This window comes from Amblyomma mixtum, chromosome 4, assembly GCF_055824585.1.
Source record: "Amblyomma mixtum isolate Tamu chromosome 4, ASM5582458v1, whole genome shotgun sequence".
NCBI classification, from domain to species: domain Eukaryota; kingdom Metazoa; phylum Arthropoda; class Arachnida; order Ixodida; family Ixodidae; genus Amblyomma; species Amblyomma mixtum.
The window spans coordinates 25,613,828-25,758,006 of NC_143015.1; the positions used below are offsets into that span (position 1 = coordinate 25,613,828).

General features: G+C 46.2%; 4 protein-coding genes, 1 non-coding gene and 1 pseudogene across 5 annotated transcripts; 3 read left to right on the forward strand and 3 right to left on the reverse strand.

Moving 5' to 3' along the window:
• Positions 1-12,006: 12,006 nt before the first annotated feature.
• LOC149345929 (U2 spliceosomal RNA) lies at positions 12,007-12,171 on the reverse strand (annotated as a pseudogene).
• A 37-nt stretch (positions 12,172-12,208) lies between these two features.
• LOC149345930 (U2 spliceosomal RNA) lies at positions 12,209-12,398 on the reverse strand. Its single transcript, XR_016282605.1, has one exon. It is a non-coding gene; the product is annotated as a U2 spliceosomal RNA (small nuclear RNA).
• A 4,003-nt stretch (positions 12,399-16,401) lies between these two features.
• On the forward strand, positions 16,402-28,489 carry LOC149345931 (uncharacterized). The gene is made up of 4 exons (XM_089541228.1): positions 16,402-16,597; positions 18,080-18,272; positions 23,576-23,787; positions 27,867-28,489. Exons 1-4 carry the CDS (start codon positions 16,402-16,404, stop codon positions 28,487-28,489), a joined length of 1,224 nt encoding a protein of 407 aa, XP_089397354.1.
• A 19,412-nt stretch (positions 28,490-47,901) lies between these two features.
• Positions 47,902-53,848, forward strand: LOC149345932 (uncharacterized). Its single transcript, XM_089585315.1, has 4 exons — positions 47,902-48,624; positions 50,626-50,815; positions 52,426-52,607; positions 53,414-53,848. Exons 1-4 carry the CDS (start codon positions 48,363-48,365, stop codon positions 53,845-53,847), a joined length of 1,068 nt encoding a protein of 355 aa, XP_089441441.1. The 5' UTR covers positions 47,902-48,362; the 3' UTR covers position 53,848.
• A 9,147-nt stretch (positions 53,849-62,995) lies between these two features.
• Positions 62,996-101,998, reverse strand: B9d1 (B9 domain-containing protein 1). Its single transcript, XM_089585316.1, has 8 exons — positions 101,931-101,998; positions 101,256-101,323; positions 99,214-99,282; positions 97,749-97,860; positions 93,553-93,649; positions 83,996-84,126; positions 69,818-69,947; positions 62,996-63,124 (listed from the first exon to the last, which is right to left on the reverse strand). Coding segments are annotated over exons 2-8 (597 nt in total). The 5' UTR covers positions 101,313-101,323; positions 101,931-101,998; the 3' UTR covers positions 62,996-63,123.
• Positions 101,999-138,632: 36,634 nt separating this feature from the next.
• On the forward strand, positions 138,633-141,036 carry LOC149345934 (uncharacterized). Its single transcript, XM_089586281.1, has 2 exons — positions 138,633-139,953; positions 140,037-141,036. The coding sequence occupies exon 1, from the start codon at positions 138,665-138,667 to the stop codon at positions 139,931-139,933; it is 1,269 nt and encodes a 422-aa protein (XP_089442407.1). The 5' UTR covers positions 138,633-138,664; the 3' UTR covers positions 139,934-139,953; positions 140,037-141,036.
• Positions 141,037-144,179: the final 3,143 nt, after the last annotated feature.

Sequence of the window (144,179 nt, forward strand, 5' to 3'; positions counted from 1 at the left end):
GTGCTGGCGTAGCCGATCGTTGAGACAACAGCCTGTTTGTCCAACATACTTTTTGCCACAAGATAGAAGGATGCAGTAAACAACACAATCAATGCAGCCCACGTACGCAGTTTGGTGTTTGATGCCACATGTTAGTTTGACCGAGGTGTAGGGCTTCGTCAGCTTGCAAAGCTTGTTCAATATTATGGGGGGCCGTAAAGACAGCTCCCACGTCTGCTTCCTGCGCTATCTTTTTCGAGTTGTGGGAGACACTGTGCACGTAAGGGTGCAGAGCAACTTTCTTCTTATCGCTAGACTTCTGTCCGATGTTTTCACGAGCGTTAAGGTTCCTAAGTATGCGTTCTGCTGCCGAGACCGGTAGTGGAACAGGGTAGCCAGCGGCGAATAACCGGTTGACTTTTTTGTGGAAGCTGCGGGACTTGCAGTGGTGGCAATATTTCGTGAAGGCGTTTCTACAGCAAAGCGCGGGCAGAATGTCATCGACAGGCGCGGCTTTGCAGAAGCCACCTGGCCATGCAGCTACACGATCCCGCTGATTCGTCAAAATATGCATGCCTTCTACGGGAACACCAGCTCCTTACCTCTCGAGCCGCGAAAGCCATTTGGAGCAGCAACTGAAGGTTCTACGATCGCAGGTCGCCGCCCGTGGTCAAGCGCACAAGCACAAGCGTCCTCCTAATTAATGTCCGGCGAGACGCTCTTCAACGATCATATGACGGGCCGTACCGCGTCCTCCACAAGACGACCAAGTCCGTGACCATTCTCCTGAACGGTCACGAGGAGATGGTCTCGTTGGACCGTCTGAAAAGTGGTTGGCGTATCCGCACATCTTCCTGTCGCTAATATAGCCCCATCTCTCCCTCGTCAGCGCAACCGTTTCGCCGTTCCGTCTGGGAAGGGGGGGGCTGTCGCCTCCACCGACGCCACAACGCGGTGGCGCTCAGTTCAGGGCTCCCATCTGGTGCCTTTGTCCCAGCTGCGCAATGCGGCAGACGTTTAAAATAAAGCAGAGCGGCGTATGCCAGGGGGCGCATGCAGGGCACGGGCATTCGGTCCTAGAAGCCTGCTATGTTGCACCTCTAGCTTTGGCGCTGCGCAGCAACCCCGCGATTTCCCGACATCCTCATTGATCTACAGGGCCGTGAAGTGAGTCCACCAGCATTACGTAGTGCATGCGAAGAAAGAAAAGCAACTGCGCCGAAGAGAGAAATGGTCGAGGCGGTACTCGAACCGCTGCTTCTTGGCCCGCTGAGGGACGTTCTTACGGCTTTGTTAAAATGATGCCATGTGTCTCTTGTAGTAAAAAAGAAAATCTAGATTGAAATGATTATATAACATAAATGAAATAAAATAAATAACAACGCACGTGCTTGTTTGCGAAGCGATATCCAAAGAATACCCCAGGCTGCGGAAGCGACTCATTAACGCGGTCGCGCCATACCCCTAAGGTGGAGCTTAATTATCCCCCCATTTTTCAGATCTTGCTTTCTGTTTGTCTTTCTTTTACCGCAGCGAGTTTTCGGCCAGCGTCCCTAGAGCGTTGAATCTATATTAGCTAAATACGAAACCTCATCTTCCCGGCATTCCTGCGCCAGTGCATGGTCGATGAACTGCAGCAGCACCTGCGTTCTCTCTTGTGCCACGCACAACCTTCAACAAGCTTTTCCACAGCAGCACAGCTGGAAGCATGCCTCAGTTTGGTTTGGTTTATTGGGGTTTAACGTCCCAAAGCTACTCAGGCTATGAGGGACGCCGTAGTGAAGGGCTCCGGAAATTTCCACCACCTGGGGTTCTTTAACATGCACTGACATCGCACAGTACACGGGCCTCTAGAATTTCATCCGGATAGAAATTCGACCGCCGCGGCCGGGATCGAACCCCCGTCGAAGCAGTATCGAAGCGTGCCTCAGACGGGACCGCATGCCTCCCTCGCGGATACCTCGCCGCGCTTGTAACTGCAATTTGTAGCTGCGCTCATAATCGTCCGACCGATCCTCCCTCACACTAAGCTTGGTTCTTTTGGGCTTGGGCAGGGCACGTAATGCGAAACAAGGGTAACGGACTATATTTCAAGAGAAGGCAAGCGTAGCATTGAAAGGGGTTGGCAGAGAAGAAGGTGGCGGGATATCATTAAGAAGTTCGCGGGAATACGGTGGCCGCATATTGCATTGGGCATGGTTGATTGGAGAGAAATAGGAGAGGCGTGTGTCCTGCAATGTCGTAGTCAGACTGATTATGATGATAGTGATGGAATCAACACTGTTAAACGGGTTCGGCTGGATTGATCTGCTAGGAATATTGGGTTCAAGATGCGCTTCGCATGCAGTCGTGCTTAGCCGAGTGGATGGTGTGCCGAATAACACGAGCCGAGCACGGAACATCAAGCATGAAAGAAAAAAATGATGAGTTGCAAAGTCCTGCTTGCGCGCGCACTCGAAGCGAAAGAGCTGGCTCGACCAAAGGCGCGGGCTACCACCCGAAAAATTCGAGGAGAGTCGGTGCATCGTAAGCCGCGGCCCGGGATGACTGTATCCGTGTTAGGAGCATCTGCTTTGAAACTGGGTGGTGGTCGATGCCACCATGCTCGTCTTTTTTTTCTTTATTCATCTAAGCACTCTTTCCCATACAGGTACTGCCTAGAAACTAGTCATTGTAAAATGCAAAGAATTTCTGTTCAGTGCTGAAGGATCAAACTGTTCCCCGACATCTGAGAGAGATGTCTCTTTGACGGACGTTGGCGGCGTCATCAGCATCGATCGCGGTCCGGCGCCGGACGTCCCAGCAGCGCCAGCCATCGATCGCTTACCGCCTAACGTTGCCCCGCCTCGATATAGAAAAAACGCTGCTCCTCCGAACGTTGACGCTGCGAAAGAGCGCGAGAAAGTGCAGAATGCAAAAGTTATCTTGCTGAGGAACGGTCATGCGGCATTGCTACTCCGCGTGTTTCAATGACGACTCTAGCGTACGGCGATACGACATCGCAGAGTACGGGCCACTACTCGGAGTCGTCTCGGGCCCCTTCGGCGCTCGCAGTCAGCTGCCGAGCCCTTACGAGTTATCATGGGGGAAGCAAATGTCATGACTTGGATTTCTACAGAGGTGAGACATCATACCCAGCCTCATTTTTTCTGCGACGTGCTTAGGGGATTAGCAAACCTTCGTTTAGTACTTCTTTCACCTTTTTTCAGTGCTCCAGCATGGTGAATAGATATGGTACTCTGGCTATAACATAATGATATATGGCCACATTATAAAGGCGTATGAATTGCTGCACTTATACTATTTTGCAGGGCCCTCTTTTAATGCTTTTTCAGCCTTGGTTTGTTGAAACGAGTAGCAAAAATGAACACAAGAACGAGAAAGAACTAGGACTTTCTATATTTTACACACATTTTCTGGCTTCAGCGAATTAATGCCAAATAGCCCAGTTCTGCACAATAGTTCTTTCAGTTAAGCACAGCTATATCTGTATTAACAATTTTATGCAGGGACAAAAGGCATTTTGCATTTATATTCTGTACCTCCTGAGTAGCTCAGGCAATATGAAAAACTAATTTCATTTTTTTTGTTTTATACTACAAGACGTCATATAGAGAGCAAAGCTATCAAAACAATGCAAAACGTGCACAGTTCGCGTGTACTTGCAGAGGCTTGTGAACAGAGCCCATAGGATTTTTTCCTTTATACAGAATGGAAGGTTGAAAATTTTTTTGCATAATTAGATCATGATTGGAGCATGAAGTTACATGTTAGAAGATGAAACCTGCCATATTGTACAGGGTCGTCCACTCTTAGTGCGAACACGCGAGCGCATGGCTGTGCTCTTTGAAAGGCTCATTGGAAGGCCATCGAAACAAAGTGGCAGATGAGGCGAAACACCACATTCAGCTCCTTCTCCAGCGCCACACTGCTGCAATGAGCATCTGTGTCACTTGCAGTGGCTGTCTGAAAAGAGCGGCCATGTGTTCGCAGTAAGAGTGGAGACCCTTTTGTATGCTAGAGTGCCGACTCTTGCATCCATCTAAAAACATTCATGCAGGTTATCTGGTTAGCCTCCTTCCTTGATACCACATTTCTAGAAATGATACTTAACTACGTCAGCTTTATTTTGATCAGAATTTATAAGAATGTATCGCATACACCAAATTTTGTGATCATATATGACAAAATTCAAAATGTGATTCATGATTGGTATTGTTTAGTCTAGGGCACTAAAATGCCATGTACCTAGTGCAAAGTAAAATTAAATATGACCAGTCTAACAAAACAAACTCCTTTTTTGTAGAGGGAAATCTTTAGACAGAAATGCTGGAGTGGCTTGACGTGATGAAGACATTGACAGGAGTGCACTCAAAAGTACCCATATTTGGGATGGCACGAGAACTGGCAGACAGCTCTTCAAGCAATTGGTGAGTACCTTGGTGCTCTGCTTCTGCTTTTTAGTATGTGACCAGCTTTTGTTTTTCACCTAATAAGAGTGCGTATCCTTAAAAATATCAGCACAAATTGAAGAGAATTTCGATATTCTTGCATGAGATGCCACTGTGAGAACTTGGAAATAATGATATCTCGCATGTACACTTCACTGCTGAATACAGTAAGCACTGCTTGATAGCCAAGTGCCTTTGACGTATGATAAAATAGATAGGTTGCTGCACAACATGTGGAACTGCCCTGTCGAGCACTTTGTCTTCAGGAAGTGGAGGATTAAGTAGTAATTTCTTAAAGAATTTCTAGAAAATAGCGCAAACCACACGACCGGGAAGAAATAGCTGATGCAACACACTGACTCGAATGACACCATGTGCATGAAGGACCTTATGGAGTTGCCTGCTATGTTGCACGAGAAGAAGGTCACGCAGGATGGGTGTCAAAGACGAGCTGATTCAGGTGCCTTGTTTCTGTCCCTAGTACTCACTGCAGAACTCAATGAACAAGCAGCAAAGGTTACAGCTGAGCATGGCCAGACTCTTGCGCTTCCCTCCACAAGCAAGCTGGAAGCACAGTCCTTTGATACCTTTAATGCGTTTGCTCACAACATACATTGTTGCAGCACGTGGCGAGGAAAGGTACACATCCTTGATTTTAGTGCTAGTGCACTCACAGGCCCCAGTAACAGATCATTGAGGTATCCTGTCATATCGACAGGCATCTCATGAGGAATGAATTCTCAGGCTTCAGAACTTATAGTGCTCTTTGCAGAAAATGTCCCAAAGTTTGTTGCCACATGGACCTTTTCAAAATAATGGCCCAGAAAGGCGAGCCTTCCTTATGTATTTTGTGAAAAAATGCCTAAGACGTGGGTATTTCTGCTTCTTCATGGGTGCTGAAATGTTTTTGAGGGAGAAGTTTTGCTGATATAGAACGGTTTTCAAAAAGAGACTTTGAGGCTGTGCGAAGCAGCAGGAATAACATTTCACAGCTGATGAAGAAGCAGAAAGACTCACGTTTTAGCCCTTTTTTGCACCAGACACATGAGGACACTTCATCTTTTGGGTCATTTCGATAAGGTCCACATGGCAACAGCATTTGGTTAGATTCCTGCAAAGAGCCCATTCTGAAAGCATGAGGATACGCTCCTTGTAAGGCGTACTGCAGACTTATTGGAATACCTCAATGGGCAGCGACCGGTATCTATGACTGCATTTTCATTCGAAATCGGAGATCTGTACATTTTCTTGCCCGTGCTGAGATAATAGAAGCTGTAAGCGAGCATAAGACTTGGGGAAGTGCACTTGCACATTGCTTGTGGGCAAGTTTTCAGCCATACTAAGATGTTGCCATTGTTCCTTGCTCACTAAGATTTGCAGTGAGTACTATGGACAGCAAGAAGGTATCTGCGTTGAATTGTTTTTGGCACCCATCCTGAGCTACCTTCTTTTCGGCAGCTCAGGGCATTCATGCACACAGTGTTGTCCAGGTAAGCACATTGAGTGTTTTTTCCTGGTCCTGTGGATTTTACTTTCTTTCCTATAAAGAAAAAGTGTATTTGGTCAATGAAACATAATGGTTTGGTTCTCATTAAATATTTTTGCAAGACCCTACAAAAGCCAGTTGGTCAATAGTGAATAGTTTGATTGTGTTTGCTAAGTGAGGTCTTTCTTATCCTTTCAGATGAATCTGACAGCAATATGCAGACGTACAATGTATGCAATTTGTTCTGAAAATAAAACGTATGTGCCTTTACTCACCCAAACACTCTTCTTTCATTCTAAGCCACGTGCTTTGTATGTACGCAATGCACAACATGCATAAAGGAAGAGCTTGTGTGCAATAGTACTTCATTTCTTCTCCACCTGGACTGCTATTGTACATGATTGAACGTGAGTCAAGGCACGTTGATCAGTTACACAAATTAAGAATCTGGATGGGGTTGACAGCTTATATTCAACTTAACACTCCACGCCATCATTCTGGCCGCACCATGCATCAGCAGTGTCAGTATGACTTCAGAGGGCTTGTCAGTATGGTAGTCTGGCTTTAAAGTTTTGTTCAAGCCATTGGCGACAAGCCGCATCACTTGAGTACACAGAAAAGGGTCCAAGAGAGGTTAAACGTAAGAATACATAAACAAAATTTTTTACGCTTGGCTTACGTATGAGTATAAAGAGAAGGGTCCGAAAGAGTTAAACGTAGGAATACGTAAACTAATTTCTTTTTACGGTTGATGTACGTACTGAGTCCTTCTTAAGGACTTGCCGTGTTTCTCAAAGTGTCCGTTTATGAATTGCGGAAAGTGCTCGGCAACGCATTGCCTTCAGGTTTCTACGTAAACTTGAGCAAATTTTTTTACAGTGCAGCCACGAAGCGATCCTAACGGGCCTAGAGAAGCTGGATTGCGGACGCAGAATCCACGGCTTCGTCAAAGCCTTCGTGTCCGACAGAACTGCCACCGTCGGCATAGGAGACCTTCGATCGGACAAAATTCGCACTCCAAACAAGGGAACACCCCAAGGGTCAGTTATCTCCCCCCTACTCTTCAACATAGCTATGATAGGCCTAGCTCGAAAACTAGAGAACATCGAAGGCATCAGGCATGCAATGTATGCTGACGATATAACAGTCTGGAGAAACACGGGCTGTCTCGGAGAGAAGGAAGAAAGGCTACAGCAAGCGGCCTCTTGTGTAGAGCACTCGCATGCTCGACCGAGAAATAGGAGCTGCTGAGAGTCTGGAGAGGCAAGCAAAACCAGACCGTCCCAACCAACGAGGACCTAAAACTCAACGTCTGCCTAGGCCGGACACCCATACCCGAAAAGACAACAATAAGAATTTTAGGCATGTGGGTTCAATCCAACCAGCGCAGTACTCACACTTTTACCCTGCTCAAAGCAACAACACTACAAGTCGCACGCATGATCACCCGCATCACCAACAGGCGACATGGCATGCGTGAAGTGGACACACTCAAACTTGTCAGAAGCCTTGTAGTTAGTCGAATCACGTACAGCCTACCCTACCAGTGCCTCAACAAAAACGAAATACAACAAGCGGTTGCCCTGCTACGCAAAGCGTATAAGACAGCGCTCCGACTTCCGCGCAACACGTCAACAGAAAAACTCATGGCCCTGGGATTACATAACAGCTTTGAGGAGCTACGAGAGGCGCAGCTTGAGTAGCAAAAACTCAGGCTTTTGCAGACAACGACTGGAAGAGCGCTCCTGCAGAGGCTCGAATACCGCGAGTAGATGCGAGAAATGACGAGGACGGCAACGATCCCCGACGAGCTTCGCAAGACCCTCAAGGTAGCGCCAATACCAAAAAACATGGATCCCAACCTCCATCGAGGCAGAAGAAAAGCGAGGGCCGACTTCGTCGAAAAAACATACGCTCCTCAAGCCATGACCGTGTATGCAGACGCGTCTTGGCGAGGAGGAGACACCAAAATCGCTGTGGCGGCGGTGGTCGATTCGACTTTACGCGAAATGACCAGCGCGTCTCTCTGAGGCTGCACAGCTGCAGAGTCCGAGGAAGTAGCCGCCCCTCAAGCGGTGGCGGAGGGCTATAGAACCGGGCGGTCGCTAACAATACTCACGGACTCTCAAACAGCCTGTCGAAATGACATGAATGGCAGGATAGGTCGTCACGCGCTCCGTATACTCCTCGCAGCGAGCGACAGAATTAAAAACCAGGAAGAACAAAGCGACAAGATCCCACACAAAATTGTGTGGGTACCGGGGCAAACGGGGGTGGCAGGGAACCAAGAGGCCGACAGGATAGCTCGAGGATACATTACTTTCCGAGCATCGGACGAGCCCGCGGAACTCGCGCCAGCACCCAGGGATCAAATCAAATCAAATCAATTTATTCAAACATCCTGAGATGCTTAGGGTCACGGACAAAAAGCCAAAGGTGGCTTGACGAGGTCCGTGCCCCTTAGAAGGCATACAGTGGAATACGCGGAATGTTTAAAATACAGGCAGTGAATTTGCAGAAAACGCAGAAAACGCAGCTGCCCACTAGGCAGAAAGGCGCACAAAATAAAAAAAGAAAAAAAATCGAAAACTGCAGATAACGAAAGGCAAACAAAACTTTAGGTGTCCGGATCATGAAAAAATGTAGTGCACAAAGCTGCCTAAGTATAAAAAATGCACGACACGAAAGTGAAGGGAAGAAAAAACGAGAACAAAATAACACACATCTCTGTAACAGTACTTATTTCACAAACAAAAACAAAGAAATTCACTTTATCGCCACGTACAATTCTTTTGTTACAGAAACATGCTGCATAGATCCCTGAACGATTTGTTGAGGACGTCTCGGTTATCATCACCGGAGAGTTCGTTCAGGATAGCTGGCAGACGATATTTCAACATTTGTTTCCCGTAATTTGTGCGGCATACATCAACTTTCCATTTTTCCGGATTTCTTGTACAATACACAGGATAGTTCGCAGCAACTGCGGCTAGCACTGCTAAAGAATTGTCGTGTTTAATTATTTCTGATTTGTAGTGACGGATTAGTCTATAGGAATATAAAGACTCTATACTGATTATGTTAAATTCCTTAAACAATTCGGCTGTGTGTGAATAACGAGGGACTTTTGCAATAATGCGGATAGCATGTTTCTGTAAACGCAAAAGTTTATTAATATTATCAAGCGTTGTGGTTCCCCAGACAAGCGCGCCATAAATCATAACCGAGGAAAAAAGAGAATTGTATAACAATACGTTAACTGATGTAGGAAAAGATGAACAGTAGCGACGCAAATAGTCAGTCGTACGCGAGAGCTTCCCGGAGAGGTAGGTAATGTGGTCGTCCCATGACATATTTTCTGAAAAATGACCCTAGTGTTTTAAAATGGGGAACCACTTTAATTGTAGTGTTGTTTATTGCAAGGGATGGAATATAAATACCTTTTTGACGTGGATGAAAGATCATTGCTTTTGTCTTTGAAACGTTGATCTTTAAATCATTCTCCGTCGCCCAGGTATTTATATGTCCCAGTGTCCTGTTTGCACGATCAATATTAACAATTTCATTGACATAAATTACTCGGCCATACTACAAAACTACAGAGGCAGAAAAATGCGATATCCCCCACCGCACAAATCTCTCAGCAGAGAGGAAGCTGTCACTTGGAGACAATTACAAACAGGCTCTTTCCCAAACCTACATATACTAAACAAAATGCACCCTACGATATACACGAACAAATGTCCCTGGTGCGACGAAAAACCTACACTATACCACATCACATGGGCCTGCCAAAACATAGACGTGGTCCCCAAATTACAAAACCCGAGTGCGGAGCAGTGGGAAACTCTGCTGTCCAGCGACCGCTGTGAAGACCAACGAGGTCTGGTACAGCGAGCTCAACGGGCCGCAGTGGCCAGCGGAGCCCTGGACTGGGGGCAACCGACCACTGATTAGAGGCGGACGACTTTGACAGAGAAGACTCTGGGGATAGAATCAAGGAGAAAACGTCTCTGAAGATGCCCCCAAACCGCAGGAAAAAGGACTAGAGTAAAATAAAGTTTTTCCTTCCTTCCTTCCTTCCTACCAGTGGGCAGTGGGTTGACCACATGGATTTCGCCAAGCAAAGCTTAGAATTTACACAGTGTCTTTGGTATTTTTTTGAGGAAAGGGAATGCGCAATATCTGTCTCCGGCAGATGCGAAACGAATAGAGCGGGGGCTTGGAAAGCAGAGCGTAAAATTTGTAAATTGGGTTTTGAGGAAAGGAAATGCGCAGTATTTGTCTCACACATCTCGGTAGACACCTGAACCAGAGGGAAGGCGCATAACTGCCCTCTTAGATCAGTGGACACCTGAATCATGCTTTAAGCTACGTGGCGGTAATGAAATATGTGCGCTGCAAGCTATAGCATTGACAATGTTGCGCCAGAAACGCTGCCATCTGCCACGGTAGCAGGGTGGGTGGGGACTTTAATGTAGAGATAAAGACAAGCGGGAATTTCATACCACTTATGCGGGAGAACATCCCGTTCCTCTCGCTCGTAACGGCTCCCACATCTGTGAGAGAGAGAGAGAGAGAGAAAACTTTATTTACAGAGGAATTCGGGGCACGCCCCAGGGTCCCCGCACGACCCCACTGCACTCAAGTGTTTATGTTCCGAAGGTCCATAACACTGGCAGCACGGCCGGTGGCGATGGTCTGCACGGCCGGGTCCTCCGAGCGCAGCAGGGTCTCCCAGTCCTCCCAGGTCTTGAGGTTCTCTAGGTCCCGCGGGGGAGGGTCCGCCGGGCAGAGGGAAATGATGTGGAGGGAAGAGGCGAAGGGTTCTGGGCATAGAGTGCATGCCGGAGTGGGGAAGGAGGGATGATAATGGGCTAGGGTAAGGGGTGAAGGGAGTGTGTGTGTGTCTGTAGTCTGCGCCAGAGTGTTGCGTGTTTGTTATCTAGGGAGGGGTGGGGCGGGGGGTAGAGCTGGCGTAAGGCTCTGTGCGCCTGGGTCAGCTCACTGAATGAGTGCATGCGCTCCTTCGTGAATCCCCGATCAGAGGCCACCTGAGCCCGGTTTAAAGAACCTCGGGCTATAAGGTTGGCGGCCTCGTTTCCGGGATTCCCGGAGTGCGTGGGCACCCATATCAGCTCCACTTGGCGGGGCGGGGGGGCATCGGGCGAGTTCAGTATGCCAAAAGCAGGTACTCGGCCTCGAGCAAAATTTAGAATCGCAGTTTTAGAATCGCTTAAAATGTACCGGGCTTCCGTGCGGGTTATAGCAAGGGCGATGGCGGCTTCCTCTGCAGCCTCTGGGGACGTGTCTGGAGGGAGAGGTAGTGTTAGGAGGGCGGATAAAGAGGAGTCCACCACAGCTGCTGTCGCTTCATCACCCGTGCTGGCAGCGTCCACCCACACGGCATCCGGCTGGGGGCCGTACGCTCGATGGAGTGCCTTCGCACGGGCTCTGCGGCGCTGCTCATTGTGGGACGGGTGCATAATCCTCGGGAGCGGCCTGATGAGGAGGTCTCGGTGAAGGGATCGTGGGATGGCGAGGAGGGTTGGGTCGTTGCCCGGTATTTTGATTCCGAGGGTGTCCGAGGTTTGTGTGAGCCTGATGTATTGGGCCTGTCGGTGGGCCTCCACCAGCGCGAATTTCATACCACTTATGCGGGAGAACATCCCGTTCCTCTCGCTCGTAACGGCTCCCACATCTGTGACAGCCTCGCGAAATACTTGCGCAGACCTCGTCTTTGAGAACCAGGCATTGGTGCAGCAAGTCGAGCACATATCCATCTATTCCTCCGTCCACGGAGCTTCCTTCATGACAGTCAAGAACTGCTAGAGGAGTGCGTCTTGAGAAGGGATATGTGTGAAAAATAACAAGTTTTCTGTAATTGTAGATACATGTCTTGCTCGAATTTTTTGCATCATTGTATCGACAAGCTGGAACAGCCGATGAGCATTAGGCAGTTTTGTTACCCTAGTGTGCTAGTACCTTTAGGGATAGTGAAAGCGAAATCCACAGGCTTTGCACTGAGTGTGTTCAACTAATTATGAAGCAGCATGTAGGTCTTTCTTTCGATTTAATATAATCCCCCATCAGGGGTGGGCCATTCCTGGCGATAGTGCAATGCCAGGGCTCCACAACAGCGTGCCCAATCACAAAAATAAGTTCAATATCAAAGACCCCGTAAGGGCTATATCATATAGTAAGCTGATAAGAACAGAAACTACACTAAATGTGTTCAACTAATTATGAAGCAACATGTAGGTCTTTCTTTCGATTTAATATAATCCCCCATCAGGGGTGGGCCATTCCTGGCGATAGTGCAATGCCAGGACGACCCGTGGCGCCGTGGAAGCAAGCTTCACAACAGCGCCCACTCACAAAAATAAGTTGAATATCTTAGACCCGGTACAGGCCATATCAGATATTAAGCTGATAAGAACAGAAACTACGCAACGATCATAGCCATGAGGCCGAGAAGCGATGGCGACCTTCGGTCGCGACATCGGACCCCATCCAGAGCGTACTGACAACAAGTGCAAGTGAGAGCTGGCGAAAAGTTAATATTTACGAAAGCATCGACTTGTGAACTCGCAATCTGAAACGGCTCAGAAACACTACTCGTATGTGTGCAGCAACGTTTTATTTGAAAGTTGCATTATTTTCAGCTCTCATCCACGTAGTACGATATATGTGCGTGTTTCTGCAAATATAACCGCTATGCAAAAGTGGTGCCCTCTGTTGGCGCAGAGGCGCAACCTGCTTCTTGTGCAAACCTGAGCGCTTGTGCAAATGCGCCGAACCCGAAATGAAGGAGTGCACTTGAATCTGCTTCCGCAGTATCTAGGACAAAAGTATCCAGGACGCGGAAAGGAGATTTGAGTCCATAGGTGCCACGCATGCCTACGAATATCTGTTTTCACTGCGGCATATTGGAGCACATGAATCCTACTGTCAATTCCGCAAGTTTGACTTTAATCAAATGCCTAATAACGGAGCTCTCGGCTTTTGTTCCCAGGTATGCTTCCTGGCGAGTTTTGTGCCCAAAAATGCATTAAAGGCGAAAGCATGAATGAGTTATTGATATTTTTTGTTTGTTTTTTCAAACTTGCGCCGAGTTGTGGGACAACAAGCCTAAAGTCAAGAAACTGCAGGCTATTGTTGTGGGGAATTTCATGCGTGAAAAGAAGCCCTTTAGATTCACTGATGAAAATGGTGACAATGTCTTCAAGGATGACGCTTGGTTTGGAACTTACGTCATCAGTAAGCACAGTTAGGTAGTCATCCACATATCTCAATGCCCTAAAAACGTTAGAGGCCAATAAAAGCCCGTCGCTAACACGCTTGTCAACACACGATAAATAAATGTCACTCAATATAGGTGCAAGGAACGACCCAGTACAAACGCCATCGCGCTGAATATAAAACTGATGGTTGAAGTGTAAGAAAGCTTTTGCGGCCTATTGAATCTACATCCGCTGAACTCGCTTTCTTCTTTGTACAAGAGTTAGCGCAAAACACAAGACACTCACAAGAAGGGTGGAGTCTCTAGATAGGGAGTCTCTAAAACACTTAGGGATCTCGTCCACGAACTTGTTCCAAGTAGGTAGTGCGTCCTCGTGGCTCTAAAACCACTGCAGCACTGCACCGGAAAAACAGAAGACCACGTTGGCTAGGTGCATGGCTGAGTCCCAGCGATTATACTTGTTGACACGTTGGTAGTTTGTCAGCCAAAATTCGGCATCTTCATCGATTAGGCCTGAAAAAGTTTTGGCCACAGGCTGGTGCGGTCAGGAGCTGACCGGTGCCTGCTGTTCGCAGCCTGGGCTGGGAGCGTTCCAGTCCTGTGCGAAGAGTGTCGATATCCGTCGTGGATGGTCATGGCTGTTCGGTCAGGCGTCTGCTCCGTAGATATTCTGCGAGGTTCACTACTATCGCAGCTTCACCAAGTGTTTGCGGGCATGCGTTTATTTACAACATGAGAGGGAAAGCTGGTGAAAACAGGGAACGGTCATGCTAACCACCGCCAGTGTTCTCGCGCTTCAACCTCGTTCTACTCTACCCTGAAAACAGCGCCGCGCCATGCAGCGTAATCGGCGTAACAGCAAGGATTAACAACTGCGGCCCGCACACTGTCCGGCCACGGCCGGTCTCGACACGCGTGCTTTCTCCTCTAGAGGGCGCGCGCGTCGAGACCGGCCGTGGTCCTGCTGTTACCCTGGCTAAGCGGCACAGGGCTGGAACACAGTGTGCTGTATGGATAACTGGTGTGAAAGCAACAAGGTAAACTGCACTAAGAGATGAGGACAGCACAATTAGAATTGCTGCCTGAAGAAGTGGCGGAGTCGTTGTATGCTGTCGTCCTTGCTCCGTTGCGGTCCTTTATCAGCTCCCGAGGGCTCATTTTTCAATCTGCTGTTTTAAAGCGATGAAGCTAGATAAAGCCGGCCATTATTTTTCAGCCGCGAAACTTTTGTGCCATAGAGCAGATTATTCTAGTCAGTTTTTGCAGTTTGCAAAGAAAAAGTTTACTTCTTATGCCAGGTATATAAGCAACACTGATTTGGTGCTGGCGACAGCGTCAAAACTAAAAAAATTACCGCAAGTTCCCGTAATAGCGATGCGTCGTTAATATCCACCGTGTAATATTGAGTAATCAAATTATGGATAGTTTTTGTGGGAACGAAACTTTTCAATGCATGCGCGCCTTGTTGCTGTTTTGACAACGGACAAGGTGAAAAAGCACAACGCCCATGAGGACCCGAATATTTTTGTCCTGTAATATGGACTGCAATGAGAACAACATCTGAATTGTGGTAACCAGGTATGCAGCGCATGCAAGGAGATTAAGGAAATATGGGAAGCATTCTACATTTATGACAAATATTTTTTTCATAGGCCCACCACTGTTTACACCCAGCAGGCGAATAATGTTCATTGCAGGCAGTCGCAAGTAAATGAACGTAGCAGACGCACGTGCATATGTGCATTGACGACATATGCTTCTAAAAGATTGGAGAATGTATCAAACAAGCTGGTGCGGCTTACCGAGGAAGCGCTTCTTAAGACACCAATAAAGAAGAGTTTTCGAGCAGCTCGCCGACAGTAGTGTGGTGAAAGCCACAAATATGGAATGAGATTTGCCTATTCAACCAGTACAGTTCCTCAGTTAAGCACTAATCAGCGCAAAGCTTCTATCCCTCATGCCGTTGCTCATGGAGCACTGCAAGATTGCTGCATTTTACCAATGGCCTTGGCAACCACAATAAGGAAGTTAGCTCGCTCCCTTATCACAAATTTGCTCTATTTGCGTTTATCGACATGACAAAAAAATGAGGAAAACATTGCCCTATGCTTTCCGTGTGTTCAGCTATCGTTGGAAACCTTCATATTGTCACGTAGTAGTAAGGGCAGTTCGGTGTGCTGGAAGTAAGCAAAAAGGGTTTCCAAACGAAACTCTTTATTCGGCCGATTTGCGCCCCCAAAGAACGGGATGACTCGGTGGCGGCGTAGCTACAAGCGTGCTCGGCGGTCGTCGAACGATATGCGCACCGCTCTCGGCCGTGCTATATTTAAAGCTGATAGCAAACTTTCGAGATAAAGCGTGCAACGTTACCACAACATTCTGCAACATCGTAGAATCGGCTCCGCATGAATGAAATCAATCGAGATAAATCTGGTCACGTCTTTCATCGCAAACCTTTAAAGAAATAAAGCGGCGTGTCGGCAGCTGTGAAGAAATATTGAATGTCGGGTCTCCACAAATATATTTGGCTGGACGCGTTCAGCCAGGCGGGAACGCGACAGCGTTCCTCCGGCATGCAGTTAAGCAGCCACGAAATTCAGTCTGCTCGTGCTTGGCAGGCGCGCTGGGACTCTCGTCGTTTTCTGCGGCCGGACCACGATGGCACGCTGTAAACACTACAAAGATTCGCGGCAATATGCATGCAATAATTAGCCCCTCATTTTTCCTACCATGGCCTGCAGGGTGCTCTTAAAGGCACCAGTTAGTAAATAAAAAAAATCTAACGTTCCGTCTGCTTAAAACCTACCCGTGCAAAGTACACAGATAATAATATCGCCGTCCAGACTAAAGAACGAAAAGCCACAGAAGCGTAAGTCTCCAAAAAGAGCGACTACTCTGGTATGTTCTTGACGTTTTGTGATGTGTGTGGAGGTCGCCAATGTTATCATCATCACCAGTACCACATATCGCCCTCTGTGAGGAGGAAACACTACCTGTCGTCACTCTAGACGAGAAGAAGGGCGTTTGTTTTTCTTTTATCAAAATGTTCTTGTGTAGTTTTTCATCAATACGTTTTTCAAAATTCCCTCTTGGCTCCTATATTGTGTTGTAATCGCTTATGGAAATTTCCTTGTTTATGCCACCACACCTTGCCCTATGCCCCTCATGTGGTTATGTGCCATACTTTAAGAGGATGATGAAGAAGAAGTAATACAGGCCTAGCAGTCTCAGTTCACAGCAGCATGGCTTGGACCCGCATTGCAGTCGCCATATGCCTTCTTTATGCTGGATGGTACGCGGTGGACAAGGCGAGGCCAGGCACGCTGCCCCAAATTCTCTTGTCTTTGGGAGTGCGCAACATTTCAAACACATCAGGCGCCAGCTCATCGATTCAGATGTTCAACGCATCCAGCTCCAATTCTAGTTCAACGGACAAAGGTGCGACATTCTTTGGCCACGGGAGGACTTCTCTAGAGACCTGCACTAAATCCCTGAAGTTGAAAACAAACGCGCATAGTCATGACTCAGCCAATGCAAGCCACGGCAATACACTGGCCGGTAAGTGTGCTCTGTTCTTATTATAGTTCGACGTCTTGTTGATTTCTGTCTGTGGATAGCATTACAGCGTTGCCATCGTGTCCGTAATATGGCTCTTCTTGTGTATTTAGCACAGAAGCTGGTGCCTGCAGCACCTTTAAGATACGCAGGAAGCGGACATGTAGGAAGATTTACTGCATGTTACCTCGCCATTCATTTTATTCTCGTAATCTGCTGCCCGTCTGAAGGAGTAGGAATACCGAGATACACCCACGAGGATGGGGCGCTAATTGTTCGTCGGGGCGCTTTTGTCTGACTTAATTTATGAATGACAACTTCCTAGTCCCTGCTTACATAGGAAGAAAGCCAGCAGTCAGTGAAACCGGTGATAGCATAGGAGAGTGTATCTTTTTAATTTATTTTTATTCGTAGTGTTGACGAAATGAAAATTAGTAATGTAACCATTTTTTACCTCAAAGATAGGTGATTAGAAAGTAGATAGAAAAAACAACCGCATGCCACCTATGGAATCCGAACCCACGACCTCCGCATGTCGCATGAGGGGCTCTATCAAATGTGCTATGACGCCATCTGTCCAATCTATCGCTTAGGCGACTGGTTAGGCCGCTATAAAATCGAGGCTTACATCTAGGAAGCTTAGATCTCGTCCATGAGGCGTAAATTAGATGCTAAGAACAGGCAGGCGCCATATAGAGGGATCTTGATTATGGTTTCTGATAACTTAGTGTACCTGCGAGTCTCAGCGTCTTTCTCGAGTCAGTATTATCTGGCGCTTGCAGATATTTCTTACTCTGCAAGCGCCAGGGATAGCCGGGCACCAGGGATACCAGGGATAGCCGAGCACCCTGGAAAAAACGCGTCCGGGGTATGGAATTATGAAATAATGAAAACTGTGCCTTGATACGTTCCTGAAACAATGCCAAAAGCAATAGTATATCAAAACGACGTGTGGTTACTACGTTACCATACTTGCCCTAATATTTATTTCTGCGACCTTAGAAACCGCATACCTGTGTAGTGTAGCAGGAGTAGTTCTGTCAAAAATTTTCCAGTATGCATTGAACTGGAAGTACTACGTTTTATAAAGAAGTATGTTTAAGTAGAGCGATTATGCAGCTTTTACATGAAGCCTGCATTTCAACTGGTATTTCCAGGTTACACTAAAATTGGGGCAGCTACTACCGAAACATTCGAACCACTAAAGTACCACACGCTCTCCGATGCCCACTAGAGACATTTACTGCGAACAAGAACAGCATACGCATTATTTTATTGGAAAACCTTTGTTAGCGGATTTTGAGATGAGCTGCTCTATAGACTATGACTGTGCACGACTAACAAAAATTCTTCTTTTCTTCTCAGGACGCACATGGTCGCAAGCGAAGAGCCTGTGCGTGTGCGTCTGGGGAGCAGCTGTGGATATTTTAAAGGCCCTCCATTTTCACCAAACCGACCGTACAGCGCTGCAGCAAATCGCTCGCTTCTGGAACCTTGGCTACACTGGGACGTGGCTTGTGCTACTTACGCCGTTCCTGCTGAGCATTGTTTTGGTCAAGTAAGATATCCTCCATCTTTCATGCGTTGGCATAAGAACCCTCCGTAGCGGAAAAGAGTATCGGTGTTGGCGGCGGCGTCTGAAGCCTCAGAGGAGATGAGGCAAATTAGAGCGGCTGAAAGGGCAAGAGGGAAGGAGAAAGATAAGCAGGGAGAAAGAGAGTAGAGATATGGCCAGTCCCTCATAAGAGATGTGGCAAGGTGGAAAGGTGGGAAGGGCGAGAGGGAAGGGGGAAAGATAAGCAGGGAAAAAGTGGAAAGAGGGCGAGGCGCTGGCAGGCGCTGGCAGGCGATGGGGTGGCGAGGCAAACCGCGGCCGCCAATCAGAGTCTAGGGTTAGGAGAATGACGAGGAGGTACGGTGTGGCACATTGTGATTGCTGGGTTGGATCTGGTGAGCGGAGAGGGTTACGCCTTGTGAAACAGTGACTGATGCTTTAGTGTTCCCTCAGACGGTGGCGCAAGGCGTGAGGCAGTGCATCACTCCATGCGCCACTATCAGATGGAACACTAAAGCTAACGCATACTCTGCCGCGTGAATTGCATTGATCTTCCGTGACGTCTTTGTGTAAAATCTGAAGCATTGTTCTAAAACGTATAGGTGACCAGTTTTTGAAAAAAAAAGAGGAGGAGGACAAACTTGATTGAACAAGAAGGAGTTGCTTGAGTTTATGGGTGAGGACCTTATTCCATGGCTCGACTCGCTTGAACTGCCCTGCGGACCTGCTTGATGAGATCCCTTTGGTCGTCCAGGTTATCGCTGGTGAGCATAGTCCCATCGCTCAAAAGGCGTCTTTTGCATCTGTATATTGTTTCGTTTGTCCCCATATCAGCACAAAATGTTGGAGAGCGTAGTGCCAGAATCTGAAGCATTGTTCTAAAAGGTATAGGTGACCAGTTTTTGAAAAAAAAGATGAGGAGGAAAAACTTGATTGAACAAGAAGGTGTTGCTTGAGTTTATGGGTGGGGACCTTATTGCAGCGCTCGTCTCGCTTGAACTGCCCTGCGGACCTGCTTGATGAGATCCCTTTGGTCGTCCAGGTTCTCGCTGGTGAGCAGAGTCCCATCGCTCAAAAGACGTCTTTTGCGTCTGTATATTGTTTCGTTTGGCCCCATATCAGCACAAAATGTTGGAGAGTGTAGTGCCCGGCTGGCACCAAGAACATGTGTCCGCTTTTAATCATGGTAGTGTGAAATGTGGTGCATGGAGGTTTGGAAAGATGTTGGTATGTATCTGCCGCCAAGAGACGGTGCCTGGGGTGTCTAATTCCGTATGAGTTAGGGCAAGTGTCTGCGCTCTAGACGCAGAAACTCGTGACAATCGTTATACATGGAGCGTAGAGGCATTTGGTCTGCAGTTTACCACTGAGGTTACGGTTGATAACTAGCCGCAAATTTAGATTTGTACATGAAATTGGAGGAAGGACATATGTGTTGGAAATTTCTACCAATGGTGGACAATCCGTTGTTGAACTAAAAACCGGACTATTCGAAAGGAGCGAAAACCGAATTTGTTGTTTCATCTCAGCGACTCGGGTACACTCGGTACCCGGATGATGTTCTCATATTGGGTTGCAATAAAACAGTAAAGAAGTTTAAGACCTCGGCTTCGATGCCAAGATAAAGCAAAAAAAAAGGTTACTCTCCTTCCATACATCCACCGCCTATCGTAGGGCCTTAAAATGCCCTCAAGTATGGTGAAGGTGTCATCTTGTGAGCATCAAAGAAACTCCAGAAGATCTGCGCGATTGTACAAAAAAAAAAGCTGAAAAACAAATAGAATGTCACGAAACAAAGTTTGTGCCATGCTCTGAGGGTGTTATAGTGTCGTCAAGGGTTTGAATGAATACCGTCTAGGGAGGAGAGAACATTGCGGAAGTAGTAAACGCACAATCACCAAATTCTCGAAGGAAAAAGGGAACACAACGCTTCGGTTCCCCCACGGGTCCCTTGATCTTGTATATAGAGCGCTGCATGGAACGACGGTGGTTTAAGTAAGTTGAGGGTGCTGTTTACAAATTTCCTCTTCCTTGCTCTCAGGTATACATTGGCCTGAGGGGGCGGTGTATTATAACATATAAGTGGAAGGGCGTAAAATTTCTTTAACTTAACACGGTCCACTAAACTCTCTGACCGTTACCAGGAGTGAAAATATTGCTTTTCGCCGTTTCACCATTCAGATATATTGTAACGTAGTGGCAACGGCACTCAAGGCACCGAGGAAGAGAGCGAAAAGTGCCCCTAAAAGGAAGCTGTTTATTTGTCTTACATGCGCCACAGTTGACTGAATGACTCGGCGGCGGCGAAAGCAACAAGCGTGCTCGGCTATCGTCGAACAGAATGCACGCCGCTCTCGGCCGTGCTTAAATTAAAGCTGATAGCGAACTTTCGAGATAAAGCTTGGAAAGTTACTAGAACAGTCTGGAACAAAGTAGAGTCGGCTCCGCCTGGGTGCGATCGATCGAGATAAATCGAGTTGTGTATATTGACTCCACGCAGCAAGACGTGCGTTTGCTTGCTTGTTTGCCCGCGCTTCCCTTATATTGGTCATGCTTCCGAAGAATGAACTTCAGTTGAGCTACCTCTCATTCAGTGTTTTCTCTCCATTTAGCTCACGTCTTTCGCGCTGTTTCCCCTAAAAGTGCATAACCAACTCGCCTGTAAAGCTAATGTGAAGATTTCTTTCGTGGTTCGAACGAATCAATGCTAAAGGGTCCTACCACGCTAAATATGAACCGTTACTCAGGCAAATGGTCCAATAAATGATAATTGAATAGGAACGTCTCCATGCACTGGGAAATGGCCATATAAGGCGTAGCGTTTCTTCGGTGCGCCCAGTAATTATGAGACGCGAACGATGACTTTGTTGAAATTTGTTCGTTGCAGCCCATACTAAGAACTAGGGCATGTGTGCAAAACAGAATCGTGGGAAGTCTAGAGTTTTCATTTGAAGTCAAAAGCGGCATTCTTGCTTCTGAATATGATGCACAGGTAACTGAATTCGACTTCAAGTATAAATTTTAGCTCCATTTTCTGATTACATTACAGCTTGGACAACACAGAGTGCCTGAAGAGAGTAGGTCCTGCCTTGAAAAACTTCCTTATTGCGGTCTTCCAAATCTGGTCTAAAATGTTTTTCATTCTGCAGTTCTCAAGCGCGGGACAGCAGATGTTTTTATCCTAAAGGTTGTTGGTTTAGTCGGAGTGTGGAGATAGAACTTCATATGCAGCTAGGTTCCCAGAAATCACGCTGCTCGCGTTATCCCACTCTTATCTTCTCGAGGTGAACATCAGACTTACGAATGGAGATAAAGAGCATTGCCATCTCCGCCAGTTACATGCACCAAAATATTTTATCACCTTAGAAAAGTTTAGGGAAGGCCGGTGTGCGACGGTTATCATTCGACTCTATTTGAACTAGCCGATTTTGCCACTTAACATTGTGTACATTTGCTATTAAAACTTTCTTGTTTTCTACCGGGCCTTTTCTAATATAGTTTGCTTATTTATTATACGCTATTTCTTCCATTTCGAATTGCGCAGTTTTTCTGTGTGCGAGAAATTGCCCTCCTAAACTGCCTCTCGTTGAAAAATGCGTTTGTCCCGAATTTATGAGTATGTGTCATTGTCGTCAAAGTGTCTGGTCCCGATAAGCAACTCTGCGGTGTATCCCGCCTCTTTGCTTTCTTCTACCGCAACGCCCTCTCACTCAGATAGCAGTTTCACAGTTGAAAATTATTGTTTTTTTTTTAACAGCGAGGCTATTAAAGGGGCCTCTCGCAACAAACAAAGCTTCAGAAGGAAACCCACTTTCTGGGAACGACTCCCTCTCTTCTTCAGGGGGGAGGGGGGACTAAATAGAACACGGTAGAGAGCTGACCACGCTTCTTCCCCGAGGTCGCGTGACGTAGGAAATTCGCGTAGGCGGATATCTAGGGAGCCTATTCATTTTTACTTTTCAGTCATGGACGGGCCGCGATTTGGGATGCTGTGCTGCACGCCCAGCAAGCTGGCTCGCTCTAAGCCGATTGTGTGGTTTAAACGTAGACAGTGTTGGGCGAAACGGACTTCTGTCAATGGCGTTCACGTTGAAACCTAGCTATCATCTTTGTGTAAATCGATTAACAATAAAAACGTGGTGTGGCACTGGGTACCTTTCGTCGATTTCATTCACTTCACAGCAAATCGAAAAAACTGGGTAAAGGTTTCCGACCTTTTTTCCTTTCGGCAGGAAGGCGATGTCGAGCTTTTAGACTTTTTCAAAAGCTACCGCGCTCAGTAAGCGTGATTCCAACTAGGACACCTCTCCGTCGCTACTACAGCTACAGTTCCTTATTGAATGGCTGTCTCAGTGGTTAAGGCGTTCGTTGTTGTTATTGCGACTGAGAGAAGGATGAAAAAAGATGCCCAGGCTTAGCTTGGTTAAGCCGAGAATGCGTTGCATATTGCGCGGTCTTTTTGCGCGAGGTATTGCTTGGCGGCACTCGATTTTCTCAGCAGCTTTTCCTCCGTGACGTATGGATGGATGGATGGATGGATGGATAGGAGCACCCCCTTTGAAACGGGGCGGTGGCTACCGCCACCATGCTCAGCTGTACGTTTTTTTTCTTGTTTTTTTCCCCCTTTTTCGTTTTCTTTCTTGTTTTTTCTTTTTTTTTCTTTTTTCCCCCCTGTTTACTGTGCTTGCAATTCTCACCAAGAATCGCTATCATCTTTACCTACGGTTTTTCCTCCGGCTGTCGTGACGTCACGTCACGTGGTTTGGTGGCTCCCGGCCGCGCCCAAGGGCTGAACTGAGTGATTGCAATATGCTACGCATAAAAGAAAGTACACCGGCCTGCCGACTGGCTCGAGCCGAGCCACCAGCGCTGCCACGTACAGACAGGAATTAATGAGATCAGAGGAAAGAGTGAAAGAAGAGACGCGCGTCGCAGCAACCGCGTCCGCGCCCAAGCGAAAACGCTGGCTGAAACAACAGATACACCCTAGTTTTCCCCTGCCGTCGTCTACCGAGCCGGAGTACACGGATTCGAACCCGGCTGAGGCGGCCGCGTTTCGATGGAGGCGAAACGCAAAAGGCGCCCGTGAGCTGTGCGATGTCAGTGCCCGTTAAAGATCCTCAGGTGGTCGAAATTATCCCGGAGCCCTCAAATACCGTACGTATTTCTCCTTTTCTTCTTTCACTCCCTCCTTTATTCATTCCCTTACGGCGCGCGGTTAAGGTGTCCACAGAGAGGTGAGACAGATACAACACCATTTCCTTTACTACAAACCAATTTTTTCTCGAATCGCGCTTGTCATTCAGGTGGTACTACGGAGGTGCCAAGCGCAAGAAAGCTGTCAGTATGATTGAAACTCCTCAGAGGAGACGAGCGCCACGAGGTGCAACTCCACGGAGGAGCCGATCACCGCCAGGGAGGACAGTCGAACGGAGGTCGTCCTTGAGCATCTCGAGGCTCGTCCGTGGACGACACCACTCGCCAAGCTGCGATGACGACTGCGGGCTGCGAAAAGAAGGTGACTGTCTGTACGCCTTTTAAATTACAGAGCACATAACTAGACCTACTAAAGCATGGAGATTTAGATTTCGGTGCACTGTAAGCAGTTTATCACGAAGAAGCCGGTATTCGTGTCTACCAATGCTACAAGCAATCGTATGTATATTTTGTGCTAAAGTTACGAGATACGACTTGAAACAAGCAGAATTGCCTGTCACACCTGCAGTTTCAAGTCAACCGACTTCTTTCAGCGAGAGATGTTCTATTTTTTTCAGAAATGAACAAAATGAAATCACGGCTGCAATGAGCACCGCTCATCCTCCGCGCCAGGTTAGCCGCTCGCAATTTTCAGCATTCCATGAAGCCTGTTCATCGTCCCGCTGCGATCGCGCATTCACAGTCGCCGTACCGCCACCCTTGATATCTGCGCCGCAACCGATCGCAATAACTCTGCAGAACTGAGCACAGTAACCATTACTACGGAACTTAGAGACACTCTTTGTTCCATCTGCTAACGTAATTCCCACGTCTATTGTCAGACAGAACTGAAATAAGCAGCATTTGTTGAAGACAGTGTATCGTCCGCCGAGTGCTGTAATACTTCTCTAACCAGCCAGAGGAGTAAAAAATGGACATTTCAGTGTTTACTGCATTGAACAAATATGTATTTGTTGCTTGTGAGCACAAGCACAACTTTTTAGTGTTGCTGAGTCAACGTCACAGGGGTAGAGGCCAGTACTTAGGGTCCACTATTATGTAAGTTCAAGTTCATACTGGATAACCAGCAATCATTCGTTACAAGGTAACACCAGTTTCCCACGAACTAAAATATTCGAACATACACTTTGCATTTTCCTCATTTGTCGAGCTTTAGGAAAATTAACAGGAATAAAGTGGTCTGCGTTGTTTGGAAACCCGAATCTTATCAAATCAATGTCAGGAAAAGTTAGCCGTTGTTGACTCAGCTGATCTCACTGGCACCGATATGCGATGCCAATATGGAACGGCAGCAGAAAATAAGCGTCCGCCAGTGATGTCTTATAGTCTTAGGAAACTGCGAATAAATTCTGCTCAGCGATTGATGATAACTTACCGGTTGGCTTGGATCGTCTGCTTCCAAAGTTGCCAGACACGGTAGAATCTGCTTTGCAGGAATGTAGCTTTTATGTCACGCTCCTTCATAAAAGCTCTGCCGCGCTGCCGGCGCATGACATGGTTTTTTGAGGACACTGTGCTTTGCCTTGCAGTGGCCGTATGTGGGCTGGTGATGATGGCGACGAACCTACGATAAAGGCGGCGTTCAACAGAGCCGCGCATATGACCACATCTAAATGGCATTCGCATTCAGCACCTTCGGGGTTATGTCGGCTCTTGATACAGCAACAGATGGTGGTGGAAATTAGAGTGTAGAGTTCGAGTTTTAGAAGCAGTGCAAAACTGCAAAACAGAGCGGGCCAATTCAGGTGTCGCTCTTTCTCAGAGTACCGTCTATCAAGCCACAGGCCAAAGCGTAGTCTTGCACTACGTCGCCATATTTCTAGCCTTTGTGTTTTCATCAAATTTAATCATCCCAAGCTCACACAGCAAGCATAGGTCTGCGGCCCACCATCAAACACGTTTCTCGGCAACGATAAATTTATGACGTTTCAAGTCAGTGTGCCAGTACTACTATTCTTCTTATTTTCCCTCCAAGCAGCAAGCGACTGGAATGGCCTTTCCGGCGAATTCGCAGCCATCACCTGCCCATGAGCCTCGCTAGACGAAGTCCAGAAGAGGAAGGTTCCGGGCCAGTTGGTAATGCATTTAAAAGGAAGAAACACGGCCGCACGAAGAAACGACACGGAAACGAGCGCTGACTCAACTCAAATTTTATTCCGCTGGAAAGACGCTTAAATAGAGAACATGAGAGAGATATGAAAACATAATTCACTTGTCCCTAGTTGGTACTTCTTTTATCTTGCTTTTAGACTCCCCCTTTTTGGGAACGTTTTTAAAGCTTTTACCTTTTTCACGTTTTTATATCTTTTATGTTTTCACGTGTAGAATCTCATCTGTCTCCTTCATGGTTTTTACGCACATCCCGTCTCTTTGGGTAGTCTTTTATTGTTTTTTTTTATTTTTGTTATCTACCTGCTCACCGTTTCGCGGTCCTTTGCATCATCTTTTTATCGCTTATAACTTTCTTTTGTTCTGCGTTTTGTTATTTTTGTCATCTTGTGACGCGACCACACTGACTGCCGGTTACTACTGCAGCAGCCCGATTACTTACCCTCTCATTTTTTCTGATTAAGCGTCTTTCCACCAGACTGAAATTTCAATTGTGAGTCAGCGCTCGTGTGTGTGTCGTTTGTACGTGTGCCCGTGTTGCTTCGCGCCGTTCCTTTCTTTTAGACGAAGTCACATCACAGCTTTCAGCACGACAAAAATATGCTTAATTTATAACTATAACCACCCCTTACGCAACAGTTCCTTCACTTACCTCATTTCGACTAGGATATGATTAACCCGCGTTTGTTCCTTCACCCACTCAGCCCGCTTCGGATCTCTTAATGTTACACCTATCATATTTTTGTTCCATAGCTAGCTGCGTTGTCGTTAACTTAAGCTGAACCCTTTTTGTTAGCCTCCACGCTTCTGCCCCATAGGTGAGTACCGGTAAGACACAACTGTTGTAGACTTTTCTCTTGATGGATATTGGCAAACTGCCATTCATGACTGAGAGAACCTTCCATATGCGCTTCATCCGATTCATATTGTTGTAGTTATTTCCCTCGCATGATCTGGATCAGCTGTCACTATCTGCCATAAATATACATATTCCCTTTCTACTTCTAGCACCGCGCCACCAATTGCGAACTGCTACTCTCTTGCTAGACTGTTGAATATTACTTTGGTTTTCTGCATGTTAATTTCTAGCCCCACCGTTCTGCTCTGCCTACCTAATTCATTGATCATGCTTTGCAGTTCATGTCCTGAATGACCTAGCAAGGTAATGTCATCAGCGAATCGCAGATCACTTGGGTATTCTTCATTAACTGTTATCCCCAACTGTTCCCATTTCAGGCCCCGGAATACCACCTGTAAACAGGCAGTGAATAGCATAGGCGAGGTCGTGCCTCCCTGCCTGACACTTTTCCTTATTGGAATTTGATTGCTGGCTTTATGGAGAACTATGGTAGCTGTGCAATTGTTATGAACATCTTCCAACATTTTCTCATAAAACCATTCTACACCCTTATTCGGCAATGTCTGCATGACAGCTGAGATTTACACTGAGTCAAATGCTTTCTCGTAATCAATGAAGGCTATGTATAGGGGTTGGTTATATTCTGCGCATTTCTCTATCACCTTATTGATAGCAAAAATAAAGCCAAACAAAACCAGTGGGCCGCCGGCGTTCATTGGGTTCATTGCCGTTGGCGGTAACAACATTATCGAGGCCGTTGATTTCGAAGAAAGGAAAGGTGCGCAATAGGGTCCGTGGGTCAGTGGACACCTAAATCTCGCTTTCTTGTACGTGGCGTTGGTGTTCACCAGAAAAAAATGAAAAGAGATTCTGCTTGCGCTCAATACTTCGTGCTTAGCGATGCTAAACTGACAAATTTTGGACAGAGCCGACAGGTGGTTATACCTCTCTAATCTATGAGGCGTAGCACAGGCACCGGCGAGTTGCGTCGTTTCTTCTTCGCCCAGCAGATGGTTCTGCCAGTCTAAACAGCTGCTCTGTTACCCTCTCTGAAGACGGAAGTATCCGTGAACAGCAGGCTAGCACCGATTCCAGTGCATCCAGGGAATTCGAGCACTTGAACTGCTTTTAGTGAAACCCACAGCATATTATGATACATTTGGCGCAAATGGGCCAGTATCTTAATTAAAGGCAAAGTTTAAAACCCTTATGCTGTCAAATATGGCAGATTCTGTAGCAGACGGGAGAAGAATTTAAAGGCGAGGACATAGACAGCCAACCCTACAGAACACTACCGCAATACCGACTGCGGCAAACATTATATATGAAATGAAGATCATTTATTACCTTCTGAGTAGCTACTCTCCGGAGCGCAGAATTGTTTCCTATTCCTTCTGCCCATAACTCTGCAGATCGACGACGTAGAGAGACAGCGGCGGCCGTGGTGATCCAACGGTGGGTGCAGGGCGAGTTCAAGCGGCGCCGTCTAGATGGCGCCCCCTCGTACAACGTGTCCCCGTCACAGTCAACGTTCGACGCAGTAGACTTCACAGACCGAGACGATGGAGCCTTTGTCACAGCAGTACTTGAAGATGCCAACGTCAGTGCCGACTTCCCTGGGCCTGCTATAGTTCCTGCTTCTGTAAATGGTGCCCTCGCTGCCGGCCGAGTATTAAGCGACCAAGGTTCGGCAGGAGTCACCGAGATGAGGGAGGTTACAAGATGCCCGATAGTTTCTACGGAGGGTGGTGCTGCCGCTGGCAGAGTTTTAAGCGACCAAGGTTCGGGAAGGGCTGACCAGATGCGGAATTTTACAAGATGCCCGGTGGTATCTACGGAGGGTTCTTATGCCGCTGGCCGAGTTTTAAGCGGCCAAAGTTCGGGAGGGGTCACCGACACGCGGGAGGCTCCAAGATTCCCGGTAGCTTCTACCCGGTCCTCGGCAATGCTTTCCGCGTCTCTCCTGCGGTTGTCCGCACAGGGAGGCCGAGCCGTCGAAAGCAACAATTGTCAGCCCCCACGCGCCAATAAGTAATTTGCCAGACTTCGTCGTACGTGTTCTCGTGAATAAATGGCCTGTTGAATCCCACTTTGCCCCAAGCATAAATGCGGGATTGAGATGTAAAAGCTTTTCGACCATAAATAATTTCATTGGGCGAAACCACTAGGCATAAAGTGGGCTGTTTATTTTAAATTTGAGTATGAATTTAGCGCAAGCGACTACTAAATACTTTTCGCATAAACCCAAGCTCGTACAACTACACATTCTGCAGAGGTTTGCTTTTAAAAGGTTTAAACTTTCGTTTGAAAGGCTTGTATTTGAAGACCTGAACACGTAATAAGTATAAGTTACGTATTAACGAAGGAATATAATATCCATATCTCTCACTATTTCATTTTGGCTGCCAGTGGTTTAGAAAAATGTTTTGTTGCCCACAGCGGGCACTTTTTGGTTCTGTACACAATTATATGAGATCATTTCATCCGCTACCAATTGTACACAATGTACGATCAGTCAGGACTCGCATATAACAAGAATCACTAACTAAAACTCTTACAGCTAGATGACCAAGGAAGCTTGCGAAAAGTGCAACCCTTATCGGGCTCAAGCTTAGTAAAGGAGATCTCAGTTTGTGATATCCACCTGCGCTCGAGAGCGATAAGTACTTAGTAGAAAGGACTCTGCGATAATGTACACTAACGAATTGTTTAGCTGGTCGCTTGGGTAAAGCGTAGCTGAGCCCGGCTCCCACTGGCGCCGACTCCAGGCCCGTACTGCTCTCTACCCTATTCTTATTCATGCCCGCTGCCCCCAATCAGTTCCTTTCTTCCTGTAAGCCCTGCGGGAAACCGGGACACTGTATTCACATCCTCCTCACATGCCCTACCTTCACACACTCTCCATCCCCAACCATACTAGGAGACTCTCCCGGCCACCTCCGCTGCTGCTGACCAGCGCCGGATAATTACCGACGCCGTGAAGCGGATAGCCCTCCAAGGGCTGCCCTTTCCCTCTCAGGGTAGCCCCCTAAGGGTTGCCTCGTGCCACGTAAGGCGGGGGGGGGGGGGGCGATGTTTTCTCCCCTCTCCATTGCTTGGCAACAAATGTTTCCACCGCCACTGGGCCTCATATAGATATAATTTTCCTAAAACATTGGAGTCACATGCATAGCAAATATTTGTTCGCTGGTTAGTCTGGCACGAGCGATAAGTGATTAGATAACAAAAGTGCATGAAAGTGTTCTGTGCAAGTGATCATGATCTCCCAGCCTCTCGAACTGCTGGCGGAGTGAAAAGAGAGATTACCGAGCTATAGGCAGTGTGGCACGCGTATAGATGCGGCGCCTCTGCAGTATTCTCTCCACTGCCAAGGAAAGTTGTAGAGCGGAGTATACTGCCCGCCCATCAGACGCGCCGCGAATTCGCTGCGACCTTCGTGTGCCTTCGGCGGAAGTCTATCCACGAATATGTCCTGGTGTAAAACCACGTTAACACACTGCCGACAAGATCTTATGATGGGGTCAAAAAAGCAAGGTATGTTTTTGGGCGAGTTGGTTGGCAGTTATCATTCTTAGAAAGACAGCGCTGGCGGACGAAGGAAAGCACAAGAAGGAGAAAGACAAAAAGGTTTTGCGAAGAATTGAAATTTATGGCGCGAAAAGACAGAGATGCACGCGTCGTTGAGCAGTCGAAGCAACGACGTCGTGCCGTAAGAGAAACTATCTCAGGCTGACAGGCAGCGATAGCCTGTTGCCCTTCTAACCAACAGTGCCCAATCTTCCGGTGGAGGGAAGCCACTTTGCCAACATCTTAGCTGTACTAATTGTGTTTATTTCCTTTATGTTAAAGTAGTGCAGCTCACACTCTAGCTGGCTGCTTTGTAAACAATTTGTGTTCATAACCCGTTCCTGTACATAAAGGCGTGTGATATATAGCATAAGAGAAAAAAAATTGATGTACTAACATCATACTGTTGGGCTTTTAGAACCTCATTATCGAACTTGGAAACGTGTTGATGTCCGTCCATTGTCATCATACGCTTCCTTTTTTTGTACACTAAGATTTAACAGCACGCAAAAGGTATACAGTCCCGGTAGGCTGTAACCCGCAGCATTAATACACCTGAAGTATGCGTCCACAACCTATCATTCAGACAAAGCCAGGTAAACACAGACGCGAAGGGACATTAACTTTCAGCATCACAGAGGCGTGGGGTACCCTGTAGCACAAGTAGCTGCAGTTTCGGTTTCATAGAACTAAAAACAAAAACTAGGGCGATAGTTAACCCATCCTTAATTAAGAGCAAAGTGCGATAGCGTCGTGTTGACCGATCCTGAGTGGTGTAGAGATGGCGCGCCCTGCTCGCGACAGAAATCGCTGGCGTTCGATTCGGCTTGACCACCTTTGTCTAAAAGTAAAACTGCTTTTCTTCTATGCCACCACTCTCTCCGCCAATGCCACGTTTGCGTGGAACGGTCGACAGCAGCCCTTTCGAGAGCGAGACCTGTGACGCTGTCGCATAATCATTTGTAATCCGCTTTGCAGTCAGGGGTTTGAACTTTGCTCCTTTGTAGTCACGTTGCACCGGTGACGTCATCACCTTCTCGTTCAGTCAAGGAATTTCATGACGCTGGTAATCCGCGCGAGGGGGGTTTGGTGCGGCAAGTGTAATGCACTCGCTTGAAACCAAGTAAACAAACAAACAAACAAACCCCGCATGCTAGCGCCGCTACTCATAAGCAGTTCGCCCTCCGTTGTGTCACAAGTTACCGAGTACGCAAGCCCCAGTGACCAGCCTGTGTGTGAAACTAGGAGCTGGTGCGCAAGATTTTTATTTATTTATTTTGCAATGACGAAGATGCGTCGACGCGGTAAACTGTAAAAAAAAATGCTCCTCAGTACAGAGAAACCCGCTGGTAATGCGTTGCCGGAGGGTTTTCCGCAACATGAATACAGCGACTCCGTCCGACGGTTGTCACATTCTTGGTAACGGAAAGTTACGCTATGCTATGAACGAGAATGAAATCGTTTCTTTGCAACAAATGGTACTGTTGTGTTCTTATAAAAGGTCCCGTAATGTGTATGCATACTTCCTCCGTTCACTTGGAAGTCATCTGATCTAGAACGGAAATAATCTGCATTGTAATTATGTACTATCGAGAGCAAAAATAACAGACCCCTGCCAGCGCGTGCCGATCCGCGCCAAACTGCATGCGAGCACCGCCTGACGTAGCGCTCCTAGTGCCGAGACCAGCGCAGTGGCGTGCGCCCATCTCGAAGAGCGCTACGCATTGCGTGCCACTTCGCTTGTCTCAGCATCTGGAGTGCTTCGTCAAGCGGCGCTTGCATGCAGTTTGGCACAGATCGGCACGCGCTGGTAGGGGTCCGTTATTTTTGCTCTCGATAATACTTTCAGTAGTACATGCACATGCATCTGTGTATAGCTTCTGCCCAGAACGTTCATTGCAGATATATCAGTCCAGGGGCCGAGGAAATAAGTATTATGTACAAGACTTTCATGCATTTTATGTATTTCACACGCACAAAGAATGCAACTTAGAATGAAAGAGTGGCAAGTGTTTGGTTGAGTACAAGTACATACGTTTTATTTTCATGACAAATTGCACACAATGTACCTCTAAACATTGCTGTCGGATCCATCTGAAAAGATAAAGAAATCCTCATTTAGTAGCCACACAACACCTATTATAAATTTCACAAATACATTTGAACCATCCGCTATTGAAAAATCGGCTTTCGTAGAAGCTTGTAAAAGCAATTTACTGAGAACCAAACCAACATGATTCATTGCCTAAAATTCATTTCTCATAACAGTAAACAGCAAAAACCACAGGGCCAGGAAGAAGCAGACAAAATGCGCTTAATCGGACACCACTGTGTGCATGAAAGTCTTTACGGTTGTCTACAATTTTGTGCAAATAGAAAGTAGCTAACGATGGGTGCCAAATACAATTCAATGCAGATGCCTTTCATTACATAGTACTCAATGCACAACTTGGTGAGCAAGGAACATTGGTAACATCTGAAAAAGGCCAGACACTTGCCCACAAGCATGATGATGATTGTGATTTTTGATGGCGCGAGGGAATCTGAGGACAAAGAGCACCATAGCACAAGGTATTTTCTTCATCTCAAGGTGGGGCAATGAACCATTTGGCAGGCATTTCACCCTAAAGAAGACGAGCACCAGGTGAGGAGAAAGCTTGTACCCATTGGATTGGTGGTTACCCAGCACTTGCCCACAAGCAATCAGGAAACATACTTTCCCGAAATATTATGCTTTCAGTCATAGTTTCCATTATCTCAGCATCTGCAAGAAAATGTACTAATCTCTGATGCCAGTGAAAATGCAGCCACAGGTGCTGGTTGCAGCTCACTAAGGTATTCAAATATCTCTGCAGTGCGCCTCACGAGGAACAGATGCTTAAGTTTCCACAAAGGGCACCTTGCAGAAATTTAACCGAAGGCCGCTGCCATGTTAACCTTTCCAAAATGATGGCCCAGAAAGACAAAGTGTAGTCATGTGTCTGATGTAGAAAAAGGATGAAGGCATGAATCTTTCAGCTTCTTCAACAGCTGTGATGTGTTTGTAACTGGTATCGCTTGGTTTGGTTATTAGGGTTTAACGTCCCAACGCAACTCAGGCTATGAGGGACGCCGTGTTGAAGGGCTCCGGAAATTTCGACCACCTGGAGTTTTTTAACGTGCACTGACATCGCACAGCACACGGGCCTCTAGAATTTCTGCTCCATCGAAACTTGGCCGCCGCGGCCGGGATCGAATCCGCGTCTCTCGGGTCAGCAACTGAGCGCCGTAACCACTGAGCCACCGCGGCAGGGCTGTTGCTGGTATTGCTTCGCACAGCTTCAGTCTTCTCTTTGACATTTTGTGAAATCATTCCATATCTGTGAAAGATCTCGCTCGCAAACATTTTGGTTCTAATGAAGGAGCAAAAAAGACCCATGTCCTAGGCCTTTTTTTGTGACACTAAAGGAAGGCTCGCTTTTAGGGTCATTATTACGAAGAGGTCCATGTGGCAACAAACTTTGAAACAATTTCTGCAAGGGCTGAGTGTTCTGAAGCCTAAGAATTTCTCATGAGGCGCCCTGTAGATTGAGTGCTCTGAAGCCTAAGAATCTCTCATGAGGTGCCCTGTAGATGCATCAGAACACCTAAGTAAGCTGTTACTGGGTCCCGTAAGTGCTATGTCATCTGACATTAAGGGTATGTACTTTTCCTCGACACATGCAGTGATGATGTATATGTCGAGCGAAAGCATAAAAGACTTCGAAGAGTTGCGCTTCCAAATTGCTTGCGGAGGAAAGCACAAGAGTCTGGCCATGCTCAGCTGTTACCTTTGCTTCTTTTTTGTTCAGTTCTGCAGTGAGTACTACGTAATGACAGAAGGTATCTGCATCGACTCATGTTTAAAATTTGTCTGTGCGACCTCCATCTTGCACAACACGACAGGCAACTCCATAATGCCCTTCATGCACCGAGTGTCAGTGTGTTCTGTCAGCTTCCTGGTCCTGTGTTTTCTGTTCTTAAAGTTATTACTGCCTTCATTCTCCGTTCCATGAAGCCTGAATGTGCTACACTGGGTTGCTCAACGCGTCATGCAGTAACCTGGCCATTTTTTTCATACACCGGAGGCACTCATGTCGCAAGCCATGCGTACGATATTCAGCAGATAAGTGTACATGTGAGACATATCATTTATAACCAATTTTAACAGTGGTATTTCGTGCAAGAATATCTAAATGCTACTCAATTTTTGCTCAAATTTTCAGATACACACTCTTATTCAGAATAAAAACATACCTAATTTGGCTACTGTGCTCTCGTGATGCCACGTCTTGAGTTTGCATCAGTAGCTTAGAATAGTGCCTCTGTTGCCTCTGGCAATGAAATCGAAAATGTTCAGCAGAAGATTGTATGCATCCTTTGTGATAGATATATTGAGCGCTGTCGTTTCTAAGACTACGACTTTCTTCTAGCAGACCTTGGTATGTCTACTCTTTATGACATAGATTTTCTACATAAAGTTGTGCTCGGCTCTATTGACTGTGAGCCGTTATTGATGTCACTGCGATTTCGTGTGCCTCAGGGAAAAACCACCAAATGCTATGATAGATTTTATCCTGACATGCATGCCATTTCACCAATGACTCGTTTGCAAATAACACAATTCAACTTTTTATGACACAGAAATATTTGCCTAATTTGCTGTTTTCATTGTTTATTCATTATGCTTGTTTTTCTTTACTATTATTATCATCGTATCTGTGACCATTCTTCTGTATTATGTCTGTTCACGTCATGGTGTTTGTATTGACTTAGTGTGCACTCGTTTAGGCCAATTGGCTGTTCAGGCACATTTAAAATAAAATATCTACCTATCTATTTAAGCAGAAGCACAGCACCAAGGTACTCACCAACTGTTTGAAGCACTGTGCGCAAGTTCTCGTGCCGACATGAATACAGGTACTGTGGAATGCACACTGTCCAAGTCTTCATCATGCCATGCCGCTCCGACTCTCTGGTAGCAAAATTTTCCACTAAAAAAAAAGAGGAATTTTGTTTATGTTAGACTAGTAATATTAAATTTTACTATATACTAGGTACTTCTCATCATTCTACCCCAGACTAAACCATACACCAGTGATCATCATGTTTTAATTTTGTTGTATATGATCACAAAATGTGGTGTAATTAACATGTTAGAAATTCTGGTCAAAATAAATCTGACAATGTATTGTTTAAAAAAATCTGGGCACAAGAAAGAAGGAAGCTAGCCAGATAGCCTGGACGAATGTTTTCAGTTTCATGCAAGCATCAGTACCCTTGCACACAAAATGTACAATTTAGTGGGTTTACCCTTCCAGAATGGAATTTCATGCTGCAACCATCTAGCAATGCGAAAAAAAATTTTAACTTCCATTCCAGACAAAGGAAAGAAAATTCCTCTGGTTTTTCTTCACAAGCCTCTGCAAGTATACAATTCAGTGAATCTACTCTGCAAGTACGTGAACCTACCAGCACGAGACAATTACAAGAAAGGAGACAAAGCAGGCGCTGACTCGCAACTGAAGTTTATTGAAGTGAACAGGGAGTACATAGAAAAGCAAAACAACACCACAAACCACAGTTACAGATATGCTATACCACAACATGAGTAAAAGATTGCTCTTAACTTTCCTCTTATCTAGATAGTCCAACTCGTTGCATATTAACACGATGGACAGCACACTCACAGAATTGTCACCGAGTCATAAGATGTGTCTAGCCTCGATAATTTTCCGGTTAATCTGCTCCGAATGTATCGCCAAAATGAGTGTTGCCAAAAGGAATGGCTAACAGCCTTCACATTCCTTGCGATGTACAGATAAGTTAGAACCCCTACCAATATCCAAATATCTCTTGTGCTCCTGTAGTCTTACATTCACACACCTTCGAGTTTGACCAGCATAAACCCAACCCCAAGATAACAGTAACCGATACACCACATACATTTTACAAGGCACATATGCTTTTCCCGGACCAAATTAACAAAATTATTCTTAACAATTTTACAGTTTGTAGACAACTTATTAGGGGCCAAGAGCACCATTTCTGCGTCATACCTTCTGACCACATTTTTCAAATTGTGCGACAATCTACGTATGCACAGTAACACAGTCAATCTTTTGGTATCTCGATGGCTGGCCCCGGCCGTATCCTGCCAATCCCTGTGAAGGGGTTTTAGCTTTAACATGCTAAAGGGAAGAATGGCGCAGCATCAAGTAATAAGGACAGCAGGACAACAAGCACACGCACAAGTGCCAACCTTGGAGTGTATACAGAATCCAAGAGCACGTGCTTGACAATCAGCACTGACAGTCAAGGAAATGAGAGAACACTGATTTGAACATTCAAGATTGAATGAGCCCGACCCTTGACTGCCAACGCTGAATGTCAAGCACACGCTCTTGGATTCTGTACCTGCTCCAAGGTTGGCACTAATGCGTGTGTGCTCTCCTGCTGTCCTCGTTATATCATGCTATGCCATTCTTACCTTTAGCATGTCTGACCAACTTGATCAATCTTATACGCTCAGCTTTAACAATTTATCACACACTCCTGCAATAGCATGGTTGGGGAATAATGCTTTCGTAAGCCTTAAAATCTGCTCATGGAGACCACTTGTCATGCCGTGAAAGCAGCACTTCATCAATACCGAGCCTAGCCTAGATGACGCGATGCTATCTTTCACTAGCTTAGAATGGTTCGGCCAATAGTCAAGTAGCTGCCTGACACTCCTGGGTGAATATCGGCAGCATACATGGCGTGTACAGAACATCAAGGTGAAGCCCAGAAACCGCAGCTCTTTTTGATGGGACATTTCCTCTAAGGAAATGCTAAGTTAAAGAAAGGCCTTGCTCCTTAAATAACTTGACAATATGCACAGGTCCCACACTATCGCAACCTTTTGTAAAAGACCAGAAAATTAGACGCAGTGAAAGATTTTCCCCCAGCCCATGCAAGTTCTTGGCAATCACTCCATCCACCCTGCTTAAGAGAATATTACTTAGCACAGAGGCATTCAATCGATACATATACTAGACTTTTGAACATATGCCGCACAGCCATACTCCAGAAACATGCTCTTCAAATAAAAGGAGGTAAGCCCAGAAGAAAGACTATTACGCACCTGTTCCTAAACACAAGCTCATCATTGTGCTCCGATATACACATTCACAAGCTTTTCATAAGGTCCTCATACGGGATGGAATAAAATAGTTCTACATCGACACTAACCACCAGACAATCTGCTGGATTGCCATTCTACAGATACTCAACCACGCTGCAAATTGAGTACAAGAAACCGATCTTCAAGATGCGAAGTAGACAAATGCTTTTGCAAATAACCAGACAAAATTTTGCAAGAACCCGTTTCTGAAATTTATCTGAAGAGCATGCTAGTGAATAGCATTTATCTTAAGAGCATGGCTGTAGAGTACTGCAGTGTGGTATGTGTTCAAAAATCTGGTATATGTAGTGGTTCGAAGATGGGCCTTGTGCTAAGAGATATTTTAAGTAGGGTGTATAGAATGATTGTCAAGGACTTGCATGGACTGGGGGAAAAATCTTTTGCTATGTTGATGATTTTCTGATCTTTTACAATGGTTCTGATAATTTGGGATGTGAACATATTCTCAAGCTGTTTAAGGAGCAAGGCCTTTGTCTTAGGTTTACCTTGGAGCAAATGTCGCCACAAAAAGAGCTGCGGTTTCTGGACCTTACCTTGATAAGTTGATCTGCACACACCATGTGTGCTGGTGATGTTCACCCAGGAGTGTTAAGCTGCTACTTGGACACAGGTTGGCTATTACAAGCTAGTGAAAGATAGCATTGGACTGTCAAGCCTGGGCTCAGAATTGATGAAGTCATGCTTTCTTAGCATGACGACTAGTTTCCAAGAGCACATTTTAGGTTAATGAACGCAGGATTTCCTAACCATGTTATTGCAAGAGCATACAATAAATTGTTAAAGAAGCCGAAAGCTTTTCACGGCAATCGGCGCAATCAGGCCGGGGCCAGCCAGCGAGATGCCAAAGACCAGTTGTGTTACCGTACGTACATAGATTGTCGTACAAATTGAAAAATGCGGCCAGAAGGTATGATGGAAAAGCGATTTTCTTGGCCCCTAATAAGTTGTTTAAAATATGTAAAATTGTTAAGAATAATTCTGTGAATGTGGCTAGAGAAAAGTACACATGTGGAGTGAAATGTATATGTACCTTGTAAAATGAACATGGTATCAGACACTGTATCTTGTGGTCGGGTCTATATAGGTCAAACTGGAAGGTGTATCAATGTAAGATTACAGGAGCACAAGAGGGTAGGGGTTCTAACTTTTGTGTATATTGCAAGGGATTTGAAGGCTGCTACCCCTTCCTTTTGGCATCACACATTTTGGCAGTAAATTCAGAGAATATTAAATGGTAGATTATTGAGACTAGACACACCTTACGACTCGGTGACTAATGTGCAAGTGTGTTGTCTATCGCACTAGCAATGAGTTGGACTATCTCGATCAGGGGAATGTTCAGGGGCATTGACTCATGTTGTCATGTATGCTTATCTGTAATTGTGTGGTTTGTGGTGTTGCTTGGCTTCTTCATGTATTTTCTATTCACTTCAATAAACTATGGCCACGACTCAGCGACTGTCTTGTCTCTTGTCTCATCTTTCGCACTGGTAGATTCACCATGATGTCTCACCTCTGCAGAAATCCAACACGACATTTTCTTCTTCACACTTGAGGTTCAGTGCATAATAAGGCCAACGCCAGTCATCCGCAAGAAAAGTTCATGGCTCCATTAACACCGCCTCCTGCTTACAAGACACAGTGCGGCATTCATTGTAGATTCTACCTGCAACACAGAACGCAAAGTTTTAGTTTGAGTGGACTAAACTAGGAAAGCAGCACAAAATATCTACAGCCAAACGGCTGAGCTGAAAGAAATAGAGGGTAGCGTAATAGTGAATATACTGATATAGTTTTGTGTAACATCTTCTATTCATATAAAATGTACACTTTTTTTTTATGCTGACGCCTGGGTACACTATTTTGTGCACTTATTGCATGGGCCCGAACTAGCAGCTTGCTAAGGGCCCAGATGCTTTTATCACCCTGTTTGTATAACCTTCATCCAAAGCAAATAAACTGATACTGATATTGCATGCAAGATATATGCATGATATATTGTGATATTCAACACTGCTACCATTGGCTTAGCTAACTATTTATGCATAACAAAAAATGCAGTATCACATAAATACTGATACAGTACTATTAGCGTTAATATTAGCAGTGCAGGTTCAATGAAAAAAAAAAGGGGCCTAGTGCTAGCTGCCATTCCCACAGCAGGCTTGTGACCAATCGCCAGTTTAAAGGAAAAAGGAATGACTGAGAAGGGAGAGAGCCAGTAGGAAGGAAGACAGGCATAAAAGGACTTAGGATACAATAGGCAGGGAAAGTTATTTAGACAGCAACCACAAAAGAAACATTAACACCCAAGTAAAGATGTACAAGACCAACCATACCATTGTGCACAGTGGATAATTTGTTAACCTCATTTAGCCCAAAATATATTTTCATATATACTTCTGCTATAAAGTGATTACATTCATTAATAGCATAACTGACCGACTGAAACCAAAACAGGGGTGAAGGGCGGTGAATGAGCCCTAGGCGTGATGCTTTTGCCTTCCTAGTGGGACACAGAAGGATCATTCAGTCGAACATCGGGTCTCTGAGATTAATATGTAGTTTAATATTAGCGGAAAAATTGGAGAAGTAACAACAAAGCAAGCAATGTAGCTGAACATTGTTCTATGCACATGAGAAAAAAAAGCATTATGAATAACCAAGTATGCAATGTTTGTAGCTGCACATTTCTTCACACACGTGTCTAAAACATGCGCATGATTTGCCACAAGATAGTGTCTCGTTTAGATAGGGTACCTGCTATGGCAGTAGTGCACAATCAGGCTGGAATGAAATGCAAACAGCGCCTATGAACAAGACAAAATATTTCACCTGTGTGATTTCAGCTTGAGTATGCAGCTAGCCTGATTCCTGTTTCTGGTTAAGAGATATACCTAATACACATATATGAACCCTTTCTAAATGTATACCTCGCTGCAAAGTAGAAAAGTACTGCACATGTATGTTCGCATTTCGTTCCGGCCTAACTGTAAATGCATAATGTGTGTCTAATGCATATCATTATCAGTCAAGGCTGTCACTTCCAACACCAAGCAGGTATGTGAAACCTGTAAGAACTCCTTCAAGGCAAGAGTCTGGAGACAAGCTTCTAGACCCACTCTGAAGGATGTAGATTTGGTGTTTAGTGTGGCATATATAATTACTTCTGCATTAATAGCGAGCATGTAAGGCCAATACAAGGTGCTTCTGAATTTGGTCGCCTAAAATTTGCTTGGGAGAACGCAAAATAATGCTAAAGAGCAATCTATAGACACAATATTGCATGCTGAATAAACAACAAGAAAAAAAGAAGGCAATGCTCTGGAAGCACCTTCAGTCATTCAAGACAAAAATGATCGTAGTCGCTTTTAGAAAAAAGCGACTACTGCTTACTTACAATAAATGCTTTCTCTGAGCAAGCAATGAAAGAGAGCTGTAACTCATGAAACCTCACGTCATTCTTTTTACAAAAAAAGGAATTTAAAAGGTTGCAATGCAAGAATCCCTGCCATAATAGTATTCTCCTCACACTTGGGTTACACAAGCGAAGGCTTTTAACAGCATGGGTTTTGCATGTGTTCATGCTGAAGCATTACCAGGTTGAAGCGACACAAAATATTTACTTCCCCATGAACCTGTGCATGTAGCATAATCACAGAAAATATTTTTTACAGTGGACAGAAATACAACAGCATAGTGGCGTAACTGACACACAACAGGCTTCGGGGACAGTGCAAGACAATGATCTGAAATCCTACACAACAGACCTGCGACATTACAATGGCTAAATCCTTGATAGTAGTATTTAACAGCCATCTAAATGCTCGTGCGCAACAGGTGGGAGCACTATACTGCGAAACAACAGTAAACCTTTGCCACTAGTCTAAACAAAAGTGCGCCTCATTGCGACTTCCACTAAACTTTTTTGCTCCCAGTGCAACAAAGCAAGTACACAGGGGGCTCGAATGGCAACGATACGATGTGTTAGGCTATCATGTCATCATCTTAACATAAACAATGCATGTGGTCTCTGTTCCGAACTGCCAATCAGCCTCTAGAAGACAAAGATGCTTATAAAGAAAGAACAAAGCAACAAGCTCTCAAACCTCACAGTGAACATAGAAGTAGTAGAACCATGTAACCTAGCCAATAGTTCGAAGCTAAGCAGCAGAAGAAAGTATGTTAAGGCCAGGACTGAGCAAACAGAAAATCATGGAGGAAACCTAAAAGCAGCAATAAGCAATGAGAGTGGAGTTGCCTTGATGTTCATTGTCAATACCTACTGCTCAAAGTAAAGGAAACCAGGGTATAAGAAATACAGCATTTCATATTATGCTTTGAGCAAATGCAGTGAGAATTAAACAGACTAGAGACTTGTCTTAGAACATTTTCACTCTTTACTTTGCACCAGAGGAAAATAAATTTGTGTGCAGTTCACCTACTGCTTGGCACTGTCCTGGAAGGAATGAATCCAGGTCTCGAAAAGTCTACAGAGAGAATACTGATGCTGCATGTGCATTTTTCTCTAGACTCCCTCGTTTATTCCTTCCCTTATGTTCAGGAGTCCACCCAGAGACAGTTACTGCCCCATTTCCTTTCCTCAAAAACCAATTTTAATTTCATTTTTCTCAACTGTCCTGAAATGTGTATAAGTTACCAATTTTTTTAGTGCCTAATTACATACTGTAATTTTTGCAAGGAATATGAGGTTGATGGACAGAAAAAAAAAGTCTGGAATGGTACCTTAGGTAACTTTGCACCTGGACAAACAGCTGACCCACTGGGCGTCCCCAAGGGCTCTGCTGCGAGGCGTCCCTAGCAACAGTAGCCGGTTGTCCAGATCCAAAGGAACCACGCGAATGATTACCGAAAAGTTTAAGGACAGCAGATGCATGAACACAAAACAGCTTTTCAGCACTGTTGCAGTGGGATGAACGGTTCCAAATCTTTAGACTATACCTGGTAATAAATTATCAGAAGACCATCTCGAGCGCAGAATGATCTCAAAGCACATTCGACACGCACTACCAACATGAACAGCCTGTGCTTAATTGAATCCAAAAGTTTACTCTGATCGACCAATGTTACTTCAAATAGAGACAGAAAGCGCATTCACGTTGTGCTGATGTTACCGTGAACATAACATGCGACGAGACACAGGATTACTATAGAAACAAAAAACCGCTTTCAAAATCTGAGAACAAATTGCTCACCTTCTCACAAGTTCACCAAACCGGAGACGATGCCGTGTGTCTGCCGCCAGTCACTCGCGATGCACAGAAACAATAAAAATGCAATGCCGCTGACTTCCCTTGAGCAATTTTGAGTCGATTAAACTTCAAACTGTTCGCACCGACCACCGTTCACCTCACCAAGCATGTGTGCACGGAGGAAGTAAAATTTATGCGGGCAAGTCAGCTGCGCAAAACGCCGAGCACGATGCCATTTGCAGAGCTATGGTGGCTAGCAGAGATGCACGGGAAATTCATAGCGTCATTCGCGTATTCGCGACCATGCTTACATCGCTGACGCCGCAACAGCGCACCACCTTGAAAACATATCAGATGTATTTAATTTTACCGTAGCTTTTTTAGCTGACAACTTGAATGGTTTTACATATTAAAATTTTCTTTTCGTTTCATGAACGTTGTTACCACAAGAGCGCAGTGCATGCAGCTTGGCCGTGACGAGTCGAAGCGGTAGCCAAGCCCGCAGTCGGAACCATGCGCGGAGTGTGTGTGGTGTTGAGTGAACAGGTGCTCTAGAACGGTTTTTGTTCTTCCGTGTTCGCTGCGGGCGTCCTGCGCGCTGCATTGTCGTTACGGTGTGTGTATGTGTGCGGCCCGTACGCCGCATTGGAGTGTACAACCGCTTGCTGTCCCATGCGGCATCGATGCATAGTAAAATGACCGTGCAGAATGTGCGTTACAATGCCAGTGGCCCTGCACGAAAGAGGAGACTTGAAGCCGGCGGAAAAGCTGCTTACCCTCGTGGGACTGCAAGAATCTGGCGAGGAACGGTGGACACGCGTTTCGGTGGATGATTTCGTTTATCAAGCTAAAAAATTCAGCACTGGCCAATAGCACTGATGAGCTGCTGCTGCGTCATGATAAACACCTGTCTAAAGTTTATTTCAAGCTTGTTGGATGTGAACGTGGCCTTGAGTGGTATTCGTCGAGCAGCGGCCCTCAGGAGGTGGAACCAGTCGATACCTGAAGACGATTACTGTTTGCCCGCGCCCTGGCGCCTCGCTGCCAACCGCATGCGTTGGCGTTATTTATGTCTGAATTTTACACGTAGTTGAACTTTCGTAAATATTACAGCCGCATCTTTCAAACGTGCCGTGTGAAGAGGACCCTTTTTCATATTTTTTTGTGGGAGGGGGGGGGGAATGAGCGGCTGCTCAAATGTCTTTCATTATTATTTTGAGCTTATTTTCCATATATGTGCCAGGTTGGCCCATTCTTGCCTCTTGGTTACATGTAAGCAATGCATTTATTGGGCATAAATTTCTTTGCTGTTGTATTGGCACAGGGTTAATGATTCTCATTGTATTGTGGTGACACATCATTGTATCCTTGCAGAATGTCTAATGGGGTAATAAATTACTGAGCAGAGAGTATACCTTGTGATAAATGCGAGGAACATTACTGATTTACTTCATACTTGGCATGTTCCGTTGTCGCTAGTGGTTACGTATGCCTTGCCTGCTGCTTTCCAGTGTAGGGGCAAGAGGCATGTCAAGCTCCACTTTGCAGCTTTTTTCTGTCCACTATTTACTGGTCAACATGGTAAAATAAACTGAACGTAATGCATGCTTGCTAAGACTTAGCTTAGACTACAATTCATTTATTTACTCTCAGGGCCTATCAGCGCCAGATAGAGGAGTGGGTGGCTAACAAAAATACATGTATAATAGGCAGATTAGTTAAGGTGATTATACACAGCATACTTGAAGGCATCGGATGCAGAGATGGACATGACGAAAGCAGAGAAGATGTGGCAGCTGGAAACGTAGAAAAGTAGAGATCTGCGTGAGCTTACACATGACTTAAGGTGAACACTAGCAAAAAATTAAGAAGGTGCAGAAGACTGAGGCCAGAGTTAAAGCTAGTTTAACAAAGAAAAGAACCTCTCAGCAAGCCAAAATGAGCACATGCAAGCAGTTACGTAAACATGGAACATAAAACTTTTTGGATGGAAGAAAAGCCAAGGCACATTGCTCATTGTGACGTTCCTTAAAAAGTGGGTGTCTAGTTGTTCACCTTCATATCCGGTCCTTCCACACCTAGCAACTGAAATGCCATCAATGAGGAGCATCTCCAATCACTCTAATTGCATGGGAGGTACACATCTCCAGATGTCAGAGGCTTGGTGTCTCATTTTAGTCTAGATAGTTTGGTAGATATAAACATTACCACATCTAAGAGGCATGTGGTAGCCTTGCAGGGGGTGTATTTTGTAAGTCTTACAGCATGTTGTGCAATGCTGGCATGTTTCATTATTTACATTGCAGTAATATGTTAGCACAGGGGAGAAAGTTTGTAACTGAGCAGAAAAAAACAATATTCATGCCATGTCTTAGCCGCATTCTTAGTACCATATAACACATAGTGCGTATAAGGAACTCCTCATTTTTTTATAATTTCTCTTTCTGAGCACTGGTTTTTTGCAAGTTAGCAGGGTTCTACAGTCTTCAGTGGCTGTCCACTGGCCCGCATATTTGTCAAAGCTGCAGAGTTCATGATGGTCGTGTCAGTGCAAGCTAAATAAAGGTGGATAGGAAATTCATGCTTCCAGAGTACATTCCAGAAAAAACAGCTATTTTTTCCTAGTCAGGATGAGGGAGCAGCACCGACGGTGCACATCCTCCTTGTCACTACAGCAATTATGGCTGCTCACTGCTTTTTTGCAGCGTTTCATTTATCCGCAGGAAGACCAGGCATGAATGGCCGGCTATAGGTACCTAATAAATTGAACATTGCAATTAGCAATATTTTGTTGTGCCTGTGCTTTTGTTATCCGTGAAGGAGTTAGCGTTTTTGATTGATGCTTGTGTAGCAAAGATGTGACTGCTACATTGCACTGCATTCCCAAATTTGTTTGCCCATGCTTTTGGCTTTCTCAGTGGTTCGTTTCCTTATCAAACAGCAGACGGAAATTCGGCTTTCACCTTGTGCACTTTCATCATGTTTGTAATGCATTTTCAGCTGGTGTTCAGTTTCAATTTAGAGAAGTTGTCTAACCATTGTCTGTGTCTAAATTTTTTTTTATCTCTTGACCTCATTAAGCTGCATTTCTAAATGATTTATTAAATGCATTTATTAATTGTTACCCTGTCATGCGGTTAGCAACATGGTGAAAATATTTTTTTATGAAGTCAACGTTCTTCTTTTAAAGTTATAGCAAAGTAAGTCCTTTGTTATTTAATGTTGCTCACAATTTGTAGCAATCCCTCAACGTTGGAGCAACATTATGCGTCACTTGGGTCTAATTTGATTATCACCCCCCCCCCCCTCGGATCTTCACCTTTGCACATGGGGTTAATCTCATTTTCGCCATGCTAGTTTGTGGACATTGTTGAACAAGAGTAAACCACACAGATCGGAAATGGGACGTCATGTGGTGCCTAGTTCGGGGCCAACAGTTACGGCGAGTAATACGTTTCAGAAAATGCATAATACGGCCAGCCACCTTCACGAATGTGTTACGGATGGACCCTCCATTTCAGATGCAACAGAGCAAGCGTTTGTTCTGTTATGGAGAGTTTGTACGTAACATTCACGGAATTTTTTTGCAGTGTAGCGGCAGCGCTGTCACTGAGCGCGCGCTGCTGGCTGGCTCTAGAACGAGCGGCGACGGGCAGAGAAACGGCGTTCAGTGCCTGATTCTTTTAGGCCATTAAACCGCTTTGAAATTCGTTTACACATACTGCTGTCTGTGGTGAGAGAAATTGCAGGAGTGGTTACAAATGGGAATACAAAGAACAAGAGGGTATTAGGTCGTAATATGAAAAGGCAATGTACTAGCAAGCTCTCCAGGAGGCAAAATACGCAAGGAACCGTCAAGGTTGTTCCAGATTTAAGTTGATATGGCAAAAAAAACTTAAAACAGCCTAAAAAAAACACGAAAAGGCACAATGTTCAGGGGGTCAGTGCGTCGTGTTCTACGAGAGGAATGAGCGATGAACAGGACAGGGGCTGCAATGGGGGACACTTGGTGGACGATCCTGTGCAACATGACTATGGGGTCGCACACACGCCTGTACATTAACGGCTACATGTAGCGATAATTCCTTAATTAGGACGTTATAGTACCGTTATAACCGTACAACGGTAATACCGTGTAAGGTATACGTTATAGTACGCCCTTCACTCCAGGGCATACATTTAGAGAGTGTTCATAGCTCGTGCTCTTTTCCCGACTATCAAGCCGCAATAGTTGATTGCAGGATAATGAAATTCGTGTCACGGCAATAATAGTTTGAAGGGAAATATCGCAGCAGTAATCGATTGCACTTCTGTATCTGCTCACTTACTTTTCCAAAGTTGTCACTGATCCCTCTAATCAGTTACGTTTGACATAAAGCAATTGTAATCGGTTGCTTATTTTCTGTAACGTGTACTGACGGCGCCCTAACTGCAGCGGACGTTTCAATGCTATGTCATACATGACGATAACTAACAAAAAGGCTTCCTTCTCATTTCCTTACAATATTTCATCTCACCTTCTGACCGAAGTCAGCGAGTACAAGTATCTAGGAGTTACAATAACGAAAAATCTTAGCTGGAATAAACATGTATCAAACGTATGCTCCTCAGCCTTCCGTAAACTCTGCTTTCTTAGACATAAACTAAAACTTGCCCCACCTGAACTTAAAAAATTATCCTATTTTTCAATAATAAGACCATCACTAGAATATGCGTGCACCGTCTGGGATCCCTACACTAAACGTAACATCGAGGCCCTTGAAATGATTCAACGCAAAGCCGTCCGTTTTATTTTTTCAAAGTATCGTGTAACTGACTCACCAACGACCCTCATGCGAACTCACGGTATTGAAACATTACAGCTGCGCCGGAAAATTCAAAGACTGAAACTACTTTTCTTACTAAAAAACCATAAACTGTCTATGAATGCAGACCCCTTCCTTAAACCTAACACTACGCGCCAAACACGAAATCATCATACACAATCATTAACCCCTTACAGTGCTAGGATTAACGCCTTTAAATACTCATTTTTTCCACGCACCATTGAGGAGTGGAACAGGTGTCCGCCAGATCTCTTAACCAGAGCTAATTCTTTTGACTCAATGTTTTCTTCACAGCATTTAATTTGAGAGCCATTTATTTCTACGTTTACTTTTTGTATTTTGCATCTGACCCTTCTATTTATTGCTGTATTTTCTGTTACAACTTGTATTTAACATTTTTCAATTTTGCTAAACCTCTTCTTTTTTGCATATATTATGTATTCGCACCTCCTGCTTGGGCCTACTGTAGGCCTGCAGTATGTTCTAAATAAATAAAAATAAATGAAATTAGGAGGGCCATGAAGGCGAGAACTTTTCGATGTCGGCGCCGTCTGTGTCAAACTTCCACTGGCCCACCATAGAAAGTGTGTTCACAGGGGGATTTCCCTCCCTCATCTGACACCTGACAGCCCTTTCCACTTGCAGAGGATAAGGTAGAAACCGGACTAAGAATAACTGCGCAAAAATATATCTGACTTACAAGAACTGAGAAAAAATTAATAAAAGATGTAAAATAAGCGAATAGAAATTAGTATATAATCGGAATCAGAATAGAATCAGAATTAAAATGTAATTATAATTGTCATTGAGTGGTAATTGGAAAATATTAGTGAGTGGAGCACAATAGAATAGGGAATGGAATAGACGGGCCCGAGTGAAAGAAAAATGCTATCACATTTACTGCGCATCACTTTGACCGCCCATAATTACTTTTTGACGGCAATAGTGGTCAACATCTTCGTCATCTTCAACGCCACCTAGCGCCGTCTGTAGGCAGGTGGCCCTGCTGATCAGCACGAGAAAAGAGAAAGAAGAAGAAGGACGTTTACCGGAGGGACGACACGGGAAAGGCCGGGCAACAAGCAGTACACAGCAGCGATGGTTTGGATCCGCACCGTCGCCGCCGTTTGTGTTTTCTTCGCAGGATGGTACACGGTGGAGAAGGCGATGCCCGGCACTCTGCCTCGCATTTCTCTCTTCTCACAAGGGCTCAACGTGTCGACCATGTCGAGTGCCAACCGGTCGATTCAGGTGGTGAATGCGTCCTCAGAACACGGCAAAACGGCACATCAGACCAGCGCTCAAGCGCGGGACCTGAAAGGCAACGTCTCAAGAAATGCAAGCCACATCACCCTCGCCCGTAAGCGCGTAGTTTATAGTGATTCTGTTCTACGCGACGCGCGTAGTTCGGAGCTTAATAGTGTCAGAGCGTTGTCAACTCGATGAACACGCTGTTTAGCGGTTTTGAACACGAAATGCCGTGGGCAACGCAGAACAAGCATATATGGTACTATTTAAGGCATCATGTTTCTCATATGTATGTATGTATGTATGTATGTATGTATGTATGTATGTATGTATGTATGTATGTATGTATGTATGTATGTATGTATGTATGTACGTATGTACGTATGTACGTATGTACGTATGTATGTATGTATGTATGTATGTATGTATGTATGTATGTATGTATGTATGTATGTATGTATGTATGTATGTATGTATGTATGTATGTATGTATGTATGTATGTATGTGTGTGTGTGTGTGTGTGTGCGTGTGTTTGTGTGTGTGTGTGTGCTTGTGCGCGCGCGCGTGCGTGCGTGTGTGTGCGTGTGCGTGTGCGTGCGTGCGTGTGTGTGTGTGTGTGTGTGTGTGTGTGTGTGTGTGTGTGTGTGTGTGTGTGTGTATGTGTGTGTGTGTGTGTGTGTGTGTGTCGGTTAATTGAAGAGATATGGGAGAGGCCATTGTCCTCAGAGGGCGTAGTCAGGCTGGTGATGACGAAGTTTCTCTGGGTTCTGCGGCCCAATATCTGATCCAGTGTAATACATTTATTTACCGTCCTAAAGTGCAAGTTGAAATGACGAAATATCTAGGCAACATTCGAATAATAAGAGCGGTTCTGTAAACGAAAACAGTGTATTAAGTAAATTGTCTCTCGGCGCCTAAGTCGAGATAACCTAGAGCATTCCATTCAAGCGTTTGTGGATAATACATTTTCAAAACCGTATCTAGTACGTATATTTTGCCTTTGCTAACAAATCGAATGAAGCAGTGTACATGAAAACTGAATCGATAGTGCTAGAGCCGAATCGGGCATGAATTGGTTTTACCAATATTAGCTACTTCTGCGAACATTCGCACAACGCGAATACTCGACGAAACGGCGAAGTATCAACGGCTGCGCTGCGGAGGGGTGCTACACTTCATTTATTTATAGCTAGAACTGTCAAAAGAGGAAATGCCGGTCTAAACTAGGGGGTACAAAAAGCTGCCTCTATATTTACTTGGCGACCACGCCGTGTTTTATCATTTGATGCTGACAGCAAACACGCTAGCGCCACTTAGCAATAGCTCGGAAGCGCTATAGTCATACGTACAGTATAGTCATACGTCATACGTGGTGCCGTGATAGCTCCAACATTCGGCTTAAGCGAAAAACCTTTGGCCTGAAAACATTTGTAGCGAAAGCTCCACTCTCCAGGCTGCAACTTTCAAGGTCATGGACGTTGACAATTAACTTTGAGTCGCCGAACCTCCGTCGGGTTACCCAGCAACCACGTCACACCATTATTCAGTATAAATACTGTTGGCTTTGCTTTCGCTCGTCTGTTAGGTTCAGCCGAGTCTGAAATCGGCGAATTTTTTGACCGAGACTGAAATTGTGCAGTGCAGCCATCGAGTCTTATTTCAATACTGCCGTCACATCTTTCATGGGTACCAATCTTTGTTCGTTTAAAGCGCTCTTGAGGATGGTCACATATACTCTCGGATGTGTCTGGGCAGAAAGCACGCTCACACGTATCGCTGGCCTGGAGAGTATATTACACTGCCAGTTCTGTTAACATCCGCAGTTGTCAGGAATCAGAAGAGGAAAAAGAAGGAGAAGGTGCTATCGCGTCTACTCCTAAGTAGAAGCTTAAGCGTCCTCCTAATTTTTTCTTACTGAGCTCGCAGCGTCCGAAGCCTCCGAGCACCACCATCTCTCCTCGCTCGTAACTTTTATCGAGAGCGGCGATAAAAGACGGTCTCCTTGCTTTAAAAATTCGCGTTTTCCTGTATGCAGATAACTTTTGTGCTACGTAATGCGCTGGGGGCGCTGTGAAGGGCGCACAATGCGATTTCCGCATGTTATTTTGACAGGACGCCTGTGGTCGCACACAAAGAGCCTGTGCGAGTGCGTCTGCAGAGCTGTGTACTTCCTGACCATTCGCCGCTTGCCCGGAATCAGCTGTACAGCACTGGAGCCGATCGCGCGGTTATGGCAGATGGGCTACGCTGGGGTGGGGCTTGTGGTGCTGGCGCCGGCCGTGTTGACTATTGTTGTAGTCAGGTAAGCCAGCTTCAATTTATATTGTGGAATGGCTCTTATAGAATATCTTCCGTATAATTTGGGCAAGACAAAGGCATCGCACCTGGATTAAACGAACGAATCCGAAGGGCTATTGCCACGCTCATTAAGAGCGCGTTCACTAGCGTATTCGCGACCCTAATGAAATGACCAATTGTGAATTTGATGACAGTGGACTATGATGATGATGATGATGATGATGGACTATGCAGAGCCCTTGGATTGGGAAGCCACTGGGATAGGCGTGACGGTTTTTCATGCACACAGTGTTGTTTAGCGAAGCTACTAGAGTTCGGCTGACTGTGGTCCGTTGTAGGTCCTACGAAGAGTGAGTAGATATATATAGTGAATATTGATTGCATAGAATTTCCAACGTGTTTTAAAGGCTACTAAGAGCACTCTTGTTTTGAAATAGCGTATAATTCAAAGACACTAACGGTAGTATAAAATGAGATTCAAAGTGCCTTTTAGAGGCTTTAACCAAGACCAGAACATGCAAATTAACACCCGTTATTGCCTTCCTATAAACAAGTATCACCCTCGTTACGATACTTCAAATCGATTGAACATATTTTCTTCTGTAGCTCGCACGTCAAGGACAGTAAATGTAATTGTCTAAGGATTTTGCATATCCATCTTAGGGCGGAGAAAAACCTTCCATTGAAGCCAGGTATCCAGCAATAACTATGCTTGTGGTGTTCTTTCTGTTGTATCCACCGACGTTTAGCAACAAAAATTTGTTTAATATATCTTGTGTAAAAAAATAAAACCATAGAAATAAATAATAGTGGAGTGTTTCTCTGGTAATTAACAAAAACTTTTGCCCCATTAGAAAGGAGTACGGGCACGGATGGTTTACGGCATGGTGTGCTTCGACACAACTGGATCTAGCCAATCCTGCGTCATAGCTTCTGGGAATTTTTTTTTTGTTTTCGACAACTCACTTATTTTTGCTGACAGGGATCAGGGAACACTTCCAATTTTATGATAACGTAGTTTTGTTTGTTGACGCGTTGTTGTGAAAGTTACATAAGAGTTAGAAGATGAACGAAGAGTTTGTGTCGTCCCTGTTTTGTCCCGTCTTTTCTAAAGCGCAATTATGTTTGACCATGTTAACTACCAACTAGCCCAATTTGAAACCCTCTTAGTGAAGATGCACTGTTCCGCAGATGTGGTTGGCACTTACGTCACAAATACTAATGCTGCAAGCAACTCGGCGAGGGGTTTGGCCTTTCTACTTTATCCAAACACAACTTTCTCCCCGTTCTAAATTACCGTTAGAATTAAAATCCTTCAGTGTTTCACGAAACAGCGATAACATTGTTTTTACCTAGACATTTACGCAATAAAAAAGGCGGTGTTTTGAAATTCTTAATATTTTTATACTGCTCAGGTTTAGCTTCTCATGTATGTAACTGGGAAAGGTGTTCAAGTTGTTCTTACTTCTCAGTGCTAGAAGGCGAATGCGATTTGTTAAAACTTTTTAACGTGACCACGGAGACTATTTCTACTTAACTACGTCGACCGACCACACGCACATATCTCTTGTTATTAAGGCCACATTTGAGATTAGAGTACCACTTTGCTTTCAGGAGGTGTTGTGGAGGGGCGGGCAATAAGAAGTTCGTGAGCATTATTGAGGCACAACGGAAAAACCGATCCCTGCCAATCAGACCGGTCGACGAGAGCTCCTTGAGCATCACATCCTTGAGCATCTCCGAGCTCTCTTATCCAAAGAACCACCCTCCGCTGGCCAATTACCTCTCAAGCGATGGTAACTATACTTGTGTCTTTGTGTACTGTATAGCTGTATATATTAAAACGGTGCATTTTGCTTCGCGGCACGTAGCCAACGTCATCGAAGCTCCCGGGTATACACGACAGTGTCAAAAAACGTTCTATCCACGCATGTTTCGTTCGTGAAGTGGCGGATATTGCTTCAAAGGATTCGGATATGCTGCCAAAGCATGGGTTCTGAATATGGCCATGTCCTTTCTGAAGAAACCATTTGACGAAACTACAAAGACGTGCTGAGACCTCGTTTTGGGGGTCTGCTGAACTTGCCTGTGTGCCATTTTTTATGAAAACGGTGCTGATATACTGCTTGAGAAGCAAGACTCGCACAATATGTCTATAATCCGCAATAAGTATCCTAAGCTGGTGGGATCCACAGAGAAACCGACGCTCTTAACCCTTCTGTATAAATAAATGGTCCAGTTCATTTATTTTTGCGTGGTGTATAAACGTAGCGTAACTAATAACGTAAAGCAGCGAAAAGAGGTTGGCAAAGAGAACAAAAGTTGTTAAGAATGACGTCCTGTGGGGCCAATTGGTGAGAGAACAAAAGTTAATGACGTCCTGTGGGGCCAATTGGTGCATTACTGAAAATACGGCGGTGCAGCGACGACAACAAAGAAAAAGTGAACACATGTCCATGCGTTGTCTTCTTCTTTCTTGTGCTGTCGTCGCTGCGTCGCACTATTTTCAGCCGAAGAGAACGAAGTCTATTCTAAGATGTGAACAGAGTGACCGGGTCAGGTATTAGTCGAGGCGGAGTAACTTTTGGATTCTTCTGCACAGGAAAATGTGCTGACCCCTGCAGGAGAGAGGCAGATGCAGCCGTGGTGATCCAGCGCTGGGTGCGCGGCGAGTTGAAGCGGCGCCGTCTAGATGGCGCAACCTGCCTCATGGAGCAGCCGTTCGATGCCAAAGAATACACAGACCGGGATGACGGCGCCACCGTGCCGACGGTCCTCGAAGATATAGACCTCAGGGCCGTCGACTCGCGTGTGTCTGCCAACAACGCGTCGTCTTCGGGCGGTGCCGTCGTCCCTCGCCTATTAGTCACCGTCCGAGCTGAGGACGAAGTCGTTGAGACGCGTGAACCGCCGAGATGCCGGATAGCTCCGACGTTGTCCTCGGCGCAGCTTTCCGCGTCTCTCCTTCGGTTTCCCACGCAGGCGGGCAGAGCCGCCAAGCGCGGCAGCTCTCAGCCCCCGCGTTCGAACAAGTAAATTCGCTAGTTCCCGGCTTAGCTTTTCCTGCGAATAAATTGCCTGAAGTATAGCCTTTCTACCATTATTGTGTTGTACTGCGGGAAATTCTTTTGAAAATGAAATCATCGTTACAGCTAAGTGGAAGTTCAATACGATCTGCTAAACATTTTTATGTGACCACAGGAACTGCAGGGCACAATTTACTGGGAGGCAGGGGGGGGGGGGGGGGGGAGGTTGAAAGCTTTACTCTTTCGTTTCGACGATATCTGTGAATTGGACAGTGAGCGTAAGAAGTTGTACAGAATAACCTATTTCGTCCCAAATGCTGCGAAGATGTGGCCAGAAGTTGATAATTTCTCTAATATTTCAGTTTACGTTCGTCATGTTCTTTCCTAGGAAAATACAAAAGTGTGCCTTTTAGGATGATTTTTTTATATAAAAGCAAAGGAGTGGTTGTATTACCGGCTTCTTAATGCTACAGCCTTGAAGCCTCTAAAGGTATCTGTATGAAATTGGTGAACTTCATTCCTGGCTTCTAAAGTGGAATCCTCCGAACTCCTCATGAGAATAAAATACTGTGAAATGAATTGAAGTCTTTATTTAACTCTATCAAAGTTACATAACAAAGGAAATAGGACGCAGGGCAAAAAGCTGCGTTGATGCAGCTTCAAAGCAACCCTGCGTCCTCTGCCGGGGAATATAACCCCAGCAGCTGATCACAAGAGCAGTAGGAGAGCCCACTCACAAAAGAAAAAACACAGCCACAAAATACCTGCACCTAACAGTTCGATGAAATTCCTACTATGTTATCATTGCATAAAATTATGACGAGCACATTTCACAATGTTATATCCAGAAATTCATTTGCAATCAGCACACATACATTGCAAGTAAAAGAAAAGTATGTAGACGGTACATACCTGTTACATCACGGTGCCCTGTCTATCTAGATTGAAACATATGCATAACTGTGATTAATTCTCTCCTTGAAGTCTCTACAAGTGTGATGTCGTTCTTTTGAAGAATACTAAGATAGCGGGCTAAATTAAATGTCAGCGACTGCATAGGATAATCAGTGCGGCAAAAAGGTATGGACCAAATGATTTGCGCCGAATATTGTAGGCTGAAAGAGAACGAGTGAAGTTTAGACCTGATAAAGTAAATTCATTCTTAGGTGAAACAGCCTTTTTAAAGGGAGAAATTAATTTGTATGAAAATAACTGCGCATTTTTCATGATATTGGACCTCATAAAGTAGGGGTTCGTATCTGTACACCATGGTACATTTTCAATTAGTCTTATTGCTCGTTTTTGAGCCAGTAGGATCTTCATTTCATTCTGCTTGGTTGTTGTCCCCGAGACCATGAGGCAATAAGTTATGTATGGCAGTATAAATGCATTGTAAACTAGTATTTTCATTCTTGTAGGGAGTGTGTTACTCTGACATCAGGCGCCATTAATTTTGTTAATTTTTTCGCAGATGTTCTCTATGTATTTCTCAATTGAGCGACTCGTTTAAAACAACGCCGAGACACTCCACATTCGGCACGACCGCGGTTTTCTATCTCAAGCCAGAGGTCGAGATTTGCCCGCACCATTCTCTTTTTACTTCGGAGTAATATTGCTTTCGTCTTGGTTGTGTTTACTCTTAAGTAATTCTTAATGAACCATTGACGCAAGAATTCTAGAAATTGATTGCCATGTTCTAGCAGGTAAGTTTCAGAGTTGCCTGAAACAAACATTGTGAGGTCATCTGCATACGCTATTAAGTATACATGAAGAGGAGCGGAAAATACGAGGTCTGTTAGAAAAGTATCCGACTTTATTTTTTTTTACGAACACCTGATCGAATTGAAACAAGCACGCTTGCACCAGCCTACCTTGAACCTTCGTGCGCATGCACAAATTTTTTCTCGCCTGCCGATAGCGTCAGTCACTGGCACGCAGCGTTTGAGTGAGGCAGTGCGCAGTGCTCTCGTCGGTTTTTTATTGCAAGGAAAATGGCGTAGCGACAGGAGCAGCGCTACTGCATCGAATTTTGCCACAAACTAGGCGACAGCCAAGTGGAAACCATTCGGAATATTCATACGGCTTTCGGTGACAGTGCTATGAGCAGCACACAGATTAAGCAGTGGTACAATTAGACGGCCGCACATCGGTGCAGAGAGAGCCACGCTCCAGTCGGCCATCAACATGCCGAAATGACCAGGTCATTGCCGAAGTGAACGCTGTAGTGACGCGGGACCATCGTGTGAATATCCGAGAAATTGTGGAAGAGGTGGACAGCACCAATTTTTCTGCAGATTCCATTATCACCGAAAATTTGGCCATGGAGAAAGATGTGGCGAAATTCGCGCCGAAGCTGCTCACGGTGGAGCAAAAGCAGCTTCGTGTTGAAGTCTCACAGGATATGCTGGATTCCACAAACAGTGACCCCGACTTCATCAACACCATAATCGCTGGTGACGAGTCTTGGGTGTAGAGGTACGACCCGGAAACCAAATCCCAGTCGTCACAATGGCAGCATACCACGTCACCAAGACCAAAGAAGGCTCGCCAAGTGCGCAGCAATGTCAGAGTGATGCTGACTGTTTTCTTTGACTCCCTCTGTGTGGCACACCACGCGTACGCACCCCACAAAGTAAACATTGACCAAAAGAATAATACAGGGATGTCCTCCGTCGCCTTCGTGGTGCTGTGCGGCGCAAGAGGCCTAAGTTGAGGTCAACAGGAAATTGGCGCATCCATCATGACAATGCTCCTGCACATTCCTCGCACTAAATTCACACTTTTTTCGCGAAAAACCAGACTGCTGTAGTTCAACAAACTCCTTACCCTCCTGATATGGCCTCCTGTGACTTCTGGCTGTTTCCCAAAATCAAGAGGCCATTGAAAGGAGCGCGATTTCAGACAAGAGAGGACATTATGGCTGCAACGACAGCTGAGCTAAACTCCATTCCGAAAGGGGCCTTTTCGGAATACTTCCAACAGTGGCAGCACCACTGGGAGGAGTATGTGGAGTCCCAAGGAGACTACTTTGAAGGTGATTAGGTTTCCAACGCTCCAGTTACGCCAGTTTTTTTTCTTCGGTAAAAGGTCGGATACTTTTCTAACAGACCTCGTACGCCATTAATGTAAAAAATCTCTGCCTCTCCCGTAACCGACAGTAGAGTAAGCATGAAATGTTTACGCGCCTAATGTCATCTCGGTGGACACCCGAACCGCACCGTACAGGAAGGGAGGAACGCCACCACCCGTTCGGCGCGATGCCTTGCCATTTGAACGCAGCGCTTCTCCCCCGGGCCCCTGTGCGCCTGCGCGGCTTTGCTTCGATGCGCGCGAAGCCCCTAAGAGATCACGTATGACAACGAAGTGTATCGTGGCATTTATGTGCTTTTTGCACGCGTTATTAGAAATCGGAAATTATAATTCCGTGCATTATCAAACCCACAGCGACTGATATCTTGATAAACATTGAGAAGGCACTGGCAGCAGTTATTTTTTGTGACTCCTTTGGAGACCAACCGGCGCTTGCATGCCGGTCGCGTAGGAGGGCTTAGAGAGTCTCGTTAAATCTCGTTGTCTCGTACGGTGCCCGGATGTTCTCGTTTCAGAGCCCGGATGAGTGGATTTCAGTGGCCGGATGATGGCTCTCGGCATCGGCGTGACGTCACCACACTGCCGACAACGGGGGCTAAAAGCATTTCATGCTTAATAGCAAATATTAACGGCCCCAGAATTCCACCTCGTGGTACTCCAGAAAGAAGAGGTTATAAGTTTGATATGCTGCGATTAATAAAAACCATTTGTTCTGCGGTGTTTCAAATATGACTGCATTAAAAATAGGTTAGTTGCTCTAATGCCAAAGTAATTGAGTTTACGCAGTAGTAAGTCGTGATTCAACCGGTCGAAGGCCTTTGAAAAATCAATACAATGCTGAGTGCGAGCAGCCTGTCCTCAGTTGCATCCACTGTAAGCACAGTGCGCGACCTTCGTCTTCATCTGTACATACATGTGTTCATCATCACCCGTCTCCATTTTCGGTAGAGTGGCCGCCATTATTGCGAGTGCGAATAAAGCTCGCTTCGTTCGGTCTCACAAGTAGTGGAGGCTGCTCTCGATCCCTGCGTCCTCTCTGCTGCCACAGTGCAGCTACGGTCCGATCGCAACCTGCTCGGACCATCTCCCACGATGGCAACCGTCGATGAACATCCCACTGGCGCCTCCGCTGGCTCTCCTCCTGCCTCCGCAGGTGTGCTTCCTCCCGATTCTAACCACTCAGCCGGCAGCAATGACTCCACCACATCCGCTGCTCCGCAATCCCCTGGATAACCCACGTGGGCCATCACCACCCTTCAGTGAGAGCCTCCGATCTGTGCGGGTATTCGTGGCGACGACGTGGAGGACTGGCTCGACCAGTACAATCGAATGAGTGCATACAATCGTTGGGACTCAGCTATGAAGCTTCTCCACGTGTCCTTCTATCTGAATAACACGGCCAAGACTTGGTTCGTGAACCACAAAGATGCTATCCCGGACTGGAACCACTTCTCCTCCCAGATTCGCCAAATATTTGGAACCATTGAAGCCAGCCCCGACATCTACAAAAAAAAAGTTAGATACACATGTGCAGCTACCCAGTGAATCCTACATGTCCTATACTGGTGATGTACTCGGCCTGTGTCGACATGCCAACAACGCGATGTCCGAGTACGATCGAGTTCGCCATGTTCTTAAAGGACTCGGATCGTTAGCTATCAATACGCTTGCTGCGCAGAATCCTACTACAGTGCATGATCCCAGACTGCAAGGCTACGAAGGTCCCTCAGTGATAGCACACTGTGTGATAAGTGACGTGTGCTGGTGGGAGATTGTTGGGAGCTGTCATGTTATGTCTCAGCCTGCACACGGCACCGGCTACGCGATCATAAGAATGATTTTTTGCTTTCTAAAAACAGGAATTTAGGATAGGCTGTGAAGGCTATAATGCAGATGGGAAATAGCCAGGGAGGATCCAGTACCTTCAGATCTACTAAACAATGCAAGAGACATTGCGCAGAAATACGTAGCCGCTATATATTGCTGTTTTTCTGATGGCATTGCCTTGCTAAGCCACTCAGGACAAGAACTGCAAAGCATGATCAGTCAGTTAGACAGGCAGAGCAGAACGGTGGGGCTAAGAATTAACATGCAGAAAACCAAACTATTGTTCAACAGCCTAGCAAGGGAACAGCAGTTCGCAATTGGTAGCGAGGTGCTGGAAGTAGTAAGAGAATATGTCCACTTAGGGCAGGTAGTGACCGCAGATCCGGATCATGAGAGGGAAAAAATAACTAGAAGAATAAGAATGGGGTGGAGCGCATATGGCAGGTTCTCTCAGATCATGAATGGTAGCTTACCAATATCCCTGAAGAGAAAAGTATAAAAAGCTGTGTCCTACCGGTACTCACCTATGGGGCAGAAACGTGGAGGCTAACGAAGATGGTTCAGCTTAAGTTAAGTACAACGCATCGAGCTATGGAAAGGAAAATGATATGTGTAACGTTAAGAGATCGGAAGAGGGCGGAGTGGGTGAGGGAACAAACGCGGGTTAATGACATCTTAGTTGAAATCAAGAGGAAGAAATGGGCTTGGGCAGAGCATGTGATGCGAAGGCGGGATAACCGCTGTTCCTTAAGGGTAACGGAGTGGATTCCAAGAGAAAGCAAACGTAGCAGGGGACGGCAGAAAGTTAGGTGGGCGCATGAGATTAAGAAGTTTGCGGGGATACAGTGGCGGCCACTGACAAAGGACAAGGTTAATTGGAGAGACATGGGAGAGGCCTTTGCCCTGCAGTGAGTGTAGTCAGGCTGATGATGATGATGATGATGATGATAAATATATTGCCGTAAAACGTTCTTTACATTTTTAATGCGAAAGCATTACTTGGCTATGTTCGCTGTTTCGTGTCCGCAGAAAATAGACTCAAAACATGCCAGCAGCTCTTACGCCGTTCGAGGAAGAGTTGGAGTAAAAAAATTATTTAATGTGGTAGAGGATGACAAAATGTCGATGCCCATCAAATTTTATACATTTGAAGTAATTACTTAATTAGAGGCCAAAAAGTCGATTGGATGTCAAAATAGTCGCGGACGCCAATTTAGTGGGTTTACTTCAAAACAGTCGTGGATGTCAAAATTGTGTGAAAATACGCAACCAAGGCGGATGAAGGTCTGAAATAGATTAAAAAGTTATGAATTAACGTTAATAAATGAAACAGGTTTGGTTGATGTGGAGTTATCAGAGGTGATGAAAACAATGGACATCGATGAAGTGGAAGGACTTCGAAGCAGTCTCGAACGTTGAAAGATTATAAAAAGAGTAAACCAGGTTAAAAAAAAAGTTGATTCATGTAGAAATAAAAAACAAGTGATCAGTAATGAAAAAAAATGCTGAAAAACGGAAACGAACAGTAAAAATACCGTTTTGACGTCATAGTAGGTTTGGACGTCTATATAACGAGAAGAAGGTAAAATATTAGGAGAAAAAAAAACCGGAAAAATGTCAAAAATAAGAGACATTGAAAAAAGTCAATTAACCCAAAAATAATTATACACCGTTAATTAATGAATGCGTCGAAAAAAAGTGATACAATGGCTGTAAATGCGGTGGCGGCGAAACAACGTAGTTGTCATAGTAACTCGTGGCGTCATGTCGTCTCATTGAAATGGGGTCATCATGACGTCAGAGGAGAGGGCGGCGGCAAATAGTACCAAGTGAAGCGAAGAGAGACAGGGAGTCCGAAGTGAAGCAAAGATGGGCAAATTGTTATAAGTGACGCGAAGAGAGGCGACGAGTGTCGAGGAGGCGTCAATGCTTTCGCATTCTCCCAATGCAGGTCGCCGTAGTGATCTCTAACGTTTTGTCCTTTAGTCGTTTTTTTTTTGGTAGGCGCCGCGCAGTCTTCAAGCTGTGTTGGTGAAGCGAAAGGGAACTATACCTCTCTGCAATTAGCAAGCACCTGACGGCGGGAGTTCGGCGCGAGCATTGTGGCAACACGGTCACGCTACCTGTGGTCATCGTTAATGCGGCGGCCGGTCGCAGTCGCCAAGACGCTCCCGTGTAACACCTGGCGGAGTGCAGTCCTTTATGGGCCCTGCAGCGAAGAAACACGGGCAGGCAGGTGGCACTTGGCGTCAGTAGCTGCGACTCTTGCAGCCTCGTCACTGTATCCCATTAACTTTGAGAAGCGCAGCCTTCTTCTGACCATTGCGATCTATTCGTGGTTGGGAAGTTACGTAAGTACATGCATTGTCCTGCTGAGCCCTTTGCTACGATGGCTTTTCGCGCCTTCACTCCGGGTGCAATGAGAGAACTCAGTACCTACTCTGTGACTGCCGTAGGTTTGAGCGTGAGCGTGTCCTCCTGGCTGCAAACTCCGCCGTTTATATCCTGGGCCCCTTACAAAAGCCAAGATTCTGGGTCCTTGGACTAAACCTTCGTCGCAGAGGACAGCTGTGAAAGCGCTTTTAAAATTCTTAAAAGAATCAAGAAAGAGTTCAAAGCTGCAAACTTTCAAACTGTGCCCAGTGTACCCTGTTAGTTACGGACTGCGGACACGTGAAAAAAAGATCTACGTAGGGCAGCATACTGGGCGTTGCCTAGTTAGCCACCCTGCCTTTCTGTTCATCATTCTCTCTTTCTCTTCGCACCTTTCAGCGTTTTTTCAGGCCAAAAATAAACTGGTCGTTTATCTCACGCTTGTGGCGTTTCACTGGTCAGGTGGTACAATGGCTGACAATCCCTTTCAATCGGCGCTTAGAATAGAAGTTGGCTGTACACACAGACTGCGGCAGTCTAACGATAATGACACAACTTGGACCGAAGCCGGAGCTCTTATACATTAGAAAAGGGCGATAAACAAAATACAGATTTCGCCATCACAAAGGCGATTTCACAAAGAAGTTGCTTGCGTAGACAACTATTTCCGGGGGCGGACACCGTTGGCCCAGCCACGCCTTAAATTTACTTCAAAACCGTGGCAACCCGCTCTTCTCAGTGTAGACGTAACGAGTTTGAATCAAGTGGCGAGAATATTTTTCAGTTCAATTTCTTCAGCCATAAATGCGTCTTTTGCTGCCGGACAAGCGTTAAAATTGGAGGTCACACTTGAGCTCCACCTTAAGGGTGTGAGGCGGTATCGTTAATGAGTGAATGTTCATTAGTGCGGAATTAGGCATTCTTTATTTTACATTCATAGATCCCAGGGTCTTCATACCACTCCTGGCGCAGTAGTGATGCAGCGGTTGAGCGATGCGCTACAGCCCTCAATGACAGAAGTTTGGTGGAGCTTGCGAGACCAAGCTTGCTCTTCGCGAGAAAATTTAGCGACGAATAATTAACAGCCACCTGCCACGGTGGGCAGTTTGCTCGCAACACGGTAGGCAGGTTGTGATGACGCCATAAGGTCACGTGACCTAGGTGGCTTACCTAGGTTGCTTCTTCTGGGGATTTTTCGCAGAATTTTCGCGCGCAGTGAAAGACGCTGGCTTCTTTTTGCAGGCCTTAACCCTATCACACTAATACACCCGTAAAGAGCTGTAGATCGGCCTTTTGCTGAGAATAATAGCTCGATGGAGCTGTCCTCAGTGTACCTTTAACTACAGCACATAGCCTTCAAGGTGTAGAGCTTGCAACTTTGGCATGACTAGTTTTACGAAATAGCCAACAATCAATAGGCCTTCTACCAAAAATCAAATTTCGTTGCCGTCGTTTTCTGGGTTTCGTCTTGAGGAACGGCGACTTTTAAGAGTGGTCTCTCAACCTCTAACCTCTATCATAGCCGCCATCTCTTCTTTTTAGGGACTCTCTCTTTAGAGATCCTATTAGGAAAACTGATTTTAACCGGCAATAAAACTTCGCTGCTTTTAGCGCTTGACTTTTGCGATAAGTAGTCGCGCTTCAACGCTGTCTTCAACCGCCAGTATAGCCATTCTGTCAGTCACCACAAACTATTCCTCGCAGTCATTTGCCATGCCGTCAGTATATCTTTTTTCCACACCTTTGAGCCACTGTGAATGATAAGACGGCTCCTAAATTTTATTCTCTGAGTCAGAGTTGTGGGAGAGGAGCATGGGTTTGAAGGGGACGATAGGAAAAGCTCACGCAAAATACAAGAAACAAGGAGATTTATTTCTTTTTAACACATTCGGAAGGCAAAACGTTTACTTAAGACAACTGTATTTTTCTTCTGTCTTGAAGCGTGAAGTACAAGTTGGTACCTTTAAATTCTCTACGTCCCCAGTAGAATATGTTATCTGCAAGAGAGCGAACAATTATTTCAGTAAACGTGCAACATTGATGACCTTCTGAGCGGGCTACAGAAGTATATTTGTGATTTGGAACAGCCGTCAGGGACGTCACGGTCCTTGCCTCGTCAAGGACTGTGGCTGAGGTTGCCTGACCCGTGTATCAAGCCATTAGCCCGGGAACTTTACGCTTAGTGTCTTTTAATCGCCTCTTCGCACCTGTTTCCCTCACAATGCACCAGAAATGATGCACATAACCGCAACGACTATGTCTTCTTTCGTTGTTCTTATTGCACGTTTAGAAAACACTAATAAAACCATATGCTATTGACTTGAACCGACTATGGTGTGTTTCGAGCTGTTCGGCCGAAGTTGCCTTAGCGCCAAAACAATTCCTTCTCACAGTGATCACTCAAGGTTGAGGGGTGGCGGAGACCACAGGGAAAAACCGGTTTCAGCTCATTTGTGCCGTGCAAGTCGATTCTGTAGAGCCGTTAGTCCGGTGATTCAGAATTCCTAAGTGCTGGGCTCTTCAAAAATCGCCCCACGCTTCTGAAAATCAGGGAGTGCTAGTTTCTTTTCCTCCGAAAAGGAACCTGACCACCTCTTTATATAGCAAGATGTCTATGCAGTCCGATCAAAATCTTTGCTTCCATCAAACACGACCGCTCGTGGCTGACCCGCGCGAAGTAACATGTCTGCTCTACTAAAGCCATAGAGTTTCTTACTATTACCTAGAGGGAAAGCTGGCGGCGCTGCACTTCAGCCACCATGGACGCCCAAAGCATCATGGGGCGGTGAGCTACTTGTTGCGGCACAGTCGTAATTTTTTGGGAACATGGAGTGGCACTACTAAGACGTTCCATTCCGAAAACGCTGTTCGTGTGTGCGCAGACGACTTTCGCGCGAACGCAGTGGGCAAAAGCCATAGTAGTAAAAACTCGACGACACACGACGCCAATAAAAGGTTTTACTCTTCCGAAATGCCATTAAAAAGCCTCTTAAAGTATCTAAACAACAACATTTTTTTTTAAACATATTTACTTTTAAAAGTGCGCCTGTTAACTACGAAATATTAGTTTTTTTAGTGTTCATCACTTGGCCAATAGGAAAGCTAGTCATCTCTTATTTTAGGCAAACTTTGCACTTAAATGCTTTTCTGCTTGTTTGTTGCAATCATTAGACAAGATATTGAATGTTAGGACGTTTGTAGTTATCAAACAGCTTTATTTTTCTATTATTTTTTGGCCAAAAGTTGCAGTTCCGCAACAAGTAGCTCACCGCCCCATGATGCTTTGAGCGCCCATGGTGGCTGAGGTGGTCACGTGTGGTCTCCATGCAAACTCCCATAGACGGCTTGCCAGCTTTCCCTCTAGGTAATAGTAAGAAACTCTATGACTAAAGCAGCTCGCTAGCCTGCATGAAGCCAGAAAATGCTCTGTCTTTTTCACGGGCGTTGAAGATGTATCCATATATTTCGGTGCCAGTTTACTTCCATGGCGACATAAAAGTTCTTGCATGTGTTTGCCTGTTCGGCACTTGCGCCTAAATTCCTGCGCATGCGTTGACAATCAACTTTTCTTTTTATTTGCGCACTATGCCAAGCGCCTCGAGTAGCTGCCTCGTTGCATTTGGTGACCTCTACCGTCAGAGTGTTTAGGAACAGTGGCTCCCCCATTCGTTCATGCTATAGAATGGCCATGTACCGCAGAGAAGCCCGGAGAAGCCAAGGTCCAGTAAGTGCAGCACACAGATTTTCACTCTGCTCTGTCGTTTTCATTAAGTGTACGATCTTTTCCACTGCGTCATACTATCATAGAACCTTACTTCTTTACTCAGCTATGTTCGGGACAAGTATAAAATGGCAAGCGGATTCCGATTCAACCTAGCAATCAGGAAACTTGTCACCTGTTTCTAGCAAATGGGCACCCTCCACATATGCCCAGTATTTGTCAAAAGTTTTGAGCCCAGGGGGTTAACTTCCAAGATTTATATTGGGACTCCAGGAGCATTCATGAAAGTCCTACCTATTGCAGGAGGCAGTACGAGAAATCTTCTCATGTCCAGGAAATTTGGAGCACTAGAGATCCATTGAGAACGATACAGGATGGCTCAAAAGAAAACCCCCTGGGCTCCAAACTTTTGACAAAGGCTCTACTATCGGGGGCAAAAGTTACAGACCACCCCTCCAAGTTCCGGCCCGTGTCATTCTGCGAGGGCGCTCCATCTGACAAAAACACTCCTGGTGTCGAGACCGGCGCAGTGGGCCGGTTTCCACACCAGAAGAGCTTTGTCAGGTGCAGCCCCTGTGTAGAGTGACAAGGGTCGGAACATGGAACAGGGGCCTACTACTTTTGCTCCCGATGTTACTACACGCCTTCGAGCAAAAATATATGGGTCTGGCAGCGGGGGTCTGGCAGCGGGTCTGGCAGCGGCAGCGGGTCTGGCAGCGGGTCTGTGGGTCTGGCAGCGGCATGGCGAACGGTTCTTGCAAACACGTGTGCTTCATTTTGCAGATAGCCGCAAGCATCGCTGGACCATACTTCCTGAGCAATGCTTCTTCTTCAAGCTTCCTTCATGGAAAATGCACGCTCACGGGCCCTCCATTCAGTTCCTGCTGTCAACCGATAGATGGCAATGCAACCATAACCTCATCTTCCGTCGATCTCGCTTGTCTCGACCACGCATAGCACAACCCCGGAACGTCATCGACACGGACCCGACGGGATATAAAAGCAACACACCGGCCAATCCTCTTCAGTGGGTCTGGCAGCGGCATGGCGAACGGTTCTTGCAAACACGTGTGCTTCATTTTGCAGGTAGGCCACAAATATGCTTTCAAATGTTATAGGAGCGATGATCGTTTCTTATTGCTGCTGCCAGACCCTCAGCACTTTGTGTGTATTTTTTCTTGCCTACTGCATTCGTTAAGAATTTTGTTGCAACTGTCCGGCGATGTCGAGACAAATCCAGGCCCAAAGTCAGAGGAAATGCTAACGGAGCTGCTAGCTGGACAAGCACGAATCAGCGCAGAGCTTTCCGCGCTCAACTCTAGAATGGCTACCTTTGAACAGCGCATTACGCACATAGAGGCGTTGGCTTCAACTGCTAACGACGCTCTTCAGCGTGTTCATGATCTTGAGATAACTGTTGAGAATCTTAAAGATGTCATTACCAAACTTGACCGCAAAAATGATGACCTGGAAAACCGATCCCGTAGGAATAACTTAATCATCTATTGCTTGAAGGAACCATCAAATGAAACTTCTGAGGGACTATTGGCTTCTGTATCGGAGTTACTGTATTCCAAACTTGGAATCCAATGTCAAGGTATTGAACGCTGTCACAGGCTTGGCAAGCAAACAACTGAAAAGACGAGACCTGTCATTTTTAAACTGCTAGACTTTAGAACCAAGCTTTCCATCCTCAAAAACTCCAGAAAACTAAAAGGATCTGATACGCACATTAGCGAAGACTTTTCTGCGCGTGTACGGCACATTAGGAAGGCTCTCTGGGACAACTCGGTTGATATCCGCAAAGAAGCAGATAAGTATAGGTTGCAATACGATTCCCTGATAGTCGACAGTGTTCGTTACACTTGGGATGATGTTTCCAAAAGGCTTGTCAAGGCTGCACGTGCTGCAGTGCCTAGGGACACAGAGTGACTCGTTAATGAGCAGAAAGGTAGAAATGAGCAGAAAGAAAAGCAGAAACTGACTCTTTTGAACTTAAATGCTAGAAGCTTGCTTAATAAGATTGAAGATTTCAATTGGCTTGTAGAATGTTACACTCCGTCAGTTATTTGCGTAACAGAAACATGGTTGGACAACTCCATATCAGATGTAGAATTTTTGCCTCCAGATTACTCGGTGATCAGAAACGACAGGCAGTTTGCTAGAGGAGGGGGCGTAGCTCTGTTCATTAGAAAAGGCATTGAAATTTTTGTATTGCCAGAACTTCCGAATACTGAGTCTGTTTGGTGCCGGCTAAACATTTCTGGTTTCGTGACAGTCGTGGGTGCTGTGTACGTCCGCCCGGTTCGGAAAATATTTTCTCGCACATTACAGAATACATAGCGGAACACAGGCTCCACAAGTATAAAATGACCATTACAGGTGATTTCAATGCCCCTTGTATCGATTGGAAGTTGTTAATTTCAACAGGTCGTGACAAGGTTGTTTGTGAATCCCTAATTAATATGGCTATATCATATGATTTAACACAAGTCGTTGAATGTCCAACTCGAGTAAACTCTGTTCTTGACCTTGTTTTTGTTAATAAACAGTTGCTGCAATACGGATTTCAGTGTGATGTAGTCGACGGACTGTCAGATCACAAGTGTGTTTTCATGCAATTTAATGTGGTTTGTGAGCCCCATAAGCCGAATTTCAATATTGTTAAAGATTTTACCCGTGCCAACGACCGTGCTATTACTGAACTGCTAGCGTCGTCTTTCGGAGATTTCGTGACAGACAGTGAAACGTGTGGTGTTGATGCTTTGTTAGAGCAGTTTTATAATTTAGTACATAGCTGTGTGCTTCATTTCGTCCCCACAAAATGTGTGAAACATAACCCGAAGCATCCGTGGTACACAAGAGACATAATTCATCTCATAAGACGCATCAAGCGCTTGCGCAAGCGCAGCCGGCCAGGAAACGAAAGCCGCGATTCACTACTACTTTCACTCAAGTCGGAGCTAAAAACAAAAATGACACAAGCTAAACACTTTTACTTCAACACAACACTGTCAACATTCATGAAAGAGAACCCATCGAAATTTTGGAAAACAATATTACCCTCTTCCCATGACTCTGTATCTTTCATTATCAACGAGCAGCCTTGCACTGATCCCGTAACCATTTCTGAAGCCTTCAATAACTTTCACTCTGTCTTTCATCTTGATGATGGTACCAATCCTCCCTTCATTCATAGCTCGGAACACCAGTTACCCAACCTCGAAGTAAGCTACCCTGGGGTTCACAATCTGTTAGTAAAAATTGACACAACTAAAAGTGCGGGACCAGACGCCATACCTAACATGTTTTTAAAGAGGTACTCGGAATGGAGTGCCCGTTACCTTACAGTGATTTTCAACAAATCACTGGACACATCCTCCGTTCCCCGGGCTTGGAAAATTGCCAATGTCATCCCGGTGTTTAAATCTGGCGATAAACAACGAATTAGTAATTACCGACCAATCTCCCTAATTTCCACTTGCTGCAAGCTTCTTGAGCACATTATTCACAAGCACCTTGTTCAGTTCTTAACTTGTCATAATCTACTGTCACACTGTCAGCACGGTTTTCGATCTGGTTTTTCCACTGTCACTCAGCTCATTGAATTTACTCACGACATCGCTTCCGCTTTAAATAACCGTGATCAAACCGATGCAATATTTATAGATTACTCCAAAGCATTTGACATGGTCTGCCATAATAAGCTTCTTCGTAAACTACGCACCATGTTTAACGGCAATAAGTTACTGGACTGGATAACCGACTACTTACACTTAAGATCCCAGTTCGTCACTTTTAACCATGCACAGTCATCGTCAGTCACTGTAACTTCAGGTGTGCCCCAAGGGTCGGTGCTTGGGCCTCTACTCTTTATAATTTTTATTAATGATGTAGCTAATGTTACTAACGACACCGCAGTGAAGTTACGCCTATATGCCGATGACTGTGTGCTTTACCGCAACGTTGCTAACGCCGATGATCAACAGGAACTAAACAAAGTGTTTTCATTGTTCTGTGAATGGAGTAATGCATGGCAAATGAAAATTAATTTCACTAAAACAGTTGCAATGACCTTTGGTAACAAAAAGAATCCGCTGCATTTCTCTTACAGTAACAACGGTAACTGCTTGACCCACGTCAGCGAGTTCAGATACCTGGGCGTTATATTTTCGCATAACTTAAAATGGAATGCTCACATAAATAACATATCTGGGAAAGCACTTCGCAAACTTGGTTATCTCAAACGAACCTTAAAAAATGCCACGAAGGAATGTAAATTAACTGCTTACAAATCACTATAGTTCGACCCATCCTGGAGTACGCCTCAATTGTCTGGTCCCCTCATTACGCGCGCGACATTGACCGTTTAGAATCAGTTCAAAAAAAAGCAATAAGATTCATCTTCAGCCGGTATGATCGCAAGTTTTCACCTTCTTCCCATATGCACAGTTTATCTTTACAAACATTAGAACATAGGCGCACACGTGAACGCATCATTATGCTGCACAAGATCGTTCACACATCATCTGGCATTCAGGCACCCTTCACATTTGTGTCATCAAGCGCACGTGCAACCCGACGGAACCACCCATTAAACATTGTTCCCTTCAAACCACATATAGATTGTTTTAAATTTTCTTTTTTCCCTCTAACCGTTGAGATTTGGAATCGATTGGACGGCTCACTTCGTTCATTGCCAATTGAAGAGTTTGTTGTTCAGTTGCCTGACAATTTGACCCGTTGATCTGTTTTTAATATTTCTGTGTTATCTATTTCTATGCTACCCATGTTATTTGTTTTTACTCATGTATTCACCCACTCCTGCTATGTCTCTCCTCAGAGACAGCAGTATTTATAAATAAATAAATAAATAACAGCTGACACTGATCTACGCATAACTGACGTGCTACGTGGGCACCTGAGCACCTACGCTGCCAGCGGAGAGAGCAGCATATCACTTGCTCACCAGAAAGGGAGTCCAATGTGTCCACTCGCCGTCGACTCACAGCTGCCAACGTTGTAGCCTAGCTTCTTTAGGTCCTTCGTGAGGACGTTGAACGCCACGCTTACTGTTCCGTTCGATGTGGTTCTTGTAACTGCGCGAAAGTGCGACGGAGTACTTGAGAGGAGCGAATAGGCGCGCGGCCACATGTGCACAAATTGCAATGGGTGCATTGTTAGAAAATAACCACTGTAACATTTTAAAACATAAATGCCGGCTTGCTTACTCGAGAATTGGCCTCCGTTATTCGTAAGAGAAGACATTACAGAGCTTTAGTACAGCAAAGTCATAGCGAACGCTATAAAATAGCGTCGCTCGTACTGCGCATGCCCCAAACACTATTTCAAACCCAGATTTTACGTACGCTCGCGCTACGTACGCTATTTTTCGAATTTTAGCGTGCGTGTTCTTGCGTACGCCAGGAAAAATAGCGTTGTTAACATGGCGGCGCCCACGTTGCCAGCTTCGGAGAGAAATTGTAAATGTTATTGGGTTTTCAGGCATATCATTGCCCTTAAATGGAACATGTGATATTCGCTCTGCCTCCTCTCGCCGACAACAGAACGAATGAGCGACAAACTTGCCCTATTTTGGATTCCGTGTAACGATTCCGCCGTTCCTAACCCTAATAAAACACCACCGACTGTGGATTGGCTTGATTTGGATTTTTACGTCAAGGTAGTCAAAGCCCTGTAAAAATTAACCGTTTCAGCGGTCAGCTGGCCCACGAGTGATCGTGGCTGGCCCGTCGCAGTGCTCGTGTTGGTGCTGACATCGCTGTCTACGTGATACGACTTTGATAAGCTTGGCAAATGCCGTGGCTGAGCGCGAAAAATATGACAGAAAATGCTTTTACAATATAACAGCAGAAGGAGCCACGGCGGCATTGGCTATCGTTGCGTTCTGGCTGCCATAAGGTAAACTAAAAGTGCCCTTGCGACTTCCACGGTAACCTCCCGCTAAATGCTTGCGTATAACGTACGTAAGCACTCATAAGCTATGCTAAAAGTCTCTATTGTGAAACTGCAGCCCGGTTGGAGCTCCCCGAACAGTTTGCCCTTTCTCCAGGTCAAATGTATGCTACAGAAAAATAGAGCCGCCATGAGCCTCAGTTTGTTTCTAGTCATCACACTTTTGTACACGTAATGAAATCTTAAATACTTCTTAGCATGCCGCTGATACTGTTTAATTAAAATTGCAAAATATTCCCTCTACGATACATGTTCTCTGCTGCATTCATAACAGTGATCATATTATTTATTATCATCGTAATCAACACCTGAAAGGCGGCCATGGTCAGCCATTGATCTTTCTTATCCTGAGATAACGTAAGTACAGCTGATTTATTTATTTACTTTATTTATTTATTTAACAATACTGTCAACCCTCGTGCGAGGGTCCTTACAAAGAGGGTATAAAAATTTCATAGAAAAACAGCACTATTCACAAGCATTGAATACATCAGCATGAAACGGTACATCATTCAGTCAAGCATCAAATGGCACTTTCAAGCAGGTGGTTATCCAGAGATCGTTCGAATTCATGCACATCACTCTGTTCCACAACACTCATTGGCAAATCATTCCACATTTCAACTGCATGAGGGAAGAAGGAATGTTCGAAAGTTTCACTACGGGCGTTGTAAGGCTGAATTATCCGACCATGATTTGTTCTAGAACTGCGTTTGCCTGGTGATTGTATGTATGTTTCCTTCTGAATATTTATCTGTCCTTGGAGCATCTGGAACAATAGCTTCAGCCGATTTTTTTGTCGTCGTGTTTCTAATAAATCCAGGTTACAGGAAGAGAGCATATCCGCAACTGAGTCTGTCCTTCAATATCGGCAGCAAATAAAGCGTACTGCGTACCCCTGAACTCTTCCACATCACTGCAGCGTAAAGAAGACGAGCACAAAGGAAGAAAACACTTACGACACGGACAAACGCTGCTTTGTCCATGTCGTAAGTGTTTTCTTCCTTTGTGCTCGTCTTCTTTACGCTGCAGTGATGTGGAAGCAAAGTAACCAACTTGCCCAGAAGCTCGTTTTACTCTGAACTCTTTCTAATTGTTTCTTTAAATAATTCTGTTTAGGACTCCATACTACTGACGCATACTCAAGGACTGGCCTCACAAAAGCTTTATATGCAATTAGTCTTATATCCCGTGTAGCATGCTCCAATTTTTTTCTCAAAAAACAAAACCTCTTGTATGCTTTAGAACAAACCTCTTCTATATGTGTGCCCCAATTTAAGTTTTGTGTTACTGTCATTCCTAGATACTTAAACTGAGTTACATTTACCAAGCATTTGTCACCAATGACATATGGGAACAAAAGAACAGACTTCTTCATTGTAATGTGCGTGTATGTTGATTTCGAATAATTTATTTCCATGTTCCATTTTCTGCACCATTTTCTTAAAGCCTGTAAAGAGTTGTTAATTCTAAGCTGGTCGTCCTTGTTTCTAACTGTAGAATAAATTAAACAGTCATCTTCGAATAGCTTTAGTCGTACATATGGTTCTAGAACAGCAGAGATATCATTAATATTGTTGCATTAGGCGGTGCATGCACTGATATGCGCATCAGGAAAGACGAAGACGAAGCTCGTGAGTTTTGAAGAAGACGACGGTCGAGCAGTGTCGGCTGGTGCCTCCAGTAAACGCCTGTCGTTTGAAAGCCCTGTCTTTTGTGTCCACCCTGTCTGCAATCCCAAGCGGAACTACCCCGTAACATCTTGGTGGAGGTCCTTTCGATTCCCCTGGCCACAGCTCCTCGTATTCCGCGCCAGAAACCTGGATTTGCGCAGTGGACGCCATCTCCCCGAGCTCACCCCACCGACTGCCACAGTAAGCATGGCATCCCAGGATGCATCACCCGCTCCGGAAACTCCAGCTTCCCACATGGTCTTAACCAAAATCCGCCATCCTCCTATTTTTAACGGCGAAGACAAGACGGATGTTGAAGATTGGCTCGATAAATATGAAAGGTGCAGCAAGAATAACCGGTGGGATGCTAGCATAATGCTAGCAAACATCATCTTCTATCTAGCGGGAACGGCGAAGACCTCGTTTACCAACCACGAACAGGAAATGCCTACTTGGGACATCTGCAAACAAAAACTTCAGGACTTGTTCGGCAAGCCAATTGGGCGAGCTCTAGCAGCCAAAAACGACCTGGCTACTCGCGCCCAATCGTCGACTGAATCATATCTCGCCTACATACAGGACGTCCTCGCCCTTTGTCGGAAGGTGAACGCCTCCATGACCGAAGCTGATAAAGTGGGCCATATACTTAAGGGTATCGCCGATGACGCCTTCAATATACTTCTCTGCAAAGACTGCTCTACGGTGGACACAGTCCTGCAAGTGTGTCGCCGTTTCGAACAGGCGAAGCAGCGCCGCATCGTCCATCGATTTATGCGCCTTCCCAACACGGCAACTACATCCTCATGTGATGATCCGCCCACTTTGCAGCAGCCTTCAAGTCAAAACAACCTCACTACCATCGTCCGCAGGGAAATCGAGGCCTTGACTCCTGTTACCCTTCCATCCCCTCCTGCAGAGGCCACAATAGCCATGATACAGGCTGTTGTCCGCCAAGAATTCGCGAATGTGGGCCTCGTCTCCAATCTTACCACGCCACCTCCTGCACCACAGCCAATACCAGTGGTTGCTGCTGCTACCACAACCCCGTCCTACACACCGCGCTACCCTGTCCGCAATCCTGCGGAGTGGCGCACATCTGACAACCGGCCTATTTGCTTCGTCTGCTGTCGGCGTGACCATATGTCCCGCTATTGCCGCAGCCGCCCGGTTCCCCCCTCTAACCCCTACAATAGACCCCTCCGCCACGACTATATGCACCACGGCCCGTTTCTGTCCCCCCGGCACAGCTTCGTACCGAGAACATTGCGCGAGTTCATCGTCCTAGCCGTTCGCCATCGCCCCAAGCCCACCGTTCTCGATCACCTACTCCTCGCCGCAGCTTCTCCCCAACGTACCAAGACCCCTACTCGGGAAACTAGGCGACGCAGCGCCCGGACGTGACGCTGCGTTACCCACCCGGACTGCCAACTGTGTTTCGACCATCGCACCACACCGCAACCTGATCAATGTTCTCGTGGATAGAGTCCCTGTGCTCGCTCTCATTGACACTGGAGCCCATATTTCAGTTCTTAGTTCGTCGTTCCGCCAGCGCCTCAAGAAAGTTCTTACGCCCGCTGACACCTCGACAGTTCGTGTTGGTGATGGAAGCACTACTACCATCATCGGAATGTGCACTGCGCGCGTTAGTATTGCGTCCTTACTACTTGTCCTCAAGACGTAATTTTAGGGCTAGACTTTTTAACACCCCATTCCGCTCTCATCGACTGTTCCTCCGGACTTCTGCGCCTAGCCCTGCCCCATTGTGTTCACGACCCTAGTGCTGACCATTCCCAGCCTCGCCTCCGCTCCAGTACATTTACTCGCCTACCTCCCGAGGCGGCAGTATACGTGCCCATGTCACCTTTTCCCTCCCTCCCTAACGGCAACTACGTTGTCAACCCCCTCACCGACGTCACTCTACAACACAACATCGCCCTACCTCATAACATTGTACACCTCGAGAACAACCTCAGCTACATCCCGGTACTCAACTTCAGCATATCTTCGCAAGTTCTCCCGGAGGGCATATTCCTTGCCGAGCTGTCACCTTTGTCCAGCTTTACTATTTCTGCAGTGCTGTCCGACCGTCACGCCGAGGTAACTGCACAACCTGTCCCGTCACTTAGTCCGGAGGACCGCATCTCTGCCATGGTTGCCTCTGACCTGCGTCCAGAATATGCTAGTGCCCTTGCCGACCTTCTGCGATCGTACAGCGACATTTTTGATTTCGGCCACAGATCCCTGGGCCAAACGTCCGTCGTCACACATCGCATCGATACTGGAGATGCCCTCCCTCTTCACCGACGGCCTTACAGAGTTGCTCTTTCAGAACGCCAGGTCATTCAGGAAGAAGTGGACAAAATGTTGGCCAGCAACATTATTGAGCCGTCGAGCAGCCCCTGGGCGTCTCCGGTAGTACTTGTCAAAAAGAAAGACAACAGCTGGAGGTTCTGCGTAGATTATCGACACCTAAACAAGATAACAAAGAAAGACGTGTACCCTCTTCCTAGGATCGATGACGCCCTCGACTGCCTGCATGGTGCCAACTACTTCTCCTCCATAGATCTCCGTTCTGGATATTGGCAGATCTCTGTTGACGAAAGAGATCGTGAGAAGACGGCTTTTGTCACCCCGGATGGACTCTACCAATTCAAGGTGATGCCTTTCGGCTTATGTAATGCCCCTGCGACCTTCGAGCGCATGATGGACTCCATACTACGCGGGTTCAAATGGACCACATGTCTGTGCTACCTCGATGACGTCATCGTATTTTCATCAACCTTTGAGGGCCACCTCCATCGTCTTTCGGCTATTCTTGGCGTCTTCCGACGAGCTGGCCTTCAGTTGAACTCCAAGAAGTGTAGCTTTGGTCGCCGGGAACTCAAGATCCTAGGGCATTTGGTCAACACCGATGGCATTCAGCCGGACCGCGACAAAATTCGCGCTGTAAGTGGTTTTCCTATACCGCAATCTAGCGGCGGCGTGCGTAGCTTCCTCGGACTTTGCTCCTACTTCCGGCGATTTGTACCAAACTTCGCGGAAATCGCCAGTCCGCTCACGCAGCTTCTGGAAAAAGACGTCTCCTTTTCCTGGGGCCACGAACAATCGGCCGCCTTCGCCGCTCTTATTGCCCACCTCACCCGTCCGCCACTGTTGGCTCACTTCAATCCATCCGCCCCCACAGAAGTACGTACCGACGCAAGTGGTCATGGCATTGGTGCCGTTCTCGCACAACGTCAGCTCGGCTCCCCTCGCGTCATCGCCTATGCCAGCCGACTCCTCTCTACGGCCGAACAGAATTATTCCATCACTGAACGTGAGTGCTTAGCCCTAGTTTGGGCCATTACGAAGTTCCGCCTCTACTTGTATGGGCGGCCATTCACCGTAGTCACTGACCACCACGCCTTGTGTTGGCTTTCTACACTCAAAGACCCTACTGGCCGCCTTGGACGTTGGGCCTTGCGCCTTCAGGAGTACAATTTTTCAGTAGTTTATAAGTCTGGCCAGTTGTATCGAGACGCCGATTGCCTGTCCCGTCATCCAGTCGGCCCGCCAAGCCAACCTGAATGTGACAGTGAAGATTGCGTGCTCTCTATTTCTGACTTTTCCAACATTCGCCGAGAGCAACGCCAGGACCCCCAGCTTCGCGAAATTATCAATCGCCTCTGCGCCGATCGCCATGACCCTTCCCTTCATTTATTTGTGCTCCACGACGGCACCTTATACCGACACAATATGCGACCTGATGGCCCCGACCTTCTACTAGTCGTCCCTCAGCACCTACGCACAGCCGTCCTTTAACAGCTTCACGACGTTCCTACTGCGGGTCATCTCGGCGTCTCTGGCACATACGACAGTGTGCGCCGTCGGTTCTTTTGGCCAGGCCTATACCGCGCCGTCCGCCGCTACGTGGCTGCTTGTGACCGCTGTCAACGCCGGAAAAAGCCATCAGTTTTACCAGCTGGACTTCTGCAGCCGATCGACATCCCCATAGACCCATTTTCTCGTGTGGGTCTGGATCTTCTAGTGCCTTTTCCGCTGTCCGCATCGGGGAACAAATGGATCGCGGTGGCCACTGATTACACCACACGCTACGCGGTCACACGAGCAATACCAACCAGTTGTGCAACTGATGTTGCTGCTTTCCTCCTTAACGACGCTATACTCGTGCATGGAGCTCCCCGCCAACTGCTCACCGACTGTGGCCGTTGCTTTCTTGCGCGTATAGTCGACGAGATCCTGCGGTTGTGCAACGTTCGCCATTCTTTCACGACTGCCTACCATCCACAGACGAACGGGCTTACCGAACGCCTTAACCGGACATTGACTGACATGCTGTCCATGTACGTTTCTGATGACCACCGCGACTGGGACATCACGCTGCCATTTGTGACATTTGCATACAATTCTTCGCGTCAAACCACTACCGGCTAGTCCCCCTTCTATCTTCTATACGGCCGTGACCCTCTGCTTCCTTTTGACAGCCTGCTCCCTTCAGTCGCCACTGCCAGCTCATATGCTCGTGACGCCATAGCCCGAGCTGATGCTGCCCGCATTGTTGCACGCAACCGTCTCACAGCCTCCAAGCACTCCCAGAAACGTCGCTATGATTCCTGTCATCGCAACCCCCAGTATTCTTGCGGCTCTCTCGTGCTGCTTTGGACCCCAGCTCGCCGCGTGGGCCTCTCGGAAAAGCTTTTGCCCCGTTATACAGGACCCTACCGTATTTTACGACAAGTGACTCCAGTGACATACGAAATTGCACCCTTGAATTCCGCCCGCCATACCTCTACACCTCGCACCGAGACGGTCCATGTTGCACGCCTCAAGCCGTACTACACGGACCCTGGTTTGGGCTAGTTCGCACCGGGACGCGTATTCGCCAACTGCAGCCTGTACAGCCACAAGGCTTGAAACCACGGTGAATTGATCACGGTGACTGAAGATTGTCACAACGGCTTACCTAAAAGGGATAATAAATCCTCTTAAACGGCGTTATATGCCACTAAGCATCACGATTTGCGACCTAAAAGGGAAAAAATGGGATGAAAAAACAATAAAATTACAGTACCGAGAGCGGAGTCGAACGGCCGACCTTCCATACGCAACACGTGCCTCTAATCCACTGCGCCATAGCGGCGATGTCAAGCCGTCGTTCTGAATGAATATTTATAACCAGCCTTAATGTGGCTGCTACCTGCCGGTGGGCGGCGCTGTCATCGCTGGCTGTACCGGCTGCATTTGGCGAACACGCGGCTTATACGGCAGTCTTCTTTGACAACACCCCCCCAAGGACCCCACTGGCTTTTCAGCCGGCGGGGTAGTGTTGCATTAGGCGGTGCATGCACTGATATGCGCATCAGGAAAGACGAAGACGAAGCTCGTGAGTTTTGAAGAAGACAACGGTCGAGCAGTGTCGGCTGGTGCCTGCAGTAAACGCCTGTCGTTTCCATCCCCCTACTCCCTAACTCTTCCTTCTGAAAAAAAAAAAAAATGTTTTCACTACTACTTGAAAGCCCTGTCTTCCGTGTCCGCCCTGTCTGCAATCCCAAGCGGAACTACCCGGTAACAATATAGACTAAAAATAACAATGGTCCCAGAACAGAACCCTGCGGAACTCCTGAAAGCACTGCTAGTGGGCCGGACACATGACCATCCACTTTGACCACTTGGTTACGATTTGTCAAATAAGCTTTAACCCATTTCACAATATTCAAATTAATTCCAGCTCTTTCCAGTTTAAAACCTAATTTATTGTGCGGCACTTTATCAAAACCTTTGGCAAAGTCTATAGCGGTAACGTCAATCTGCTGCTTCCCATCAATCGTCATTGCAAAATCATGAATTGTCTCTACAAGTTGTGTAGTGGTGGAAAGGCCTGCTCTGAATCCGTGTTGGTGAGGGCAAAGTAAAGCGCTTGATTCTAGGTGATGAAAGATGTGCTTCGCTATATTATGTTCCATAAGTTTACGAGAAATCGATGTAAGAGATATTGGGCGGTAGTTATTTCCAAGTTCTCGGTTTCCCCCTTTAAACACCGGAATTACTAGTGCATTGCGCCAATCTTGTGGTACACAATGGGTGTGCAAAGATTTTTGAAAAATAAGTATAAGGTATCTTGACGCCCACTCGGCATATCTTCGGAGAAACTGGGTTGGTATGTAGTCTGGTCCATTGGCCTTCTTAGCATCCAAATTGAGGAGCTGCTGAAATGCACCCTCCTGCGTAATTATGACGTCATTCGTTTGGCTTGGGAACAGGCGTTCTGAACTAAGGTCTATGTCATCTTGGGTTGCGGTGAATACCGACTGGAAAAAGTGATTAAAGTAATCTACTATATGCTCCATCTTTATCATTACCTTATTTTCGTTCTTAATCTCCTGTATTCTCTCCTTCCTGTCACTAAAGTATCGCCAGAACTTTTGCGGCGACGTTTTGAGGAAGCGGCTCAGCGTTTCATCGAACTTTTTTTCAGCTTCTTTCAGCGCTTGCTTCAGCTCGGCACGAAGTCGCAAAATTGGGATACGTCTATTTTTCTTTTTACGCAGTCTTTTTATTTTACGTTTCATATGAATTATGTCCCTGGTGATCCAGGGGCTTCGGTACTTCGGCTTTTTAACACGAGTTCGAATATATCTGTCAATGCAGTGTTGTATAATTTTCTTAAATTGCTGCTGCAACTCTTCTGCTGTTTTGGAATCATAGTCAGTTTTAAAATCATCAAAGGCAGATTCCAGGTAGTCAAGAATGGAGGTGTCGTCCGCTCGCCCATAATCTTTAACGCGCACAGGTATATAAGGCCTTGAGCACTCACTGGTTGCAAGTGGTATGGCAACAACAATCATCTTGTGGTCAAAGACACCATCTTCAACGTTAACAGTGTGCTCTTTTATGTTATTTGACAGGAACACCAAGTCCAACCATGACCGCGAATTTGGCGTTATTCTTGTATCTTGCACAATTTGTTTTATGTTATACGCGAACAAAATTTCTAATAGTTTCTCTCCGTTAGACGAATCAGGACCAACCGAACATAGGCGTTGCCAATTAATCTGTGGTAGGTTAAAATCGCCGGTCATTATTAGTCTCGTGTTCGTTTTGACATTCGCACATAAAAAAGTGTTTAGTTCATCTAGGAACTCAGGTGAAGCAGAGGGTGTGCGGTACACAGCTCCGATAATGTAAGTAATGTTATAAAATTTCATCTTGCACCAAACTGTTTCAGCAACATTGCATTCCATCATTACTGCAGATAAAGAGTTTTTTACGATGATACAAACGCCCCCGCCACGTGTGTCCCTGTCTTTCCTAAACATTATATAGTCCGGAGGAACAATGCAGTCAGCAGATATATTGTTATTCAACCAGGTTTCTGTTATTATTACAACATGCGGACTTTGTGAAAGGAGCAAGTATTCTAATTCGGTAGTCTTATTTGCAATGCTTCGCGCGTTCATACTTAAAAGACGTAGCTATATCTGCGATGATGCGTCCGACGCCGCAGTCTTGATTGAGGTATCAAGGTGAGCTGGGCTGCCTGGTTCATCTGACTGGTGCTGTCTGGAATTACCAGCCTTATCTCCGCGGCCTGTAGACAGCAGACATCGTTCGTTTCGGCTGTGATCCCAGATATAGGTTTAATTGTTGACGCGAAGTTTATCGTGAACAAGAAAGATCTTAGCCTTCTTAGCCCTGTCTGCAGTCGCACTGTCCCATAGTTTTCGGCGCACTTCTACAGTTTCTTTGGCATAGTCAGGGCTAATACGCCAAGAAGTTCCCTTCAGCTTTGTGCCTTTTTTCAGCAGACTCTCCTTTTCTCTGGAATCGTAAAATTTAAGAATAACTGGTCTACATTTCTCTGGTTGGGCTTTACCAAGGCGATGAATTCGCTCCACTGTGCCAACCTGCACGCCCATAGTTTTCCGAAATATATTTTCCACAACAAGTTCGTTCAGTTTTGATTCTGTTTCCGTTTCAGTGTCTGTTTCAGTTTCAGTGACGCCAAATACTAGTAAATTGTTACGTCGGCTTCGGTTCTCATAATCGATAAGCTTTGCAGCCTGCTGTTGGACTTCTTCTTCTAGCTTACAAATCCTGTTATTCATCGCATCAAATGCATCAAGAAGGCCCTGCAAGTTGTCGGTTTTTGCGCTCACTGCAACAATTTCACCTTTGATGTCATCCATCTTACGCGCGAACGCAGCTTGGTTCTCAAGAACTTCTTCCAACTTCTCATTTACTTTTGGCTCGGGGTTCTGTTCAACGTCACCCGACATAAGCAATAAGAGCATTGACCAGCAATGGCACAAAATTTCACAACACTTGCGGGGGCACGGCACGACTATCAAGAAGCGGTTGACACTACAATATTGATATAAGGATAATATATAATATTATCCTACAACATTGTTCATTGTCTCCATATGCATGGCCTTTATCGGTTATGTTTCGAATCCTCCGCATCCATTCTGTCTGCCTAAGGCGTCACTGGTTATCTTCTCAGCGCCTACCACGTTCTGTCGGGAATCAGTCCCGCTCTAAGGGACAGATATCAACACCGCGTTTACGCGCCAACTGATTCTGGCTTCTTCCGGTCTCTCGACACTACACCTGTAACACCCCATTTTAAGCACCCATGGCGCTTCATTTTGAAGTCTTTCTTTTTTATTTCCAAATAATTAGCAAAGGTGAGCTATTTCTCCCTCCGTTCATAGCATCAATATTACAAACAGATCACTCATTCCAGCAGTTCTACAGAAATTGCATAAACATCAGATTGGATCACTCATATGCACGGTATAATTAATCTGAATAGTACTGTCAGCGAAATAGGCCTATCACGACACTTCATGTTTCTCGCTCGAAAAAGGCCAGACATTCGCGCCTCGAATTAAATTCTCACTTTTCAAGAGCGCACTATCAGGAGGGCAAACTGCTGAGGAGAGCCAAGCCTGGTGCATGACTGCAGTGAGCGCCGCAGCGCGAAGCACTCTACTTTCAACGCATTAGGAGAAACGCCCGCCCAAGATCCTTTCGCACAAATCGTCCAACACAATACCCTACCACTCTTTTTTGGAAGACTGCCAGTCGGTAAGGGTTCCTAAACATGTAAGTTAAAGCATACAGAATCTGTGATTGCAGTTTTGCTCACATTTCGTTGATAACTCAGCCCTTTCATTACCGGCTTTAATTTCATATTCAATCACTCAGCAGTTTCACTTGCATGGTCGACGTTTCGAGGCAAGAAACAGTTTTTTTATTATACACAATTCAATGCGGATTCACAAAAAAATGCCGCTTGATTTATAGCAGGTCACCTTCGTACAAGGAAAGGCAGTCCTTCGTGCGTTAAAAGAAATAAAATGCGTCATTTTAGCTATTAGTTCACACAAGCAGTCATGCAGAAAAACTCAGCAGGGAACATTACTCCCTGCGGCCAGCTTCTTCGTGCTTCTTCCTTTTCCTTTCTCTCTCTGTAGGCACGACAAAGCCTGCTGGACTAGACGGCCGATACCTCACCCTCTCCAGTAAAACAAGCCACGGGCTCTCACATGGCCGGGGCAGGCTTTTAACCCCCCATATTCTTTTTCACAGGGCTTCAAAACAGCTACGTAACTCTTTTCCTCCTGAGCTCTTCTACTTCCAAGCAAGAGAACAGCAGTTCGAAATTGGTAGCGAGGTGCTGGAAGTAGTAAGAGAATATATCTACTTAGGGCAGGTAGTGACCGCAGATCCGGATCATGAGAGGGAAATAACTAGAAGAATAAAAATTGGGTGGGGCGCACATGGCAGGTTCTCTCAGGTCATGAATGGCAGCTTACCAATATCCCTGAAGAGAAAAGTATACAACAGCTGTATCCTACCGGTACTCACCTATGGGGCAGAAACGTGGAGGCTAACCAAGAGGGTTCAGCTTAAATTAAGAACAATGCAGCGAGCTATGGAAAGGAAAATGATAGGTGTAACGTTAAGAGATCGCAAGAGGGCGGAGTGGGTGAGGGAACAAACGCGGGTCAACGACATCTTAGTTGAAATCAAGAGGAAGAAATGGGCTTGGGAAGGGCATGTAATGCGAAGGCAAGATAACTGCTGGTCCTTAAGGGTAACAGAGTGGATTCCAAGAGAAAGCAAACGTAGCAGGGGACGGCAGAAAGTTAGGCGGGCGGATGACACAGGACAAGGTTAATGAGGGAGACATGGGAGAGGCCTTTGCCCTGCAGTGGGTGTAGTCAGGCTGATGATGATGATACTTCCTCCTAGGCACTATACTACTGCCGCAGCTGACGCGCCTTCAGCAGGTAGAAAAACGCCTAATATGTTTCGTGAGATCATTACCGCCCTTTTAAGCTCCAGCAGTACGCTATAGAGAATTCTGGTTAACAACAGAAAATTGCTTCAGCTTCACTGGATCTGTGAAGGGATTCTCCAGCTGCAATAATCAGTCGAGTAGACGCCCTCTTGTATGCGCAGACAGAAGTTAACTGGAAGCAGTTGAGATCCTGCTCGGTGACTAGCTCAAAAATTCGCTGTGGCTTAGCTTGGTTAAGCACGGTAATTGCGAAAGCAATATCCGTAGCTACGCCATGGTTCAGCTGGTAGAGTAGCTGGTGGTGGTGCTTGTGGTTAGACTTGTGGTGATGCATCGGTTATACAATCCAATCCAAACCAATCCAATCCAATCCAATTAAATTCAAATCAATCCACTCCAATCCAATCCAGTCCACTCCTATCCAATCCAATCCAATCGAATCCAATCCAATCCAACGTAATCTAATCTAATGTAATCTAATCTAATCTAATCCAATCCAGTCCAGTCCAGTCCAATCCAAGCTAATGTAATCCAATCTAATCCAATCTAATGCAATCAAGGTCAAATGGAGGTCAATGGTGTTCACCGCCGCAGCACGATGGTGGTCACCGCCGCGGCACTGCAAAGGCGTGAAAGTGCAAGTAGTATTGCTTTCGCATGGTCAATGGTGGTCACCGCCGCGGCACGGCAAAGGCGTGAAAGTGCAAGTAGTATTGCTTTCGCAATAAAAAAGCCAAATAAGGAAAAAGATTGTATTGTTGTGCTTCATTAGCCTGAGTTCTAAGTGCGATCAATGCTGTTGTTCTGTACAAGGTGTGCCAGTCGTTCATTTTCGAGGAAGCATTTTTCGCATATTTTTGTATTAGCAGCCGCATTGTAAAAAGGGTTTCCAGTTTAGCATTGCCAAGGAGGAAACATTGTGCGAAAGCACAGTTTTTGGCTGGTGGTCACCACCTCCACGTATCTGCAAGCGCGATCGAGGTATCCACTGACCCTGATAGTGAGTTGTGCGGGCATTGAACTTTTTCTTCTTCAATGAATTTTTAGCCAATGTACGCCGGTCTTGGAAAAGTAGTCGTAGGACACCTGTAGTTTTCTTTGTGGGTCAACGCTGTTTGCCGTACGTAGTTTTCCTTTTAGGCTTCTGGGTACCACAGCATCTACAAATGACACTCTCTGTGCAACTTACCTTCTCGACCTTCACCTCGCGCCACAACCTTAGGGTCGACGAACTCCGGCCGTCGTCCCGTCAGCCAGCTGGTCATCTTGTGCATCGTCGAAGAGGACTCCGGAACAAAGAGTGGCACACACTTCCGGTGCCTGCGATGGACCGCGCACACTAGTGTTTAGTGGCGCGTGTGTACTGCTGTCGTTATGCTTGTTCGGCGCTCCTAAAATATTCTTCTTCTTTATTCAAGTTAATTTCCTGCAAAATGTTCTTATACACGGAGATAGCATCCAAACCTTTTATAGATTTTTGTGGAAACACTGCTCGCAATCAACGGTCAAAACGGCGCTCAAACAGTCGGAGAAGGAACGTAGCACAATGCTATCTGTTCCTCTCATTAATGCGTGAGTGTTGCTTTCGCCGTTGATTGTGAACTCACTGGCTACACTATTACCCTTGTTAAGCTCATAGTCAAACAGAAAAAAAGTGGTTCTTCTGCAAAATGGGGAAACAGAAGCTTCTATGCGACAGGAACTGCGAATTTTCACTGACGTTGAAATCACTAAAAACCTTTATCCTTTCCTGACGACATAGACGGGACTTTCGCTAAGGGTAAGAAACACGGACTCTGATGAAGCAGCATTGTAACGGACGCACATTGTAGCCGCAGATCCAAGTAAGGACACAGGGATAGAAAAGAAAGGACAAGCCGCGCACTTCAAGTGAGGTTTACTGCAGCAGACATGCTGAATACAAACATAGCAGCATGAGCACTTGCTAACGAGAAATTAGCAAAAACTCGACGAGGCAGCTTGTCATGCCAGCATGTGTAGCGCATTCTTTGATCGAGGAACCGGACCTCTCTTTTTTTTTCTAGAGAGGAATGACACGTTAACAGACTTACTATTTTGTTTTTTATGCAGTAGGCTTCATAAATTTAAATAGTCATTTGGGAAGAAAAGGTCTTCTGGATTTCCACGTTATATAGCTCGGGCCTGCACCCGCGGCGCTGGCAAAAATAATCGGCCAGATGCCCACACCCTCGTCATTATTTTCACTGCTGCGTGGTCTTCACGTAATCACCCATTTAGGAACCGCCCCGTCTTTGTAAATTGCCGTCAGCCGCTGGCGAGCGATAATCGCTGTTATCTGCCTAATGTTTTTAAATATACTAACTACTAGGTTATATTCGTGAGAACCATTCCACCTAAAGCTTGAAAAAGTTCGATGTCTGCCATCTGAGCCGTAGGCACGTTCAAAGATGGCACTTTCGCACTGAGCTTCCATCACGACAGGATAGCGCAGCGGCTTTTGCAGTTGCTCGAAAATCGCAATGTTTTCCGAAAAACCCTGGCGTGCTGGAGGCATCAGCCTTGTTCAGAGAAGGGCAGTCTAGACTGTCAGTCTGATCGTTTCTAAGATTGGTAAAATTGAATTAGACCTAAAACTGCCTTCGCGCTGCTCTTCAAAGTTCCCGTGGACACGAAATGAACTGTATAGTACTATTGCTTACTTCAAGAAATGCTTCGGCGCGGCGGACAAGGACCAGACGTAGAAAACACACCACAGAGCGCCAACTAACTGATTTTATTTAAACTCGCGTCAACGAATATATGCTTTGCGTTCATCAACGACAAGAAAAAAAACATACAGTGAAGAGAGCATAGATACAAAACGACTAGCAAACACGGCACGTGTGACATAAGCGAACATCGTCTTTCCCCGAATCTAATCATTTTGATAGAAATTCGAATTCTTTCTTGAGAAGCGTCACAGATGGATTGCTCACGCATGTGTTTGTCCCCGAACGAAGAATGACTGCTGGCTCAAAAATTTCTCTTTCAAGGTGGTGTTTTCTGCGGCCTAAAATAACTGTACCACTGAAGAGCGGGAAACAGCCGCTTTCTTTGCAGTGCGCCGGCAGGTGCCTCCAGTGCCGTTCTTGAGAGAGTTTGAGTGTTCTCTTAGTCTGTCATTTATACACCTGCCGGTTTGTCCAACATAATACTGACCACAGGTGAACTTGATTTTGTAGATCACGCCTACTGCACATGAGGTGAAGGGATTTTTGTGTTTTTTGCCGCAGACTACTGTTTCTGATTGCACCCTGCCAACCATCGGGCGTAGTGTTGACAGTTTGCGAGCTGCCGTAAAAACCATGCTGACACCATGTTTCGTAGACACCTTTTTAAGGTTGTGTGAAACTTTGTGGATGTATGGTGCAACCTCAAATTTCTTTTTTCTCTTGATGGTTCCTGTGATGTGGCCGCTCTGCCTGGGTTGGGTGCTTAAACTTGTTGAATAATGATTCCGCGACTCTCATCATCAGGAATGACTTGTAGTCGGCCATGCGAAGACGTTCTGTTTGAGTTGTAAAACGGTCGTTAACCTTGCGTTCGCAAGACTTTAAAAGGGCGGACTTAAATAGGGAAACCACAGGTTTTTTGTCGTTGATGAGCGTAAAGCTATATTCTTTGACGCGGGTTTCAATAAAATCAGTTGTTAGTTGGCGCTCTTTGGTGTGTTTTCTACTTCTTGTCCTTGTCTGCCGCGCCGAAGCATTTCTTAAAGTATAGATCACCAACTGGCCTACAAAACAACCGTTCTGAGTACTATTCCTGCTGCAGAGAATTAAAAATGGAGGGTATCTCTGCGAAATTATCACCTCGATGATTGAAAGAAGTATGGAAAGTAGGAGCGCGCCCAGGAACGTCTAAGGGAGAACGAGCCAGAATGGGCGATACCGGTGGCCACCGCCGGTATCGCCCAGTCTAGCTCGTTCTCACTTAGACGTTGCTCTATATTCGCATCAAGTTCTCGCATTTAAAATGTACATTGAAGCGCTTGAAACATGCATTTATTTGGGATGAACAAAAAAAAAAATCACAGGGCGGTCACGAGCGTATAACGCGAATCTTTTAGTATTGGGTGTAGTATGACGACGAAAATCTTTCACAGACATGTTCCATTTTCTTTTCTGTCTCGCAGTCAGACAGCCGGATGTTAATCCGGACTTGTTTAGGGCTGTAGCGATACCTTTAAGTGAACTTCGTTCGAAAGATTGGTTGCAGCACTGACAGTTAATTTTTCGGTGCTGTAAGAGAGAAATAACAATCTTTCCAAGAAATGGAGAGGGTGATTTCTCTCTCTCTCTTCACATTGCTACCCGCCGCTAGACAGCGCGTATGAGCTTGAACTTGAAACGCCGTGTGAAAGCAATAACGCAAACTACCTTTGCAGTCTGAGGTGTGAAGCAGGCCAAGAGTCATCAAAACCAAGGAAAACTAAAGGAGTGTGTCTACTCTTTACCGTTAGTATAAGGGTGTTGCTCTCTGTAGAAAACTTTGAATTACAGCGTCTTCGAGCCTTTCTCTTCTCGTCACCTCTTTCACGCTGATAGGTCAGGCATTCCTCCGCTGGCCCACCTCCGGGGGCGGAGCTTCCTGACCCGCCGGAGCTACACCGCTTATTGGCCGCGGCCATGGTAGCTGCGTGACGCCTGAAATAATCTCACCAATAGCCATCTCTGAACTTGTATACGCTGGAGCGGTGCGACGGAGGAGGGTGCGATCATAACAAAATCGTCGGAATGGGCTCGACAACTTTTGTACGATTGTGGGTTCCCTGCTGCGTGCAGAAGTGTTTTATTTGGCTCAGATGTTCATGAAAACACAATGCAGTGACTGAGCGAGTTGATGCGCTCTCCTCGGAAGGTGTTTCAGAGCCAGTTTAAAGCAGGGATTTATATGTATGTCATGCTGTCTTTCGCATAATGATTGTGACGGTGAAAGCGGAAACTGCCTGCACCTGCGTCGGCAACGGAAACTGTTGTTGCGTCATACCATTAATGGAGGACTGTCCCCTCAATTTTGTTTTCAATATATGATCTAATAAATGGGCAATTACTAGCGTAATTATTTTATGGCTGAAAAATAATGGCTTACAGAGTAGAAGAAAAAACTACATGCCGCCGGTGGGATACGAACTTACAAACTCCATGCATTCGAAACTGGGTTTGCCCCCCAAAAGAGCGCAGCGGGTTGTTCGGAGCAGCTTTCAAGCTCACACCCCTAAAAAAGCCGGGCTCAAGGCTGGGAACCGCTTGTACCTCTCGTTGTCCCGTGGTGTATTTCCAACCAACCGACTAATGCAGGCAAAGAGGACGCCCAATCTGCTATGTCACCCGTCGCCTCCCATCCTCTCTCTCTTTCCTCTCCACTTTTTCCACATGTAAACCAAGGCAGGGGGCGTTGCGGATGACGAAGATGGCTCGGGCTAAAAATACGAGCTAACGAGGAACGACTTAAAAATAGCTAGTCACATAATCTCCTTTAGGTCCCGTTCACAGGAATTGCCTAAACCCTCGAAATCTAACGTTCGACGACAACTCGTCTGGTTGGGTAGAAGATTCATGAATTTTAATGGAAGGAACACCGACCAAAATGTTGTTGTTAATACGAAGACGAAGACGTTTCGGCTTCTATACGGAAGCCTTGATCACTGAGCTCAAGAGCTTAAGTGTGTTGCAGTACTCGCCCCAAGCTTCTTGCGTACACAGGCGGGAGATTGCCCAGATGGGCTTTGAAAGCAGAGAGTCTTCGTCTTCGTATTAACATTAACCTTTTGGTCGGCTTTCCTTCCATTAAATTCATGAATCTTCTACCCGACCAGACGAGTTTTCGTCGAACGTTAGATTTCATTACGCTACCACGGTCGTATGGCCAACCTTTGTGGGGATGCACTCGCCTCCCCGTGCTTCGCTTTCCCGCATTGCACTCCTACTGTAGTTAGCTCCCCCGCAACGCACTCTTCTCAGTTTGGTTACTTTAACTAACAGGGGAGGGCGCTCGCGTCGCAGCGACACTAGCGCCACGGATGGCGTTTTGCTGCGCACTCGCGGGGAGCAACGGGTTCTCTTTTTCTCGGGACCGGGAAGCGGGTGGACGTTCAAGCGCAAAGCTCCGCTCTTCGCCGCGGGCGACCTCATGTGGAAACATGTTCCCCTCAGCTCGCCCCGTCTGGCCTCGGAGCTTCCCCCCTGCCCTACCGTGGGCGAACGGCCGCTTGTAACTGTGCTGGTGAGTCGGACATCCTCGATTCCTCAGTGTATTTTGTTGCTGTTATAGCAATAAATGCCTTGTTTGCTTCAGCCAGTGTGTCGTTCGTTTGTTCCCGCAGCGCACGGCCCGCCGTGGTCGGCGTGCGCTCGGTAGCGCTAGCGACCACGGGGTGGGGTCCGCGCGGTTTTGAACTGTGTCAGACACGATTAAACGGGCAGAACGTGTTTATCTCCCCATTTTAAAACCCCACATCTGGCAGCCCAACGTGGGGACTGCTCTTGGAACATTGGACGACTATCTGTTCGGTTCGAGGAACGCTCTTTGTCCGGACTTGACAAGTGGTAGGCCTAGGGTGAATTTTGATCGCTAGAACCTGCGGCATGCTTTCTTGAGTGCGAGGTGTATTGCGCTGCAGCATGTTTGAACTTTTCGACATGCTCAGCATGTTTTTTTGTCAAGTTTTTCTTCCTGGAGTTTCTTCAAGAACCACTTGGTCCGCATCGAGAGAGCGCGAGGCCTAGAGCCCGCGGAGTTGGCGAGCCCGAAGCGAGTGAGTACGGAAGCCGCGTGCGTGGTCCGAGTTTTCTGTATATATTTTCTCGCTGTCTCTTTTTCGACTCTGGGAGTCGCGGCGCCGGGAGCCGGGTGGCCTGGGGCCACGGGTGCCGCTACGAGCTCGTTGGTATTGCAGCTCGGCACCGGGCGCTCCGACACCGTCCGATACGGTGAGCGCCGACCACTCAGAAGCTGCTCTGTGCAGCGAGCGGGGAGGACCACTCCACAAAGCTGATGTCTCCTCGCGGCTGCGCGCACGAAACCCGTTTCGGGTCTTTCTTTTGTTAGGGGTCGTCGACCGTCACAATGGCAGTGAGGCCTAAGGCTTTTCAGAGCTGCCTGCACCATGTCAAGATTGACACGACCACCGGACCGTGGTGTTGAGAGGGGGCGCACTTTGCTGCCCACCCGTTTTTTTAACCTCGCATGAACTGAGCATTCTCGTTCAACTCAAGAAAGGGCTTTGTTCACTCGAACTTTGTGTTGCACAGCCGGCCCGACATGTTTTGCTAGCGAGTTGAACATTGAGCCACGAGGCCCTTGTGTACGCCGTTTCCCCTCCCGTGACCTACTTTAAAGGCATGCGGAGTGTGTCTCGGAAATTTTGCAGATCCAGTGGAGCCACTCCGGCTTGCTGTCCTGTGCACATCGTCTCGCTGCCGCCTGCTGCGACGGAGCGGCCTGTATCCTGTTTGCCGCATCCATCCGGGGCAGCCGTGGCGAGATGAGACACAGCCACCTCCGGCTGCTGTTACCTTGGCGACTACTGTAGGATCCTGGCCTGTAGTTTCCAACCGGCCCTCCTCTTCGCGGGCCTGCGGACACGTAGCCCGCGGGCCATGCGAGACGTCCCAGCGGAGACCTTCACGCCGCCTTCGGAATACCGCGGACGACTGCGCGCACGCTGTCGGCGTGACCTCCGCTGCAAGACCTGCCTCAAGTGCATGAAGACCAGGAGACTCCTCCATAGCATGTAACTTGCAGGCGCGGGGGTCTATTTAAGATTGGGGGGATGTGGGGATGCACTCGCCTCCCCGTGGTTCGCTTTCCCGCATTGTACCCCTACTGTAGTTAGCTCCCCCGCAACGCACTCTTCTCAGTTTGGTTACTTTAACTAACAGGGGAGGGCGCTCGCGTCGCAGCGACACCAGCGCCACGGATGGCGTTTTGCTGCGCGCTCGCGGGGAGCGACGGGTTTTCTTTTGCTCGGGACCGGGAAGCGGGTGGACGTTCACGCGCAAAGCTGCGCTCTTCGCCGCGGGTGACCTCGTGTGGAAGCATGTTGCCCTCAGCTCGTCTAGTCTGGCCTCGGAGCTTCCCTCTTGCCCTACCGTGGGCGAACGTTCGCTCGTATCCGTGATGGTGAGTCGGACATCCTCGATTCCTCAGTGTATTTTGTTGCTAGCTGGCGTTATTGTTGTATAGCAATAAATGCCTTGTTTGTGTCAGCCGGTGTGTCGTTGATTTGTTCCCGCAGAGCACGGCCCGCCGTGGTCGGCGTGCGCTCGGTAGCGCTCGCGACCACGGGTAGGGGTCCGCGCGGTTTTGAACTGTGTCAGCCGCGGTTAAACGGGGAGAACGTGTTTATCTCCCCATTTTAAAACCGCACACCTTTCATCACTGAAGTGCGCCAGTACGTTTCCCTATCCATGCGACTCCCTGCTTTCAAAGCCCATCTGGGCAATCTCCGGCCTACGTATGCAATATGCTTGGTGCGATAACTGCAACGCACTTGAGCTAAAACTGGCGTTATGAAAATGATTGCTGCGCCCTCAAAGACAACAAATTTCTTCAATATACGTACAGCTAAGCATACAGAGCCCAACGGGTTTACTCCATCGCTGTGATGTGCGGCTCGTTTTGAATCGTGAGCGTTGCGGATTGCTCAGTGATGAGAACAACTCTCCCCCTGGACTCTCCAATGTTTAAGACACCCATGGGTGCTTGAAGAGTTCGAAACCAACCTCTTGGCCTGTATATTTTGATGCGATAGCCCTAAATGGGTCGCTAGCGAAGCAGGCGTCCTTTGTCGGGATGAAGCCGGGAGCAGAGGCTGGCATGCGCGCTCTGTTTGGCGGAGTAGCAGAGGGTCACATGACGCGGCGGCGCAGCAGGTGCAAGGATCAGCGGCGAGCACAAGGACTAGAGGACGGCCATGTGACTCGCTCGGTGCTGAAATACAGGAGTGACAAGCTTTGGAAACTGCAGAGCAGAGAGCCCTTCGATGAAGCGGATTGCTTGCCTAAGGCAGCTCGACGGTAGCGCTAAGCGGAGGAACGACTGAAGCAGCACGCCGCCGCGACAAACATGTTCAAGCGTTATTTCCTGGACCCATCCGTGTTCTGTATGCGACCAAATCTGGCACAAGCTGGACCTAAGCCCAGCGGCTGAGAACATGTTTGGTGTCTTATAGACAGTGTTTCCCGATGTTAGTTATGTAAGTGCTTTTCTGTGTTCACGACTTGTAAGATGTCCTTAAGAGAGCGAAAGGTTCCTTTGTACTCTGTGCGTGATGGTTATGCATATCCTTCCGAACCTGCAAACTTCCTTCCGTTAAATCCGGTTGCGGAACGGCTGATCTCCCCACGAGTCTGCTCCATGTAGGTTCACGACTCTTGTACAACTCCGGTCAGTACGGGATCAAGCGGCCGATTGTTAATGTTCCGGGTAGAGACAGAGGCCATGTTCAAGGCTTTGCCGAGTAAAATCGAAGGCGACCATTCCATTCTGGTAAGCATTAAGCGGAAAATAGTTAACAAAACTTCCTAACTTTAGGACATTGTTTCAAAAGACATGGTTATTCGTGGATCTACACAGAGTTCTTTGTAGCGTTACAGGGCTTCACAGGGGCGGAAAACTGCTATCGCACATATAACACATTTACAAACAAGGTAAAATCGTCAATATTTTTTTTTTAAAAATGCTGTACTTATGTGATAGCCCTGAGAGTGAACAGTTTTTTAGTTATCTATTTCGGTCTTAAATGAAGCCAACAGCCGCAAAACCGAGGAAAGCTCTCATTGAAATTGGGCATACTGCTCTAAAAGACACGGACAGTGCGAAGAGGCTAGTGGATGGCACACGCAGTTATTCGTGCGTGTTAGCACAGTGGCTTCAGTTTCGAAGATGAAGGTGCTAAAACTAGTCCAGCTTGCCCCTTTACTATGAAGGCAATGGGGAATTTTTTAATTGTTATGTTGATAAGTGGAAAATGAGGAGTGTAATCATTTTTCTTTTACCTGAAATGTAATTGATTAGAAAGTAGAAAAAAAACCAGGTGCTGCCAGTGGGATCCGAACCGACGACCTCTGTATGTACCACATGGTGCTCTACCAAGCAGTGTAAAATTCGTAGTCCATTTCTTCTACTGGCTCTAGAACAATAAACACTTTTTAAACTGTCTCCCAAGACTCCACCTCTCACTAATAAAAATTAGTATAAAAACAATTCACCCTTCCAGCACTGCGAAGTTGTCCCCGCTACTTTCCGTTCGTTTGGTGTCGTTGCATCCCCAAACGAAGAAAATGGAAGGGCGTTGCACGACAGCCTTTCCTATACACGCAACCTGCTCCTCGCGTAGCGCAAACCACGATTGAGGTGTAATGCAAGAACCGGTGGTTTGCATTACGCACCATATTTACCGCGAATTCGTTCGGTCATGGCTCACTGACCCCAACCCCCCTTCCTTCCCAAGCGCTAAGGCGCCCCAGAATAAATTTGTTGTTCAGATGTTACGAGCGAATTGGAGATAAGCACAGTACCAAAGTGAGAAAATGTGTCAGGAAAGCCATTACGAACGCGGACGTTCAAAGGACAACCCATAGCTGTCGTGTTTCATATATTTTTTTGTTGCTTTGCTCATGGTGCTGAGCGGAGCTTTGTGCCTTGAAGTTTGTGAGCTACACAGAAAGCAACTGCTGCTCTATAGTTTGGGACTTTCTAGCTAAGTCGCGTAAAACTCACGTTCCAGCCACTGGGGGCACGTGGACTGCTCCGTAGCCACGGACCACGTCGTTCGCGAAGGCATCCAAGCCGTAGACTGAGAGGACGAGCTGCGGCCCTGTATGGAGCAAAAAAAAAAAAAGAGCGTTGAAGAAGTTGCACTGTGAAATGTTTATCCCTCTTCGTAATATTGCAGTCTTGAGAGGTTATCACGCAGCCTGTGCTGCTTTTCCTTTATGGGGAATCTGTAGAAACGTCTCCCGAAAATCGTGAGAAAATACGACAGTTTAATATAAGTGACAAAAGTACATATACACCTAACTAAACAAGACCATTTTCTATCCAAAATATAAGCCATGAACTGCATTTCCAACAGTATTTTCATGCCTTTACGTGGGATCTGTAAAAACATCTCCCGAGAATCCGCAGTAAAAACGACAGCTTAACATAAGTGACAAAAATACACATACACCTAACTCAACCAGATCCTTTTCTATCCAAAATATAAGCCATCAACTGCTTTTCAGCAGCATTTTTATTCCTTCGGGAGCAGTAGACCAGACTTCTCATTTGCGGCCTAATTTCACATTCTACTAAGAACTTTACATGCTACGAGGAACCGAAGAGAAGACATTCGGAAAAAGAATTAATTTTTTTTTCTGTGGGCACGCCTGTCATTTCGAGTACCTGGCCCTACTGAGTAGTAATCGCAGCATTCATTGATAGATGCATTTGGCGAACAGTGGTGTCTTCCATTTCATCAACGTGAGCCAGAAGAGATCACATACTTGGAGGGGACACTCGAGCTCCGCCTTAAGGATGGAATCCGATAGCTTAAATGGGTTAATTGCCATATATGCAGAATTGGTTATTCTCTAGTTGACCTTATTCAGATCCCTGGGAGTCCTCATACCACTGCTGACGCAGTGGTGCAGCGGTTAAGCAATGCACCGCGTCACTGTGATCACAGGTGATGCCGCCGGTGGTGCTGGTGCGACCCATGTTGCTCTTTTCGAGCAACTTATGGCGACCAATTATTAATTTAACTGCCACCTATTACTGTGCGCAGTTTTCTCACAATCCGGTGCGCAGGTTCGTGTGAAGCTTGTGGGTTTCTAAGTGGACAGAGGCCACCAACCACCGCGGGTTCGAGCTTCGCGAGAGCCAAGGGCCCCGATCAGCCGTCACCACACACACCCTGCGGCACCGCTGCGGCGCACTCAACCTCCGCAGGGAGGAGAGCGATTCGCCGCAAAGCAATAGGCCTCCAAGTTCACAAGCAGACGTTTATTCACGTCGTCCTTCAGCAGTACACACACACTCGATCGTCACCCCGTCCCGGGGACGCGCGAGGAGCAAGGCACCGCTGCGCGCTCGAAGCGACTCGAGCAATGCGCGCCGCTAGCACGCCGCTGCAGGAGAATGTCCCCGCGGCAGTGCTGTGATCTCCCTCTCGTGTCGACCGTTGGGCCGGTTGCGAGAGAGAGTGGGCAATCAACGCAAGGTACGCCTGTCGGAGGTCGCTGGACCCCGCTGGACAGGCTCGAGCCGCTGCAGTTCAGAGGACATGTGCGGGCGAGCTCGAGTATATGCACTGGTCCGAGCGGCAAAGGCCGGCACGGAAAAACAGTAGCGTATGCACCTTACGCTGTCTCGGAGGGATCTCTCTCTCTGGGCCCCGCTTGGACGGTCGCGCGGTGCGCGGCCGCCAAAGCGGGTCCCGAAATCCCGCCAAAAGGCACCAATGGCAAAGGCCGTCTGGGAGCCGGGGCGGAGCTGTGGCCAAATGACAGTGATTAGTCACCTAGCCGCCTCTCCACCGCCTGAGGCGGGAGGAAGGGAAAGAGGAGAAACAACGCGGGAAGCCGGCACGGCCGCGCAAAGGCAACGGCGGAAAGCCAGGATTCCCACAAGCCTCAAGCCTGTGTGACCTCGGTCGCCCACCTGCCTCCTTGGTTTTTTCTCTAGGTATTTTTCAGGGATTTTTCGCTCACATTCAAAGACGCCGACGCAGCATTTTTCTTTTTGACACGAGCTCCTTAGCGCTGCCGCTTTAAAATTGGTTGCTAGCACAACTTCCCTACCACGACGGCCTCGTAACTCACCAGAAAGTGACTGTTTTATTCACCAACACTGCTTGGGCTATACAAGCTCCCAAATACGTGACATTTAACCATGGACGCATTGTACTTTCTCAACTTATGAGGGAGGGGCAACACTTGGGTCGTTTGGATATTTTGAGGTAATGTGCAAATTTCGTTTTACCCTGGTGCCATACAACCATGCATATAAATATTAACACCCCGTTAGAGCGTGTTATGTTGGACTTCCCCGCGGTATCTTCCTTGAACGAGGGAGCGCAAGAACTTTCCTCGAGTTTAACTCGAGAGAGAGAGGGAGAGAGAGGGTGTTTAGTGACGTGAAAGGCAGAGAGGTTGGCCTGAAAAATGAATATCTGGCCCACTACTTTGCACTGGGGAACGTGAAGGGGAGAAAAAAAAGAAGGCCACGGTGGGGGATGATGATGGTGAGAGGAGTGAGATGAATAAAGACAAGGCACACTTGCTAAGGCTACAAACGCGAGTCAAGGCCCGTATCGCTTAAAAAGCGTGAGAGCGCTCCCGTTGCATGTAGAGTTTTCGGACTGTCTGGCCAAGCGCTGAGGATAAAATTCACCGAGAGGGGCCTGGTTTCAAAAGACTGCAAAATAGATGCCAGAATTAATTTTTCGCGTGCGCATGCTGGGCACCCCACTAAAACATGCTGTACAGTCTCTAGCACGCCACATGTGGAACAGTCCGGGGAGTCCGCTTGTCTGCTTGTGGAGTAGCAGGCCAGGGCCATGTTACCACCTGCCGACCTCTCCACCTTTTCCTCATTAAAATTCCTTTCTCTCTCTCTCTCGCTTGTCCAGTTAAGTGCACGTACTTGCGCGTGAAGGCGACGTTTAAACGTAACCTATGTGTTAGACATGCAATAGGGCGTGGTATTCTGCGAGGAACAGAAAAGGCCATCGCCGGATCTTGCCGTTTAAGGCGGATGTATCGAGTGTCTGGCAGGGCCCAGTATCTAGCCGTCGCGCTCCTCACAGATCACGAAAGGAGACGAGTGGTGTCCGCTCGAGAGAACAGCACAGCTGTGCGCAGGCCACTGCTGAAAGCGCTCCTTGCTTCAGCGTCGGTGGTCTCATTTCCATCGACTGCGCAGTGACGAGGGATCGACTGGAACACTATACGTTGGCCTATTTCGTGAGCAGAAAGGAGTCTAGTGATATCAAGATCCAGAGCCTAGTAGGCGGTGTGGCGTAGGAAGCATCGCAAAATTTGTAGCGCAGGTTTAGAGTCTGCGAAAATGCACCACTCCTCAGACGGTTCTCTGCAGATGGGGCGAATCGCTTCCCAAAGGGCCGCAAGGAGAGTGTAACTCGAAAATGCACCGGCTGGCAACCGCGATAATGTTCAGGAAAGTCAAACCGTGTCTTAGGTAACGCTTATAATATTAGTAAATGCAGAATTAATATGCCCGAATTGTTTGCATTCCTCCTTGATTTCTGGTGCCAAACAAGCCAGAGCCGGCGCCATCCAAACAACCCGGAGAAAAGGGGAGGCTTCTGATACCCACACGTTCCGCCCAGGGCAATTTGCAATCCATAGCATGAGCACTAAGGTCAGCCACAGCAGTCAGCCGAACGCGGTGGTGTGCGTCCCTCGCCGCTCTGAAAGGCCATCATGATGGACTGAAAACGCGTAACTATTTCTAGCTCTTGCTTAATCAAGACCTCAAGTATTCGGACGAGCAAACTGCTGATGTCTGTTTCCGTGGCGGGTTACAAAGACAGCGTCCAAGCGAGCTTGGCGTAGCTGAGCCACCACATTTAGTAGTCTCAGCCTCCTCCTCTGCCTGCCTCAGGTGCGAAGGCTTCTACGGAAGAGCACATGGAAGTGGCTCCGGCTGCCCCTGACCTCGGAAAAACTGGGCCACTTCAGTACGTACGTTAGAGGTTGATCGAACTGTAAAAAACACCGTGAACTGAGTTCATAAAACAACTACCTCGAATGAGTACCAGGAACTCAGAATGAGAAGCAATTATGGGGATAGCCTTAGAAAAACAATCGCAGAGGAAATAATTCCGCCTAAAGAAGCATATTTTTACACCAACAGCGCATGCGTGACTCAAGACAAGTTGGCGGGAAACATTTCTTTGGTTCAGTACTTACATCCCCAAACGTTGCTGCTTTTGTATGTGATTTGAATTGGGAAGTTCCATATGAAAGAGCGGCGGGCATCTCGGCTTTTCCTCGTCACCTGTGAGATCCCTTCCTCGACACCCTGCGGCGAGAAAACCGTTCTTATTAGTCGGTTGGTGAACTTATTCCGTAAGGGAAACAAAAATTGCTTCCGAGAGGGCAGTGCATGTCTGGCACGCCCGCGGGTTGGCCCCCGTGCGTGGGTAGGCGACCGGCCTGTGTGTTTTTGTGCACGCATGAAAGGCAGGGAACAACGGAAAAAACATGCTGCAGGACGGAGCTCGGAGGACGGCGCACAGCCGAGGCCATACGGCAGGTGTTGAAGAGCACGCCTTCCCGGCAAGATGCGACACCTAGGACGACAGTTGTTCTCACACCGCAATGGCGCCGGCACGATTCAAATGCGGCGTATGCTTCCTCAATGTTTGGCTGCAGACATTGACTGTGCCACGCCGCCTTCTTTGCACGGGTGTGAGCGAAGGTTTCGAAACAAAGGCACAGCGACAAAGAGCCCGATGGGCGAGGAGGATCTCGGGGGATACGGTTTCGGAGACAACCGATAAAAAGTAAGAAAATGGTCATGGGTACCGTGCTCTTAAGATGCACGCTGAACAAAAAATAGAGTAGGCGAGATTACTAACTATTTGCGCTTTACAACACTATAATTTGTGAGGAGGATGCAGTATCACGAAAGCAGATAGAACCTTTCGCAGAACTACGTTGTGCACCCATTCCACAACGAATTAATTGTCCCAGTAGACCCTCACTTGGTGGAGTAGACCGCGTAGGCATCAGCGTTAAGGTTAAAGGAAACCTCCATTTGCATGCAAATTTTGGTCACGATATAATATGCACATCTTACTAGATAAACAAACACGCTAACAGAGAAGCCGTAATAATAATAAAAAATTTAAACATGAATCAAGAAAAGTTGTGGCACACTGCTCTCGCCGGTTGAAAGCAATCTATGTAAAATTTTGTGAGGGCATGACGTGAGCGTAGTTTCTCGCTTTCATATTCTTGGACACAGTTATGTGGTGAATTTATGCGACCTGGCTTAGGGGTCAGGTGAATGTAGTGCTGGGCCCGAAGAAGCGAGTTCAATGCCGACCTAGGCTACCGCGTTTCGATGAAAGCCACATGAGGCACTTACAATTTTTTTAATAAATTTTGAGTGCAATTTGCGCAGAGCACGGTGCTGTAAGGCTAGTGAATATTTTCTCCGCTTTGTTGCAATACAGTTCGTAACCTTAAGGTTATCGGGCAACCTGTATACTCTGCCAATTCTGCCAGCAAAATGCCTGTTAGGGGTTGCAGGCCACCGTCAATAATAAGGAACCACTGGCGTTACGTCTTAGTCATTGCATTGTTCCATGTGTTACCCAGCACAAGCTCAGTTATAAATTTAGCCTCCCTCTGCGGGGAATAACCTTACCGCAGCGACGATCCAGTCAGCTCCGTGCACGAAGCAGTACTTGCAGTAGACGTCGTCGGCTCCTGTCAGCTGGAGAGTGAAGTTTGGCAACGAGCGAGAAATGTTATGCCATGCGGTGCCAGACCTTGGACATTTTCTACACAGTGGTTACTCTGAGAGGTCAACATTAGACAGCATGCACTCCCAGCAAAATTAGCTTGGTCTGTTTTCGAGTATCTCTAGCTCAATATCTCTCACTGATTTCGAGCTCACTGCGTTGTGATGTTAAACAGTGCGGAACAGGCAGACTACACGAAAGCTGACTTCGAACTCAGATCACAAAATCGGCGCGATAGTCAAGATTTAAGACCGAGGACTTGATACAGTGTTTCTTTCCATTCAGTATAAAAGGAGGGTGTCAAATAAACCAGTGCTCATTTATGTGTATAAGCCTAAGCATCATGTTTTTTCGAGCGGACGAGAGCTGCAATATCGATATTAACTCCTATATTTGCACTCCAATAGTTTCCACCTTTGTATTCAACGCGAAGTTATGTCAACCAAACCGTAAGTGACGTCACTAGGCCGAATGTGATGTCAGGTCCGGCATTTGAATGCTATCGCACTGCTAAACATAATGTCAGTGTACCGTCTTTGTCAAAAGTAACCAGGCTGCATGGTTTGCTTCTATGAGCCCTTGTGGCTTTCCTAAAGATCGAAAGGTGTTGAAAGGTAAGAAGACCCCCAGTACTTACCTTTAACCACCATTTCACCTTCAGGGAAGCCGTAAGGCCTCCACTGTACGAGCTAGAATCAAACCATTCAGCCTGGTTACTTTTGACAAGGACTGTACCTGTGAATGTTTCTTACACCACGGTCTAAATCCGAAACCATCCCCTGCGGAATCCCTGACAGTCAATGTGTGGCACCAGACGTTGAACGCACCAATTTGCAGTTTACATTTCTTTCTGCATCATTCCTTCAGAGTGACCGTCAACTTTCGTGCAAGTGTCGCCTCGCGTAAGTGCTACTCCCTAAGCTTCGCAACCGATAATTAAAAAAAAATATTTGCGAATAGCGAGAGCTTTACTTTCCTGCTGTCTTCAAAGTAGTGCGACTATCATTCCACTTCCTTATGCACGAGGAAATTTTGTTCACCGAGATTTTGAGTACCAATATTTAGGCGGAGTTCCACGCAGTATTTTTTCCCGCTGGCCATTGTGTTAGCGGTAGCAGGTACAAGCGGCGACATTTAGGCATTGAGCGATATTTGCGGAGGTCCCGTTAGCTACTTTTTTAGTGCTCCCGCTGAACCGCGAGCATTTAGATCAGTAGCGGATACCTTGTGAACAGGTGATTATAGGTAGCAAAGATATATTTCACCATACTAAAGAATTTTTAGATAACCGATCCGTGAGGCTTTCCTTTGTGCAACCGAAGACCGCTTTTGACTTATACATGTGAACTAAACAGGAAGTTCCGGCACGCATTTTTCGCACAAACTGTTAGTTGTTCTTATTCGTGTGTGTGCATGAAACGCCATGTAGTGTACATTTTGTCCTAGGATACAAGCAGCTACAGTATAAAAGGGATCAGTAAGACTGCAGACCGTATTGTCTGGACAGTAGCTGTCAATGAAATGTGATAGCCAATTGCGTTCGTGCTGGAGCATTAAAATAAACGGGAAGTGTGTGTTAAGAGGGACTACATTAAGTGCAGCCTCCTTTTTAGTCACTGGATCAAGGGCGTCCGCAGAACTTTTTCCAGAGGGGGGTGGGGGGGGGGGGGGGGGGGGTGTGCACCCGATGTCCGGGGATGGGGGAAGCGGTAGGTTTGTAGTTGTTTTCTTTTAGGGCATAAATAACATCCGTAATTCGAGGGGGCGGGGGGCGCAACCGCCTCCACTTGCCCCCCTTCCGGACGCCCATGCACTGGATCAACACCACCCGCTGCAGCTGACGTGTAGGAGATTAAGTTTTTGCGGCTCCACATTCCTTATATATGCTTGCCGTTTTAAGAAAGGCTAAATGAACATGCTGCTTCTATTCGAACAAGTCCCTTACCTGTGCAGATTCTATCTGACCGCTCACATTCAGCATGAAAAGAACGTTGGCCTCCATACCTCCGGCATCTGTAATGACCAAGATTGAGACCTCTGGTTTACATTGCACGACTAGCGTGTTAAATTAGGCGCCTTAGATGTGGCGCCATTATAGCAGTTGAAATAAAACTTAAAGCTCACACGCGGGCTCTCCGTAACCAAGACTGCTACAATACTAAGCGCTAAATCAGTTTTTCATTATTGGCTTTCGGCAGGGTAGCTCCATGTGTAAAAGCCCAATGAACCCACTGCTACAAAGCGACACAAAGATGGAAACACTTATCGCGAAACTTGGCTTCGTAGTAATATTTTTGATCACGGAGCTCAGCTATCTACAATGTTTCAACGTTTTTCATATTTAGCCCGATCTGGAAACGAGAAGTGCCGAAACCACACTTGAGGAAAATTCGCCATCTTCTGCGAAGTTGTCGAATTGATGTTATTCGTCGACATCACGGCTTATAGTTAACAAAAGCGGCACTATCGGTTGTCGAAGATGGTCTTGCATTCCTTCGTAGTTTCGATGTGCTTCATTCCTGTTTCACATTTTCACTGCATACAACCGCGACTTATTTCTTGTTACAATCAACGACGGTAGCGAAAAAGTGCGTGAGTGGTATTAGTATTCAGGGCTTACCAGTAGCAGCTGGCGCGCAGAACGACGACCACGAAGGCGGGCTGCCGCTCCGCCCGCATGCCCGACGAGGACGACGCGCGAGCAACCGAGCGCAACAAAACGCGTCGCCATGGAAACCATCTATTGAAGCTCAGGCGCCCATGCGCAGCCGTCACGGACGATGCCGCCGTCTGCCGGGCAGTCGAAGAACAACAAGCGGGGTGCGCGTATTTCAAATCAGGAGCCATGGAGGTTAGGAGCAGAGAATTACCAACGACGAGTGGAAACAAAACTCGTAGGTAGAACCCTCATCCCTGCCCCCCCCCCCCCCTATCCAATAAAATAGGGGGAAGAGAAACGACCCCAGTATGTTCTTCATAAAACAATATCAAAGGTGTTCGCTAGTGCAATTTGAGTTTCGAAGAGCAGCTGTAGTTAGGTGCCATGGATTTGCGCACTTTGTTATTTGAAGACATTGAAAATCTTCCCTCGTAGTTAGAGAAAAAAGACTATTTCGAGAAAGCACGCATTTTTTCAAGAAATCGATTTTCGTTGCTAGTCAGATTGTCTCGCTCAGCCTAAGTATAACGCCCTAAAGATATTACAGTTAGTCAGGGGTAAATTTTGACGAAAGAAATCAAATGTGCCGCGACCGAGAATTAGCAACATTTTACAAAAAATCGCAAACAACTAAACTGAAAATCTTGCAAGTGGCATGGATCTCTCGACTGACATTTTTACCGTTTCGAAAATTTTCACGTCTGATAATTTGCCGCAAGAAAATAAATGCGTTTTGTGAAGCAATATTTTTTTTCCGCGGCACCTTCACCAGCTTTTTTTTTTTTTTTTTACTGAGCGGCAACTCGGTAATCTGTGATAGATAAAAAAAATGTCTGCCTCTCCCGTAACCGAGAGTAGAGTAAGCATGAAATGTTTACGGGCCTAATGTCATCTCGGTGGACACCCGAACCGCACCGTACAGGAAGGGAGGAACGCCACCACCCGTTCAGCGCGATGCCTTGCCATTTGAACGCAAGGTTTTTTGAGGAAAGGAAATGGCGCAGTAATTCTCTGCCATCTCGGTGGACACCCGAACCGCACCTTACAGGAAGGGAGGAACGCCACCACCCGTTCGGCGCGATGCCTTGCCCTTTGAACGCAGCGCTTCTCCCCCGGGCCCCTGTGCGCCTGCGCCGCTTTGCTTCGATGCGCGAAGCCCCTAAGAGATCACGTATGACAACGAAGTGTATCGTGGCATTTATGTGCTTTTTGCACGCGTTATTAGAAATCGGAAATTACAATTCCGTGCATTATCAAACGCACAGCGACTATATCTTGATAAACATTGTGAAGGCACAGGCAGCTGTTAATTTTTAAGACTCCTTTGGAGACCAACCGGCGCTTGCATGCCGGTCGCGTGCACTCTTAAAAAAAAAAAAGGTAGTGAAAACGTAGTAACGGCTGCTGTTACAACCTTTTTCTAACCCCCTACTACCTATGTACTATGTTGCTACGACCTTGTTACTACTCGAAAGAAAATTAAGTAGTAACAAGGTAGTAACTTCTGCTGTTACTACGTTTTTTGGCAGTTACTACACTTGTACTACCTCATTATAACCCTGGTAGTATCCAATACTACCTTGATCTGGAAATGGATGATCGAAATATGCACATGTACGTATGCTAACATTCCCGGTGACATTGCTACTCAATGCCCCATGTTTTTATATAATGAAAAGGGTTTCCTAATTGGCAGCAAATCTAACAAAATTGCCAGTGCTGTTTTTTGTTTTCAATACAATATACGCAGCGCGTATGTGTTCCACTCTTTAGTTTGATTTCTTAATTGCACTTTTTCACCAACCCCAAGCTATTGTGGCTGACTTGTGCTCATTTTTCCTTCTGGTGCACTACAAGATGCACAAAAATGGGCGTTGAGTTTCTGATGTCATGTTCATGCACTCCTTGTGACACATTAAAAAGTCACCACGAAGTCAGGTATTCATGTCTTTCGACAATAAAAACTCAGCAGAGACTCTTTTTCGTTAACACAGAAGATTTCCTTATGTCATTGGCCATCAGCCACTGAAAGGTCCTTCTCAACAACATTGTTGTCCCGTGCGAGAATGTAGATGCTGCTGCTACATTTACATGCAATGAAAAGAACAAGAAACAACTGTGGCTGCACATATCACGGCACATAAGTTGACTAGTTAACGCCTGGTGGCGTGGCGTAGTGGTTAGCGTGGTAGGATAGAAAGTATAGAAACAGGATAGAAACAACTTCAGCATAGAAAGTCAAAGGTCCGCGGTTCGAATCCTCCTGAAAGCAGGGTTGTTTTTGCTCTAGTTTTTTTTTTTTGCTCTTATTTTGCACTATTACTATCTTATATGCATACGATTCTAATGTCAAAAGTCATACATTATTTCTTAAGGTGTTTTCTCTCGAGAGGTGTTTTCTCTGCTCTGTACGCTTGCATATGATTTAGCCTGTCTTGCTATGAAAGTGTTGCTGCTGTCCGGTGACGTTGAGACGAACCCCGGACCCGATAATGACCAACTCGTACGCCAACTGCAACAGATTTCAGAAGATATCAGGGAAATTAAGGATGGGCGCTTAGCTTCCATCGACGCGAAGTTGGAACGACTAGCTGCTCTGGACAGCAAATTATCAGAGTGTGTTAACGATGTTACTAACCTGCAGAAGGTAGTCACTTTCCTCGAATCAAGACTGGAGGACCTAGAAAATCATTCTAGACGCTCGAATTTGATAGTATACGGTGTCCGAGAAAACCCAGAAGAAAATACCGAATCACTCGATAAGCTAATGAATGAAAAAATTGTCAAGAAAATTCTTAAAATTGATCCAGTTGCTATTGAAAGGATACACAGGTAAGGTCGGCCAGTCAAAGATAAAACCAGGCCGATTATACTTAAACTACTGGACTACCGCGACGAAGTAAATGTGTTAAGAAATTGTCGTAAGTTGAAGGGTTCTAATTACTCGATAGGCGAGGACTTCTCGGTACGTGTGAGGGAAGTAAGAAAAAAGTTGTGGAACTGGGCAAAAGAGAATAAGGAAGAGGGAGACAAGGTGTCATTAACGTATGACAAACTACGCCTAAATGGGCAATTATATCGCTGGGATAACACAAAAGGTTGTCCAGTACACATGGAACCTGTAACTGACAATACTGACAGCCGAAAAAACATGCTAGACGACCAAGGCCAACTTGAAACTGACATCATTGAAAGCCAAAAAAACATGCAAGAAAAACAAGGCGAGGGACCCGCATTACGCCCACGACGGCCGCAACATCCTCGCAGATAAGTTTTGCAAACGTTAACGCCCGCAGCATCCTGAACAAATCTGACTCACTCGAAGCGTTACTTCTTGGTATCGAGCCAGACTTTGTGGCTATAACAGAAACTTGGTTAACGGCTGATATCATGGACACCGAGATTACACCTCCGAATTACGTAATTATTCGCAAGGACAGGCCAACACGTGGCGGAGGAGTGGCTATTCTAATAAAAAAGCACATTCCCTTCTCTATTCTGCCAGAAGTTCAGGATGCAGAGGCAATCTTTTGCAAGATGAAGCTTGGCTCGCACTTTATCACAGTGGGGTGTGTTTATCGTAGCCCTTCATTTGACCATTCCGCTATGACTTCATTGTATAACTATATGCAGCGTCACACGCTAGGTTCAGGACTTATCTTACTAGGAGACTTTAATCTTCCAGATATAGAATGGCAAACTTTGTAGTTTAATTCCCCTAGCTCTGAAGTCGTTTTAGATATTATGCTCCAGTTCAATCTTTACCAAATACTAAGCGAACCTACACGTGTACAGGGAACAACGTCTAATATACTTGACCTTATATTTTTAAGTGATCACTTTTCAGTACACACAGCAGAACTCGAAATCATTGATGGTATATCAGACCACAAGCTAGTTCTATGCGCTATCCCTACATGTAACAAAGATGCTCCTCCAAGTTCGAAAATTACATACCTCGACTACAATAATGCTCAAGATTCTGACATAATCGATCACCTCACTGATGAATTCTCGGCATTTGAAGAAATGTATGAGAAGCCCTCCACACATATTGAATATTTATGGTCCATGTTCAAAGATACCGTACTCTTCTGCATCCGTAACTACGTACCAACTAAAACAAAAAGAACTAGGAAACATAACCCTTGGATAACACGCGATGTGATTCATGCCAAACGCAAAGTAAAACGGCTGAGAAAATCGTTGAAGACAAAAAGCAAACCTCGAAACAATGGTCGCCTTGCCAAGGCTATTAGTGATTTAAAATCAAAGATTAAGTCAGCAAAAACCACTTATTTCTCGAAAACACTGCCCAATTTTCTAAAAAGCTCTCCCTTAAAATTTTGGAATTTTCTAAAGCCTAATAAAGGACGTAAGAACCGTAATTCCCAAGAACAAGATATAAATTATGCTAATTCTATGAATAATTACTTCAAATCCGTTTTTACTGTTGATGATGGTGTTATCCCCCCCTTAAGTACTGTATATAGAACACCTTTGACACCGACAAGTATAAGCGAAAGAGGTGTGTTAAATCTTTTACTTAACTTAGACACAAAAAAAGCGCCTGGTCCTGACAACATACCTAACATATTCCTCAAACGATATGCCGAATGGATCGCTAAGTACTTATACTTACTATTTAACAAATCATTATCGACTTGCACTCTACCGAAAGAATGGAAAATCGCCAAGGTTATCCCTGTTCACAAATCTGGAAACAAGAACGAACCCTCTAACTTCAGACCCATATCGTTAACCTGCCCAATATGTAAACTTCTTGAGCACATCATTACTAAGCATATAACTACATTCCTTGAACAAGAACGCATTCTATCCCCCTTCCAGCATGGTTTTAGAAGTGGCTTATCAACAGTGACTCAGCTCCTGGAACTAGTACATGATCTGTCTTTGAGCATTGACAACCAAAAACAGGTAGATATGATTTTTTTCGACTTTTCGAAAGCATTCGACCGCGTTTCACACCAAAAATTAATCAAAAAATTGGAATGCACACTTGGTAACAGCCCCATTGTTAACTGGATTGGGGACTACCTCTCTGGTCGCTCCCAATACGTTGTGATTAACCACCAGCCTTCCTCATTAGAACGTGTAACATCAGGAGTACCTCAGGGTTGCGTCTTAGCTCCAGTTTTATTCTTAATCTTTATCAACGATCTGCCCTCATATGTCAATGTTAATATTAAACTCTTTGCTGATGACTGTATAATTTACCGCGAAATTAACACACCAGATGACCACATGGCCCTAAAGCTCGCTGCAGAAGCCGTATCTAGGTGGTGTAAAGACTGGCAGATGGCCCTTAACATCAATAAGTCCGCTCTCCTCACAATAACCAGAAAAAAACATCAGTCGTCCTACACTTACGTTGTCAACAACGCCCCCCTCACTCGAGTTAACAGCTATAAATACCTCGGTATAATAATATCCCATGATCTCAGATGGGATTCACATATCACCTATGTCACATCAGCCGCCGTTAAAAGACTCCTGTTCCTCAAAAGGCATCTTCAACAAGCTCCTCCTCCAACAAAACTAATTGCATACAACGCTTTCGTACGATCGGTACTCGAATATGCGAACGTTGCATGGTTTCCGCATACTAAATATCTCATAGGAAAATTAGAAGCAATCCAAAGAAAGGCAGTAAGATTTATGTTTAATAAATACAGGCCTACTGACTCACCCACCGAACTACTCAAGACAGCCGGCATTCTCACTCTGGAAAATAGAGCTAAACTTGCACGGCTAAAAATACTTTACCAGTTACTCCATAATCAGCTTAACCTTGATAAAACTAGGTACCTTATGGCCCCAGAGACAAGACCTACACGTCACAGACACTCAGAAACATTAAAAGAGCACACATTTCGTACTGACTGTATGAAATACTCCTTTTTTCCACTCACAATAAGAGAATGAAACACCCTTGACCACTCTATTACCCGCAGCACATCACTAGATATCTTCACTCAGTCAGTAGAAAATTATCTTCACTCGTAAACACACTTGAATTCTGAACCTTTGTTGACAACTTCCTTTTTTGCCTTGCTATTTTTCTTACCAGTGCTTGTTCGTTTCTAATGTCATATATATCCCATGTATTGTTTATGTTATCTTGTCTTGAACTAACTGTACAATCCGACGATCCTATTGCTGTACCCGTGACTTTTATGTATTGAACCTTAATTAAGTGCGACACTGTAGTCGTTTATATTGCCCTTCAATCCTTCTTCTTGTTCACTCTTTGTGTCCATTATTCATGACGTTGTTGTAGTTTTTACTTTGATGTGCCTTGTTCCAGCGCCCTTCCTGTTAAAATCCCCAGTGGATTGACAGTATCTTTAATTAAATAAATAAATAAAATGTTACTACCTCGCAGTTACTACGTACAGTTACTGAGAGGTAGTAAACGTTACTACCTTGCAGTTACTACGTACACTTACTCTAGGTAGTCATATATGTGACAGTCGTTACTACCCTAAAATGTAGTAACCTCAACTACCTTTTTTTTTAGAGTGTAGGAGGGCTTAGAGAGTCTCGTTAAAAGAGTATCTGTCCTCGCTTCGGCGAGCGCGGCTTCGGCCGCTTATGTGTTTTTTGAGCAGCGTCCGCTCCGGCGGACGCAGTTGTTGCTGCGACGCGCGTCTTTCGTTTCCTCTCTCTCCTTCCTCTGATCTTTTAACTCTCCTGTATCTGCACGTGGCAGCGGTGGTGGCTTGGCTCGAGCCAGTAGCAGGCCCGTGAAATTTCTTTTTCATCCTTCTCTCAGTCACAACAACAACAACAAATCTCGTTAAGTCTCGTACGGTGCCCGGATGTTCTCGTTTCAGAGCCCGGATGACTGGAATTCAGTGCCCGGATGAGTGGATTTCAGTGCCCGGATGACTGGAATTCAGTGCCCGGATGAGTGGATTTCAGTGCCCGGATGAGTGGATTTCAGTGCCCGGATGATGGCTCTCGGTCTCGGCGTGACGTCACCACACTGCCGACAACGGGGGCTAAAAGCATTTCATGCTTAAAAACGCACTTATATTTGCAGAAGGACCACCAGAAAAGAAAACTATATACTTGACCTATTCTAAAAAGCCCCAGGATTATTTTCATCCGGGTTTCCATCTCGTCTTAATGTTCCTGATGTTCCAAACACTTCTGCTATTGTTCGAAGCATGTCAGAACAAAATTATTACAGAATATGTTTCAAAACTTCCGAAAAGGTGCCTACGCATCCGCAAGATGAAACTGCCCCGAACACAGTGCAAACAATCTTGAGTGCTCATTTTCGACTTGTGACTTCTTCAAGACATAGAGAAATGAACACTATCAGTTTTATTATGCTCATGTTGTACTAATCCCTCTCATGTCTAAGAAGTATAGCGGCTCTTCCCGTGCTAATAAACGGGGAGTCATTACATTAGCTACGCAAAATATCATTAAGCACTGCCACATCTGTCGTCTCTATTATCACTGTGCACATGCCTTGTTATTTCACAGCCGCTCGGACTCTGTCAGTATGAATAAGAACATGCCTCTACTGACAGCGCTCTCCTTATCCATCGCTCATGAAAAGTGTTATATGACTAATAATGAGAGCGTTAACGCACAAGTTATGGTTCCTTCAGTTTATAACCTGGGTTATTCAAACTAGGTTCTTCTAATAAGAAGCGACAGCACTGGCGCCCCCGCACGCATGCAGTGAGCAACAACAGTCGTATCTGCCGCGTTCATTCTGGGCTGGTAGGTGGTGCTATGAGCACAATGGAATTCTACTTGCACGCAATCTATCCACTTATTACTGGCGAATAATTGTCTAAAAGTTTTCTCTATGATGTAATAGCGAGGGGGCAACGATATCGCGAACCGTGTCTAACGTCGGGGCTGCTTGCATGAAAACTAACACATGAACCGGACCGCAACGGTGACGTTGTGGTTGAGCATCCACCTCGCATTCTGGACGCGCGGGTTTCGATCCCCATTGCCACCGGGCACACACCGGTGATACAATGGGTTCAAGCTTCCCCTGGCCTGGTGCTCGGCTCAATCAGGGTGAAAAGCTTGGTAAATGTGTCACTGATCCCACCTTGAGTAGAAAACCGCCTTGTGTCATGGCGCCCTTTGGCCACAGTTGCCCTCGCGCCAAAAAAAAAAAAATCCCTGTCAGCACTAATAAGTGAACCACTCCAATTTCAACTGTACTATAGCCGAAGAGTTCGGTCCTCCCTAGGAGCAATCATGGGCGCCGACTGCGGGGTATCGGAGGGCTCGAGCCCCCTCCAAAAAGTTTTCCGGGAGGGCTAAGTCCCCCTGAAGCATGAGCGATTGGGTCAGGGGGCAGCATATCTTCTGCTACGGATGGCACATTTACACGGGCGACGGGGAGTCGCCAAGAGCGATGTCGCTGTTTCCATCCGCACGCTTCACTACAGGAACGGCGAAGTATACACTGGAGCAAAAAAAAGGGTGCAGAAAAGTAAAATAAACTAATTCGTCTTGTCAGCCACTTTATACCAGCGCCAACGTAGTGATCGTCACTGGTTGATCACCAACACAAAGTTAGCGTGAGTCACTGCCACAGAAACAGTGACTGAGACTGGATTTGTCACCCGTCGGGTGAGACCATGGCTTGCGGACCCGTTCTTTACGAGGCGGGGCGTTTAGTATATAGCCTTCGCGCCTGTCTACATCTTGCACAAACATCATCTGAAAATACGATGTCACACGCAGTACATATGCGCAGCCTGAGCGATCATAATATGCATGATTTATCGCATGCAGCATGATTAATACGCTCCAAGGCAATTAGCGGCTATAAAAAAGGTAATTTTGTAGCCCTTAATAACTGGGCTCCTTTTTAGATATTTTCTTAGCAGGTTATCTCGTGCGCTCAATAGAAAGAAACTGGTGCATGTACCGAAATAAAATGTCTTAACTGATTCAACGTCGTATCCCTCTTCGTCGGTCAGATGTTTAGGGGAATCCCCCAAGGTGGAGTAGATTTGTAATAAGGGAGTAACCACTCATTGGCATCCACCTGAGCGCAGCGATACGGCTACAAAGGAAAGCTATACAGCTTTCTCAGACACTTCGTAGTTAAAGAAAAATTCGTCCTGGTCCGGGGTTTGAACCCAGGACCACCGCTACACCGGAGCAGTCGCTCTACCAATTGAGCTAACCAGGACGGCAAGCTTATGGTAGGACGAGAGCGAATTGATCAATAACTAGAAGTGGGAACTGTGTTGGTCAGATGTTTAGGGGAATCCCCCAAGGTGGAGTAGATTTGAAATAAGGGAGTAATTACTCATTGGCATCCACCTGAGCGCAGCCATACGGCTACAAAGGAAAGCTATACAGCTTTCTCAGAAACTTCGTAGTTAAAGAAAAAATCGTCCTGGTCCGGGGTTCGAACCCAGGACCACCGCTACACCGGAGCAGTCGCTCTACCAATTGAGCTAACCAGGACGGCAAGCTTATGGTAGGACGAGAGCGTATTGAAAAGCATCAGCATCAGCAATAAGCATCAGCTTTTTGTCTGATAAGTACGATAAGGTTATCGAAATGGTTGATTCACAAAAAAAGGACATTGACGACCTCAAAGAGAGAGTGGAAAAAATCGAAACACAAACAACGACTGAAGAAATCAAAGAACTTAAACTGCAACTAAACGACCTGGACCAATATAACCGCCGACAGAACCTTGAAATTCACGGCCTCAAGCAGACTGATGATGAGAATTTGTTGAGCAAGTTGAACGACATTGCACGAGAGTTGAACATTGAAGAAGTCACACCCAGGGACATAGAAGCCGTACATAGGCTGCCGTCCAAACCCCCGAAGACACCCATTGTCCTTGTGCAGTTTGCTTCACGCGCCGTAAAAAAACAATGGTCCGAACGAAAAGCACTTCTCCGAACGAAACTTCCCGACCTCAGTTTTTTTGACAACATGACTTCACAAAACCGGAAACTGCTGTGGCTGGCTAAGATGAGGGCAAAGGAACGTTCGTACCAGTTTGCTTGGCAAAAAAACGGCAGGATCCTTGTCAGGAAAAAGCAAGGTGAAGCGGCCATCCACATAAAGTGAGAAGATGACATCACGCAAATCGCTTGATCGCTTGAATAATTCACGTGTCTAGAGGAGCGCCTATCATCATGGCTGAACAGTCTTGTAACTGCTGTTATCATGACACAAACTCTTTCAACAAATTTATAAAAGAGCAACCACGGAGGAAATCTATATCTCTATTCCATCTTAACACCCGAAGTTTGCAAAATAAGCATATCGATGTTGGTACATATTTGGACGCACTGAATCACAATTTTTCCATACTAGCCTTCACGGAAACTTGGTTCGAAAACGCACAAGATGCTGTGCACTTCGAAGACTATAACTGCGAAACACTGTGTCGTCAGCGGCAAAGGGGTGGCGGCGTGGCACTTTATATCAGCAGAGATATTTGTACACTGTTATTCCAGAATATACACTTATCACAGAAGACTACGAATGTCTAATGTAAGTCATGCTACGAATGTAAGTCATGCTTTTGCAGTAGCTGTTATTTACCGTCCACCTTCAGGGTCTGTTTCCGCATTCTTAAGCTTCTTTGAAGCACTCGCCGAATACCTGCTCTCATTACATATTCCATTCGTCATGCCAGGCGATTTCAACATAAACATGCTTTCTTTCGACAATTCTTGCAATGCTTTCCTCGCGACGATGCATTCGATAGGACTTGTTAATGTGATTGGTATCCCAACACGCGTAACACCAGACAGCGAGACGTTAATTGATCTGTGCCCTACAAGCTGTTTAGAGGACACCGTGTGCTGTGGAGTGTTTTCAGTGAACATTAGTGACAACATGCCATTTTTTTGTTTTTTACCTATCATCCAAAGACATAGCGGACCCCAAACTGAAACATCGCGCAGATTTATCAGCGATAATGGCATTGCGCAATTCCGTAACCTTCTATCAGAAACAACATGGTATGACGTCTTGAGCACCGACGACCCGAACGATGCGTATAACTCATTCATTCGTACAGTAAAAGAATTATATAATATTGCTTTCCCTCTCAAACAAATAAAAAGAAATAAGAAAGGGAGAAAACCATGGATTACAGATGAATACATCAATAGACTGAGCTATAGAAATAACCTGTTCCACTCATTTATTGCGACTAAAGATAGCTCTAAATTCCTAGAATTCAAAAAGGTTAGGAATAAGTTAAACGCTGACTTAAAGAAAGCCCGTACATCGTACTACATGAACAAGTTTACAGCAGCTTATACCTGTCCGAAAGAAACATGGGCACTTATGCGCTCTCTTGTCTGTAAAAATCAAGATTTTGTTCCCCAGCAAATAGTCATTGATGGCAAAACCTGTTCAGGTCCTCCACTGGCAGATAAATTTAATGATCATTTTCTAGCATCTGGTGCGTCACAGAGCACGCAGAGCTGTTCATCTAGAAGTTACATAACTAAGATAGAAACTAGTTCCATATTCTTGTCTCCAACCACGCCAAGTGAAATCGAAACAGTCATCAAAAGCCTCAAAGATACTTGCGCATGTGGTCATGACGATATTGCAGTCCGTCCGGTGAAAGGATCATGCGACATTTTGAGCGTACCACTTTGTCATATCTGCAACTGCATAATGCGTCATGCGTCATTCCCTGATGAAATGAAGATCGCCCGAGTGTGCGCAATACATAAGAGCGGGGTAAAGAACAATCTCGGTAACTATCGCCCGATATCCGTGCTTCCAGTTTTCGCGAAGGTGGCGGAAAAAATAATCAACACTAGAATCGGCAGTTTTTTGTCCTCTAAGGGTATAATTTCAAAACAACAGTATGGTTTCCAAAAAGGGAAATCCGTTGAATCAGCACTATTGAATATTAAGGAAAAAATAATAACAAACATAGAGAGACAGCTATATACTCTTGGTATATTCCTAGATTTCAGGAAGGCATTTGACTCCATTAAACACGATATATTGTTTAGTAAACTTTACGACTATGGAATCCGCGGCAAAGCACTTGATTTGATAAAAAGTTATTTATACAACCGCCTCCAGTTCGTCAGTATTCATAACAGCAGATCAACAGCACAGGTAATTAAATATGGCGTACCCCAAGGCTCCATCTTAGGTCCTCTCCTATTTCTCTTATATATTAATGACATTGTATCAATACCCCAAACCCCCGAAATAGTGTTGTATGCTGATGATACTAATGTGTTTTTCCATGGCAATTGTCTAATCACCCTAATGAAGAATGCCAATACATGGCTCGAAGAATTATCTACGTGGTTGCAGCATAGCCAGTTAAGACTCAATACAGACAAAACGAACTACATTATCTTTCGGGTTAAAAATAAGGCGATTGACACTAAACTTAAACTAGTCTTCGAGGGGCAAACATTAAACCGTGTTAGCGCTCAGAAATTTCTAGGTGTACATTTCCATGAAAACTTGAACTGGACACACCACATAAACTATTTGACTATGGACCTCGCGAAAACTATTGGAATGCTAAATAGATTTAAGTTTATGCTCCCAGCGTGGTTCAAACGCCAGCTTTATTACACCATGATTAATTCAAGATTGCAATACTGCATACTAGTTTGGGGCACCACTACCACTGGTAATTTCGAACGTCTTCATATTCTTCAAAAGAAATGCATCCGTTTCATAGAAAATGCAGCGTTGCGAGAACACACAGCTCCACTGTTCGTAAAAAATGAAATACTTGCAATTACAAGTATATTTCGACAGCGCTTGGCACTCAACATATTCACTCAAATAAAAAGTAACCTAAATTCATTTCTTGGGAAGTACCGACGTCAAGAATGCGGCTATAACTTTAGGGCAAATTCATTTCCTAAGAAAAAAGTCAGAACTTCCTATGGTACACAATCGTTAGACTACAAGATTCCTGTCCTTTTAAATTTTTTTCCAGAGCTTATTGACATCGCAGTGAATGTACAGTAACCGTATACTTATAAAGCACGGATAAAAAAAGTACTCCTGGTAGAAAAAAATGATCTGTCTCCTTGTTATCTCATTTAGGTTTGTGTTTCGTTTGTATTGCAGTGTTCATTGTTAGATTATTGAAATATGTCGATACAAATGTTGCTTCTTCATGCTTTTGACACTGTAATAATTTTTTCTGGTTAGGAGCTAATCTTTTGTTGAGATAAATATTTATGCAAATGTGGTTCTTACCTTTTGACACAATAATAACTAACAGGTTGTGATGTAAGCTTTTTTTTTTTGAAGAAAAATTCTCTTGTTTTCTGTAGTACTTACGGTTTTAATTTCATATAATGCTTGTTCACAATGCTTCTGTTTTCTGCACGTAATGAATGGTGTAACATACTTTTTTTCAACGGCTTTTGTAGCATAGAGAGTGCAATGTATCTCGCCAGGAGGCGAGGCCTTGTCAGGCGTCGATGAAACGCCTTTTGCCTCGTCTTCCTTGGTAGAATCATCCTCTGTTAAACTCTCTTGCTCATGATGTATACTTGCTTTCTACCAGAAATAAAGTGAATTTGATCAATAACTCGAAGTGGGAACTGTGTTGGTCAGATGTTTAGGGGAATCCCCCAAGGTGGAGTAGATTTGTAATAAGGGAGTAATTACTCATTGGCATCCACCTGAGCGCAGCCATACGGCTACAAAGGAAAGCTATACAGCTTTCTCAGAAACTTCGTAGTTAAAGAAAAATTCGTCCTGGTCCGGGGTTCGAACCCAGGACCACCGCTACACCGGAGCAGTCGCTCTACCAATTGAGCTAACCAGGACGGCAAGCTTATGGTAGGACGAGAGCGAATTGATCAATAACTCGAAGTGGCAACTGTGTTGGTCAGATGTTTAGGGGAATCCCCCAAGGTGGAGGAGATTTGTAATAAGGGAGTAATTACTCATTGGCATCCACCTGAGCGCAGCCATACGGCTACAAAGGAAAGCTATACAGCTTTCTCAGAAACTTCGTAGTTAAAGAAAAATTCGTCCTGGTCCGGGGTTCGAACCCAGGACCACCGCTACACCGGAGCAGTCGCTCTACCAATTGAGCTAACCAGGACGGCAAGCTTATGGTAGGACGAGAGCGAATTGATCAATAACTCGAAGTGGGAACTGTGTTGGTCAGATGTTTAGGGGAATCCCCCAAGGTGGAGTAGATTTGTAATAAGGGAGTAATTACTCATTGGCATCCACCTGAGCGCAGTCATACGGCTACAAAGGAAAGCTATACAGCTTTCTCAGAAACTTCGTAGTTAAAGAAAAATTCGTCCTGGTCCGGGGTTCGAACCCAGGACCATCGCTACACCGACTGCTCCGGTGTAGCGGTGGTCCTGGGTTCGAACCCAGCAACAAACACTACAAAAAGGCGATGTAGAGCACAACACTAATAGTGAGTGCCAGTTCGGTTCGAACTCGGTCTGAGCCTAAACTTCTTTTAAGTGTACAACCAGGCTACTCGGTGGTTTCTAGAAGAAAGAACAAATTCTGAATGTCGGCCCATCATGCGTATTTTCCAGAGGCTGTGTAATCGAATGAGAAAGAACATGTCTAATGATTTATCAGCAAATGGAAATGCAGTACGGTATCTTACAGAGTTAATCTTACAGAACTTAACCCTTTTTCAATGTCCTTTGCATGATGTCCCAGAATAGTGCATCTTTGCAGTTCATGAAACAATTCTAAATCGTTTCGAGCATCACAAAGGCGGAAATTACCGTAGCCACACAAATACCATTTTCTCTAACCAAGATTTAACTGGTGATGTCTCGGGCTCTAGCTTAGAGAAATTTTTTTTTGTAGATTCCGAGAAAGGCATTTTACGCACTCTCGAGTAAGTGATGTCCTGGTAGACCAAAATATACAAAGCAATTTGGAATACATAATAAATTTTAGTGGCGAGAATAGATTACATGCGGTCGCCCTACCAAAAATCGAGAGACCATTCGGCACAAAAGTCTGAGCGTAGCGATGAAGAGTTGGCACGCGGTCCTTCCAGTGATGTGCGCTATGCAGGCACTCAATAGGATACCAAGGTACTTGGGTGGCCGACGTGTCTATTGTATACCAGCATATTGATCTCGTGTCGTTCCCCGCATACCAAATAAGAGACCACAACCTTTATAAAGATTAATCCGAGCTTCTAATGCTGAACCGAAGTCTACCGTTAAGCGAATAACCTCATCGATGCTTGGCTCGTGAGTGAAGAAAAATCCGCGGTCATTTTCATAAGGTAATACCTTCGTTCGTGACAGATACTACGAAAACAACTCATGGCTCTACTGTTTATAACACTTTTGCAAAGTGGCTCCAAGTTTTGTGCAAACAGGAGCGAGGACTGTGGGCAGCCCTGCTTCACACAGGACTGAGTGTGGCAGTTTGTGAGAGAGAGCCATCTCTAATCAAGCACGTGAAACAGTTTTTGTAACAGAGGCGTATTCCAGTAGAAAGAACTGGACCAAGATTGACGTTATTTAGAAGAGAAAAAAATTGCTGGGGTTCAACTCCTCTCGAAACTAGTGGACCGAACGTAAGCTCTGTTCTGCTTGGTTTAGCAGCCTATCTACCACGGCTGCGTTTTCTGTGGCTAGCGAGAGTGGCTTGCGGACGAGCTACATCCGCCGGATGATCGGATTCGGCCTTACGCTTGCTCCGAGGCGAGCGCGCGGACGGCCCAGCCACCGGCGCAGGGCTCATGACGGCGGCGGCGAACATTTTAAAAGGAGCCAAAACTTCAGCTGGAAGTAGCCAAAAGTAGCCAAGCCATTTAATATTAGCGCAAAATTTGTAGCCAAGTACAAAGAAGCGATATTACGAATAGGACTTATCAAAAAACAATATAACTGTTAGCATTTTAAACCAACCCAAGAAACAGAATAGAAAACAGAACATTTTAGCCCTTTTTCTTGGTCTTCAAGTCGCAGGCACCTCGCAAAATTATTAAAGCTCAGTGCTCGTAGACAGTGTGATCTTGCGAGAGTAATTTTGTCACGTCCTAAACAACAACCCAACAGAACAACGAAGCTGTTTGAGCGTTGAAGCCGTAGATCGAAATTGATTTGTGTAATCGGCATTAGGCAGTCAAGCTTCATTTTGTAGCGCATTTTTCTGTTACCAACTTAACAAAGGAGTTATTAATAATAATACGCGCTCCGTATCAGAGTTGAAAACTCAAAATTACAAAATTTTGTGCCTTAATGCGCCAGGTGTGGAAAAGGGCATTTCCTGCAAGTATCATTGCACGATCCGGCCACTGCATGCCATAAACTCATCATGTTTGAGTTGAAACTCGAACATGATATGTGGTCAAGTTCATGCTTATAGTTCGCAGTTGCCGCATTTCTGACTCTAACTCGATCCAGGAACATCTAAAAAAATGCAGCGGCAGCTTCAGTATGCCTTCACGGCTCTTCGCGCTTTCTAAATCATCAGCACTGATGGCAAGCAGCCACCGAAGTGCAGGCGGGGCATTTGGATGGCGCTGTAGGAGTTGTATCGCCATTTGCCTCAAGAAATGGAAGCAGCGCTCCATCACGGCTTCTTGGCCTAGTGAAATCTTTCGTCTGGAGATGTCACCTTCTTTAGCGTAGCGCCGCGCGCGCGCATGTTAAGCTCGCTAGCTACCCTGCGTAGGGGTGCCTCGATGAGCACTGTTAAGAGTGGACAACGTGGTCCTGGGAGCCGGGTGTGACTCATCGCAAAGCAAGGGATATGACGAGGCCTGGCGCCGGCGGCAGAAGCATAGACGACGATGGCCGGGGTTGTTGCTCTCCAAATCACCGAACCTCCGAACCGATCGAAGGACGCTGTCTCCCACGGGCCTGGGAGAAATTACTGTCAGACGAGTGTCGTCGTTAGGCAAAGATGCGGCGAGAACTTGCGACAGCAGCAGCAAAGCTGGAAGCAGAGATGCACAGGAAGCACGGCGAAAGCAGCGGTATACGTTGGCCGAGTCGGCCTTCGGGTCACCGAACGGGATGATGCTACGCAGGGTCACGCTGAGCGAGGCTGCTAATTGAAAGACGCTGTGTCGAAGGGGTCTCGTGCTTCGGCCATCCGGCGGGGGAGTTCGAGAAGGTTCAACCACCTGCGAGAAGACTGCGGGATTCTGCTTTCCCACGGAGGCAACGCACAGAAAACTTGCGGCAGTGGTCAAGGTGACGCATCTGTGTTTGATGACTGTCTTCCCCTTCTCATCCCCCGAGCTGTGAGAGAGCGAGAGAGCTTCAGCACCGCCCCGTGCCGTGGGTGGTACCGCCAGCGTCATCAATGGCCCATCCGATTAGACAACGATATTCAAACTAAGTTCCCCAGTCAGGGATCTGGGGAACGCGAACCGTATTTAACGGGATGTTGTTGTGTGATCGGAGCATTCGATTCGATTCGATTCTCATCTGTAAATATGTAGAATAAACCCTTCTGTACAGTTTCCTCGATAACGCAGCCCGACATCGTCTTTCGGAGCCGGTACCTGCGGGGCTAAACGAGTTAGTCATCTCCAGGACCCCCCCGTCTCCATCACTGGTTCCAGCGGTGGGATTGTGGCCCCATCTTTAACACTGGTTCCAGCGGTGGGATAGAAGCCCCATCTCTAACAGCACCAACCCTGCCGGCGAGAATACTGTGACATAAAAAAAAAATGGCTAGTAAATGCGCCAAACCAAAAGTTCGAAGCAGCCACAATGTAGCCAGGGAGCCAACCTGAAATTTTCATTGCCAGAAAGGGCTGAAAAGTAGCCACTTTGGCGCAAAGTAGGCACCAACGGCAAACCTGGGCGAGACTGAGGACCCAGTGCCGCGCAGCAGCTGCTGCGGAGTCAGCGCGGGTCACGTGAGATTGCGACGTCACGAAGACACCTCCGCTCCGAGCCGGCTCAAGGTCGTCCGGCCGCAGAGGAAGACCTTGGGAGACATGGCGTTGTGGAGCTGACGCTTTGAAAGGAATGAATGAGACACTCCATCGAATGCCTTTGCGAGGTCAATTTGCAGCCGTGCTGACCGTTCACGAGCATCACTGTGATACTGGTGATGGTGAACATCTATAGACTATGTACAAAAGGGGGTGTTCGAGCCCAGGCCCTATTGGCCAAGGCACTCACAAATCCAGGTAGAGCTCCTGTGCGCTACATGCAGATTAGACAGCATTCACCCACCCCTGAAGCCATATGTTTGACGAGGTGCAACCAAAGTAGCCATTGCGAGCTGTAGGCAATTTGAGAGGACTTTATGGATCTTATAATCAACATCAGAAAGCGTGATAGGCCTATCGCCGCAGCCGATCCCGCCTAGCACTGTTGTTGTCGTTGTTGCAGCCTATGACAGAATGGCACATACCCACTCTGGGGCAAATAAAGGGAACCAGCGAAAAAAGACGCAACAAAAGAACAAAGAAGGCACACACCACAACGCTGGTTGTGGCGTCTTTTTTCGCTGGTTCCCTTTATTTGCAATATGAACCAACTAGCCCCGCAGTTTGCACTCCTGAACTACTATTCTTCTACACCGGGCTCTTTTATGTGTCTTCGTACATCTACTGATGGTTTATAAAAACCAGCGTTGTGGTGTGTGCCTTCTTTGTTCTTGTGTTGCGTCATTTTTCGCTGGTTCCCTTTATTTGCAATATGAACCAACTAGACCAGCAGTTTGCACTCCTGAACTACCACTCTGGGGGATCGGCCAAGAATCGGGTGGTAAAGGTTGGTATTCACCTGTACGTAGTAAAGTCAAAGGAAAGCACACGGGAGAGGAACACCGGGGGAGTCTACCACAAGAAGGGCACGGAGAGGATGAAAAAAAAATTAAAAACGAAAAAAAAAATAATAATTATAATAATTATAATAATCATATATATATATATATATATATATATATATATATATATATATATATATATATGATTATTATAATTATTATTTTTTTTTCGTTTTTAATTTTTTTTTCATCCTCTCCGTGCGCTTCTTGTGGTAGACTCCCCCGGTGTTCCTCTCCCGTGTGCTTTCCTTTGGCTTTACTACGTACAGGTGAATACCAATATATATATATATATATATATATATATATATATATATATATATATATATATATATATATATATATATATAAGTAAAGAGTTGAAGTACACTTCTTAAAGAAACATTTATTTACCGACGGTTTCGGACGGTGGACCGTCCTTCATCAGGGTAAGGATGAAGGACGGTCCACCGTCCGAAACCGTCGGTAAATAAATGTTTCTTTAAGAAGTGTACTTCAACTCTTTACTTATGTTGTTAGCAGTCGAGCAAGTTTTTTCATCGTAATATATATATATATATATATATATATATATATATACATATATATAAAGGAGTTTGGATTGGAGAGAGAGGGAAAGAGAGAATAATTCGAAAAATAATGAAGCATAAAAAAAATACTGAAAGCTTTAGCAAGGTAGTCGAAGAGATTCCAGCAAGAAATTTTGAACATTGTCACAAACAGACCTGTGGCTGAACCCAAGCGTGGTGGCACCAAATGATAGCAAGTGTGGGCTGGTCAAACTAAGGCCAAGTTGCTGTAAGGGCAACTCCAGCAGTCTTCTCACTAAACTGCAAACACTCTCACGCGCTGTGCACTACACATCGTCGTCTTCATCAACTAATACTAGTATGGAACTAGTACCTATATACTCTCAGGCGCTGTGCATTGCCGACGCCAATGACGACGAAGCTCTTGAGGCTGACGGCTGAAGCTCGTGTTGGAGAGCTGCTCCTTGTGACGCTGCCTCTCGTCCCGCTGTTTCGTCGATTATTTGTGCGAGAGTCTTCGTCGTAGCTGCTTCCCACGACCCAGTAAAGGACCCTTCACTACTATCGAACTAAAGGCTGGAATACATGGAGCGTTTTTACCGCGGCGAGTCGGCAATTTTCGCCCGACGGCGCAGATTTGACTCCCGGCGTCGAGAAAAACACCCGCCGCCGCCGATCAGGGCCAGCTAGATTTTGACGCACGACGTCCGGTGAGACCGGAAGCGGCGGCTGAAGCGAGCCAATAGCAGCGCAGAGAGCCCGCTCTTCCGGTCCTCTGCCTGCCGCCGCCAAAATGGCCGCCATGGCCGTCGAGCTACGCAGTGTTTTGGCACGGAAATGTTATTGTCATGAAAATAAACGCTTCATCAGACTTGAAATGTCGCTTTTTTTTGGAGAACACGGCCAAATCTTGGATCGGAATGCCTGCGCTCCCTCCCTGAAGCGAATGTGTCGAAGACAACCGCAGCCGCTGGTGTCCGCGGCTGAGCGGGTGTCCAAAGGTACGCGACAGCATGCATTCGAGCACGCAAATCTTTATAAATACTTAAGCGCGCGTGCTAAAATTTGTACAACGGTGTCTCGAAGTGAAACTTTCCTGATTTTAACTGAACGGTCAGCGTCGCTGTTCTCACAGACCTCCTTGCACGGTAGTGTTAGCCACTTGTTGATTACGCTTGCTTTCGCGGCGAAGGATACACGGCGGCGCGCCGCCGCTTCTACGCTCCTTGTATCTCCAGCCGGGCGTCGCGCCGCCGCGACGTTTTCTGCCGCGCGAATGTCGTCCAAAAAAACGTCGCATGTACCCCGCCCTTTACGTCGTCGCGAAACGTGCCGACGACTCAGCAAAACAAAACAGTGAGCCAACCAGGCTAAAGACTTGCTTTCGCACATCTGCTTGGTTTAACCACGTTAAAACTATACCACATGTTTTTTTTTTGCTTTAGGCGCAAAAGATTGCAAATCAACTTGGGATGTCATGAATGGTGCTCAAAAACTCAGGGGGCACTTTGGCTCTCTAAAGGGCTGCAAGGCGAAAGCGTTTTCTGGCCACTGTTTGTTTTTATTTACTTTTTTATTTTTCATATTTTGTTCTTTGTTAATTTTTTGCTCCTTTTCTTCATTCTATTGTTTTTCATTTTATTTTCACACCTTATTTTCATTTTGTTTTTATGTTTGTTTATTTTCTTGTTTTTATTTTTTATTTCCCTTTTCTTGACTTTACTCCTTTTATTTTATTTATGAAGCCCATGCATTCACTAGATGCGTGTGAATGCATGCTGGAACCTTTATTCATGCTGGAACCTTGAGCCTTTTAAGCAGTGACGCCGAAAGGCGGACGAATCTGCCGACGCGTCTGTCGACACGGCTGCCGACGCGTCTGTCGACACGGCTGCCGACGCGTCTGTCGACACTCCTGCCGACGCGTCTGCTAACGACAGTATGAGGCAATTAAGGCTTTCGCCTTAAAACACGGAGCAAGGGAACACCGAATGCGGACAATTCCAACTTTTGCCTCCACAATGAAATCGCTGCGTCCACCGAGACATTAATGTGCAGGCCGCATTTCTGGCACGTCACACCGTGACGTTCTTTTTTTACAGTGAGGATTTGGCGGCATTCTTTGACGGTCACTCGCGGTCTTAGCCTGGTAATTTACCTGACATGCTACTCGAAGCAAAAGTGATAAAGATGAAACAAAACTCACCAAACCTCTGGCCCAAGAGCAGTGGGAGGTGAAGCTTGCCAGCGGCACCCTGGAGGACCAGGAGGTGCTAGTCGCCCTCGCCGAAGCGGTAGCGGAAGACACTGGAGTCTTGGACTCGGGACCCCACCCGCAATCCGCTCCAGTCTGCTCTTACATACCAAATGTCTATTCTCTCTCTCTAGCGCACACACAAGCACACACACACAACATTTTTAAGGGTGCATGTAGACCCACGTCATGTGCTTTTGAAAGTAGTTCATTGCGTGCGGCTTTCTAGTCTGTCTAACGGCTGTATTGGTGGGTAAATGCAGCGCGCATGGCACCGTGTCGCATTTTACAAAAACCTGTATGATGCAGAGAAGCATCCGGCTGATGGAGTGCCTCTTGAAGGTATGTCGTGCAGCATAACCCACTATTTGTCGTGATGATTTTGTAGATATCAGCTTGGAAATGTTGTTGCACTCTTTGTAATATTCTTCTTCAAAGTATTTTACGCCTTTGGAATTAGGTTTGAGACTTCTACACTTTGCTATAGGATGTACTCGCTTTTTGCTAACAAAAAGACGACATCATAGGTGCAATCTTAAGCAAAAACAGTCGTTTGTAAACTTTTGCTTACATGTATTCTTATGACGCGTAACCCTAACTGTTACCTCCTGTCAGGCCCAGGTGGCGACTACAGCGCCCCCGCATTTTGCTTATGTCACAGATCGCTGTTAGTCTATAAGCCCCGCGTCTCTGAGAAACATTAAATGTGATTTTGGTGCCCTGAACGCCGACGGGGCCTTAAACCTTGAACGTACAGTCCCAGACAAAAATAGGGACTGCACATTGGTGTTCCAAACCCTCCCTCGACTTGCGCAATAGGATTATCGTGATTTTATGTTCTTATGCACAAATTTTCAAGGGGAATTTCCTATCATAATTATTATTTTCGCCACTTAGCGCGTGAAAGGACTTTCACCGTCTAACCGTGGTAATTATTATTCTGTACGCGCCTGTATATTCGTCAGGCTCAGGCTACAGTGCTACTGTGGGTTTAATTGAGATTTTAACCTTTGGCATTCTGATGTAAAATGGCTACAGGCTCAGAATTTGTGTTCAAGTGTTTCCCGTATAATGGAGGATGGGGTAAATAGACTGCTCGAGCTTCCGATTTTGCATTGAAATGGGTTAGGGCGCATTTCGCAAGCTCTCCGAGATCATGAATGCCAGTTTACCAATATCCATCAAGAGGAAAATTACATAACAGCTGTATATTACCGGTACTCACCTATGGGGCGGTAAGGTGGAGGCTAACCAAGGAGTTCAACTTACGTTAAGGACAGCGCAGCGACCTATGGAAAGAAAAATGATAGGTGTAACGTTAAGAGACTGGAAGCGGACGGTGTGGGTGAGGAAACAAACCCGGTTTGGTGACATGCTAGCCGAATTCAAGAGGAAGAAATGGGCTTGAGCAGGGCATCTATTGCGAAAGCAAGATAACCGATGGCCCGTAAGGGTAACAGACTGGATTCCAAGGGAAGGAAAGGTTAGCATGGGGCGGCAGAAAGTTAGGTGGGCGGATGAGGCTAAAGAGTTAGCGGGGATAGGTTAGCCGCAGCTGGCATAGGACAGTATTAATTGGGGAGATATGGCAGAAGCCTGTGTCCTGCAGTGGGCGTAGTAAGGGTGATCCCGGCCATAAGAGGTCAGTCCTATCCTGCGTCGGCACCATTTTGAAAGTCACAGCTGGGGTCGAAACATAATGTATTGAGGGTCCGGGTCACACTAGTCCGCAGCCGCCACATGTCCTCCCCAATTTCTCCAAGAGAAGGGAGTAGGGAGGACCTCGGGTTAATCACGGTGCATCACTCAGGCTGTGCCCTCGGCGCATTTTACCCAAAATTTCCCAGTAAGCAGGGAGCCCACACTGCATAATACTCAAACACAGAAGGGACGCTTCAGAGCGAAAAGTGCCCACATCGACTCTAAGCTGTTCTGCATCGGTTTCTTTTCATTTTCGGTTTCATCGGAGTGGTGTTTCGTCGACGCCATACATCCGCGCTATTTCAGGTATTTATCTGCGAATAGATGCGAAGCGATGGCAGTTTTCATATGGCAAGGGCATCACAAAAGTGCCAAGCTGGAAAAGAAAAACGGGATTGGCATGACGATAGAGTGAACCCATTGTAACTCTTGGAAACGCTGTATCGCTTGTCAGGAAGAAATAGTATGTGCACTGAATTTCTTCATAGTTTGGGAGGTTTTTTAAAGCTAAGATAAACATAAAGAGTACTTTTTCATTGTCATTTATTTGCAGTAAAGAAAACAACATCTGCGATTAACTCACACGCATTAATGTTGCTGCGTTTGTGCTTCTTAGAAAAGAAGCTCGTGCCCTGCCTGCACGCTGGAACTACGATCGGAAGAAGAAGAAGACAGAGAAGAATGGATGCAAAGAAGTCTACTGCGCAAAAGAAAGTAAGCCTTCGAATACTTATTTCAGTTTCTTATCTGAATCCTTCGCATTTTGAGGGATGCAAACCTTCAATCTGAGCTGCTTTGCTTATTATCTGCTGGCGTTAGCTCGTAGATCTGGCAGAATTCTCCTGACGCTGCCTGTCTCAAGCCATCCGGTCCTCGCGCTGTGCTCTGTGTAATTAAAAACAGCTTAATCATGAAACCACTCGGTAATTGTATGTCATATAATGAGCCTACGAAACCTTTCATATTGTTCAGCTGAGAACAAAGACGAAACGGCTACAAAGCTCACTGTATGCAGTCTTGCAGAAGGCACACCTTTAAAAAAAAACTGGAGGGGACACTTACTGTCCACCTTAAGGGTAAGACGTAATAGCATTAATGGGCTAATGCCCATATGTGCGTAGTTGGTGATTCTCCATTCATACAGCCCTTGGTGTCCTCGTACCACTCCTGGCGCAGTGCTGCAGCGGTTAAGCTGTGCGCCCCTGCACTGGGTTTCAAACAGAGCCACCGGAGCGCTGTGAGACCCAGGTTGCTCTTCCGGAGCAACCTCAGGGTATTTCTCTGGGGACTTCTCGCTCGCGCCGACGACGTCGACGCCGCGTTTTCCGCTGAACGGGAGCGTTGAAGTTGTCGTGATAAGATAGTGGGTCAGTACTCGTCAAACGACAGGCCAGTTGTTTGCGAGAAAGAGCATGCGGCGAATGGGAGAATTTACTTGCTCCTGTTAGGAAATTACTGCGCAAGAGGGCCATCCCGGGCCACAGTGTCGTCTTTTGTGAAGTATAGTCAGGCATTTACGACACCCGCGGCGCTCATAAAGGTAAAAAAAGCATATTTGTAACCTCATACAACCTAGATAGCTTTATCGGCATCTTAAGTGCCAGGATATACCGCAGAAAAGTAGACCCTGATACCTGGGAACTTTTGATCAACCCTGTACATTTTAGAGGAAACAGTGGACTGCATCCGCATTTAGAATTGATAGCCATGCATTCAGAGCGGGTTCACTGAAAACAGTCTAATTGAAACTAAACCAGGCTAGTGTTCCTGCTCAGATAAAAAAAGTAGAGAGTGCTTCCTTGGGGCCAATGGAGTCTGAATTGGCTGCTCAAGGAACATCGCCATCTAGCTCGCAAACCATGCATCTGCTTCTTCCAGACGCGGCATAATCCTTAAGAACGAATACCTGAGCGGGGCGCCGCAAGGTAGCCTTAAAGTTTATTTTGAATACCATGGGCCTCTTACTATTCTGTTTTCTGCATGAGGAGAAGAGAAGCAGATTTCCAGTGTCTTTTCGCCAGTGCAGTGGGGTTCCTTGCTACATCCTCGTGACCGCTAAGAGGCTGAGGCTAACGTATATACCACTCGACCTAGATTTTAGCGCTGCACACGACTGTACAGCAGCAGGAAAGGGCAACCGTGCTGAGGAAATCTGGCAATCACTTATACGCAGGCGTCCAAAGTCCTTGATGCCTTGTCGTCCGCTAGTTGCCCTCGAACGGTGTCGTGGCGCTGTTAATTTTGCTACATGAAATCATACGTTTTACATTTTGCCCTAACCAAATGTTTAGGGGAATCCCCCAAGGTGGAGTAGATTTGTAATAGGGAGTAATTACTCATTGACGTCGACCCGAGCGCAGCCATGCGGCTACAACCATACGGCTACAGCCATACGGCTAGCTTTCCTTTGTAGCCGTATGGCTGCGCTCGGGTGGACGTCAATGAGTAATTACTCCCTATTACATTTTGCCCTAGTCTGCATGTGTGTACACGTGCCATGGGTATTGTCTTTCTATGTGATGCGCTGTTTTCGTTCATTTCTTCCCCTTACATTTCGTGAAAGGAACTGCTTTTCTCCTCCTGATATCGTGTCATTTTGATGAAACCTACGATTTCGCAACTTTGTAGGCAACATTGTAGATTAGCTTAAAGTTTTTTTGTGAACCGCTTTAGTTCATTATTATTGCTTTTCTCTTTATGTTCTAGGCACTGCCCACGGCACTGCCTCCGGCCCCGATGGTAAATGAATTCCTGTGCTTTTTTAACTCGTAATTACTAAAAGTAATTCACTAGCTGGGGATTATGTTTTCATCGCATACAAAATCGCAACAGATGATTTATCACTCATTTTCCTGCAAAAATGTACATCACATAAAACAGCGTAAGCAAATGGGCTAGTTGGTGATTTCTAACACTGCTAGGCACGTCACCAGAGCGCGCCACGCACGCACGCGCGCACACACAGACACACGCACGCATACGCACACACACGCATGCACACACACACATGCACACATACACGCACGCGCACACAAATGCGCACATGCATGCGCGCACGCGCGCACACACACACACTGCACGCATACACACAGACACAGACACACACACGCATACACACGAACGCATGCACACACACACACGCGCACACACACGCATACACACAGACACACGCGCACACACATAAACTTACGCACGCACACCACAGACGCACACACACGCGAGCGCACCAGACACAGACACACACACATACGTTCTGGATATAAAGTCCATCTTAGGATGCTCTTTCCTCCATCAGAAGAGATGCAGCTGTGCGGTGTCTCATCGTAAGTGCAGTGGGGTTGGTTACTTCTTAATTCCGTCTCACCGCCTTGAGGCTGAGGTGGCGGAAGACTAGCGTATGCATCAATCAAATTGCATTACAGCGCTGTGCGATTGTAGAGCTGCATGAAAGTGCAACCGTGTTGAGAAAGTGTGGCAGTCATTTTGTTGTAGGCGTGCAAAGTTCTTGGAGCGTGTAGGAGTTCTGGTAATTCTACCTTTGAATTAAGCGCAACGGTGCATCTCACGAGGCTAGGAGGTAATCGGAAATCAGTGTAACAGATATGGCTCGTCGGCTTCAATAAATATAAGTGGCTGACGTGGAAAATCAGAGAAAAACATTACACACTTCTCTTTCACACGTGGGGACCGCGAAAGGAAATCGTCTCATTGCAGTTAGCGCCTGTGGCCCCTCCCCTACCCAAATGAGTAAAAACAGATATAGCTGCTTGCTGTCCGCAGTCAACTGGGATGCCCAGTTATATCAGGTCACATGAAGCCTGCTGTCACTGTTAGAACAGTCGCGCAATTTTTTATTGCATTACTAATTAGTTTGCTGCACTGTACATTTATTTTTCTTGAAGTTGATGTAATCACTCCCTTCTATAATGCCTCTGGTCCTGAGGGTACAAGAAATAAATAAATAAATGAAATAAATAAATAGATATACATGCGATTTTCAAAGCGGGCCGCATATTGAGTCTTTAGACGGGGAAGAGGAAAGTTGAAGTTTGCATAAATTGTTTCCACTGTATTCGCTTGAGGCATTATTTGTGGCCTTGTGGGTATGGGGGCACGCGCCTCCATTCTACTTTACCCTAGATCTTTCTCAAAGACGTCTAACCAGGCTTGGTCATTTCTAATAAACGAGCCCAGTCCATATATCGGGCTGTCTTGTCTCTGAAAGATAATAAACTCATGCGTGCTCTATAAGCAGAAGAAAACTGAAAACAAAATCAATTCGCACTGCGTTTGGACAAGGCGAATCTCTTGTCCACTGTCCTGGCATTTAAGGCGCGGCTATGCGCCACACTATCTCCAAATATTTTACGCCTCTAGCTCCGATTCACGTGCGAATGACGATGGACGCCTTGTCGTCGGCTAGTTGCCCTAGGTATTTTTCGTTGCGTTCGCATCAGAAGACGCGGTGGCAAATTTGTTGTCGGTAGTAATATTCGGCAATTGGCAGAAGGAAAGTGACGTCACCAAAGTGGAAGTGACGCCACCAGACCGGAAGTGAAGTTACTTCCGCTAAATGCATCAGCAGCTTTTAATGCTATCGCATTGCCACCATACAAGGTAATTTAGTTGTCCCCGTGAATTTTAGAGCGCAGCTCCGAAACCCCCTTTCGTTGGTTGAAAATAAAAATAAATACTGGTCGACTGGAATTCGAACCCGCGACGCTGCGAACAGATCTGCTTCGCTGTTCACTTCAAGAAAGCACCCGGCTACGCAACGCCGCAGCCGATCACGCCTAGGGTTAAACTACAACAAAGCCTCATGCTGTGGATTGCACATCGTTGTCTCATTCTACTAATACTATTAATATTGCCGCCAGACTAGCCGACGACCATTCCAAGCAAAACAACGAGTCGGGAGAGCTTGAGACACCAACACAGCTGCGCTCAAATTTCGCATTACGAGGCAGACTCATAATCATCCTTCGCATTATTTTCGTTCGCTGTTCTCTGGCTACAAAAAAAAAACATACGTCTATTTTATGGCCTAGTTTATTCCAGCGTGTACGTGGTATGGACCGTACTCGCCCGTTAACTGCTCTGCTATTTCAGTCTATTGCTCCACTTACAGGTGGCGAAAAGAACAACCAGCCTAATGAAATTGTGTCTATTAATGATAGCCAACCTTTCCTCAACTGTTTAGGTAACATTGCATTATTAGCGCACAGCTTTTTTGTAATGTTTTATTGCATAATTTCATTCCTTTTTCTGTTCTAGCCACTCCCCAAAGGATTGCCTCCGGGCCCGAAGGTAAATAAATAGGCAATAAATAAATATCTCCCTTTTAAATCTTTTAACCGCGAAAATTAATCACCTAGCCAGAGAGTGTGCTTTAGACCACAACCATATTCGCGGCACATCATTTGTCACTCGTTTTCTTCTAAAACTAAATATTATTCACGCAAAACATAACTTAAAAAAACTAAACATAACTTAGGATTAGGCTTGTAACACAATGAGACTTTTTGCTAAAGAAAGAAACACATATACATTCTGGATATTCCAAGCCATCTTACGGTGCTCTTTTCAGCGCCATAAGAGATGCAGTTCGCCGCTGTCTTGTAGCCAGTGCATTGGGATTTCTTGGTACATCTGGGTCACCGCTATAAGGCTGAGGCGAGAGGCTATAGCGTATTTGCGAACCAGCTTCAGTTTTAGCGGTGTACGATTTTTATAGCGGAAGGAAAGTCGAACAGTGTAGAGGAAATGTGACACTCGCTTTGTTTTAAGCATCCACAGTGCTTGGCATCTGTAGCACCTCTTGTATATTTACCTTTGAGGCTTCGAATGAAGCGCAAAGGTCCCTCACAAGGGGCTAACGAAATTAACTGGAAATCAGCATAAAAGCTCTCGCCCGTTACCTTTAATCAGTGAAACTGGCTGAAGTAGAAGACTAAAAAAACCTAAAACTATTTTGTAGATCAGAAGCAAAATAAAAAGATCATGTAGAAGTTAGAGCCTGCGCCCCCTCACTAGCACAAATGAAAAACGAAATGTACCTGCTAGCGATCCTGAAGCAACTGATATGCTCAGCAGCATCAGATCATACATCATACATGCCGCGCACAGGCACGCAGCCCGACGGGGCGCAGCGATGGTAGAATTTGTTCATTTACAGGGAAGCGAAGCTTCTTTGTTTTCCGCTGGTTGTTCAAATCCTGCTTGGAGTGAAGTTTTGTTTCTTCTGCATAACGTGGCCATGACAACGATACGACGCTTCAAGTAGCTTTCCTCCAGCCGCTATGGAAGCAATCGGCACTGGCGTCTGCTCCGGTTGTACAATGGTATACATTTAAGGAAGTTTCCTATCCCTGGCACAGCCACTAAACGTTTCATGCGTGTATTTATGATTCATGAGCCACTGGCGGATGACGCCTTGTCGTCTGCTAGTTGCACAGAAACTTCTTCGTGTTGTCCTTCGTCCTGCTACGAGAAACATTTTGCACTAGTATGCTGTTTAGTATACGGTGTATAAATGCTGAACCGTTGAGTGCTGTGCCATTTTCAGTCATTTATTGCCCGTACATCTCCCTAGAAAAGCTACCTTTCTGGTGAAATTGTGTCCGTTAGTGATAACTAGCTCTTTCGCAGGTATTAAGTATAATGACATTTATTACCATAAAGTTTTCCTGTACAACGTTTGGTACGTTTTTATCCCTTTTCTTTTGTGTTGCAGCCACGCCCCGCTGCATTACCTCCGGCCCCGAAGGTAAATACACAGCTTAATAAATTTTTCCAAAATCTTTTCACTATAAAAATGCAAAACATGCCGGGAACTGCCTTTTGTATAGCAACCACAATAGCCATAGATCATTTGTCAATGATTTTCTTCTAAAAGTAAAGATGAACTTAACGGAAAGAGAACTAGGAAGAGACAGGTGGGTTTCTGGGGGTTTTGTAACATTTTACGAGCATGCTTGTAGTGCAGGACACGCACGCACGCAAACATATTTTGGATATTACAAGCCATATGTTGCCATGTTCTTATCTGCTCCAGAAGAGATGCGGGTGTCCGGTGTTTCATCGCTATTGCAGAAGGACTGATTGGTATTTCCGCCTCACCGCTGTGAGGCTAAGGCGGGAGACTAGAGTACGCTTCAACCAACTTGAATTTTAGTGCTGCACTATTGTACTGCGGCATTAAAGTGCAGTCAAGGGGACAAAATGTGGCAATAATTTCAGTTGTAGGCAAGCGAGCTGTTTAGAATCTGTAGCACATATCGTAGACATACCTTTGAATAGAGCATGACGGTATACTTCTGGAAGCTAGGAAATTAATAGGAAATGAATATAAACACTTTGGCTACTCCGTTCCAATAAGTGTGAGTATAATATCAAAAATAGTAATAAAATCATTACGGACATCTGTTTCATTGATTAAGAGAGCGAAGGAAGAAGATGTGGTCACGATTAGCCCATGCGCACTCTCCCCTGCTCAAACGAAGAAGCTGATATAGCCGCCAGCGGTCGTGGGTCATCTGCGTTGCTCAGTTACATCAGCTCACGCGAAGCCCCGTTATCTCTTTTTGCTGAGGTTAAGAATGATTGCTCAATTTTGAAACTGAAATATGTATCCGGTTTTCAATGCATAACACAAGCACTATGATGTCTTTCTAGCCGAGCAGCAGGGAAGCATCAGTTTCCGATAGCTGTTTCCTCTGCAATCGCTTGTGGCGACGGATTTTGTGTATTTGGGTATGGGGGATGCGCCTCTATTCCACCATACCCTATCGGCTTTTTTAAAGGCCCCTTACCAGATTCAGCAATTTCATAACAGAAAATCAATCAATCAATCAGTCAATCAATCAGTTTATTCTGCACTACAAAGACATTTTACAGATTCAGGCCTGCCGAAGCCTCATTGGGCTTGTATGGCAGCGCCTGGCAGGTAGCGGCAAGTCGCGTGCGGCGCTTTACAAACTAAGATTAGCAGAAACCAACAGAAAAATAGGAACACCAAAAAAAAAACATTGAAACACATCACACTTCACAGTTAACTGGAAAAGACGCTGAATCCACTAAACTACACGAACAACAGATGTATATCAGGCAATGTAGGCGATGAAAGTCCAGGAATATGACCATGAAAGGAACGACGAGACAAAAGCGCGCACCAAATAACCTGCCCTTATGTGTGTGACGAAAAACAGCGTCATGCGTGCTCTGTAAGGAGAAAACTGAAAGCAGAGTCAGTTCACACTGCGTTTCGACACAGCTAATCTCTAGTCCACTCAGCTGACATCCACGGCCACCTTATCCCCGCAAACTTCTTAATCTCACCCACCCACCTAAGTTTCTCCCGACCCCAGCTGGGCTAGCCTTCTCTTGGTATCCACTCCGTTACCCTTAAGGACCAGCGGTTATCTTGCCTGCGCATTACATGCCCTACCCAAGCACATTTCGTCTTCTTGATTTTGACTAGGATGTCATTAACCCACGTTTGGGTATATGAGATGCACCTCCATTCAACTTTATCGCCTTTCTTAAAGGCCCCTGACCAGGTTTTATCACTTTGTAACAAACAAACCCAGTCCGGGTACCGTGCTTTCTGTCTTTGACAAATAATATCGTCATGCGTGCTCTGTAAGAAGGGGGAAACTGAAAGCAAAATCAGCTAGCGCTGCATTTCGACGATATTCAACTGTTGTCCACTTTGCTGGCATCTAAGGTGCTGCTGTAAGCGACCCAGCCGTTAAATATTTCGTGTCTCCATTCTCATTCACGAGCCAATGACGGATTACGCCTCTTCGTCTGCCAGTAGCCCTTCATATTTTTCATTTCAACAATATTTTTCTTGCAAGGAAACATACATTTCAGTTTTGTAGCGTGAGCTACATTAGCCACCGTCTCGCCTTTTCGCGTGCTCCCTCCGTTGACCATACTGCGCATGCGGGAGCAGTGAGTGACGTCACTGCGGACAGCTGGCGCGCCTCGCCGCGCACGTTCACCGTCGTCTCTCCGCGCGCGCTCGCTGCTGCCGCCGGCGCAGAGCCACGTGGCGTCACTGCTCACGCTACTTATATGCTGGCATAGTACAGCTAAGCCAATGGCAATTTTTTTTGTAGCGAAAAGTCAACACGGCGCTTCGCGTGAGCCACCCCTGGGCGCCGCCGCGGCGCGCCCTTCCTCCTCCTCGCCACCCCCTCCGTTCTCCTCGCCACCGGTTTACCCTTCGCCGCTGCTAGCGGTTCTTACCGCGTACTTATCGCGTTATCGCAAGGCGCTGCGATAACGCCCGAGCGGCGGCGGCGGACATCAAAGAAGCCGCGCGCCGCGGCGCGCGCTACGTCGTTATTTCTCCTCCTCGCCATCGGTTAACCACTTGGGACGGTTGGGACGGCTGTCTCCGTCCCAAGAGAAGGTTCTTTCGCAAGGCGTTGCGAGAACGCACGCGTGAGCGGCGGCGGCGGCCGTAGAAGAGGCGCAGACATTCGCCATGGAAGGAAGAAGACCCAGAAGTGGTAGCGAGGGAGTTGGCTCATAATCTACAAAGCTATCGTGGTGCTCCCAGTGCATTGTGCGCGAACTGCGACAGCCATGACGTCAAACAAAGCATAACTGCAGCTTTTCGCTTGTATATCCAGGCTTAACCAGAGCTAAGCCACTGCCAATTTTTTTTTGCTTTAATTTATTCAAGCACATGCGTAGTATGGGTGCTGCCCAATGAAGTGCCGTGCCATTTTTAGTAATTTACTCCCCATGCATTTGCGGAAGGAACCGTCTTCTTGTCAAAAATGTGGCAACTGGCGATAGCCAACTATTGCACAATTACTTCGGTAACAATGGATTTTTAGCATGCAGTTCTTTGTATAAGATTTCGTAGAGTTTTGTTCGTTTTCTTTTATGTTGTAGCCAAAGCCCGCTGGAGTGCCTCCACCCTCAAAGGTAAATATGTAACTGAATGATTGCTCTTTAAATCTTTCAACTACCAAAATGAAGCAACTCGCCGAAGAGTGTGTTTCGTATCGCAGCCATAATCGCCATAGGTCATTTCTCGCTGGCTTTCCTGTATAGCTAAAGATCACTTAACGGTAACAAAATAAGCTGAACACATTGGTGGTTTGCACCACTACGAGACGCACTTTCACTAGAAAAGAAACACATTCGGGATATTACATGCCATACTACAGTGTTCTCCTGTCCCTATCAGAGGAGATGAAGATGTCCGGTGTCTTATCGCCAACAGTGTGATAAGTTGCCAGGTCACGTGACCGCTAAGAGGCTTGGATTTCAATCAACATGGATTTCATCACTGTAAAATTGTAGAGCGGCAGGAAAAGGCAGTCGTGCTTAGGAAATGAGGCAATCACTTCGTTGCAGCTTTGAAAGTGCTTGGAATGTGCATGATAGTTCTATTTTTGACTGAAGTGGTAGTACGGTATGTCTCAGGAAAATGGAAAATTAACCGGAAATCAATAAGAAAACACGACTCGTACGCTTAAGTAACCGTCAGAGGCTGACATTGAAAATTATAAAAAAAATTACGCACATCTCATTGATACATGGGGAGTACCAAAGTATATAATCTCGCCGCAGTTAGCGTCTGCGTCGGCTTTTCTCACGAAGTGAATAAAAACAGATATAGCTGCTTGTAGTTCGGAGTCAACTGCGATGACCACTGCGTCCCTTCCGCTTACGGAATGAATAAAAACAGGTATAGCTGTCTGCGGACCGGATTCAACTGCGATGCTCAGTTACATCTTATCACCCGACGCCCCGTTAAATTTTTTTACTGTAATCTAGAACAATCACTTAATTTATAAATTGGAATATATATCAAGTTCTAAGTGCGTAACTTGGGCCACAGTATATTTAAAGACAGGCAATGGGAAGCTTAAGCTTCCACAACTGTTTCCTCTGTAGTCGCCTGTTCAAACGATTTGTGGGTGCGTAGGTAGAGGATATGCGCCTCCATCCCACATTATCCTATCGCCTTTCTTAAAGACCGTTGACCTGGTTTGGTGACTTCGTAATAAACAAGCCCAGTTCATATATTGTGACGCTTTGTCTCTAAACAAAAATAATAGCGGTTTAGCATTGATAAGCACGAAATACTGTGCGAAAGCATGGTTGTTTGTATATGGGCACCACTGCCACACAACTGAGAGCACGGTTGAGGTGTCCACTGGCCTAAGGACCCCCTTGTGCTCATTCCTTTCCTCAAAATCAATGGAACCTATACCTTCGGCTGGTTTGAGGAGAGGAGATGCGCATAACTGCCTCAAGTGACAATTTTAAAAACTGAAAGAAAGCTGACTTACAGGAAGATGTTTTCCAACCAAGAAACCACGTCCAAAGACGGGATTTGTGACTTTTATGCGAAGCATACTAAAATAGTCCAACCCAGCTCCTCGAGCGCGGCGGTGTCGTTACCATTGACCTTTCGTGACCTCCATGTCATACCACGTGATGCGTGACGTAACGACATAGGAGAAACGGGGCCCCAGCTCGCGCCGTCGCACGAGGCGTCGCGACCAATGTTTTTCCTGCTTCTGCCGCTAGGTGCGCTGTAGTGAACACGTGATGCTGGAGCGGCGGTATACAAGGGGGTGCGCCTGCCTCTGCTAGGCGTACACGGGATAGAGATGCCTCCTGGAGACAGGGCTGCTCGTTGGAATGAGAAGCAAAAGTTGCGGCGTGCTACAGAGACTGATGAAGAGCGTGAAGAACGTCTAGCCAAGCGGCGTGCTCGATATGCAACTCGGCGACAATATGCTTCGCATCTCACTAGGCTTAACCTAAGCTAAGCCTCAGCCATTTTTTTTAAAGGAAAGGGGGAGATTTTCATTAATCGGCGTTAGTAGGAAGTTGCTGGAAGGACACAATAGAGACACTATGTAAGCAGGGGCGATAACGCAGTGCGAACACAAAGGGTAAGTTGAAACAGGCTCTTTCCAGGGGTAAGGCATCATTGTACCCTCTCGACAATTGCCCTTTACACCCGATGCCAAAAACTGATGGCAACCGCCTCGGGTCAGGTCTACGCAGATTAAGTTGCATAACACTCTCTTCATCTGAAGAGATTACAATAGAGGGTGACTTACTCCTTTCTCCTCATGTTAACCCTGTTGTGTGTAGAGCAGGAAGTGTAAAAGCAGCCTGTGAATGAGGTTCTTTTGAAAAACATCCCCTTGTAAGTCAGCATTACTGAAGTGATTTATCAATATGTAGGTGGACGCCACCTACATACTTGATCAGTGGACACCTCCATAACGCGCAGCGTTATGGAGGTGTCCACTGACCGAGTGAGCTAGTCACACTTGCTACTCAAAGCCTTCACACACACACCGCTGGAACCCGGGAAGTGCGGCTGGAAGTGCTTTGCCACTAGAAACTCAATGTGTGACCTGTAAGAAAAAACTGAGAACATAGACTGTTGGCACCGCCTCTCGTCAAAGCTTATCACTCGTTCGCTGTGCTAGGCATCATAGGCGCGGCAGTGCGCAACACAGCCACTAAATTATGTATGCGACTGATACACGAACGAATGGCGGATGAAGCTTTGTCGTTTGGTAGTTGCGCTAGATCATTTTCACTGCGCCTTTCATTTTGCCAACAGAAAACTTTCATTTTAGTCCTTGCGCTAGTCTGTTTATGAGTGTACGTGGTATGGGGGCTGTGTCATTTTCGTCATTTATTCTGCTTGCGAGAAACTAACTACCTCCTGAAAGTGGGTCGTTTGATGACAACGGAATTTGTTTGAACACTTTAGGCAACATTGTGTGATTCACACATTTTTTTTATATAAAGATTTAGTGCATTTTTATTGCTTTTATGTTGTAGCCACCGGCTAGAGTGCCTCCCGCCGCGAAGGTAAATATGAAAACACACAAATAATTCGTTTTTTTAGCTTTAATTGCTAAAATGAATTAGCCAGCTGGAGAATGTGCTTTAAATCGCATCTGTAATAGCTACAGGTCAGTTATTGCTCATTTTCCTGTAATAAGAAACGTTACATAACAATCAAAACTCGGAGTGGTCAGCTGAGTTGTTGGTGGTTTATAACAATATGACGCTTCTTTCGAGCTTGAAAACACACACCCATTTTCGATACTTCAAGACATCTTGCAAAGCTCTTTTCTTCATCGGAAGAAATGTTGATGTTGGGTGTCCTATCACCGATCCAATGTGATTAGTTGACATGTCTGCGCCACCTCTACTCCTAATTCGGGAAAGTAGCGTATGCTTAGTCCATCTAGGAATTTAGCTCTGTACGTTTGTACAGCGTCAGAAAACTGCAATCGTGCACAGAAATCGTGCAATCGTGCCGCCGCGGTGGCCGCGGTGGCCGCGGATCTAGCGCAACTACCAAACGACAAAGCTTCTGCTTCCGGCAGCCGAGCTGAACGGATCGCAGGGTCATGGGCTCCAGCGGAGCAGCGATAGCGGCCTTTGACGGCCGCGGAAACAGGATCGATGACTGCGGTGATAAGGATTACCAGATTATTTTGCCGACACTGCCAACAGGACGTGTTGTTTTCAACACCGTTTTTCTTCACGGCGACGTGCGAGCGAGGCCGTTCCGGGTAGAGGATTTCCGAGATGCCCTGGCCGAGACCGGTACGCTCCCCGACGTGGTCGCGTTGGGGGCGTACCAAATCAACCACGTGTGGGCGGTTACCCTGCGGAACACGGAGGCAGCAAAGAAGTTGCTCGCCTTCAACGAGCTGCAAGTTAAGAAACGCCGCTGCCTCATTATCGACCCGGAAGACCAGCAGGTAAAGCTGCGGCTACACTGGATGCTTCACGGTGTGGCCGACGACGACATTCGGACGGCATTCGCGGCGTTTGGCAAAGTGACCGACGTTACGCGTGAGCGGTGGCGGATACAAGGCGTCAATGACAAGAGCTCAACGACAAGAACGGTCCTACTGAAGTTGAAGCCCGGCTTGAAGGTGGATGACCTGCCACACCAGGTACGTGTCGCCGGAGAGTTGGCTCTTGTCGTAGCGCCTGGGCGTCCAATGCAGTGCTTGCGCTGCCATGGTACAGGCCACGTGCGGCGTGAATGCAAGGTTCCCCGCTGTACGAAATGCCGGCGGTACGGCCACGCGGATAATGAGTGTGTCCGCACTTACGCGGTGGCTACGGGCGGGGCGTCGAAAGACGACTCTGCGGAACTCCTGATGGATGTAGTCGAGGCTGAAGAATCTGCGAAAGGCATAGAGGAACCCGAAACGCAAGCAGGATCGACGGGCTCTTCGATGCCGGACGCAAGCCGATGCCGGACGCAGCCAGCCGATGCCGGACGCAGCGATGCCGGACGCAAGCCTGAGGGGGCAGAACCTACTAGAAAGGAGACGGAGGCGTCGAGCGGTGAAGTAAGCGTGCCAGCGCTCCAAGAAACCGAGCCAGCGACTCTGACCGAGGAGAACCTTGACCAGGGCGGCGCCCGCACGACCGGCGTCCCTGCCCCAGCGAAGCGGCCACACGCCCAGACCGGAACCGAAGACGACAAGGCGGAAGCCCCCAGCGTCGAAGAGCCGCCGGCAAAAACGACCCAAGGACGGCGGTCGTCCATCCGGACACGATCAAGTGTGTCGACGGAGAGGAGAGCCCTTGACAAGCCGCCCCCGCTGTCAGGCCTGGCACCAGCACCGGATGGCTCCGGTGTCAACGATGTCGTCTAGCCAAGCGCTAGACGTGAAGGGTAAGCACCATGTTCCCGGCCTCTTTATTCTGCATTAAAATGGCTCATGCGTTCCCCATGAAAGTCGGTACACTTAATGTCAGGGGACTGGCAAGTAAGAAGAAGCAGAGCCAGGTGTACCGCCTTTTAACTGAGCACGACATTGACGTCCTGGCAGTGCAGGAAACGAAAATTGACGGGGAAGAGGAGACCGGGAGCATGGTGAGACGTTTCACGTCTAGGTTTTTTGCAGTTGTCGCCCACGCTGTAGGAACGTCTGCGGGTTGTGTCATCTTTGTAAAGAATGTACCGGGACTTGAGGTTCAGGCATATACGGCGTGTCCTTCGGGTCGATTTGTTTTGGTTGACCTCCTGTACGACAAAACATATTGGCGCATCATTTGTGTGTACGCCCCAAATGCGGTGGATGAGAGGACAGCGTTTTTTCAACGCGTACAAAAGCACTTCAGTTTTGAGAAATGCCTGATCGTAATGGGTGACTTCAATTGCGTCCTGAGGGGCTGTGACAAAACCAGTGCAAGGGCATTTAGGGACAGAAGCACTGAAGTACTCTCAGAAATTATAGACACGTGCAACCTCGATGATGTGGCCGAATGTTTAGAAGGCGAGCGTTGTGTGAGACTCACCCATTTTCAACGGTCAAGCCATGCACGGCTAGATCGCATTTATGTGTCACCGAACGTTATTTCAAAATGCAGTAGCTACAATGTAGTACCGGTATCATTTTCGGATCATTGTTTAGTGAAGTGTGGGATAGGGACAAAGAAACGAGGAAATCAGTTTTCTTGGGAGATGTGGAAATTAAATAATAAGCTCATTACAGACGACATCTTTAGCAGGAAAGTAAACGAAGAAATCAGTAAATTAAAGCCGAGCGGAGAACTGAAAGTATGGCAGCAGTGGGAACTTTGCAAACAACAAATAAAAATAGCAGCAATCGAAAGGTCAAGTTGCATACGACAAGAGGAGAAGCGTGAGGAGGACAATTTAAGATCTTTACTAGCTAGACTTCTCGAAAGAGAAAGCGAAGAGCCTGGCAAATGGATGGATGACATTAGGAAAATAAAAAATAAGATTGAACTCTTTGACGAAGAACGCTATCGTGGCGCACTGGTGCGGGCTAGGGCGCAAGATATAGCTGATGGGGAGACACCTTCAAAACGAGCGCTAGGAATGGAAAAAACGCATGCTCAACGAAACCACATTGAACAGATTGAATGGGGTGGGGCGTTATCTGGAGAAAGCGGGCATATCCAGCAGGCATTTCTTGAATATTATCAGGCGCTGTTTGCAAAGCAAGAAGTGGATGTGAGCGCATTGAAGGAAAAGTTTCTTGGCGCTTTGCCGCGATTAGATGACGAACAGAAAGAAAGGCTGCAGCTGTCGATAACTGCGTCGGAGGTCGAGCAAGCGATAGAAAATTTGAACCTGGGAAAATCTCCTGGACCTGATGGGTTAAGCGCCGCTTTTTACAAAGCATATAAACGCGAAATAGTGCCAGTACTGACAGCAGTTTTTAACGAAGCCTACAAAGAAAATGAATTGCCCCCGTCTTATGGTAAATCCCATACAGTGCTAATCCCTAAATCCGATGACGCAGAAAAGTTAAAGCAGGTCACAGCATATCGTCCTATCGCCCTCACAAACGTGGATTATAAAGTTTTCATGAAGATTTTAGCCTGTAGACTACAGTCAGTAATTCAGGATATAGTCGGTCCCCACCAGACGTGTGGGATCAAGGGACGCTCTATTGTTTCCAATATTCATAAAGCGAGGTGTGTGCTGGAATGTTGTGATTACACAAATAGCTGTGTAGCCATCCTTCAGCTAGATCTTGAGAAGGCATTTGATTGTGTTTCGCACGATATCCTGTTCTGCATACTCGACCATGTGAATTTAGGGTCCATTATTTGTGAGGGAGTGGCCTTGGCGTACCGGAGCTGCACAAGATTAATTGTCAATAAGAGTTTGGGGGCCCCCATTAGCCTGCAGCGTTCGGTGCGCCAGGGTTGTCCCCTCAGCCCTCTTCTATTCTGCATTTACATTGAAGCGTTGTGTTTGAATATCATGGAAAGTGAAAAAATTCGAGGATTCCAGCTACAGACAGCAGAAGTTAAGCTGCTGGCTTATGCGGATGATGTCGCGGTGTTCACAGTGAACCGGGAAGGAATAACCGAGGCCGTGGCATGCGTAAAAGAATTCACCAAGATCACCGGTAGTAAAGTGAATTGGTCAAAGTCCCTGGGGCTTTGGCACGGAGAATGGCCAACGAAGCCCGGCAATTTTGCAAACGTGTCCTGGGTGACGACCCCAGTAAAGTACTTAGGCGTTCCACTGGACGGTTATCGCGATAGCGATTCGTACTGGAAAGCACAGACGCAAGCCACGCGTGAAAAGGTGGAAAGGTGGAAAGGGCGACACCTTTCAATTTTCGCAAGGGCCACAGTGTGCAATCTGTTTTTTATGTCTAGGCTGTGGTACGTGATGCAAGTGTTGCATTGTGCAAGGATGAACGTACAGAGACTGCACCGGATCTTTGCCGTTTTTGTGTGGGCTGCGGACTGGGAACGCTGTAGCCGGACCAATTTGTTTAGGCGGGTGAAGGATGGCGGCCTGAGTCTGGGACACTTATTTCTGCGGCAGATTGTAAGCAGATTTTGTTTTGTGCGCGATGTAAGCGATCCGTTTTTGCGCACTGTGTGCCAATTAAGGCTCGGAAATGCACTGCCGGACTTTGTTGTCACAACCGAAAGTTTCTCGGGACGTATTTTTGGTTACTTTAGAGAGGTTGTCGCGAGTGTTCGATTCCTGTCTGTTCGATTTTCGTATGAATATTTATCTTCTGTTAGCAGGAAGAAGTTGTATAAAGATTTGTGCGATGTAGTTCTTCCACAACCTATGTACAGGGCCTTATACAATGGAGGCCAGGGACGCGACGTACTTAAGCGTGTGAAGGCGATGCAGGTGCCGCCAAGTGCAAAAACTTTTTTCTTTAAATTACATACCGGAACACTACCAGTAAAGGAATTCTTGGAAAGGAAGCAGTTATTTCTACCTTGGGGATCACATTGTTTAATTTGTAAACAACCAGAAACAATAGACCACGTTTTTTTGCACTGTTGGGAGGGGGTATACTTTTGGGACATCTTGCAACGGACTTTAAAAAAGGAATTTCCGCTCGACGCTCATGGTATTCGGTACTTGCCTGTAGAGAGTGAGGATGGGACACCATTCGACCTCATTATGCTAATGGGCCTCCATTGTATTTGGCGCTCCAGAATGGCAGGATATCATTGCGATCCTGATGCACGGCCAGCACGGATCTATTTTCGGGAGTGCATGCATAAGTATATTGAAGTTCAGAAACTTGCTCCTGAAGCTCCCGAGTGGCTCGAAAGAGTCGAGCCTTTGGTGACGCTTAAGGAGTTTTAATATGATGAAGCCACGCACCCCCGGGCGGATAGTGTTGTTAATTATTGCTCATTGCGCTCTGTAAGTGTATTTGTGTACTGTGGTTCTTGCCGAAGTCAGGCAATAAATAAAAAAAAAAAAGCCGCGGTGGCTCAGTGGTTATGGTGCTCGGCTGCTGGCCCGAAAGACGCGGGTTCGATCCCGGCCGCGGCAGTTTTTTATTATTATTTTATTTTTATTTGCGAATACTGCAGAGTCGGCTGACTCCAAGCAGGAGTGGACACAAAAAAAAACAAATACAAGAATCAAGAATACAAGAATACACGAATAAAAGGATACAAGAATACAAGAAACAATACAAGTGCAACTTCACCCCCGCATTTTCAGGTTTTTAACGAACTCTTGCGCACTGGGACTGTCGACAATATTCCTTGGTAATTTATTCCAAGCGTGTATGGTTCTCGGAAAAAATGAATACTTAAAGGTATCGTTTAGGGGGCTATATTCATGAATCATTTTCCCGTTATCAAAACGCGAGCCTGTGCGTAGTGTGTGAGGGGTAATGAAATTATGATTTTTGATGTCTATTATATTGTTATATATTAAATACAAGTATTTTAATCTGCATTCGGTACGCCTCGCTCCTAGTGTCTCGAGACCAAGATAATCAATCATTTCTGTCACGCTGTTAGTGCGTTTATATTTATTGCAAATGAATCTGGCCGCGGTTCTTTGAACTCTTTCTAATTTGGAAATATTTTTCTTTTTATAAGGGTCCCACAGACACGAGGCATGAATTTCTTTGGAGGAGAAAT

Excerpts from the sequence above, each read along its gene's own strand:
- LOC149345931 (XM_089541228.1), top strand. The coding sequence starts at position 16,402 with ATGGCTTGGACCCGCATTGCAGTCGCCATATGCCTTCTTTATGCTGGA. Across the intron at positions 16,598-18,079 it reads TTCTAGTTCAACGGACAAAG|GACGCACATGGTCGCAAGCG; the intron begins GTGCGACATTCT and ends TTTTCTTCTCAG. Across the intron at positions 18,273-23,575 it reads CTGAGCATTGTTTTGGTCAA|GTGGTACTACGGAGGTGCCA; the intron begins GTAAGATATCCT and ends CTTGTCATTCAG.
- LOC149345932 (XM_089585315.1), top strand. The coding sequence starts at position 48,363 with ATGGTTTGGATCCGCACCGTCGCCGCCGTTTGTGTTTTCTTCGCAGGA. Across the intron at positions 48,625-50,625 it reads AAGCCACATCACCCTCGCCC|GACGCCTGTGGTCGCACACA; the intron begins GTAAGCGCGTAG and ends TTATTTTGACAG. Across the intron at positions 50,816-52,425 it reads TTGACTATTGTTGTAGTCAG|GAGGTGTTGTGGAGGGGCGG; the intron begins GTAAGCCAGCTT and ends CTTTGCTTTCAG.
- B9d1 (XM_089585316.1), bottom strand. The coding sequence starts at position 101,312 with ATGGAGGCCAACGTTCTTTTCATGCTGAATGTGAGCGGTCAGATAGAA. Across the intron at positions 93,650-97,748 it reads AAGCAGCAACGTTTGGGGAT|GGCCGCAGCTCGTCCTCTCA; the intron begins GTAAGTACTGAA and ends TGCTCCATACAG. Across the intron at positions 84,127-93,552 it reads GTGCCCCCAGTGGCTGGAAC|GCACCGGAAGTGTGTGCCAC; the intron begins GTGAGTTTTACG and ends GGTCCATCGCAG.
- LOC149345934 (XM_089586281.1), top strand. The coding sequence starts at position 138,665 with ATGGGCTCCAGCGGAGCAGCGATAGCGGCCTTTGACGGCCGCGGAAAC.